General features: G+C 42.0%; 1 protein-coding gene across 2 annotated transcripts; it reads left to right on the forward strand.

The window, feature by feature from the left end:
• The first annotated feature begins 37,297 nt into the window (after positions 1-37,297).
• Positions 37,298-75,872, forward strand: DCBLD1 (discoidin, CUB and LCCL domain containing 1). 2 transcript variants are annotated; one of them, XM_054982280.1, is made up of 15 exons: positions 37,298-37,549; positions 51,534-51,746; positions 54,756-54,890; positions 56,161-56,212; positions 57,071-57,143; positions 59,235-59,368; positions 61,906-61,946; positions 64,936-65,148; positions 68,485-68,606; positions 70,077-70,224; positions 70,322-70,438; positions 71,106-71,196; positions 71,596-71,642; positions 72,622-72,741; positions 75,135-75,872. In XM_054982280.1, the coding sequence occupies exons 1-15, from the start codon at positions 37,477-37,479 to the stop codon at positions 75,650-75,652; spliced, it is 2,097 nt and encodes a 698-aa protein (XP_054838255.1). In that variant the 5' UTR covers positions 37,298-37,476; the 3' UTR covers positions 75,653-75,872. The 2 variants fall into 2 exon arrangements, with proteins under 2 accessions (XP_054838255.1, XP_054838263.1); XM_054982288.1 differs by lacking the exon at positions 37,298-37,549 and having other exon boundaries at positions 51,679-51,764.
• The last annotated feature ends 33,822 nt before the right edge of the window (positions 75,873-109,694 follow it).

The raw sequence follows: 109,694 nt of genomic DNA on the forward strand, positions 1-109,694 counted from the left end.
GTTCAACTAGAGAGAATGGTCATTTAGAAATTTTGCAACTGGTATCATTAGAACAGGTGACAATTTAGCTTGAAAGCACATTGTTAGAGAACTGTGGGAATTATGGTGAATTTGTATACTTTGCCATATAAACCAGTATGTGTGCATTCAATAACATAACTGAAAATGGGTTTGGCAGCATGTGCTAAATAGCTACCTTATAAGAAGTAGTAAAAAAAAAAGTCACCATGTTTTTCAGTGGTTGGTAAAATCCCTAAGGATAGATAAAATAATAATAATAATAGTAGTAGTTCATTTGTATACTGCTCTTTTGACAGAGCAGTGAACAAAGTCAGTGTTGTTATTATCCCCACAATACAGCTGGGGAGCTGTGACTGAGAGGAGTGGCTTTCCCAAGGCCACCTGATAAGCTCATGGCAGTAGTGGGAATTGAACCAGCAAAGTGCTATATCACACAACCCCACTACACTACACCCACTCTAGGTATACATTAGATTCCATGGCAGAGTGGGGATTTCTATCTGCATCTCTTGGATCCCACTGTGACATTTTAACCACCACACAATACTGCCACTGATACAGTTATTCTTGAGAAGTTTCCCAAACATTTTATTAAATAGTGCCCACCTAAATAATAACATTTACATACTGTTTTTCAAGGGTTCAAAGCCCTTCATATGTTTTATTTCAGTTATGCCTAAAATATCCCTTTAATGGAGGCCAGTATTATCCTTGTGTGGCAAATGGCACAACTAAGTTTGAGAGAGAAATTACTATAAAAATTAAAATTACTTCAGTGAAAAGCCACCCAAGTGATATGATGGCAAAACTGAAATTTGACCCACAGACTTCCTGACTCACAGCCACTGTATTAGACCAGTAAACACAAAACCAAAGGCTCTTTATAAAAAAAAATACCCACCAGCTTCTCTGGTTAGCACACTCCACTAGATGCGGCAGTGGTAAAACGTCTCTGGTGTAAATTATTTGGAGCAGCCCACAGGCTAAAGGCAATCTCCATTTGAGGCAGAGAAACAGCCACTAGCCTCTGCTTTATTTTTAGGAGGTGGAATTTTAACAAGAGGCTGTTTCCCAAGAAACACTCCTCAGCATAGATGAGGCTGAAAGAATATCACGAGGACAATTTCAGTTTGTGTAAGGGACCCCACCCCCTGCTGTTTGAGTAGAAAATATTCCTTGTAGTGTTGGTGTTAGCTGCAAAGGGTTTTGCTTCTTTTCTCCAGGGGTTTTTTATATGAGCTTTTGTTGGTGGATGATGAGGAACTTTATCAGCCTGATCTTAGGTCTTACTCTCCCTTTTATTTGGATCTATGAAAAGTTCAAGTAAAGGTTTAAAAGTATACATCTACACATCAAGCTGCCTTATACTGAATTAAGACCATTGGTCCATCCTGGCCAGTGTTGTCTACTCAGATGGGCAATGGCTCTCCAGGATCTGCGGCAGGATCACCTTCTACGTGCTCTTTTTAACTAGAGATGCTGGGGCTTGAACCTGGGATCTTTTGCATGCCAAGCAGATGCTCTGCCACTGAGCCACAATCCCCTCCCCTGAGCAGGCCTATAAAACTCACTCACCCATTGTTCATAGTAGCCCCAAATCAGGCAGAGAAAAGAGGAGTTTTGTAACCATAATTACAATTCATATAGTAGTGACAGATGTTTAAACTGTTTCACATTGTAATCTTTACAACAATTTTGCATGGTGGATCATAATGTCACCACATGACAGAAGGGTGGAGCTAAGGCTGAGACAGAATGGCTAAGTCAGGCAGAAATGCTTTGAACCGGGTTTCCTGCTTTATAGCTGACTCTATTAGCCATCATGATAATCTGAGCTATCTTTACCATATTTTTTCCTTGGCTATATTCAGCTTGATGGTCATGTTGAGCATACTAGGTTTTAAAGTTGGTCAGTACATGGGGGGAGAGAAAAACTGAAATGCAGTGGGTGTTTATGGGCTAGCACGTGGGCTGTAGGGATGCTACACAGTTTGCAGGTACCATGTCCAGCATATCCAATGCCTCCAAAATGTTCCATATAGAAATCTCCCAGGGAAACTGACTAACATAGCTGTTACAGATCAAACATCTCACATCATTTTAATGAACTATTGAAACTGCAATCCACTGAATAGTAAGAAACAGGAGCCTGTTCACAGGTTGCACTGAATGCACATACAACCCATGTACAGTATACACTTGACTTTTCTTTATCCATGCATTTAGTAATTCTCAAGTTACATTGTGTGAGATTAAGACTCTGCATGGTCACTGGTTTTATTTGTAAAGTGAACACACGTTGGCTTTTGCTTACAGATGTACACGTGCACTTGCGGCTGTATGTGTGTTGACTCTGACATGTGAACAAGGCTTGAGTGACCCATATGTGCATCATCCCTTCTCCACCTACCCCAGTCCTGTCTGACAAGGATAGCAAGCTCCCAGAGAACCAGATCCTCTTGCATAGTTTGATTCTGTTTTATCAGACAGATATTCTTTTTTATCTGCAGTATATTTTTGTGTTTGCTTTCCATTTCAGCAGTCAGGGCAAAGGAATGGCATTAGAGGTGATTGTCATCCTTACACTTGCTGTCTGTGTGTAACTGAAGCAGCGGCATTTGTGCAAGTAACAGGAGTTAGATAAACACACAAGCCTCCTTTGGACAAGTCAACAGGTTCAGCCTCTCCCCTGCAATGCAGCCCCCCTCCCCAAACATGAGCTGTACGTTAATATGATCTTTTTTTCCACTAGCAAAAAGCTTTGATAGTCCTAGTCACACAGAGTTACAAATGATTATTCTCCCTTGACAGACCTGCACAGCACTCTCTGTATTTAACTGCAGGCCCATGAGTTGGATCAGGCAGGAGACACTCGATAGCGGCTGTTTCCGTGGTTGAAATATTTGTGAAGTTAACGCATAATCTGAAAGAAGCAGCTAATAAATTATAGGGTGCTAATTGGGGCCAGAGTGGAGCCGTCAATCACATTATCCTAAACACACAGAGACCCTCATAACCTAAAAAGGCAAGAGTCTCCAAGAACAGCTCCCAGTTGTCACTAGCCATGACATCTATCTCAACTAACACAGAGGTTGTCAAGCCAGATAGTGCTTAAAGATTTTAGGCTGGGATCTTATGCATACTTGCTCGGGAGAAAACCCCAGCAACTGAATTCAGAGGCTCTTCTTTCTAACCAAACAGCACAGGCATTTCTTTTCAAGAAGGTGTGGATAAGGATGACTCTGTAAACTGGATGAATCTCTGCTGCAGCCAGTGGCGACTATTCTCATTGGAACTTCCAACATATGTGGCTCTTACACCTCTTGTCCCATACTGTGACTGAAATCATTCTCTTTTAGAAACAAAGAAGTTTGCAACTCAAATGTTCCTGCATTCTGCAGTAATTTGTATTCTGCAGGAAGAAAATTCAGCTTTAGGAAAATATTTTGGATGACTGTGGTTTCTTTTTGGAAATACTATTAACTCATATGCAGGACTGTCCATTTGTAGACAAAAAACTGATGCTCATTTGCTGGAGATGACAATTAATCCTTAATGATTCTGCTTGCTACTTTATAACAGACAAAATGAAATCACATCTGGCCCAGGAATTCACTGGGTTTAAACTTGAAGTAACTTATTTCCTTGTTTCATGCACTACTTTTCTACTGCTACTAATTGATGTCAACTGCACAGTATCAGAGATGCAGTAGCAAAGGGGTAAAAGCAAGAGCAAAATGTCAGCTTTGACTTTCTTTCCACTCACTGTAAAATGTCTACCTCACAGGGTTGTAAGGGTTAGTAAGATAATATATGTGAAATATTTCAAACACTTAGAAGACTGCTATAGGAGTAACATAAAATCCTATGTATATTTACTTGACAGTAAGTTTCATTTAACAAAATAGGACTTACCTGAGAGCAGAGAATGTCTGTGTCGATATAATGGAAAAAAACACTCCAGATTTGTGGGTGAGCTTGGTTGCCCACTAACATTGGCTCTAGACAGAAGCAAGCAAGAAAAAAGGCAAGAGGAAAGATCAACTTGAAAACAAGGAATGAAAAGTGTGTTTTAAGTTTAACTAACGAAAGCATAAATCAACACATCAAAAAAATTCTTTCCAATACTGTATTGGCATTAAAATTGACATAGAACATTATATGATAAAAGCAAGATTTCAGCAATACATTGGTGGGGAGCAGCTGGGTTTCCAAGAATAGCAAATATTAGTATTTGAAGTTACTGTCCAACAGTTTATGCAGGTATGAATTCAAACAAGCTATCATTTATAACCCAACTCATGGATGCCAATGGGCTGCACAACAGAGGGAGGGAAGTCCACAGCTTACATCTCGTGGAAGACTCATGCAGATTTGGGCAAGGCAATGGAGGCTACACTGAGTCATGGATGGGGCTCAACTTCATTGCGTATTGCATTGTTGACTTTATGGTTACCTGTAGAAAAGAACAAGAGTCCAGTAGCACCTATAAGGCTAACAAAATTTGTGGTAGGGTATGAGCTTTCATGAGTCACAGCTTACTTCTTCAGATACAGCTAAAATGTGAGTCCATCTATCCTTATACCTTGGAGAATAGAGTGATTTCAGATGCCAAACGAAAATAGCAGATAAATAACTGCTGTTGAGTTGAGTTTATTACATTTATATCCCGCCTTCCCCGCACGCAGGCTCAGGGTGGCTCCCAACAATAATTTAAAACAAAATTTAAAATATACATCTGGAACCACAATAAAACACATGAAAACCAATAAATGAATAGGTGTCAATGCTCAGATAAAGGCTGTACCGAAACTATAAAATGCAGATAGTAGAGATGGTTGTGCAAAAACAGAGGCAGTTCCCAACAATAAATGGATGCAAAATAAGCCAGAAGCAGCAAGGGACACCAACAGAAAATATTTCTCACTCTTTTACCATACACTGAAACCAAAATCAAGTGTATATACTTATCAAAAATAAAGTGTATTCAAAAGCAGTGTGTATATAATAATCATCAACAACAATCAAAGCAATGAAAACACAGTAAATATGAGCATCATCCCCCGGTGAGTCGCAGTGTAACAAAAAGTCCTTTCTCCTGTTTAAACGCTGTCAGATGACTAATTGTCTCAACTCATACACTGTGGCTCCGTCATACTTGTGGCACTGGAGTTCCAGGGATCTGGATGACAATGAACTCTTGGCTGCCAGTTATAGATCCAAGTGCAGTGGGTAGTTAAATGAAGAATGCAGGTGGCAACAGGCAGGGTCCAAGGGTGGAAGGAGACCCCCGCCGGGGTCTCTAATGCCCTACAAGCTTCCGGTGAACTACGCTTGTTTTGTGTTGACCACTTCTTCTGGGGGCGACATGGACCATCCTGAACAATATTTCTCCCACTGTCAAAGTAGCAAAAGCCCAATTCTCGTGCCTACATTCAGCTCACTGGCTAGAAGCAGCATCCGTACTGCTGGTTTCAGTGTATGGTAAAAGAGTGAGAAATATTTTCTGTTGGTGTCCCTTGCCACTTCTCGATAGTAGAGATGGAGCAGTCAACCTCAGGGCGACCTGGCAGGGGCACGGCTATCAGCCAATCAGGGACATTGTCAGGCCTCAGCCATAGACCTGGTGAAACAGCTCTGTTTTACAGGCCTATGGAACTGCAATAAATCCTGCAGTGCCCAGATCTCCACTAGGAGAGCATTCCATCAGGCCAGAGCCAGGGCCAAAAAAGCCATGACTCTGGTCAAGGCCAGACGAATGTCCCTCGGGCCCAACACCAGCAGTAGCTGCTTATCAGCAGAATGTAAGGCTCTCTGGAGGACGTATTGGGAGAAGCAGTTCCACAGTTAGTTGGTCCCAGTCCATTAAGGGCTTTAAACATCAAAATTAAGACCTTGAACCAGATCCAAAATTCAACTGGGAGCCAGTGCAGCTGACACAGCACTGGATGGATATGTGCCCTGAATGGTGTCCCTGTGAGGACACGCACTGCCATTTGGTGTAGTGTTAAGAGCAGCAGGACTTTAATCTTGAGAACTGGGTTTGATTCCCCACTCTTCTGCTTGAAGCCAGCTGGGTGTCCTTGGGTCAGTCATAACTCTCCCTGAGCTCTCTCAGCCCCACCCACCTCACAGGGTGATTGTCATGAAGATAATAATAACATACTTTGCAAACTGCTCTGAGTGGGTGTTAAGTTGCCTTGAAGGTTGGTATATAAATAGAATGTTGTTGTTATGGACTAGTTGCAGTTTCTGGGTTAGACCCCTGGGCGGCCCTGTATAACAGGAGTTACAGTAGTCCATCCTGGAGGTGCCCATTGCATGGATCACTGTGGCTCAGTCATGTGGGAAAAGGTAGGGGGCAGGATTCGGTTTTGTTTTCCCGGCCATGTTGGACGCTCCTCTCCACAGGTTCGGGAGGAAACGTCCGAGCAGCCTGACCGGGTGGTTGACCCGCGAGGGTTAACCCCCAGGACTCCCAGTGAGGGAGTCAGGGTCCGGGGCACCGCGGGAAGAACCCCCTGAAAGCAATGCAGGGGGTAAATTGCCCGTTTGCTCCAACGGAGGCTGGCAGACTTGCGCAGCACATCACGTGCAGCCGGGCCACGGAGAACGGCAAAGAGCAGAACTAGGCGAAAGCCTGTAAGTAAGCGAATCCCTTCTGTTACTACAAGCATATGTGAAGGATTGGTGGGATCTGAAGCTAAGAAGGCTCGGGTTTCTCCCCCCTCACTGAGTTTCAGAACTTGGTCGGCGGTCTCCCCCCCCCCCCTAAAATGGCGACGAAAAAGCAGAGTCCCGCTTTGGACAAGTCAATCTCGGCTGCCCTGCAGGGAAAAGGAGAGTCTCTTGAGGATCTGGTGAAGCGGTCGGTGATTGAAGCCATAAAGCCCTTTGTTGACAAGCTAAATGAAACGTATCAAAGGGTTGGCTTAATTGAGAGCGAAGTGAAAACCATTAAGGAAACAGCGGGGGGGGGGCAGAGAAGTCTGCTCGGGAAAATGTGTCACTCGTGAGGGCAACAAACAAAGAACTAAAGCTGGTGGAGAACCAGCTGATCGGGCTACAAGTGGAACGAGCACAAACAATTTTGCGTCTCCAGAACATGAAAGAGAAGGAAAATGAGAATTTAAAGGATCTGGTCTCGGAACTTTTGACGACACCCGCGAGGGCAACTAAAGAAGAGTTAAAAAGCGCCTTTTTGGAAGTCCGTCGGGCTTCTTCAAAATATGCAACGAAGCGTCAGCTGCCTCGCGAGATCATCATTGACTTCTCATCTAAGAGGATTCGGGACACTATCCTATATAATTCATACAATGCGGATCTGGACTTTCTGGGTAATAAGGTTAAGATATTGAAGGACGTTCCATTTTTAGCTCGGAAAAGAAGATTTAAATACAAAGGGTTTGCAGCTCTTCTGAGGAAACGTGGAATAAAGTTCAAATGGTTATTCCCGGAAGGTATCTGGTTTAGTTACAAAGACCAAGCTTACAAGATAACATCAGAAGATCAGCTAAGGGACTTTGAGGGTCAGCATCAAGAGTTCCAGCAAGATGCTAAATGAGAGGAAAAGGATTCCAAGTTTGAAGGGGGAGGGGAGGAGGGAACGAGCACGGCGACTGCAGCTGTTCAGAGAGAACTGCGTCCGAGGCCCAGGGGGGGGAGGAAGACCTAATCTTGATTATAATCTGTATTTTGCAGGGTCTACCAATCTAACAGTATTTTACAAAGTTTTGATTTTAAACAATGGCAGTATGAAGGGAAAGCATTATTTGTAGATGTAGTGTCTGTGTTGTTATGTGCTGTTTTTTTCCCTCTCCTTCCCTCTGCCCCCCTTTTTTCCTTTTGTATTGTTAGTAATTAAAATAAAAAAAAACTTTATAAAAAAAAGGAAAAGGTAGGGGGCAGTTGCCTCACTTGCCAAAGGCAAAAAAAAGCAGGCCTGGCAACCACCAAGACCTGGGCCTCCATTGAAAGTGTGGCTTCCAAGGTCACACCTAGACTCCTCACTGTTTATGTGGGCATCAACTGCAACTCATCCAAGGCTGGGAGCCTTGCCATCCCACAGCTCAGATACAGGACCTCCATCACCAGAGGATTGAATTTCCATGTCATTCAGCATCTGAAATCACTTCACTCTCCAAGATATAAGGGCAGATGGACTTACATTCTAGTAGTATCTGTAGAAGTGAGCTGTGACTCACAAAAGCTCATACCCTACCACAACTTTTGTTAGTCTTATGTGTTACTGGACTCTTGCTCTTTTCTACTGCTACAGACAGACTTACACAGCTACCCATCTTTAGCTATGGTTACCTAGTAGTCAAAGACTGAAGCTTCACCTTGAGACAGGGACTTGACTTTGCGTGAATATTATGTCTCAATTCCCAAAGAAAATGCTGAAAAAGGAACCTGCATACTCTTTTCATAGTGTTGATTTCGGGAAGAACTTAAGAGGATTCCAGCAAGTGTTGGGGGGAAATCTTTCTCTGCTTGAGATCCTGGGAAGCTGGTGCCAGTCAATATACAATAGTCACAGAGTGGTAAGCAGCAGTACTGCAGCCCAAGCCCTGCTCACAATCTGAGTTTGATCCTGGCAAAAGCCGGGTTCAGGTAGCTGGCTCGTTGACTCAGCCTTCCATCCTTCCGAGGTCAGTAAAATGAGTACCCAATTTCCTGCGGGTAAAGTGTAGATGACTGGGGAAAGCAATGGCAAATCACCCTGTAAAAAGTCTGCCAAGAAAACGTTGTGATGCGACGTCCCCCCATGGGTCAGGAATGACTCAGTGCTTGCCCACTCATATGTGTTGGTGATATTCGTTAATTCGTGCAGCAAAGTTGCACAGTAAAATGTGGAATCATATCTAGTGAATCACTCTTCAAGCTAGAATATTGCATTCACTCACATTTTTGTAGTAGCCTAATCTACTATTTTTGTAGAAATCAAATCTAATTGATACGGTTCCCTATTACACATGGCTAGCTAATCCAGATGCATGTGAGCAAGAGTATGAGCTCATCAGTGTGCCTCTAGCATGCTTGTACAGGAGAGATCTATAGAAGCATCTTGCTTCTTGCATGACCATGAAAAGAGAGAGAACAAAGGCACTGAAAGAGGAGGAGTCAGAGAGGAGCTTCTACCTTAGACAAAGAGAGATTTCTTTCATATACACAGTCTGGTTCTAGAGAAAAGGGGAAAATAGAATGTCCCCTCCCAGTGTCTAGGCATGCTGAGTTGCCTCTGTTCCAACAATATGTTCATATGATACTGTCTATGTCCTGGGTTTAGATGATATACTCCCTATGGAGAGTTTTTTGTATTAATGTAAAATATTTATTCATTGATAAAGATGCTATCTCAGGAATCCGCCTCAAGAATTCCTTGAAGGTTTGACAATCCCTTTTTAGCCTGTGGTGTTTTGAATGTTTGTATTAAGCTCACAGAGGACAAGGTTTTTAGTAACTGCCAGCCACTGAGTTCTGCCTTCAAACTGTCTGAAAGAATGGAGACTGTGTAGTTGTGTGTGTCTATGGTTCTGTTTCAAAGTATTGTCTTTGGATATAGCTTCTACAGCTTTCTTAGGAATCTAGCAGTGACTCATGGGTTATGAGGAGAGTGGAAGAAATACATTGCAATGGATTTTTAAAAATCCTTTACACCATGCAATGCATATTATTGATTGCAACGATCACCAGTTGTGGCGAGTATTCATGCCAGACATCGTATCACTGAACAGGAATGTAGCAAGTTTATCATTTAGACTGGGCCTTTCAGACACCTTGGGGATAATTGATGTTTTTAGCTTTTTATCCAAAGTGCTCATTTGTTACTAAAGTTAATATTAATGCTGTCATGTTCTCAGTGCTATAGCTGTTTCAGGATTAGTGAAACCCTGAACATAAAGTTTACAGTCAGAGCCAAGCTACAAGTGATGAATGACACTTGAATGGCAAGTGAACAGACTCGCGTGTATGCCTCCCTGTTCACTAGCCATTCACTTGCGCTCCACTTGACCACATTGCTCATTGCTGTCACATAGTGGTCAAGTGGAGCGCAAGTGAATGGCAAGTGGAAGGAATACACGCGAGTCTGTTCACTTGCCATTCAAGTGTCATTCATCACTTGTAGCTTGGCTCTCAGAGGAGAGGATGGAGTCAGGAAAAAGAGAACACCATTATCTTCACAGAGTTGTATATCAAGAAGGTGATGATAATAACAGTACTAGCCAGGTCCTCATTAAGTCACTGTTGACCAAAGGATAGGCTAATTTAGTTTGGACACTGGAAATACAGCTTTAAATTGCTACCAAACATTTACTGCATGCCTTTGAGAAACTTACAATTTTCCAGCCTCAGTTTCTTATATTACAGCTCTGTCTTTTTCCCCAATGGGGACCCAAAGTGGCTTACATTGTTCTCCTCTCCTCCATTCTAATCCTCACAAGAACCCAGAGCAAGTAGGCTAGTCAGGGCCCTCCGTTTACTCCTTCTTAGAACCAAATATAATCGGGACCAAACTGCAGTTAAGGTCAGCATTTCTACATACAGGAGGGACTCCCTGTGGACACAGAAAACACTGATTTGTTAATAAAAAAGAAGACAATTCCTCAAAAATGACTTGATATGAACTGAAGATGCTCATTGCTCTCAGTATGTTAAGATAGCTGTCAGACTATGGAATCCCAGTTATCTAGAGTTCGTCTCCCCCCTTCTGCAAGAAGCACAAAGTTTCTTGATTCCAAAAGGTTTATTGAAAGACAATGCTCAGGATACAAGTGTCCATATTCCAAGGACTAGGAAAGCCTTGGCTGAACGAAAGCTTTGTTGAGAATGACACACAAAATGAAAGTAACAACACTTCAAACACCCATTCCCAGCCTCCCCCTTAGTCCTGTCTAGAAGGCCTGGGAAGCCGAGGACGTCAAGGTCGGGCGGAATGGGTTGATAAGAATTCTTCGCTCCCATGGATATAGGCGGCCTGGGCAGCACCTGGGCCTGGAGGGAGAGAACTAAACAACTACAGATTATAATATGAGAACATGACGTAGCTTTGGCTTGATAACTGACTAGCAAACTGACACTCTGACAATCGCTGAGGGTCAGTAAAAGGGAAAAGAAACTACAAGGAGATGGGGAATTGGTCTGCTCAGTCCCTGAGAGCTTATATTAGGAGATTTGACTCTAGAATTTCTCAATTGCTTATCTCCCAGTAGCACCACCACCACAATTCCTTACAGGCCACTAGTTACTATCTCAATATAGTTAAATATTGAGATTTTGCAGCTATGAAATGGACAAATGTAACATTAGTGTTGTTAGCAAAGAGGTGTCAAAAGCAGCAACCTTTCAGTATTTTCTTTTTCAGCTTTGTATTGGATATCTGTTTATCATCTCTTGAATCCTCAGAAGGAATCATATGAAAATTCTTGAGGGGGAAAATCTCCCCTGTGCAACATAACCCCCTCTAATTCGTACTAAATATTTCAAAGGTATGAATTTACATGGCTATTCCAACATAAAGCTTCCCATGTATTTGGAGAAATAACTGGCATGTATATGATAATATGTCATGCCAGATAGGCCCCTTTAAATGGAAAAAAACTATGTTACAATATGAGAGGACCAATACTTGTGAATGTTATCAAGAAAGCTTATGCATTTTCACCAATGACAGCTGCTGACTGTGATGACCTTTGCAGAAGTTATCTTTATAGCTAGAACTCACAGAGGGATAAAGGAAAATAACTACACAATATATTTCTAATATTTGCAGATACAGAACATGTTTCCATTTGGCACTGCAGTCCAAATCTTTTTTTAAAGCATATTGAGCCATTATTTATTTTAAATAAAATTATTGCATTTCATACTGGAAGTTTAATAACTGAATTTCCGTATGAGCTTGTACATCACACACACACAAGGTGGTCTTTGACATAGCAAGTGCACATCATTCTGAAGTGACCTATAGGGTTGCATGTAAAGACATTCCAATACCCACCACTACACACAGAATTGGTGCTCTAACGATCTCTCAGTTTGTGCTTGTCAGATCAGCTTGGCTTGGAAGTCTTCAATTCTTGACAAAGAAATAGCTTGGTGTGATTAATTAAGGCTTTTAACTCATGCACATTTTTATTATAAATGTATGCTTACCACAGAAAACAAATTTGTTAGGGCAAAATCATACAAGTTGACTTAGAATCATTAGGGCATGGTAAATCCATGAAAAAGTGAAATGTGTTCATGGCGGGAGACTTTTAACAAGGAAACTTAACCAGGAGATGGTGAATTACAGTTTGGCCAGGAGGACATTCAGAGACATTTCTTCACCAGAGAAGAAAACTATAAGGTGAAATCACTCCTGGAACGTTCACTTCAGAAAACAAATCAATATATGATTGCTATTTTGAATGCCCCTAAACCTAAACCCAGATTGTCATTCTTGTGAGCAGGGCCCAACCTTAACAGGTGATATGGGAGGAGGCAAATTTCGGGCACCATTTTTAAAAATTGCCATTTAAAAAAAATTAACAACAGGTCAGATTTTCTCCCGTGAACCAAAATGTCATGAGGCAAGCTATACTTGAGAGGAAATTTGACACTGGGCCATTGATAAATTGTACCAAGGTCAGGAGAGAGGGTCCTGCCTTTTGAAATAACATAATGTTGTAAAATAAGAGTCATGGACAGTCTACATGTTACAAAAGAGGTTCAGGTGATCCGAATGTTAAAACCTTTAAAGAGAATGTGCTTGACAAATCTTCTGACAGCTGCCCAGACTCATTATGTACAGAGTAGATTGTCATGTGGCTTACTCCTTAGAACTGAGAGTTTCCGCACAACTGCTACCTAGTAGTGGAATGGAAACTCCATAACAGGGTGCCACATAGTGAGCTATTCTACAAACTACGTGTTCTCCTGGGTAGAACAACTGTTGCACCAAGAGTCTTTCAAGGAGCCGTACAGACTTGCCCTCATTGTTTGTTTGTTTGTTTGTTTGTTTGTTTGTTTGTTGGTTGGTTGGTTGGTTGGTTGGTTGGTTGGTTGGTTGGTTGGTTGGTTGGTTGGTTGGTTCGTTGGTTCGTTCGTTCGTTCGTTCGTTATGCGAGGTTATAAGGCTCTGTGGATTCCTTTCCCTTTTCCTTTTGGGGCAGCAATTACCTTAGCAATTACCTGCAATGGAGATCTGTATATGCCTTCCATATATAAATGCAACCATTCCACTTCTTACCAACATGACATGTACAGGTTACTTATACTTGAAACATGAGTAACCTGAATGCATAGTTCTGAAGTTGAGTGAGGCAACTAGAACTATATAGGAAGCGTACACTGACTCTCATAGCTATTCATTTGTGCTCACCCAAGAGCAGGCAGACAAGGAAAAGAGATCTGTGGAACCTGTTGAAAATTGTCTCTTGCACATGCAGGAACCTCAGTTACGTTCCTTTTCCAAAACTATTTAGAAAACATTTTTCTCCTTTCAAAATCACATTATTAGCTGACATAACTTCTTCCGGCCTTAACTTTAATCAACATATGCAACCTTATTTGTGCATGGATGAGATCTGAGCAGGAGGGAACACAAAAATAAACAGCTAAGCAATTTGAACTATTATTGTTGCTATTTTCTGCACTTATTCTTAGAAACTAATTCCTTTTTTTATTATGCCTACTTAGTTTCCTTGCTCCTGGAAAATGAAACGTGTGACAAATTTCCAGGCTTGCAGACACCAAGGAAACAAGAGCAAGGCTGCAGGCGACTGGAAACAAAATATCATTCAGCACCTAGCTTTTTCTTTTACTACTTCTTTGTAGTTAAGAATTCAGATTTTGAGTCCATGTCATATGGTAGTATAACCTCAAAAAGACTGCTAGAAAACCTTGAAAAGATAAATTTAGGAACCACGCTTGGGGGGTGGAAATGGGCTTGGAGACAAAACACATTTCCCAACTATGATGACAAACTGTTAAGAGAAATCATTTGATATTTGCTGTCAGTTTAGGATTATTAGGGCAATATTTATTTAATAAATAATATTTATTTTGACAATATTTCTTTACTGGATTTTATTTATATATATTATATCATCTTGGAATTTAGTTTTCTTCATTAATGAAGCATTTCTTGGAGACTTTAAAAGATAAGTTGTGTTAGATTCACCCTGCTGCTTAAATGTTGAGGATATTTTCATAGCATGCTTGAAGAAGGAACTGTTAAAATAATCTCTAAGTAAAACTGAGTATTTACAGAGCAGACATGTTGGCTGAACCTGACTAAGTATAGAACACTGAAGATGCGTTTGCATTTCTTTTCTGTATAAGCATCTAGAGCTGATGAGATGATGCTTACACAAATGGGGGTATGAGGTCACTGTGATATTTTTTGCCTGATATACAGATACATTACTAATTCTTTCCTCCACAGGTTAGGAGGATCCCACAATGAACAAAATATTATTAAGCCAGTTAAACCCTGGCCTATCGGGAGGAATCATATTGCAATTTTTAGTTTATGTACCTCAGAGACAAAATGTATATTAATAATTTATTTATGGACTTCAGAGACAACATATATATTAAAAATTGTTTCACTTATCCATTTATGAAAAAAGAGAAGAGCCTCCCTCACTTCCATTTTTCTTTTGTAGCATGCTGTTTGTTAGAATAACTGTTTGAAACATTTAAAATACATTATGCTTAAGATGTAGTAGCAAAATAGAAGAGTCCAGTAGCACCTTTAAGACTAACCAACTTTCTTGTACCATAAGCTTTTGAGAACCACAGTTCTCTTCATCAGATGAGAACTGTGATTCTTGAAAGCTTATGCTACAGTAAACTTGGTTAGTCTTAAAGGTGCTACTGGACTCTTTTCTATTTTGCTACTACAGACTAACACGGCTAACTCCTCTGGATCTATGCTTAAAATGAAATCCTATGTTTTCCAAACCAGAAACTACAGGCACGTCTGCAGAACATCTTCATGTACAACTGGAAGAGGGATATTTCTTGTAAAACAGCCCTTTCCTCTCCAGGACATTCCCCAGTTTCAAGAAAGGAAGATGCAAAGAAGTTTTATGTCGGTCCCTCTCAGCTGTACCAACTGGTAGGCAACCAAGTACAAGCTGATGCTCCTGTCTCCCTGGATGGAAGTGGGTGTGTGGGTTTGAAAGCCCTGAAACTACAAACCTAACTTTTCCAGACCAGGGCCATTTCTGAGTGTCTAAGGAACTAATTCATACAACTGTTGATAGTTCATTTATTTATTTAAACATTTATGGCCTCCTTTCCTCTCCAGTGGGGATGCAAGGTGGATTACAACATTCTCCCCTTATCCATTTTATCCTCACAGCAGCACCCCTGTGAAGTCAGTTTGGCTGAGAAAGAATAATTAGCCCAAGATCAACCCACATGTTTACATGGCAGAGTAAGGAATATAAATGTGGGTTTCCAGCATCCTACTCCAGCACAGCAACTACTACACTATGCTGGGTTCATGAAGTGGATCTGTAGATAATTTAAATGTAGTGATAGTGAAACTGTTTCATAAGGTTGCCTGGTATTGTTTTCAGTAGGTAGGTTTGTGCATCCCTTCCCCCACCCCCGTTCATAGATTACTACAGGACGACACATTATGCTCTCTTAGATGCCCTTTCAATATACAGGTCATCTCTCCTCTACACATTTTGTTTGTGTTTAAACAAATCTAAAATAAAGCAGTGAACTTTGCCCAGGCCCATTTCCTGGCTTATATTATCCCTTTTGTGGGGATCAGTAATGAATTTCCAGAGGCATTCCCTTTCCAAAAAAACCCCCTCTTCCCCTTACTCCAAACAATTCCAATCTACTTAAGGGCTTTTATGTCTGACAGCTTCATGTCAGCTCTTCACACCCCCTTTGGTATAAGCCTACCTCAATCTCAAAAACAATCCTTAGTGGAAGCAATTTGCCCTTTGAACTCCTTCACTATTACTAATTCCTTGTTTTTGTAAAATGATGATGAGAAAGCTAAAATACAGAGGAAATGTGATTAATTGCTGCCACTGTCCAAAGCAGGTCCAGAATAACAGAAGGAGTCAAAGAATTCCAAAACTCTTGAGTATTCCATTCATAGCAAAGAAAAGAAACTATAAGCTGTTGACTTTGCTGACAGAATCTGTATGCAGGTGCTGAACGGCAGAGAGAAAAGACGGGTCAAGAGTAAAGAGTTAATTCATATTAGTGAATTTTAATCCTATGTAATTGATATCACACCCTGACTTCATAGGTAACTGGTGCTTGTGGGTGGGAATCCTTGCTGTTAGAAGGAGAAGGCACAAAGTTCCGCCTCTAGGAGTGACATTAGTCTCATAGGTCATGTTCATATAATATTTATGTGTGTGGGGGGGTGTAAAAGGGTTTCCAATTCAAATTTGGAAAATTCCTGAAGATTTGGGGTGGGGCTTGGAGAGGGGCAAGACACCAGTAGGGCATAATGCCATAGAGTCCAGCCTCTAAAGCTACCTAGGGGAACTGATCTCTGTAGTCTGGAGATCATTTGTAATACCAGGAGATTTCCAGGCCTCACCTAGAGGTTGGCAAGCCTAATTACACAGTTTTTGAACTCTCAAAGTGTTAAGTTGGTAGATTAGCAAATATTTTTGGGTATTTCAATTGGCGGGGGTGGCATATCCTAAAAAATGATATGCCCACATTCACTGCTAATTTTAAAGATATATGTAGTGGGAAAGATCACTTAAATAATGGTGAACTTTTGGGGGGTAAACTTCTCCTGCATGTGCATGCACACAAGCGTCCACACACACCTTGTGTAACCACAGAGAAACTCTCTTTTCAAAGGTGTTTCAAATTCTATGGGAGAGTTTTGCATGTGTTCAAATCTGTAATCCTAAACATACTTAGTAGGGAGTAAATCCCACTTAATTCAATGGGACTTAGTTTTGAGAAGGATAACACTGCACATTTTGGGTCTTAAAATGATTTAAATGTAATTTGATGCCATTTAATTTAAATGTAAAATGACGCCATTGGTATGCCTATTGCTCTGATACCTAAAGCAGCAATGTTTGCTGAAGTCCTAAGGCTGCTGACTTCTAGATTCCTAAGGGGCAGAGGTGGGTTGTAGGACAAGTCTTGCATGGTATGGAAGAAATTTCAGTTCAGTGAATATTGTTAAGATCGCCAAATCAATTGAATCTTGATTCTGTGTAGGCTTTGCCCTTCATTTTAAAGCAGGAGCTCTTGGTTTCTCAGTGCATCTCAAAAATCTGTCCTTTATTTAACTGCCAAATTGAAAACTGAACTCTTGAAAACCTAGCCCTATGTGTATAAATAAAGTGACTCGTGTTTTCCAGGCATCAGTCCCAATTCTGCAAGGTGCTGTGCACTCAATAATTTCAAAGAGCACTACAGGTGCTCAGCATCTCAGTAAAATGGTAGTCCTGAACGTGGATCGTGGATCATCATAATTACATGCCTCATGGCAGATGTCAGTTAATACAATGTACTATGAAATGGAATTTCAGAGCAGAGCTAGCTTCTTGCCTTTCTTGAAAAAAATGGCCAGCAACTCATAGGCATATCTGCCATCCACTGCGTTTAGTGTTTCACTTTGACTGAATAGAATCAATAGGAAACCAACAAAAATAACTGAACTACCATCCACAACTGACTTGAATTGGTTTGTGTCATGGGACCAGTTCCTGCACAGCACACAAGAAGAAGAGATATATTGCCAAGTGATGAGTGTGTGTGTGTGTGTTATTTACAGTATCTCCCATAGATCATGTCAATTCCACAGCCTACCATTTGACTCTTCAATTGCACACAAAGAACCTCCATTCAGCACCAGACGTGGCTGCAGAACACGGAGATCATAGTATTCTGGCAGGCCAGGAGATCACACATCTTTAGCCTGGCACAGGAAACAAGATGCCTGCATGATATAAATTCATAGCGCCTGGACATTCTTTCTGCTTTTTTTAGTTTACCCCCTGCAGCCCACATCTCAAAGCATTTTATTTTTATTGAAGCAATGCACTTTGGTTTGATTCCACTGGAGGAGAGTTGGGTTCCTGAGGCCCAAGAGCAGTTTGTTTCCTCTTTGACGTCAGATTTAGCTGGCTGAGAGAGGAAGTATGACATGACCTTGGCAGGGAAAGTCATGTCCATTCAGCTTGCAAGTTTCTCATAGTTATTAGTTGGCTGACAAGTATATTGCAGTTCCTTCCTGACAGTGGTCTCCTTTTGAGTCTTACAATAAATCCAGAGCAAATTTTATAGACCCCGAAGAAGCAGAATATAGCAAAGAGGAAAGAAAAGATAGAGGTAGAACTTACTTTCCAAGATTTGGAGAGTCATATTGGTGAGTCACTGAGAAAGATCAATTGTGCCTCCTTGAATGCAATCCGTCCTCTTCTTTTTGACTGTCCAGCACCAGGTCAGCATGACTTACATGTACAAACTGTAACTCCATCAACTCCAGCAGTGGTTCATGGTTCATCCACTTTAAGTGCACAGATGTGAAGTATCACTTTTATTGGACTACATTCCAACATTATCCTGCAGCATAGGCCCTAATTTAGATAAACAAAGTGAACTATGGATGTAAGCAAATAAAACCTAAGTTTCTAAACTGACTGCTTTTTGTCCATGCAGGCATACTCAATAACTGCCTTGAATATCAGCACAGCTAAAAATCACTATTCTCCACAGGAACATGCAGAGAGAGTGAGAGAGAAAGAATATACTCTGAAGCCAATCTTCAACCACCCTGTTGTACACAAATGGTTCAAGTGTATAAAGAGCTAATCCACATAAAATTTATCATATACCCAGAGATGGTGGGGCGGGGTGGGGAGGGGAGGTAGTACACTTAATGGTGTGCTATTGCATAGAGAAGATGGAAGAGGGGGCATGTAATAACACTGGACTCACTCATCTCACCTCTTCATGCTGATGGTTCCATCCTATCAGAATGACAGCTGTCATCACATAGCTAAGAATTCACGTCCACCTATTAGTTAGAGAGTCCAAATGCAGCTACCAAAAAGCTAAGCCACACACCGCTAGTGAACTACATAGAAAATGGCCATATCCATTAAGCCTGTTGTAGCATCAGCAGTAGGAACATCTCAGGCTTCCACCCCAGCCCTCCAGCAGTGTTGTTGCAAACAGTTTGCAAAGTATTGCAAAGAAGGAGGTTGTGCCTATCACAATCCCAGTTTGTTTTTTAAAATAACTATCACCATTCTTTTGTTTTAAAGCTTTGTAAGCCACCTTGGGTTCCAGTAGTGGTAGAAAAGCAGGGTATAAATGTACCTGGCTGCTTCACAGGCTTGAGCTACATCATGGAAATGAAGTACTGAGCATTACTAAGAGGAAATGCCCAACATATGTTTATATCACGCTGCATTCTACTGCTACCCATGGCAATATCTGAGATTTCAGATAAAAGGGGTCAAATCCCTTCCTAAATGGATATATATTTATCAAACGAAGATATGGTCCTTGACCAAAGAGAGGCCTTGAAGAACTTCACACTGACAATAGAGAAATGTTAAACTTCTCAACTTTATCATAGGCAGGTCAGTACTCTCATATATTCACAGGATTCTGTGCTGGTAGCTTACAGCACCAGGAAAGTATGCCTGGATGAAAACTTATACAGCGTCAAGTATGCTTAACCATGCCACTGCTGTCAGTCCTTCACATTTCATAAGCATGAAATTGCTTCAGGGGAGGGGGAGGGGGAAGGGACTCTTTGCCAATGTTGAGTTGTTCCTCTAGTCAACATTTTTTCTTTCTTGAAAAAAAAAGTGTTTAAATAAACGTCTTCTAAAAAATACTACTTCCAGTGTATTCCCATAAAGGAGTGGAGTGGAGAGTGCCCTCAAGTCATAGCTGACTTATGGTGACCCTTTGTGGGTTTTTCATGGCAAGAGACTGTCAGAGGTGGTTTGCCATTGCCTGCCTCTGCAGTCAGGGCTGTAAAGAAACTTCAAGAAAAATACCCTGGCCCCTATGAGATCATTTTTCATACCGTTCTTCTGCAGAAGCATCTCCTACATTATAAAGGTAGGGAATCTCACAGAAGCAAGTGCAATGACATGTTTTGCTAGTCAGTCCCTAAAATACTAACATTTTCCCCTACATGGTATTTTTTTATAATAAAGCCCGTGTAGAAGAAGAAGAATGTGCCATCAAGTCGCAACTGACTAATGAAGACTCAGGGCCAGATTTCAAGGTGAGAGACTAGCAGAAGTGTCATTACCTTCCTCGGCATACCAACTCTGGTCTTCTTTGGTGGTCCCCATCCAAGTACTGACCCTGGCCAATCTTGCTTAGCTGCCAAGTTCTGATAAGCCCAGGCTAAGCTAGGCTATTTGGGCTTCTAAGGTCCTTGTAAGAGGTAAGGAAAAGCAAACACATGGAAGTAGAGGAACCTCATCTCACAACTCAGAAGACAGATGAATTGCAACAATTCAGGGTCATGAATACCAAATGAAGGCCTTTTGCCCCAGACCACCTTGGCCACACATACACAGATGGAAGAACTAGAGGCAAAAAATAGTCTGCCTAGGAAGTGACTATCAATCTTTTGAGAAACCATTTCTGAATGATTCAATTCTGTTTGATTCAGTTTGGTTTTGATTTTTGGTGGACTTACTGACAGAGCTGTGAAACTGCACCATCCAAGGATTCATTGCTGCACACCCAACGAATCCTACTCCAGTACACTTGTAAATGAACAAATGTCTACAAAAACACTGCATTGTTTTTCAGTGTTTTCTCCTCCAAAAATGAGTTAGCCAATAAAAGCTCTTCAGAATTTCCCATCAATTAGTGGTAGCATGAATTCTATCTGACTGACTGTTCTGGATACATACTGTAATGTTAGCCAAACTTGGGTCAATAGAAGGTATGATCATTGTACCAGTTTTGGAATCCACTCAGTAACCAATATCTAATGAACTTTGTTAAATGTGCTAATTTCCTTTCTCAACACAGAATGCTGCCTACATTGAGTTTAGTAGGTCACCTACATGTTTAGTGTGGACATTTATTTTAAAGGATTGTGACTTTTTCCAGAAGTTCACGGCTACACTGAATGAATATTATTTATGTCAACATTATTAAAATTTTCTTCTAAAGAAAACTCTTCTGCAGTCATAATTGAAGTTTAAGGCAACAGTTTGTTCCATGCCCAGATATGGATTGCTGTTCATATTGTCATATTCAAGAGGTCCTAACCAGTAATATACTAGAGAATTCCCCTTGAAAACAGACATCCAGCCAGAGTTCCCAGTTAAATTCCTAAACTCTGATACAATATTAAAAATTATTATTACAAAAATAACAGTATCAAAATGTTGACCATTTAAAGAAGCTTTAAAACGTTAGTTTGTCATGGAAAGCTACATACATAAAAGATGGCTTCATGATCATTACAAGTAATATTTGTACAAGATCCATTATGAGACAATATCATATTATTATCATTTTAACTGATTTATTATAAACAGTGATTAGAATATATAGGAAAATTCTCTTTATTCTTTCATGAGTGTGCTTCTGTTTTGGGTAAACCTATTTAAATGAAATATGGGTTGAGGGTGACACTCTGTGGTCAAAACAAGTCATAACTTTGCTTTTGACCAATTTCTTTGGCTTTCATATTTTGTCTGTCATCAAGAACCGTGTAAATATATATGAAATGTATCACTGATTCAAAGGAGTAAAAGTCGCATCAAATGAGAGCAAATGGGAACAATCCACCAGAATCTTCTCCTGAAATGAGTGGGAAGAACCCACATAAAGCGGTCTGAGATGAGGGTGGTGACTGGTGATTTCATTAATATACTGGTGGCTTTGTAAGCCAGGGGGAAGCTGTAGCTTTCTCTATGCAGCTCCTAAGCAGAGTGGGGTTCTTTCCCAGACAAAGTGTTGCAAGCTTCACAAACACATTCTATTACTTTCCTGTCCCTCTCAGCTTTCCAGCAGTCCCTTTTCTGTCCATACAAGCAAAATGGTGGCAGAGAATATGTGATAGATCCAGCCAGGCTTGCAGACTTATGGGATGTTATTACAAAAGATATTGTCTGCTGAACCATCTCCTGGAATGACAAGTGATCACTTCCACTGGATAAAATGGCCACTTTGATGGTGGTGAACTCTATGGTATTACAAACCTGCTGAAACCACTCCTCAAATTCCACCCTCCCCAGGTTCTGCTCCCAAATCTCCAGGAATTTCCCAATCCAGAGTTGGCAACTCTACATGTGGAGAAGTAGGAGAAGTAAATTCAGTACATTGTGGGATTGTAACTCAGGTCATTCTCTCAAAACAAATATACCATAACAACTGACCAACAATGACACACAACTAAGTAAATACTCTTAAGTGCATCTTGTGACACGCCACCTTCTCGGCCTTCTGACTTCTCACATCTACTTTCACTAAAGGATAAACTACACAAGTTCAGTGACTGGAACTCCAAATGTGTCATGTGGCTGTAAAAACAAGCCAAAGATCCACAGTACTGAAGATTTAACTCTTCCTCTTGGTACTATTTCCCTGGTCAGAAATGCACCACCATCTCCTACTTCAAAATCCCATATCTACATGGGATGAGGGGGCAGGCAATACACTAGTATTTCCCCAACATTCTCCAGGCACTGATCTAGATCATCCCCACCTCTGCAACTCTTTTTAGGGTCAAAGTACAAAATTGGAATTCCAACATCACACATGGCTTGGTGCTAGAAGATTTGCCTAATTTTTCTCTTCTTATCCTTTCCTCAACTAATGTTTCCTAGGCGCTACTGAATTCACTTCCTCCCTCTCCATGCAATGCTCCTAGATATTCTTCTGAGCCTGCAGGCTGTCCATCTTGGCTTCTGAGCAATTCCTTGGTGACACATTAAGGCAAAGAAAAAATGTATAGTATTCATGCTCAAGGGTCACACAGTAATTTAACACCCTTCCTTCCACGGGTCACAAAAATAGACGGATTTTTTCCATGATATGACACATATTAATCTCCAGGGATGATATACAGCCGATAATCTGCAATGCAACCCTACATCATAAGATGCAACATAAATTTAGCCTCTTGAAATGCTATTTGGCTTATTACGGCATCTCACTGGGTTGCAATCAGCAGGGACTTGGAACATGTTGCCTGCTCTATTGCCCTGTAATAAACTGCTTCCCACCCATGAACTGAGGTAAGCTAGTTATTTTAAAAGTGCAGAAAATACTGAGTTAAATCAACATTTGGTTTCAACTCATTTAATTCTATAACATTATTAGTGAGATCTTTCAAATTATGGCTTCATGTGAGATAAGGGTCTGCTCAGGAAAAATTGTGAATGCAGGTGTGATGGACTGCACATTTTAAAAATTCTTGAAGGGCTGTACCCAGACAACTGCGGAGTTGTTGAGAGTTAATCCTTCACATAATCAGTGAGCTTTTATCTGATTGGGTAGCATGAACTGGAAAGAGGAGGGTCTGTTTTCGGTCCTAACAGAGAAATCAAGTGTGAAGAGTTCAGAGAAGGAGTCCTAACAGAGAGCAGTTTTAACACTGACAGGAGAACTGGGGAACATTGGCAAGGAGATTTGGGAAGTAAGTGCAGACTCACAAACAGGCTAAAGAAGGGGGATAGATCTTCTAAGGGGAGGAGATTTTCCCTACCCAGTCAAACTAGGGGATAGCAGAGTGAAGAGATCCCTGGTCAGGTGTGGTTGGAAACTGGAGACCTTCAGATTCAGCTAACAACTGAAGGAAAGCACTAATGTTTGAAGAGAAGGGGATTACAGTACTAGGAAGTATGTACTGCATTCCTAACTACAGAAAAGAAAGAGAATACTAAAGCGCTTGGGGAAATACAAGGGAATCAAAGCCTCAAAGCAGAAGCCTTTAAGTATCTGTAAAGAGCATAACAACTGAAGTCTGTGCATGTTCTGATTTTATCAACCCCTTTCCTCCCTAAAGTAAATAAACCAGTTAATTATTTTTGAAAGTTTAAAAATGCTTTTGGTGCCATTTCTTTTGTTTAAGAGCGAGGGAACGTCATAGCAGGCTTCAGCAACAGCTGATATGAAGAAAAAGATGACCTCTGAAGGTGTGCTTACAAGAACAACCTGCACATACATATTTGAAATTAAAGAGCAGGGCCTGTTGGTACGCTGAAAACCTGGCATTGGTTGTTTTATAAATTAATCACAGTGTTTGTTTTTTCCACTGGCTACATTAATGCTGTGTGCTGTTGTTTAGCAAAATTTTTCTACATTTATTACATAAGGCCTGTTTAGATGGAATAGCAGAAGCCCTCACATATGCGCATTAGAACATTTATGAGTTTGTACCTTGTGCTGTGTAGGCCAGTGGTCCATCTAGTCCAGCAATATTTATTTACTTACATCCCATTTTTCTCCCCAGTGAGGATTGACAAGAGCTTACAACATTGTTCTCTGCTCCTCCATTCTACCCTCACAACAAGTTTAATTGAGAGAGTAACTGGCCCAAGGTCATCCAACAAGCATCCAGGCAGAGTGGGGGCTCCTAGACCATTATACCATGCTGACTCCCTGATGGGCTTTCCCAAGTTCTTTCCCAGCCTTGCATAAAAGAACATCAGGGACTGCACTTGGGACCTTAGGATGGAAAGCACAAGCTCTACCACTGAGTTATAGTCCATTTCCAATCTTTTCTTCAGTTTGCAACAGAGAGTGCAGCATGAAATGTGTTTGTCCAAAAATATACCTAACACACCACAAACTTATATGTTCAGACCATTCAAGAGCCTTGAAACAGAGCCTTAAACCTGTGAGAATGAATAAATGTTAAAGCCCTGATGCATTAATATATTTAATATTTCACATGGCCTCACTTGTGTATATTTAAATTCAGAGACTGCAGCCAAGAACAGACAAGACAGAACTTTCTATAAACCTGAGAAAAGCCCAAGGTTTGCAGAAAAATCTGAAATCTTAAAAAAAAAAAAAGTAAGGTTAAGAAATGAATGTCCTCCGAGATTTTGGTGGCTACTGTGGGAGTTGCTAGCCAACCATAACACTATGCAACCTTCAAACCTGAGTTTCTGTCAGTAAAAGGCAGAAGAGACAGTTCTTTCCAAGGCTATTTTAGCTTTCCAGTCTATCCCTGCTTTCCTTCCTCCTGCTGGAAGGAAAGGTCTCAATGAGGCCAGGCCTGGCAGCAACCTCCAGACAACATGCCACCATGCGATTTTAATAACTCACCCAGCTGCAGCAGTGGCTACCAGATGATGTAATGCCATACAACTCACTGAGGCCCAGCTGCAGCCTCTGCACGACTGGCATGACTTGGCTGGGCCTGGCAGTAGCCATCACACAACTCACTTGAGTGACTTCCTACTGACTTTTGTAACTTGGTCACTTTTCCCAGGGAGAGAATGCCAGGAGGAGGGAGGGTGGTAAAGTTGAGAACCAGTGTGGAATGGTTGTTAGGTTGTCAGATCAGGATCTGGGGAACTCAGGTTCAAATCCCCACTCTGCCATGGAAGCTTGCTGATGACTTCAGGCAAGTCATTTTCTCTCAGCCTCACAGGGTTGTTGTGAGGATAACATGGAGGTGAGGAGACTGATGTTAGCTGCTTGGTTCCCCAGTGGGGTATAAATGAAGTAAATAAATAAAACAGACGACTTTAGGTGGAGATAAAGGAAAAACTGACTGATAAATGGGAAGGAGAGAAGGAAGCGGGGAAAAGGGAGAGAATAAGGGGGCTGCCAGGAAGAGATAGGAAATTGTGTGGGAAGGGGATACAGGGGAAGATGAGGTGCTTGCTCTCCTCAAGTCTTTGCAGGTTCCACTCTTGTAATAAATAATGATAACCATTGCTTCAGCAAGTCATGTGAATCTATCATAAGATGACTGTTTTACGGATTTACTTTCAGCTTTTCTGGCAAGACCACCCACCTCATATAAGGTCAGGATAAAAGCCCCAGCTGTGTTCTTATAACAATGAACTGCCAGGTAATCATTAACCTTCAAATGATTATCAGTCTAAATGTTATCTCGTGAGATTATTTTTCTTGGCCAGTTTATATAAGAGGTTCTGAGTGATAGCTGCCATTTCACTGCTATGATGTATGCCTCTTGCATCATCTCAAAGGAGCTGATAAGACGAAATTGTCTTAGTAACTTTAATAAATATAAAAACATTGTCTTTTTTCATTCCTTGTTAACAGGTGTTTAGCCAAATTTGTCTGTAATATACAAAAAAGGTTTGTTCCTAACGTTTAGGTTTAAAGAATGTATAAGGGTTTTTAAAAATGCAAACCATATACTGGGGAAACTATTAAAGGTTGGGGGAAAGGAAACCATTTATGACAGTGATAGTGCCATCCTAAACAGAGTTTCTAAGTCCATTGAAGTTGATGGTCTCAGAAGGCTGTGACTCTATTTAGCATTGCATTGTGAGTGTCATAAATGATTTTGTCCTTGGCACCAGGTCAGGGTGAATCCCTTTCAGGCAGTTATATGCAGTGTTATTTTATGTCTAATTCACTTGCAGTCAAGAATCTTAGAGGCAGAACAGAAGTTCACGCATGACCTCTGCTGTTTTATTATTTTTTTAATTGGACAGATCGAATAATGAAAGTTCTTTTAAAATCATGTTAATTTCTCACCTGATCTTCATATTTCATGAGTTTATCATTACTTCTCCTTCAGCTTGTTATTATTCGTAGTTTTCCATATTGTTTCTTGCAGGGGAAACAAGTAAAGAATTCCACAAGTAATTCATCCAATCTTTCCAAATTAAATATATTTTTATAATTCAGAAGGAAGTTGTTAATAACATCAAAACATTAGATTTTGGTAACTTTTCAAAAAATATTTATATTTCTATCAAACTCCAGTCAGAAACTCTCTCTTACTGTACACACCACAGCCCTTCAGCATAAAGAGCTGTTGTTACAAGAAACAGTGCAGGTTGAAAATGGCTGGGCACATGTAAAGGAATAGTCAGGAGAAGAAACATTTTTTCCCTTTTTCTTTTGCAAGCGTGTTAGATGCGTGAAAAATGAAGACAAAAACTGCCAGATAAGAGTTTTTCAGCTAACTCTATATGCTTACTCATTTTGTGTATATGAAAGAAAATATTTTAAACAATATGTTAATTTTAAAAGTCATCCTGTTAAACAAAGCTTCTGTCTGAGATGCTGAAGATCTAATATCAGAGGTATACGTAACCTCACTCCCTTACATTTTGTGGTTGGCTCCACCTCATGTGGCAGCCATTTTGTAGTTGCGCACCTCACTCTCTCAGAATTCCAAATATGCTTGTGTGTGTTATGTGCCATCAAGTCGCCTCCAACCTATGGAGACTCTATGAATGAAAGACCTCCAAAACATTCTATCATTAACAGACTTGCTCAGATCCTGCAAACTGGAGGATGTGACTTTTACGGAGACAAGCCATCTTATTTTAGGCCTTTCCTTTTCCTGCTGCCTTCCACTTTTCCTAGCATTATTGATTTTTCCAGAGAATCTTGTCTGGAACCAAAGTACAATAGCCTCTGTTTTGTCATTTTAGCTTCTAAAGAGAATTCAAGCTTGATTTGATCTAATATTCATTTATTTGACTTTTTGGCTGTCCATGGTATCTGCAAAACTCTCCTCCAGCACCACATTTCAAATGAATCAATTTTCTTCCTGTCAGCTTTCTTCACTGTCCAACTTTCACATCCATATATAGTAATGGGGAATACCATAGTTTGGATTATCTTGATCTTGGTTCCCAGTGAGACATCTTTATCTTTAAGGATCTTTTCTAACTCCTTCACTGCTGTTCTTCCAAGTTTCAATCTTCTTCTGATTTCTTCATTGCAGTCTCCCTTCTGGTTGATGACTGAGCCACGGAATAAAAAATCTTGAACAATGTCAATTTCCTAATTGTCAACTTTAAAATTGTGTAATTGTGTAATCATTACTTTTGACTTCTTGATGTTCAGATGTAATATGCTTACAGGCTTAAAAAAGTTGGGGACCTCTGATTTAGAGGTCTTCAGAGACAGGGGTAATCACAGCTTAGTGGAAGAGCAATAACTTTGCATACAAACAGTATCAAGTTCCATCTGTGGCGGGAGGATTGAAGAGTCACAGATGGCAGAGGGTGGAGGACTTGCGTCTGACATATGGGTGCGCTTATACCAATTAGACAGTTAAATAGACAAATCACCTGACCACATACCATTGTCTCATCCATTTTGTCAAGTTTTCCCTGTCTTTTACAAGTCCTCTTGCTTAACTGCCAGTCAGTGCTGTTTTAGTCCACCTCTCTACCCCTGTTGTTTTATTTATTTATTTATTTTATTTTATAAAATGTGTAGCCTGCTCTTCCCACAGAGCAGATAACAACATATATTCATACATATAAAACATCCATAATATGAATAAAATCTAGCAAAACTATAAAACCAATAAACCAATTCAAGATGCAGCACTCAATATTGCACAGCCCAGAACATTCAAACCCTGTGGGTGTAAGAGTGGCCATCTATTTAAATGGACAGTAGGCTCAGGAGAGGAGCTCAATGCCCCTCCACCAGAAGGCAGCGGGCTAGATAGTTTGCCCTCCTCAATCACCATAAACCTAGCAGAACATCTCCATCTTGCATGCCTGGCAGAATGATAACAGGCCCCACTGGGCCCTTGTTTCCACAACTAGAGAATTCCACCAGGTTGGTGCCAGGGCTGAAAAAGCCCTGGCCCTGGTCAAAGCTAGAACATCCTTGGGGCTAGAGATCACCAGAAGGTGTTTCTTGGACGAATGGCGCATCCTCTGGGGAACATATGGCAAGAGGAAGTTCCACAGATATGTTGGTCCCCGTCTGCTAAGGGCCTTGTAAGTTATGACCAAGACCGTGATCCAGAATTTTACTGGAAGCCAGCACAGCTGGCACAAAACAGGTGTTACATATAACTGAAATGGAGTTCCCGTATGGATACACACCACTGTATTTTGTACCAGTTGCAGTTTCCAGATCAGACCCAAGGGTAGCCCTGTGTAGAGCAAGTTAGAGTAGTCCAATCTGTAGGTGACCATTGCCTGGATCACCGCAGCGAGGTCACAAGTCAAGAAGTAGGGGGTGAGTTGCCTGATCTGACGAAGGTGGAAAAATGCAGATCTGGCAACTGCCGCAACCTGGGTTTCCATTGATAAGGAAGCATCCAGGATCACACCCAGACTCCTTCTTGTCGGCACAGGTGCAAATGATGTCCCATCAAGGGATGGGAGCCAGATTCCCGAACCCATCAACCCATGACCCAAATGCAGGACCTCCACCTTTATGGGGTTCAGTTTCAGCTGACTCTGTTTTAACCACCCTGTCACAGCCTCCAAAGCCCTGGCCAGATTATTCAGAGCAGAATTTGGCCATCCATCCATCAACAGATATAACTGGGTGTCTTTCACATATGGATGACAACCCAATCTGAAACTTCACATCAGCTGGGCGAGGAGACGCATATAGTTGTTAAATAACATTGGGGAGAGCATTGCCCCCAGGGGGACACCACACACCAATGGATAATGCAGTGATAGCTGCTCCCCAAGTGCCACCAAGCACCCTGACCTTGGAGAAAGGAGACTAGCCACTGCAAGGTGGTCACCCCTTGGGCACAGCTGACTTCCTATGCAGAATCCCAGCCTCTGAGTGCACTGTGAGAGTTTTAAGGAATAAAACCACTAGCATTTATAAATCAGAGGAGTGAGTGGGCATCTGGCTGTTGAAATAGGAAGCACCAAACCCTATTCCTAATGGATGAGGGTAGACTACATGCACAATTTCCGCTTCCTCTTCGCACCCAAAACAAATTACAGTCCTGCCACAGTGCTGCCAGAGGCTTTGACAAGCCAAGCAAGCTGAGCCATTTACAGCAATTTCTACTCCTGCCAGTGCCCAGCATATTCCCAAGCCAATCCTTAGTCCGATAGTATTCAACTGCTCCAACTCAGGATCCATCTTTAACCACAGGTGACAGCATGGGACCCAATGAGTTGCAAGAGCATGGCATGACGTCACATGACATTGCAGCAGTGTGACAAGAAGAGAAGAAGCCAGAGTCTCTGAACCTCCCCCAGGTGAAGAGAACACGGAATCAGGCTGCTAGAGCATAATATCAAAAGGGTTTTGAAACTAACGGCTAGGGTTGCCAGCTCCATCTTGGGAAATTCTGGGGATTTGGGGGCAGAGCCTGGGAAGGGCAGAGTCTGGGGAGGAGCTCAGCAGGGATGCGAACCTTCCAGTCCGTTCTCTGACCCTGCCCTTTCCTCCAGGGGAACTGATCTCTGTGGTCTGGAGGTCAGTTGCAATTCTGAGAACACTTTAGGCCCCGCCTGGAGGACGGCAATTCTACACCTATATGCTGGTTTCTACTAATCACTGCATTATTTTCAAAATGTTTACTGATTGACTGATTTATAATCTGCTCAGGTATCTTCCCTGGTATTTAAAGTTAGACTGACCAGTCCTCAGTTTGCTGGATCCTCCTTTTTCTCCCTTTTGAAGACTGGGACAGCGTTTGCCTGTCTCCAGTCTTGCAACAAGACCTGTCCTTCAGGGTTTCTCAAAGTTGATAGATATTCTGACAATAAATCACCCAGTTCCTTTTGAACTCTAGGGTACAATTAATCTGGCCCTGAAGATCTGAAATCACTTAAGGTAGCTAGATATTCCCTTTTCAGTCTTGAGCTGCTATCTTCTTCCTCGCCATTCATACTGTTCTTACAAGGTGGTGCACAGTTCCTTTTTGGGGAGAAAACTGAAGCAAAATAGGAGTTGAGCAGTTCCACCTTTTCTTTATCACCCATTAACATTTCATCATCTTCACTGAGCAGTGAGCCTACTATAATCATGGAATTAGACATAATAAATAAATATCATCAATTGACAATGTGGCAATATCTGTGAATACTTAAATCCAGAGACAGGAGCCACGATCAAATAAGACAGATCTTTCTACAAACCTGTGAAAAGCCTCAAACATGCAGAAAATTCTGAAATCTAAATGAAATACAATGGGGGGTGGAACACCCACAAATAATAAAAGTGCACTTGTAGCTTTAAGAAGCAATTGCCTTCTATATCTGTTGCTAGGCAACCACGACAGTATTGCCAGTTGAAGGCTTGGTTTCAGTCATAAACAGCAGGGGAAAAGGGAAGGGCTCTTTCCAGTACTGTCTTGTCCTTTGATGAAGAATTCATTGGGCCCAGGTCTGCCAGCAACCACTGGGTGACTTGATACCACCAACTTACCACCCAGGCCTGGCTGCTTGCTACTGTTCAATAGAAGTCGCCCCAACAAAGCTAGTGAAACAGAGTGGTTAGAATTTCATTCCAGGATCTGGGAGGCCCAGGTTTGAATCTACAGTCTGCCATGACCTTGGTACACCTGCTGGGTGAGGTCATCTAAAGATTTTGGCCTAGTTGTCACCAATATGCGGATGAACCTCAGCTGTATCTTGCACTTCTTGGTGATCCTGGGGAGGTTGCAGAAACCCTGAACTGCTTTCTGGAGGCAGTTTTGGAGGAGATGGGGCTAATAAACTGAATCTTAATCCTGACAAGGGCCCCTCTGCACCTAGATTTACCAAGAGCTCATTGGGACTGTTTTTGAAAAAAATATTACTTTCCAACCCATCCACCCACCCCTGCCCTGCAATGGAGTTCCTTACTGTAGGCTCTGGTATATCTTAGGAATAGGGTTACCAGATGCCTGCCAGTGGTGGACAAACTCCCAGGGATTTGCCCCCTTATCTGCCGATCCCTGAGAGAACGGCGGGAGGGGGCAAACTCCTGGAGCGTGCCCACCACTGGCACGCACCTCAGGAGCGTTCACCATGTGTGTGCTCCCACCCCTTGTGCTGGCTGCGGGAACAGCCCTGTTTTCTGATTTGGCCCCAAACTGGCCAAATCGAAGCGCAGGAGCGCTCCTTCAGCTGGCGTGATGACGTCACTTACAGAAGTGACATCATCATGCTGCCACCATAGCGCACACACGCTGATGCACGTGAGAGAGGGTAAGTTCCAGGCCCCTATCCTCCCACTGAGAGGATAGAGGGACCTGGCAACCCTATTTAGGAATGATCTTGAGTCTGATTAAGGAGTGAAGGAAGAGAGTTTATTCAGGAAATACAACTTTGATAGAAAGCAAAGAAACAGAATAGATACTAACTACCTCACTAAACTGGGAGAGAGGGACTTCCAGAAAGAAGCAGGAAGTACCCTATCTAACTTGCTGCCCCTTGCAGGTATTCTGTGTGTTCTGCCTTCTCTGTATACAAGACATTGTCTTTCCAACACTTACTATGGCAGAAACTGCCACCATCAAGTCAGCCTCTTCTCCTTTCCCCTGGATCTCTTGAAATCCAGGAGTTTGGGTTGTATACATGTGTATGTGAGAGAAACAGACATGTGCGAACTCCCCCTTCCCATCTAAAACTGTAATTTATCCCTTCATAACAAGAGCCACCCCAGTTACGGCAGCCAGTTGTCCTGTTGGCCACTTTCCATCATGTATCCTTCAGCTCACCAAAATCTATGGAGGAAAGTGGCTGTAAAGGAAACACCTCATACACTTTACAATCTCTTATGAAGCAGTGTGCAACAACGTACAGAGGGCAGGTCCAACTGCCTGTCTCCTTAATACCTATGCATGGGCTACACAGTTCAATCATGCATATTCTTTTGCACAACAAATTCTCATAACCAGTTTTTTTACAATCCATTCTCTTGGCAGTCCAAATGTCAAATTGGTTTTTCTAGTAGGTTGGCAACCATTCATCTAAAGTTTCATTGTGCTTTCCGCTAGGTGGCACTCTGACATGCCATAAATTAGACTGGAGAAAGCAACAATGGAGGGCGGGAGCGGCTAGATACATCTTGATCCTTTCTTTTATCTAATGTCATGCATGCATAATAAAAGAAACATTCCCTAGAATCAATGAAGTAGAAAGGGAAGACATATTGCAACACAATACTACGAAAAAGAAAACATCATCTGCAGTCATGCTGCTCTACACTCGTGAAGGACTAATATGTACTGAAACATTTATCTTTAAATAGGAATTACATGACATAGACCAACGTTATACCCACACTGTCCCTGTAAGAGTGAAGAGATGACCAGTCCACTGACACCCTGGAGTGGGGGAGCATGTGCATCAAATTACGCAAGTCAGCTATGTATCAGAGCATGCACTGAATTAGCAGATTTGTTCTATTGCAGATTCTCTCTGACATCTCTGACAGCAACTAGCACACAGTTGAAATAATGACAAATCACTAATTAGCCTATCAAAAAAGTAGCTAGGTTCATTCATAAAGGAGAGGCTGTGGCTCGGTGATGGAGCATCTACTTGGCATGTAGAAGGTCCCAGGACAGCCCCTGCCAGTCTGAATAGACAATATTGACTTTGCTGGACTAGCAATCTTATAAGGCAGCTTCATGTGTTCATGTGTATCAATAAACAAAAGCCATGTAATACCATTTATTAAGACTAACTGAAATAACACAGCATAGCGTGCAGGTTTTCAAGTTCTCCAGAACTCTTCATCAGGCAAGGAGTTAAAGGGGGGGGGGATTTCTCAGGCCATGATCTTAAGCCCTCTTCATCAGCATCCTGTATATAATGCTTTGCTGACTTCAATTGTCACAAAGTGTGTCTGGTATTGGGTTGCACCCTTGGCATGCTGAAATCAAGAAGCAAAAAAAGAAGGACTTTTAAAGGAGCTGTACATTTCATTTAGTGACGTTTTATCATCTTTAGTAGCCCTTTTCAAAGAAACACTTGGTTGGCATGAACTGAAAAAAGAAAATGAACCATAGGATTTTTAAAAAAACACCTTTGTGTGTATCTATGTGACTCTTTACTAGTGTCAAAGGGCTTTGTTTTAAAAGATAACTGCCTTACAGTGAACAAAGTCTCTATAACAATTTCTTATCCACCAATAATTGGCAAAGCTTTTTAGAACACCATCTGAAATCCAAAGATAAATTGCATTGTTTTGTTTAGAAATGTATTTTTCTCCAAAACTTGCATTTCTGTCTGAGCTTAAAATCTTCTAAACGTTTGGTGTTTGGAGCCTGTATAGTAGAGATTACCTAACAAATCTGGTCTGACACTGGGTGACCATAGATTTTGTTCAATACACTAGTCTAGAAAGATCTGCCAAGTCACCTAACTATATCGAGGCATGGAATGAAAACATTTTTGTTTTTGCAGGCATTTTATTTTGTGTAATGGTGTGTGCCATGCCCTTTTTTATTTTAAAAGTGCTTTTTTAACAATTGCCATTTTAAGCGTTTGGTTTTTTAGTTGTGATTAATTGCATGTTGCCTTGGGAGCCTTTTAGGCATACAGGCAATGAATAAATTTTTATAAATAAATAAATAGTCCCAGGCCAACTCATTGTGGGGTGGCTAAGCTGGATCCCTATAAATAAGTTGACAGAACTACATTGGCCCAGTTGGACTTGGCAATAGACAGATTTAAGACTGTGGGAACTTGTCAGTGTTTGTATGGCATTTGCTCCCTCTTAAGAAACTATGGGGAAATGATGACTTAATTTAATGAGGGTGCCCATTGTTGAGCAATAAACATATCTCTAGCAAACTGACTGCAGTTTGTGCCAACAGAGTTTCTCCATTCTAGTGTTGTTGTTTTTTCCTTAGGTAGTCCAGTCCTGCCTGGTCAGGGTTCCTTCAGGATGTGATTTTTCTAGCAAGCAACATTTTAATTTACTCAGGAACAGGATTGTCAACAAAGGCTACAAGATGCTGCCCAGTGTGCATGTTTTGATAACATTCTCTCTTCTTTGTTATATGGACTTGCCTTGGAAACCCAGAATGTAAAGCAATCCCTGATGAAATACCTTATCAGAATTTCCTAAAGAATATATCATCCCTTGCACCAGTGCTTAAACTCTTGCTTACAAAAGTGCACTCTGTAATAAATTAATTAATAGCTATTGATTTTCTGCATGTTCACACTGACATTTTCCCATGAGAGTCCATTCACATGAAAAAACCCCACTCCATCTGCCTGAGTGACCCAAGCCTTCTCCATTTGGTTAAAGTAAGCAGAAACCTGAAGGCAGTGAAACTCAAACTCCTATCACCCCCTCTCTCTTTACAATATTTGTTATCAAAATGGGGGTGAGGGTGGGGAGGAGAGGAGAGGAGTGAGTGAGTGAGTGAGCAGGAAAAATCTGGCAAGTTTGGCTGAACATTGATACACATCTCTGCAGTTTATGAAAGAGATCAGGAAAACCAGGGACAGATTTGCAAGACAGTGGTGCATGAAATACTTTTGCTAAACCAGTCAGAAGACGGGTATTTGTTCTCACAGAATTCAGCCCCCATCCGGCCAGCAGCCAAGGACTTGAGGCCGGGGGCCGCATCTGCCGCTGCGAAGGATAAGCGGCAGCATTCCCCCCCCCCCGGCCTCTCAGGGTCACATGGGAAGGGGGCAGGGCTAAGTGCCTTAACAGGACAGCCCTGCCTCTGCATCAGCACTTGTTGCCTCCTGCTTGGCCCACCTGCCCGCCCAGTAGCAGTGCAGGTTTTTGACCGGTTGCCTTTTGGGGGGCCAGGTAGGAATTTTTTCTTTCTTTCCCTGATTGGCCTTGGGGAAGGAAGTTTTTTGCCTACCTTGTACTGCTTGCTGGAGCTGTGGCTATTGGACTACGGTGGTGCTGTATAGGCCGTCAATGGCAGGATTTAGTTGGGGGGATGTTAGCGGGACGGTGAGTATCCTTGGCACATCCCCATTGGTGGGGATATTAGGGGCCTGTCAGGATCGGCTGGCATGCTTGGCGGCGGCCAGTTGAGAGGGCAGGCTGCTTGGTGGGATCTCCTGGACAAGTCCTTCCCTCATGCTCTGCGGTGGAGGTGCTTGGAGCTTTAAGGGGGAAACCATCCACCAGGCCAGCCGGATCCCAGCCATGCATGTGGATGGCTCGCATCCGGGGCAGCGGGTCTCACCCAGACAGGTCAAGGCGGGGTCCAGGGGCGTGACCCCAGGGCTTGACCTGTACCGCTGGTTAGGCCCTTGCCAGGGTTTTTTAGTTGTTGCAGTTTATGTTGTTGCCTAAATAAAAGTCGCCCTTTATTACCCAAGCCTTGTGTCTGCCTCTTATTCCGACTGGGGGGGTAAGTGAAATAATGATCAGATAAAATGATATGTTATGTAACAGCCAGCTATTTATTTCAGCAAAAGAAAGTTCAAATTTACAATGGTATGAACAGCAAAGCTATTCTGGAAAAGCAAAGGAACGAAAAAATTTCCAAATCTACCAGTGTGGTAATGGTACTGATTACAACAGCAAGAGTTTTTTTTTTAATGTATCAGGGCAAAAGTCCACCAAATAAAATATTGTCAATATGGACTTGACTTTTCACCTTCTGCATAGTTTCCATTCTTTGAACAGTTCCATATCCCAGAGGCAGCCATTCAGATCCAATTTTTTGTGCAGACATTACAGAAAACTTGTAGTATTTATATTATATTCATTCTTGGCAAATATACAAGAGGAATGCACCTGGACAGGTTGTCTGTGCTAATTTCTAAAGCAGCATCTGTCCATACGGTTGCCAACCCGCAGGGCCTGGGGTTATCCTGGAATCACAACTGATCTGCATACAACAGAGATGTTTCTCTTGAGGAAATTACAGCTTCGGGGAGGGGATTCTATGGTATACGATAGATGCTATTTGAAATCCCTCTCAAAAATTCCCCCTCCACAGCCCTTGCCCCATATCTCCAGGAATTTCCTGGGCTGGAGTTGGCAACCTTCAAAAATGCACAATTGAAACGCGCGCGCGCGAGAAAGAGAGCTTGGTCAGTAAGCTACACAAAGGCAAGCCTAGTGTACACAAACAGAAGATGAAGTAGTAAATTTGTTCCTGGGTTAAAAATATCCACGTTGGTCTGTGTGAGGAAAGAAGTCTTGTGCCTCCTGACAAACTGTCACATATTTATCATCAAACCCGGCAGCGTCTATCTAGGCTATAGCTGCGGCTCTTACGAGGAGCGCGGGAGAAGGAGCTAAGCTAGTTGGCGATAAGCTACCACTCCAGTGGGAGAAGGGCTGGACTGGGCAGGGCAAGCCAAGGGCCGCCTCTTCGCGAGGTCCAATGGAAGAGTGGCGCTTGCCTTTCTCGTTTCCTCCCCCCCCCCGCCAAAGGAGAGGGGGGGAGGAGAACTGCAAAGTTCTTGTAGCCGCTCTTGTGCTTTGGGTTCGTTTGTTAGTGCTTTCCCCTTCGGTCTCTAGAAGAGAACAGGGAGTGGGCCAGTATCCCTCCCATCACTGGGCACGGTAGCTGGTGGTGCGTTCAAGCAAAGGGCGGGAGAAGCAAAGAACTCTGGCGGCGGCAGGCAACGGTGAGGTGCTCGGGCCATGGGCTTCGGGGCAGTTCCTTCCTTCCTGCTGCTGCTGCTCCCTTTACTGCTGAGCTCAGCCGAGAAGCTTGGTGAGTCGCCGTGGCCTGTTTAAACAGTTGACTGGGTGATTAGGTGAGCGTCCAGTAGCGGGAAGAAAGACTGTCAGTGCAGTCTGAAACAGAGTTACACCTTACTAACGGGACTTTGAAGTCAATGGTCTTCGAAGAGTTTAGGGTTCTGTTTAGGGTTTGTTCTGTGGGTGAGAGTGAATGAGGCAGTATAAATGTGCTTTCTTTGCAATCACCAGATCTATCAGTTCCTTGTCCTTGTCCTTAGAAGCTATACTCATAGTCCTCTGGATCTATTCTCATAGTCCGTAGCCCTTCAGGTGTTCAAAGTGCTTCACATATATTATCTAAAAAACCTTACAGTAATCATGTAAGGTAGGCCAGTATTATCTTATATCACAGATGGGAAACTGGGGCAGACAGTGGCTGTTTGAGATCACCTGGTGGATTCATAAGAGATTTTTACGGGATCCTCATGTGTTAGAACTCAAGTCTCTTAGCTGTTGTGGCACACCCCACATAGAGCATACATGCAATCAGTGGTTTTCCCATTCACTTCAATGAAAACTTCCTTTGTGTATGTGGATTTATGCCTTCCGTTGAAGTGAATGAAGAAGCATGTTTATGGTAGCTGAGCTGTGGATTGAAGTATTAATTTGTTAAAGGCTGGCTTAGGATATGAATCTAGATCCCCTGTGCCCTACTAAAGCTTTTATAGATACAAGGCCACAGAACACAAGACAGGCACTTACTAGCACTGAACTCAGTTTAGCAATAGGACAGAATTTTTGAGTCTGATGCTGCTTAATGAAAGAGCTTTAGTTAGAAAGGGTTGAATCTCGCATGAGTTCACAAAACCTATTGGGATAACTCTGCAAATATCATTTGAGAGCAGTGAATCTTAACATGTTTTTATGATAGTTTCAAGTGGGTAGTCATGTTGGTCTGCAGTCAAAGAGCAACATCTGGGTCCTTAAAACCCAACAAGATTTCCAAGCTACGAACTCTTAGGAGTCAAAGCTCCCTTTGTTAGGGTGCTTTGACTCTCTGATGGAGGGAGCTTTGACTTTCAAAAGCTTGTACCTTAGAAATCTAATTGGTCTTTAAGGCATTGTTGGACCCAGATCATGTTTTTATGACTTATTCCTTTCATATTAGTGTCTTATATTTCAATTTTGCTTTATAATTCCATCTTGAAAAGTTATTTTTTTGTTTGCTAACTTAAAGGAGTTTGGATTAGGCAATCGATATATCATAGAGTAGAAGTTATACCAGTATTCGCTGCATCTTAGATGCTTTGCCTGGAATTTCCAAATGTATTTTTTTCTTGAATGAGATTTTCCTTCTAAAATTGGTCTTTCCTCAGTTATTTTGCACTTGTTGAACTTTGCTCTCTGCGGCTCTTGGTGGGAAAAGGGAATTTCCACTGTTCATTGTAAGTCTAGGATAGGCTGTGGATTGATGTCACTTGCCAGATGCAAATGCCTACTTGTTAAGAGGCATGATAGAGGTGCAGTGGTTGTGCTGAAACTGCTAAGTTCAGAAATGTGGGGCTTCTATTATATACTATAGCTGTGACATCTGGCAGCCCTAGAGAGTGGGCAGTTTAAATTTTATGCCAATTAAAAAGAGATGATAAACACTAGACAAGGGATTCCTTTCAGGAAAAAAATAATTGTATTTATTTAGTTTATTTACAGCCTACTTTTCTCAGAGATTCAAAGCAGATTACTGAGTACAGAAAGCAGTAAAAATAATCATACAGTACTGGACACTAAATGAAAAATGCAATTGGACTAGGAGTACAAAACTGAATGATAATGCAGCACCATGAAGATACAGTATAAGATATACAGTGAACAATGCAAAAGGACTGGGAATACAAAATTAAATGACGGTGTAAACAGCATACTGCCCAGACTGGCAAACTGCGCAGAATGTGGAATTACAAATCAAGATACAAACCACAATCCACATACTACCTTTTATTAAGACCAAATAGGTAGAGAGTTTCCTTCTTGGATTCTGCTCACCCACCCACCTACCCTGAGTTTGGCAGTTGGGAAATGCAGCCCTGCTGGTTTGACCATAAATTATGCTGTTTTAGTTGATTTTAGTGCTTTATATAGTTTGACCCCGTTAATCCATGCCTTTTTTATCCATGTGTATGTGTGTTTAGAAGATTAAAACAGTAACCTGTCTCTAAAGTATATGTGTACAGGTAACTTAATTTTTTAAAATCTTTGGTAATTAGGTCTCCTTAAAGCAGAATAAACAATGTGAGAAAGGGAAGCTGACAAAGTACAGCTAGTACTGTGCAATGTAGTGGTGAAGAATGCAACCTAGGAAGTTCCACAGTTCAAGTCTCATCTCCATTCAGACTTGCTTAGCAAACTAATATCTGTGTCTCAGCTCCCACCCTCGTCTGCATTATGGACCATGGCAGTGGCACTCTGTGGCTCACAGACAGCCACATTTGCAATCACCAGCAAAAAAGCAACATGAATACTTATGCCCTGTGCGTGGCACTACCAAACATTCATACAATAATATAAGATATAGCTATATAACTATTAATATTAAGGATGTAACTATAACATTTTAAATTATTGGATTAACTCTGCTTTCATGCAGGGTTCTCTCTGCCTGCCACTGCTGCTGATTCCTTGTGTATCTGAAATGAGATGATGTGCTTCCCTCCCCGCCTTCCCGCTATCTTGTTAATATGATGCTCAGCAGGTTGGACAAAGGAGGCAGGCCAGCTGGCTGTAGGGAAAGGAGAGTAAAACCACTGTGGCCAGCTTGCATTTTTCTTGAGCTGCTGCCATGGGGTGATTGTACTCTCTTCTGTTTAGCCAGTTGGCCAGCCTTTTTCTTCCAGGCAATCTTCAGCTATATATATATAAATTTACTTCATTTTTACCCCACATTTCTCCACAGTGATGACCCAAAGCGGCTTTTATCATTCTCCTTTCCTCCATCTTGTTCTCACAACAGCCCTGTGAATTAGGTTAAGTTAACAGTGTGTGACTGGCCCAAGGATACCAAGTAAGCTTTTGTGGCGCAGTGGGGATTTGATCCTAGGTCTCTCAGATCCTAGTCTGAAACTTTAACCACTAAATCACACTAGCTTTTGTGGGATGGCTGCTGTTGAACAATAGCAAACAGCCAGGCTTGGATCAGTCATGCAGTTCTCGTGATAGCAAGTTGCGAAGTGGTTGTTGTTGGGTCTGGCCCCAATAAGTCCTCATTCAAAGGCCAAAACAGTCCTGGAAAGGGCCCTGCCACCTCCCTCTGCCTTTTACTGGCAGAAACCAAAGCTCAAAGGCTGGCAATGCTGTTGTCTTTGCCTAGCAGCCCACAAAATGGTCACTAAAAAGGCATTCATTTCTTAAAGTTACAGGTACAGCTTCTATGATGGGTTAACCCCCAAATATTTTTTAAAGATATCAGATTCTTCTGCAAACCTGAGACTTTTTTAGGTTTTTGTAGAAAGATTTGGCTTGGCTGTTCATGGTTCCATTTTCCAGATTTAAGTATCTTCAGATTTGACCATGCTGAGAATTAGATATATTGACAAATGGAGACCTGAGAAAATCACAGGGAGGGGGTTCCATCCTCCCCACTCAGCTCGCCCAGCTTTGCCACCACAGCAGTAGCAACTCTCCCAGTCACCCTGCAGTTTTGCCAGTGATGTTGATATTCCCAGTTACTCAGCCGCTCTATAGCTTCAGCTCAGTGATGGCTGCAGCAACTATCCTGCCCACCATGTAGCTTTACTGATGTGACAGCAACTCTCTTGGTCTCCCCACAGCTTTCCCAATGTGATGGTGGTAACCCAAAGCTCCTAGAAGCGCAAGGCACTCGCCTAGCCTTTTTGCGTGCATTCTCTCCCCCCCCCCGGTAAAGCTATAAATTCTGCCCTGCTTTGGTGATAGTTTCTGTTTAACTGTGCTAGAACATAAGAAAAGCCTGCTGGATCAGACCAGTTGCCCATCTAGTCTAGTATATTGTTTCACACAACAGCCAACTAGTTGCCCTGGAGGTCCATAGAGGGTTTCCCCTGCTGCCACCTCCCTGCACTGGTATTCAAAGCTTTGATGCCTCTGTAGATGGAGGGCCCCTTCAGTCTCTGAACACCCTGTCTGAAGTACAAAGTGCTTTTATTTAAACGTTTGATACCTCACCACCTTGTCAAAATTCAGAAAGAATCCCTTCATATAATTACAGTCCTGAAATTTGCCTTCTTATTTTATAACAAAGTCAGCTTTATTTCTTACTTAATGGTCACTGTATTCATTATTGTAAGTTTATTCTTACCTTTTTCTGGCCAAACCTGAAGAACTATTTATTAGTGGTACCAATACAAATGACATTTTCAGAGTACAAAACTACATGTTTCTAACTTGGAGAGTATGCCATAATGTACATACGGTCCATGTCTGAGGTGTAAGCAAGAGATTTTCCTCAGAGGGCATGTCTGAAGCTTAGCAGATGCTTTCCATCTGTTGAACATAGAAAAGAACAGTGAGACGGTTTAAGCAGCTCGCAATTTATTCTTAGAGGCAGCAGAAGTTTTCCTATAAGCAACCAGAATTGCTTCACCGCTACTGCAAGAGATTGTGAGAAGCAACAGTTTCTGTACTACTATTGCTGGAGTTTATTAACTACCCAAGTCCCAGTTGTGGGTACTTTCTCTCTTCCAAGAGAGATGGGGAGCAGCATTCAAACTCTTTTATGGCAGGGAAAAGAATGGTACTAATACAAGGAACAAAAAAGGGAAAAAATTAAAAATACACAGGATGCCATGCAGTGTTTCAAGTCAAAAAACACTTTCTTAGGCAAGGAATGAAATGAAACTATTTCTTGAAAGGAACTGCTAGAGCTAGTCACTCTGTTTGCTGAAAACTCAAAACAACCCAGAGAAAGCTTCATGTATCTGGACTGAAAACTTACAAGGCAGCATTCCTGTTCAACTCAAAGGCAAGGTGGACTTATTTACTTTTCCTTAAAAAGGCCATTTTAAATTATTGATGTAAATCATTAAGAAAAAGGCTAATTTTCCATGATTGGTAGTATTTTGGTAGTATTTGTATTTTTCATTTGCATTTTCTAAACAATGGTATGTATTAATTGGTTAACCACTAAAACATCTTAATTTACAACTAAATAAAGTATACATTTTATTTTACTTTTGCTTCTCCTTATATTACATAGTGAGCATGCCTTGCCACAATGCTGACACTTCTTAAAAATGCAGAATAGCTAACAATTGCCAAAATTTTCCAGAAGCAATGCTGGCTGTTAGTTACAGTACACAATGTACCATAACTAACATATATTTCACATTTTTCATAAGATGGAAAAAGGAAATGACCTTGTTTTCCTAGAACAAGGGTCCCCAACCTTTTTGAGCCTATCAGCACCTTTGGAATTCTGACATGGGGTGGTGGACCCAAGTATAAAATGGCCATTATGGGAGGCAAGGACCATCACAAAATGTCTGTGGGAGATAGAGCCACATATAGAGGAAGCCCAAGTGCAGGGGATAAGAGGAGAATTTTTAAAACATACACTGGGAAAGAGGAGTGAGAGAATAAAACTGGTGGCAGCTGCCACCAAAACAATGTTATTTTAATCTGCACAGCCAATCAGAAGCCCTGCTGGGTAGGAGCCTCACCTGGCCCCACCCACTTTCTAAAACACTTGGTGGGAACCAGGAAAGGTGTTGGCAGATTTCACACTGGCAACCCCTAACCTAGGGAGCAATCATTTGTTTTCTGAGCATTGAACACTGCAACACTAAGAAATATACAGGATCATCTAAGGGCCTGTGATGGCTTGTTGGTCCCTAGCCCCCAGTATCAGATCCATAATAATGTTATAATTTGTGGCCTGTTGTGCCATATAGAGCTGGACCTTGATATTTTATCCAGTGGTTTTTTTTTACATAACCTGGTTCTATTTACTGTGTTTTACAAAGAAGCAGTAAACATTGTGTTTCCTTGTGAGGAAATACATGTATCTGAGCATGGAAATTCAGTTGAGAGTCTCTGGGTAAAAATAAAAGGAATAAGAAATAATAGTGATACTATGGTGAGGGTCTGCTATAGACCACAAAGCCAAGCAGAGGACTTGGATGAGAAAGTCCTAGAACAAATTACAAAGTTCACAAAGAGATGGAACACATTGGTCATGGGAGATTTCAATTTCCCAGATCTCTGTTGGAAGTCTAACTCTGCTAAAAATGAAAGGTCAAATAAATTCCTTACTTGTCTTGCTAACAACTTTGTTCTGCTATCTTGGACTTGATACTCACCAACAAGGAAGAACTGGTTGATGAGGTGAAAGTAGAGGGCACCCTGGGTAACAATGACCATGTAATTTTGGAATTTACAGTCTTGGGGAAGGGAAAAGCTGTATGTAGTCAGACATACTGGTTGGACTTCAGGAAAGCAAATTTTAACAAACTGAATTGAGAAATAAAAAAGACTCATTTAAGAAATGGAAGGAGGGCCTTATAATCAAGGATGAATATAAACAAATAACCAATACTTGCAGGGAGAGTGTTAGAAAAGCTAAAGCTCAATATGAGCTTAGGCTAGCAAGAGATGCTAAAAACAACAAAAAAGAGTTCTTTGCTTATGTTCAAAGTATGAAAAAGAGCAAGGACATGGTAGGCCCATTGCAGGGACAGGGAAGTGAAATTGTAACAGGTGATGAAGAGAGGGCAGAACTGCTCAATTCCTACTTTTCCTCAGTCTTTTCCTGTGAGGGAAATGGTGCTCAACATGGCAATAACAGATGATGTGGAAAGGAAGTTACAGCCTAGGATCAGCATAGACGTAGTACGAAACCACCTAGTTTCTTAAAATGGAACTAAGTCGTCAGGGCCAGATGATTTACACCGAAGGATACTAAAAGAACTCGCAGGTGTAATTTCTTTTGTATATGGATTGGTGCTTGATCAGAACAGGATCAACAGGATCTGTTGAACAGAACAGGAAAGAAGAAACCTTAAGAATGAACAGAGCATGGTTTCCAGTTCTGAAAAACACCAGGCTAACAAAACACTCTATACCCGACAATAGCCCTGCAGAGAAGATTAGCACATCAAGCACCAATCCATATGCAAAAGAACCTCCTCAGGATACAGTGAAGCCTCCCGCCATTAGCATTCCACACCCTGGGAAACTCTTACAGGATGACTCAGCTCAACCCCGCCCCTCCTGAGTAGATATAAATGACCTGCCAACATCTTTTCCACACTGTGACACTGAGAGATCTCTGTCTTTTGGTGCTACACCTCTGAAGATGCCAGCCACAGCTGCTGGCGAAACGTCAGGAACTACAATGCCAAGACCACAGCAATACAGCCCGGAAAATCCACAACAACCATCGATTTTGATAATGTTACACATAATATCCTTGTCGACAAATTGGTAAAATGTGGTTTGGATTCTATTACTATTAGGTGGATCTGTAACTGGTTGACAGATCGCACCTAAAGATTGCTAGTTAATGGTTCCTCATCCTTTTGGAGAAGAGTGACAAGTGGAGTTCCTCAGGGATCAGTTCTGGGACCTGTTCTGGTCAACTTCTTAATAAATGATTTGGATGAAGGAATAGAAGTCATGCTTATTAAATTTGCAGATGATACTAAATTGGGAGGGGTAGCAAATACGGTTGAAGACAGAGTCAGGATACAGGATGATCTTGACAGGCTGGAAAACTGGGTTGAAACAAATAAAATGAATTTCAACAGAGATAAATGCAAAGTTCTGCGTTTAGGAAGGAAAAATCAAATGCATAACTATAGGATGGGGAAGGCTTGTCTTGGCAGTAGTATGTGTGAAAAGGATCTAAGGGTCTTAGTAGACCATACACTGAACATGAGACAGCAGTGTGATATGGTAGCTAAAAAGGCAAATGCGGTTTTGGGTTGTATAAACAGAAGCATAGTGTCCAGATCATGAGAAGTGATGGTATTGCTCTACTCTGCTATGGTTAGACCTCACCTAGATTATTGTGTTCAGTTTTGGGCACCACAATTTCAGAAGGATATAGACAAGCTGGAACATATCCAGAGGAGGGTAACAAAGATGGTGAGGGGTCTAGAGACCAAGTCCTATGAGGAAAGGTTGAAGGAGCTCGGAATGTTTAACCTGGAGAGGAGACGACAGAGAGGTGATATGATGACCATCTTCAAGTACTTGAAGGGCTGTCATATAGAGGATGGCGCAGAGTTGTTTGGCATTGTCTGGCGCTGCCCCAGAGGTCGGACCAGAACCAACGGCTTGAAATGAAAAGAATTTTCAGCTAAACATTAGGAAGAACTTCCTAACAGTTAGAGCAGTCCCTCAGTGGAACAGGTTTCCTTGGGAGATGGTGGGCTCTCCTTCTTCGGAAGTTTTTAAGCAGAGGCTAGATGGCCATCTGACAGCAATGCTGATTCTGTGAATCTGGGCAGATCATGAGGGGGAGGGCAGAATGGGTTACATCAGTGCTAAGTTCTCGTGGCCTTCTTTTATGCCCAGGGTAATGCTGACTGCCACCTTGGGGTCAGGTAGCAATTTTCCCTAGGCCAGTTTGGCTAGGGATCCTGGAGATGTTTTGCCATTTTCTGGGCATGGAGCAGGTGTCACTGGGGCAGTCGGGGGGGGGGGGCGTAGTTGTGAATTTCCTGCATTGAGCAGGAGGTTGGACTAGATGACCCTAGATGTCCCTTCCATCCCTATAATTCTATGATTCAAAGAGATGTGCAAATTTAACATGTTTGTGTTCAGATTTAATTTTAATAAGACTATTTTCTAAAGAAATATTTACTGTTAAAATCTGATTTGAAACACTATCAAGTATGGCATGAAGTTCCCTCTGGATTGTCTTCCATTATTTCATAAAATGGAATGTGTGACTGTCTCAAGCAGTTTCTTTGACTGCACCCAACAAGGAGGCCAGCCCAAAACTCAGTTGGCCTCAATAAACTGTTATTTATTTGCCTTTTGAGGTTTCTCGTTTGTTCCACTAAGTGAGAAGGCAAAGCAGTATGCACTACTGCTTTGAGAGTGTGCCATCTTTCTTTGAAGGGAACATGTGCATGCACACACACAGAGGGGCAAGTATAGGAGGAGTGGTGAAAACAAGCATCCAGGACAGGAGGCTGCCATTCCACCCACAAAATTTGTTCTCAAGGCTGTTTTAAGAGAAACATCTTTGTTGTATTGTCGAAGGCTTTCACGGCCGGAGAACGATGGTTGTTGTGGGTTTTCCGGGCTGTATTGCCGTGGTCTTGGCATTGTAGTTCCTGACGTTTCGCCAGCAGCTGTGGCTGGCATCTTCAGAGGTGTAGCACCAAAAGACAGAGAGATCTCAGTGTCACTGAGAGATCTCTGTCTTTTGGTGGTACACCTCTGAAGATGCCAGCCACAGCTGCTGGCAAAACGTCAGGAACTACAATGCCAAGACCACGGCAATACAGCCCGGAAAACCCACAACCATCAAACATCTTTGTTATTTATTTGGCTGTTCCTGCACAGTTGCTGAAGAGAAAGCAGCATTAAATGGTGTTTTCTTCAAAACAGGGATATTCCTTGTGGCATTAAATATGCAATGTTCAAATGGTTTCAGTGGCAAGTATAGCATGGCTGGACTGCTGCCTTGTTCTGCTAAGAAAATGAACCAAGTATTAACTCATTTTGGACTTTTGGATATTAACTTAGAATGCTGAAGTTAGAGCCTGGTCCTCTGGGTTTAAACTCTATTCGTGTATGAACTTACTGAACTTGTAGGATGCTACCTTAAGTGAACTGCCCTCAGGGCAAGCCTTTCAGACTTACTCAGCTAATCCTATTTTAAAAAATGACAATGATTTTCCTCGCAGAATTGCTGAGGGGATGAATCCAATAAACATTGTAACACACTTTGCACATTCTGAGTGCTCTAGAAATTGGTAATTATAAGTACAGTTTAAGGACTTTCTCTGATTTTCTTCTCAGCAGTTGCATCTCTTGGTACGATGCTCCTTGCATCATGGCAACCAAAGATTAAACTGTTTTGTCTGCTTCTTGACTTTTTAAAATCCTTTTTTTAAAAAAACAAAAAACATACTGTTGTGTTTTGGCTTCTCCCGACCTTGTTAATTGGAATGCTTGAACACTTCTAACTGCTTTGGTTCCTGAAGTTTGAGTATAGTTAGAATCTTTTGGGAATCAGTTGAACTTTTAAGCTTTTGGAGGTAGATGTGAGTTTGAGTATAGTGTGAAGGTTTATCGAATGACAGTTTTGTTCTTGCAGAGAATAATTCTTGGAAGTAGAAATATGCACACCTACATTTTTTCATTATCTTTCATTCAAATTATCTGTCATTTTCCGCAGAGCATTTTCCTGCTTAAAAATCCTTCAGCTATTTTTTATCTTGCCCCTGATTCCTCATTAGACTCTCTCTGTGTGTAATAGCAATTTGGGTCAGACTGTAAGTCTTGGAAGCAGAGTACAATCCAATATTGCATGTGTGTGTTATCATGTGCACATGTGAGCATGTAATATGCACATATTCCCTAGCATAGCACAGCAGTCTTTTCTGTTGCTGTACAGTCAGATTGTATCAATGAGCACAGAACTCAAGTGACTAATAGTTGGTAATGTTGAATAAGAGTGTTTTATGTTTGACGGTTTCCCGTGCAGAAACCTGTTTTACAGCACTGATCGTAATGTCATTTGACCTCTACTTTCCAAAATTATCTTGGCTTTTTTTGAGTGTGGACAAAGATTGTTTGGATTCTATACTATCAACAATAGAACCACAGGCAATGCCTGTGCTACCTCCCCCCTGCCCCCCCCAAATCTAGAAATGGAAGTTCAGCAATCACAGAAATTGCTGCCACTGCAACCACTAAAGTGCATTGAAAATGGATTGAAAGTACACTATTCAGTGTGTGTGGAAACTTGTCTTTGTAAATATGTTCCAGAGAACACCTTGGTATTTCTAGTTCATACATTAAAATTTTTATCTGATACTAGAACAGAGAGTGCAAAGATGTATTTGAGGCTGTTGAAGGATGTAACAAGGAACTGAATGCTCTTATTATTATAAAAGGTGGCAAGACATATCTGTGTCTTAAATGTTTAGTGATAGTTATTGCTCTTTTTGTGACCTTTTCTCCTTTACTCTTGGATCAGACAGTGACGCATGAATTAAGACCACTGAATGACAGATTGTGAAACTTGATTTTACAATAGGTGAGAATTCTCTGATAATGTAGCTGACTAATGACTAGATGAAAAAGCCATGCTTCACAAGCAGGACCATATATTAAACTAAGTGTAATTTCTAGTTAAAGAAATTATGGAGACTTTCAAAGGACCCTAATCATTATTAATAGATCTCTTAGGATTCTGTGAGGGGAAAAAAAGGATTCTGTGAGGAGAGGCCATGGCTCAGAACTAAATCTCATGCCTGTGCATGTATAAAGGTCCAAGATACATGGTTGTTGTGGATTTTCCGGGCTGTATAGCTGTGGTCTTGGACCAAGACCACGGCTATACAGCCCAGAAAATCCACAACAAGCATCGCTCTCTGGCCGTGAAAGCCTTGTCCAAGATACAGTCTTTAACATTTTCAGCTAAGGATCCAGGTGGCAAGTGTCAGGGGGAAAACATTTGCCTGAAATTGTGGAATGTAGATAGGCTGATGGTTTGATATAGCTCTTTATACCATCAGTTTAGGAAATCCAAATTTCAGTGTTCAGAGAACAATGTTCATGTTGCTGTATCTGCTGTGAAACCTCTGTGCATTGTAGAAGACGCTTAGAAATGTTGAAGGGTGAACCGTGCATGACAAACACTAGTCAGGAGGACTATGGGGCCTCAGCATTGCCATGTGAATGGAGTCTATACCCTAGAATATGTCCATGCAATCCTGTGGCTGCAGTTAGTAGTAGACAATTGTCCTTACTGACACTGAAGCCAGTACTGGTTATAGTGAGCTAGGATGAGAGAGACCTAAATTCAAACTGACATTCTGCCATGAAACGCACTGGGTAATCTTAAGTTAATCTCTATTTACATTACAAGAAGTTCACAAGGCTATTCCATTGTGAACTCCTTGGAGGAAGGGTGGGATAAAAACCAAATCATACCATCCCTGATTACTTTGAAAACTGAACGCTGAAAGACCACCTGGCATGAGCCAGGACAAGTTTTTTAGTCTTTTCTATAACATCTGGTTAGTAAATATTTCATCATCCATCACTGTCAAGCCAGAAAGACTTGTATGAAATGTCTGACACAAACAAAAGTGTTCAGGTCAGGTCAAGATTGCCCATTTGAAGTGTATAACATCAGTCACTAAAACAGAAATCTGTGGGGAGGAGGGGTTCCAGACAGACATCCTTTTGTATCCACCCTCTGAGATTCTCTGCTCTGAGCAACAATAGGCTCATATTGTCTCCCAAACAAAATCTTCACAATGTACTTAGAATATGAAACATAACCCTGATAGGTGTGTTATGTTGGTGTGGTATTTGGTTTCATACAGAAACATTATTCCATGGATCAGCTGAATGCATTTTGCAATACTTTTGCAATACAATCACAGGGTGATTGTTGTGGAGATAATAATAGCATACATTGTAAACTGCTGTAGTGGACGTTAAGTTATCCTGAGGGCGGTATATAAATCAAATGTTATTATTATATAATATTAATATTATATAATATTATATTATTATAAGGTTTAATAGTGACCTTAGATAGAAAGTTTATTATGCAGGAGGTGGAACTGAGGTGAAAAGAAGGTGCCTTCTGGTATACTAAAGTGATGCCACTCAAATATTGCTGAACTCAGAGTTGTTATAATGACCAGGTAGGTATTTTAGAATGGTGTTAAGTGAGATGAGAAACCCTACAAGGCATTAACAGATCCAGATTACTTTATCCTCTTTAAACAAATACCTCAGTGCTAGAAATACTGGTACACAGTAACTTCCTTCAAAGTATCTTGTAAATTGTCCTGTTATGATGCTAGACAGTTCATGCTGGTTCCACAGAAATGATTGACATAGGAAGAGGGCAGTCTGCATGTTTACTAAGAAATAAGTTCCATTGATTTCAGTGGGATTTATCCCAAGTATGTGTAGGATTGCAACTTACTTACTGCTGTCCTTTATGGCTGCAAGAAATGTATAGCATCTAAAGACCAGCATGTGGTTGCTGGTCTTCTGAATTGTTGGGGAAGTGGGAAGAGAGAATGTATAGTAAATAAAGTCTCCTCCCCCACTCCCATGTTCCTTCTGAGTAAAGTTGCCTTTTAGTATGTGCTGTGTGGAAGTATACATGGTACAATTCACCATCTTACGCCACAGTCTTCTAGATATGTGTAGGTAGAGGAAAGATGCTTAGCTCATGCATTGATTTAGGACCATTTTTTCCACAAACAATTTTTATAGGCAAAGATTACATTTATTAAAATGAAGGTGGTATATGTCCTGAGCCAAATAATGCATTTGTATAAATCATAAAATTTTAATGCTACATTTATCCAGATACTGGTCACCAGTTTCATTCATAAAGTGAATACATGTTGGCTTTTCCTTATAAAGAGACGTAAATATGTTCAGTGTAACATATGAACAGGGCTAACGTCTCAAGTGGAGGAAGGAGCCCTGGGGATGAATCCTTTGTCTAGTCTTACATGGAAAAAATAGTTAAGGAATAGGGATTCATATTCCTCTATTTAAAAATGAATGTATATTCCTGCTTTCTTTCATCAAGATTAGAGCAGGATTGTTAAAGCTGCCTAGGAAATGACAGTTTCAGTGGTAAACATGAGTGATGTTTCTTTGGTTGCTCTCATGCACCTCCCTCTGGGCACAATCATTTTATTCACATGAAACTGATCAAAATAATATGCAGTTACATAAGGAGCAGTTGCACTTCAAATGCATATTGATGAAAGCTATAATGGATAGTTTTAAAATATCCTCTTTTCTCCCTGTCTGCAAAACAGAAGATGGATGTGGACCTATGATCATTCATCAAGACAGTGGAACTCTAGCATCCAAGAACTATCCTGGGACTTATCCCAACTACACTGTTTGTGAAAGGAAAATCCAGGTGCCTCAGGGGAAACGACTCATCTTAAAAATCGGAGACTTGGATATTGAATCCCAGAAATGTGACTCTAACTATCTTAACATCCAAAGTTCTACAACAGTGCATGGTATGTAAGGAGATACTGGTAAGGATGAATTGTTAAAAGGCTTAGCATTCTATTTAAGTTTGAGTGAAGCAAAGTATCCACTTTCCTCCCTTTATCCACCTCCTTTAAGTGAAGATGTAGTTCTGTACTGGACCAGATTTAGTGATTGCTATTAGAAAGTCATAAAGTAACATAAAGTATTCCTTCAAGGATTATTTGTCTTCATCCAACAAGCAGAGTCTGATCAAGTTCCAAATGGAATATGACCTGTGCATATGCCACACTAAAAGCAAAGTGAATATTCTGTACCCTGGCAATCCAAATTCTGGCCCAAATAAACAGAGGTGTCCAATTTGAGTAAATTATATATGCTTGCTTAATTTTTTGGCATAATTCAATCTACAAATAGTAGTAGCATGCAATTTTAATTTTACTAGTCATGGCAGGGGGGGATGGGGTGGACAAGTACCTTTGCATGACGTTGGAAGTTCCCTTGGACTCACAGCTAGGGATGCTCAAATGCCTGCCTGGTCACAAGCAAAGGAGCAGTCACCTCAGCAGGACGTTCATTGCTTGAGAGAGGGCTGACTTGTTCCTTGGGCAACTCATCCAATAACATGGTGGTGGGGTTCAGCTGTTTTCTAAGGCCGCACTCCCGCGTGAAGCCTTAAGAAGCCATTGGGGCTCCGACCTGTGTTGTCCCAGCAACTGCTTCAATGTTGGCGCCACCAAATAGCCAATGGGGGCCGGCTTTTCTGTTTGCTGCTCTCACGATGCAGTAGTACAGTTATATAGAATATATTATATTCTCAGAATATAGCTGAGTTTAATATAATCTGCCTGTCTGCACACATTCTTTGTGGCGGCTGCCACATTGTGGAATGACCTGCCTGAGGATATGCTTCTATCATTTTGCAAAATGTGCAAAACCAAAATGTTCAGAACAACATTCTTATGAAGGGATCAGAACTATGGTATAATGGGTTAGCTCAGGGGTAATATAGTAGTATATTGCAATGTTTACTTTATGTAACGCTCCTTGTAATGCAATTCAGTGTCTTCTACCTTTGTAACCCTTTCTTCAGTATGGTATATCAAACCTTTGCTTTGTTACCTTCAATAGTTTTTTTTATTATTTGCTTACATTGTTTTCCAGTTCTTCATCCTACTCACTGTATAGTTTTGTTCATTAGAGAACTTTGCTGTTTGATTGAATTGTTTCATATTCTGTAATCTGAGAAAAGTGGAGTGTAAATGAAGTGGTGGTGGTGGTAATAATGGACCAAAAGTCAAACAAAAATATAAGAGATTAGTAGATGTTGCAGTTTTATGAACAAAATAGATTAATTCAGAACCACTCCTAGTAGATAGACATTGACTTTGCTTCCATTTTCAGAAGTTTTCTGAACTAAAAAAGTCAGACTAAAACACTTTTTTAGAATTTCTGCTGACATCTCACAGACTGTCTAGGCTGTTTTTGTGGGTGTTTGTAGTCATCTGGAATAAGGTATACGACCTGGAAAGACTTATGGGCCCCAGACCAACCAACATTAGACTGAGTCAGCAGCCTTAATTATACCTGAGCAATAGGTAGGGTGCTGAGAATTGTGAGCAAGAAAAATACTGTGGGAAAATATACAGAGGTGGGAAAGGGCTTCTTGTAACCTTTAAGGCATAAAATAAAAATGTTCATTTTTTTTAAAGCTTTAGTGTGTTGTGTCTCTAGCTCATGTGAGTCAGGGCATAACCATTGGTTATTCATATTAATATTGAGATACTTCAGTATGTTAACAAAATTTATTTTCCTTCCTCTAGGTGAATTAGAAATTTCTTGAGTTAAGTTACGATCTGAGCAATGAGATTGAGGAGGGCTAATAAACTAAAAGTGTTGTCCTAGTAAGACCTTGGGAAAGGAGTAGTTCCTGTTGAGGGATGAAGGATTGATGAAGCAATACACAGAGTATGTGGGGGGCAGGGGAAACATTTGTAGCAATCGCAGCTTGGGAAAGGATGCTCCTTTATTGCTTACATATGTGTGGTACGTTGTCCTTGCATCCCCAGTTGGAGGAGCGGCAGGTTTTGAAGTGGTATGCCTTTAAGGGTGTTAACAGAGCAGTGTTAGCAATAGGCAACAGCAGTGTTTGCTCTCTTCCTTGACCATGTATGTGTGCAAAATGCTCTGCCTCCAGAATCAAAGTCGCATGTATTATAAGTATTCTTGACATGAGGCCAGAGAGATGTAGCCCATTGCTTCATAACCGGTCATCTGAGCTGTGGGTGTTCTTGACCTGGCTGGGGTTTATATAGTACTCTGGAGAACTGTAATTGGCTACAGGCTATTGGTATCCTACGCTGCTCCAAGTGGAAAGGCTGAGTGCAGTTGTATTTTCATTCTCCATGAATTCTGTAGGAATTTTTCCAGTTACGTCAGTGTTATTGATGGCATAAAATTACACTGGTGCCAGGAGATTGGGAACAAGCCAGAGAGGCTTAGGTGCCAACTAAGTTCTGCTTTTCCCCTGATGCTATCCAGTTCTGCACTGGGTTACAGCAACCCCGGAGTATGTTATGTTTTATGTAGTAATTATAGCAAAAATTGTTACTTCTGGTTGTATCTCTGGATATAAGTACATGACACATTCTGCTGCCTTTAAATGAATTTTTCTGTAACTGATTATTGCTCTTTAGGAATGCTATACTTAACAGGCTAGTGAATGCCAGTCATTTATTTGAAGCTATCAAAAAATCCAATCCAAAATGTTAATGCCAACTATTCTTCTTAGAATATAATTTTTTTTTAAAAAGCCTTTGACCTTTTTAAAACTGGCTTTTTAAAACTGGCTTTTTAAAACTGGCTTTTTAAGACTGGCAACAATCTAATTCTGTTACTTCAAAGATACAAATCCAAATTCCTAAGTCAAACATTTGTGTAGTGAGATAAAATTCCATAGATAATGAAAGCATTTATATCTGTTATTGTGTCTAGGCTACGAATGTTTTTTTTTCTAATCATATTTGTTCTTTGTTTAGGTCCATACTGTGGCAATATGCCTGTCCCTGAAGAAATTATCTTGGATTCCAATGCAGCAACTATTCACTTTGAGAGCAGGTCTCATGTATCTGGACGGGGCTTTCTGCTGTCCTTTGCTAGTAGTGATCATCTAGGTACAGTGGAGTCTCTTGGGCTTTTAAACCTCATTCAGGTGGAATGTGCTTGTAAGAAGAACAATTCTTTTCTTACTCCAACTTTTATCTAACTTCCTGCTTTCATTGTGGAAATGAGGAAGAAGCCAGATTGGACTGCACCAGTAACTCTCCTCTATCTGAGCCTTCTGAACATGAGTGAGAAGCCAGGCAAACCAGTAGAGACCTGGCTTTAGTCTTGCTTCCCACACACCCTTTGAGAGACCAGTACAAAGTAGCATTCTGTGCAGCATAAAGGGCTGCAGGCAGAAGCAGAAATGTTGCAAATCTTGTGTTTGCATGGAAGCATCTTAGATATATATGCAGGACTTTTTGGTTCACAGGTTATTAAAATCTACCTTTGTATGTCCAGCTTAATAAGAGAACATCATCTACAATGATAGGCCCTGTTCATCTTATATGTATAAGGAAGCCCAGGTAAAACTACAATGTGATTGCTGTACTCAAACATTATGAACAAACTGGAGAGAATCTGAGGACTTCCTGCCCTCTCTCCTCCTCTCATATACAGAGCCAAGTCTGAAGGCTTTTTCATATAAAAGAAATCAGATTGTTATGATGGACACATCGGGTGATGTAAAAAAGAAGCTCTGGTCTGTTTCTTGCCTACAGTTTGATTCTGGTTTAGATCCCCAGTTTGTAAATAAGAAACAAATCACACTATTTGGATGGTGTACCAATCTGCAGTTTCTTTCACACCTGGAAGTCTTCAACTTTGACTTTATGAATGAGGGAAGCACATAAGCCCAAGTATTTTCTAATGAATTCTCATTATGAACCAATTGGAGTTTTTGTGACATCTAAAAGTAAACCATATAACTACTCTACCAAAATACAGCAGAGTTATACGGCTGCTGTTTTCAAGTGCTTTCTAATCCTGATCTTTTATTAACAGTGAAAAGGCAGCTTCTGCACTGAATCTTACCATTGGTTTGTCATTGCTTCAGGATACAGAAAGTGAATGATACCCCTCATTAATGTGTTTATTCTAGTGATAGGTCCGGCACAGTTGGTCCCTGTACAGAGGAAAGAATGAACCCAGATTATCAAAGTAGGGTTGGGGGGAAGGGGGACGAGGAAAGGTTAAGGAGGGGAAGTATGTTGTATACAATGGCTATTAATTGCTCTTCAGGGTAGGTTGAGAAACCTTTTTAGTCTTAATTGATTATCCAAGTAATTTATGTGCTCATGCTATACATCACAGATTCATAATAACTTTTATTTGCAACAGATTTAATCACATGTCTGGAGAAAGCAAACCACCATGTAGAGACTGAATACAGGTAATTATAGGTTTAGGTGCTAGACGCTTTGGCTTACATGTTGCATCTTGCACTTAACATACTTGCTACTGTAACTGGATAAGGTACATGACCACTTGTGTGAAATGTTTGAAGCCATGCTGCCAACCACAGGAATGCGTCTTCTGGAGACGTTTAGAGGTGTCTAAATTTTAATTTGTGATTGTCTAGCTGATGCTTGTCTGGCAGAGGTACAGAAGTCTTCCTGGTCCTTTTCATTCCACAGTAATGATAGAAGGCTTCCCCAGAACACTAACTACCCTGATCTGTAGTTATGCCAGGCACACCAGCACTGTGTATAATACGAAGGGCTCCTGGAACTAACGGGAGCTAGGGCTTGAGAATATAACCATCTTGCAGGATTAAACCCAATTTGGATGAAAAGCTTACCAGTGTTACTTTAAATAGTTCTGTGTACTTTGAAACGAGCATTCCTTGCAATTGTTGTAAAGAAGAACGGGATGCAAGCTCGCCATTTGAGTCTGAATGACTCCATGCAAATATATGGTTGGGCTACCTTCCATTATCATCTTATTGTTCCTTGAACATGCAGGACAACCATAGAGAATTAAACAGGAGGAAATGCATTTATATTGCTGTTTGTATTCTACTGTATACAATGCACAACTAAGTCTGAACTTTGAATATAATTTCCTCCGAAAGGAATTTGTTTTTCAAAAGCATGCTAATGTTACGTTGTGTGACAGTGTCAGTGAAATAGGTCCTTGCTCTCTCTCTCTCTCTCTCTCTCTCTCTGCGTGTGTGTGTGTGTGTGTGTGTGTGTAGGGGGGTATGTGTGGGAAATTCCATGCTTCAAACTGAATTCTCTTTCCATTGCAGCAGGTACTGTCCAGCTGGTTGCAGAGAGATAGCAGGCGATATTTCTGGGAATATAGTGGAAGGATACAGAGATGTAAGTACTTGGGATGAAGAAAAGATCTAGAGGTAAATGATGGCATGGCAGCATTGCTAGTTTTAGAAAAAAAATATCACCATAAACTCAAAACTTATTCCCTGGGTTCAAAGGCAATTAAAACAGCAAGCTAAGCAAAGTGGAGAATAGTTGTTGAGAAGAACTGGTGCAGAAAGCATTACAATAGCCAGATTGGAATATTGTCATGAGCTGGAGAACCACATGCAGTTTGTGAGGGTTTTTTATAGGTGGTTAACATCAGACTATTTTATCAATATATCTAATTCTCAATGTGGCTAAATCTGTGTATTCTTCAACCCAGAGACCAGAGCCATGCAGACAAGAGAGATCTTTCTACAAACCTGAGAAAAGCCTCACATCTGCAGACAAATTTGAAGTCTAAAGAAGAAATATACTGGAGGGTTAGCTACCACCACACCCCAAATAATAGAAGCTGTATTTGCAGCTTTAAGAAAGAAATGGCCTTGGTGTCCATTGGTCGGCAAATGCAGCAATATTGCCAGTTGAAGCCTTCATTTTTTTGCCAGAAAAAGCTGAGTGGGGAGGGGAAAGGGCCCTTTCTAGGACATTTTTGGACTTTGAGGGAGGACTCATCGGGCCCAGGCCCATCAGCAGCCACTGGGTAACTTGATACTACCCAGCTTGCATGACTCCCCCAGGCCTGGAACAATGCTACTGTTAAAAGCATCTATGTCACAAAAATCAGTGTGTTAAAGAGAATGATGCAAGCTGCTTTGAGACCCCCATTGTGAAAAAAGGCAGGGTATAAATGAAGCAAATAAATATCAATATAGCCAAAGATTGCGGGAAGGGGGGGTGAGATAAAAGATAAGTTGGTTGGTGGATGGGAAGCATGAGGGAAAGGAGGTCATATGGGCAGCCAGGAGAAGGAAATGAGGGGGATAAAGGGGAAATTGAGGCATCCCCACAGGTCCTTGTGAGTTCCCCACTGTGCAGCTGGGCTGGGAAACCACCACTTGTAACTGAGCCATCGTTTTCCTATGTAGAGGTTGCAAGGGGAGGAAAGGAGGGAAAGCTGAAAGGGGCTAGGTTGGCTGGTGGGTGGGGAAGGAGAGAAGGAAGCAAGGAAAGGAGGGGAGGCTATGGGAGCTTCAGGTGAAGGGAAAGAATAAATAGTGGGGGAAGGGAAAATGAGATGTTCTCCTGCATGTAGTACCTTTGTCTTGCCTCTTAGCTTAGTATGCTGTCCCCAAAAACTTAAAATAGAGAAAAGTTTAAATTAGCATTGTCATAAGCTAAGAAAGCAAAGTGGTATTTTTTTTCAAAGAATATATGTTAGAAAAACGTGTTCTACTGCTGAGCAGCAAAATAGTTAACTCCCATTATATGGAAGAAGAAAGGAACTTTGCCTGTTTTGATCCAACAGAAATGTGGTGACCAGATATCACTTTAATACTAGTTGTGTTCTGGGCTATATGTAAACCCCATCATAAAGTATTGTTCAGACAAAATCTAATTGGGGGACAGAGCCACTTCTTTCTGTTTAGTTTGCAAAAGAGGCAACGGGTCTATTTACAATAACCAATCTAGCAAAATTTCTTCAGCCTTGCCCTTCTGGTGTATTGTATTAATTCTGAATCTGTCTTGAGCAAAACTGCTAAAGTGTGTGGCTTAACTCCTCTCCATGTACATAATGGGAAAATGACACTAGATTACATCCAGTGATTCCCTGCTGCTAAGTCCAGAATCCTTCAGTGGGAGGGAGCTTGCCTACCTAGCAGAAGAGAATCATGGATCCTGCCCACTGCATTTATGATGTCCTGAAAAAGTACATGTGAGTGAGGATTACTGCATTGTTAAATATTAACTTAAGAATATATCTGCTCAACAGTTTATGTAATCCTTTTATGGGCTTTTCACAATTAATGCACTTCTCTAGTTAACCTATATAATACACAGGATATTAATTTCCTCTTTTTAGACTTTAAGATTTTCATGGATGTCAGGAGTTGGAAGACTTTAACATTTTTACATAGTTGTTGGTCATGAGTTTTTTTTAATGCTAAAATCTTGCTTTTACTCAACTTTTATTTGACTTCGGTACATCAGACCTCCTTGCTGTGCAAATCTGCCATACACGCTGGAGTCATTGCAGATGAGTTGGGTGGCCAGATAAATGTTGTTCAACAGAAAGGAGCAAGTCGGTATCAAGGAATTCTGGCTAATGGAATCCTTTCACAGGAGTATGTATTATATGTTTATCTTTTAATCGTTTATATGCAAAAAAAAATAACCCTCAGTACCCCCACCATACTGCAAAGAACAGTCGGGGCTTTTGGTTTTCCTATCGAATGCTTATGAGTCTATTCAATACTGTCAAGATATCTCCCCTACTTATTTGTTTTGAGGGAGTGGTGATTTAAGTTTCCCAGCGTATAATATGAGCCAAGGTTCATTAAGGAACAGCTGAGTCCTGCTTTTCATAGCAAGCTTGTTCCTTAGACTGTGCTTCAGAGTGGCACCTGTACCTCTCCACTGTACTGCCACTTGTCATCCCAAATAGCCTTTGGCTATGTTGCCCCCATTTGTAGTTGTGGAGGTGCCATATACTTCTTCCTGATATATTGTCATATATACTCGGCAGAGGGGCTGATTAAGGCTTCTGCAGAGACATTTTGCCCAAGCTCAACACAGTGCTGCTACAAACTAGTTTGAAGAAGAATACATTTCACCATTTCTGTTTAGCATTTTTCAGGAAAACTAGTAGATTTTGTCTTTTTAAAAAAACACTGTCTAGCTCTGAAGATGTTTTGAGTATTTTTTGCCCTTCATTGTGCATATTTTGGAGCCAACAAAAATGTAAATAGAGCAGGTCTGATTCCATACTTGAAAATACACATGATGCCTGATTTACACTGTAATAGAATGAAATAAAGATCTAAGAGAATGGATCTAGCCCAGTGCCTTCCACAAACCAGTTGCCCAACGCCAGGGTGCATTTACATTGTAAAATTTCTTGAAAGAGAAAATGCCAGTTGCTAATGCACTGTGTAAATAGTGGAAACTATAATATTGATTCAGTCTGAAACAATATAGCCTGCCTGGGCTTTATAGAAATTAAATGTTCGCTAATTGCAGTACTAAAGATTGAAATTGATTCTAGGGAAAAGTGCTACTTGTGTGCAGTGAGCCCTTGAAGGTCTATATTGGAATTAGATGGCATTATGATGAGTTCTTTGCTTAGAGGGTGTTCAGCCCTGACCTTGACATTGTTGGCTTAATTTTCAGTATATTTGCAATGCTTTTAACAATGACATCACTGTGTGATACTTACACGCTTGCTTGACTTTCATGAATCCAAAGTGATTCAGTTTCATAACTGACTATTTAAAGTGTCTCTTTTAGGGGCTGATACTGTTCTCAAAATTCATAGAGAGTATTTTAATGTTAACATTACACAAGATGCAGGTCAACCCCTTCCCATAGAAATTCATAATAAAAGCAATCCAGCCAAGGGCCTAATTAAATACATGGGAGCGTTGAGCACAGATTATATACTTTTATTAGCTTGCTCTTCAGTTGGAAGTGCAGAGCATATTACTTGGATGGGGAACAGTAGTGGCTGCCCAAACAGGCACTGATCCACACCTCTTTAGTTTTTCCCATTGTTATAGATTTAATTACTCCCCTACTGAATAAATGGGACTTCAAGTAAGAAAGTGCAGAAATAATTGGTAGGCTCCTTTTTAGTCCTATTTTTTTCATTATTACACATGTTCATTTTCTTCTATTGTGCATTCATTTCCATTTATTTTATTTGCAAGCATATTTTTTTGTCTAACAGCTCATCTAAAAATAGATCTTACACTATTCTGCCTTGCTTGGTCCTGAATTTTAAAAAGTTGCCTTTTCTCCTCCACTGCTTGTTGTTACTGCCCTGATCTAAATCTTCTGGATTTGATCCTTACTGCTGATCTCTCAGAGATCTTTTCTTCATTGCCAGTCTCTCACATCTCTTCTGATTTGGTCTTTATCTTGGAAGAGAAACATTCCAACTTCTAGCCATTAGCTAAAGAGAAACTTAGAGAGACCCATGATCATGACTAAAAGCACTACTATTTTTTAAACAAATTATTTTACTTCATTTATAGCCTGCCTTTCTTCTCAATGGAGATCCTAAGTTGCTTACACTGTTTCCTCTTTTCTGTTTTATACTCACAACAACCCTGTGAGGTAGGTTAAGCAAAGAGTATAAAATTGGCCCAAGCTCACACAGCAAGCTTCCATTGCAGAGTGGGGATTTGCAGAGCTGGGTCTCCAGGATTGTAGTCCAACACTCTGACCACTACACCAGGCTAGCGCAAGGCATCTATTTCCTAAAAGTCTTCCCAGCCCATTATGAAATGAATTGATAACTGCAGTGTCAGTATATTTCCTGTATTGTTATCCAGAAAAATGCATAAATCTATCGGTTTTGCTGTGAAACAGAAGGCAGCAGAAATGTCTGTACTCCAATAGGGGAATGTGTAGGATTTTAGTAGGTTGGTCTTGGCATCTCTACCCTTAACACTGCCACTGCGGTTTCTGGCCGCAGCAATTACACCTCTGCAATGCTAACATAACGTTATTTCACCACTTGGTATAGATGTAATGTTTGTAGATTAGGGGCGGCAAGTTTCAAGATTATTTAAGTGTGTGAAGTTATTTCACCTTAAAATGAAATTGCTAACCTTTGAGAGTAAATAATCCAAACAATAACTGCTCTTCTTTTCCTTTACAGTGGCTCTCTGTCAGAGAAGAGATTCATTTTTACCTCAAATGGTAAGAAATGTTCCTTCACTTCATACATTAAAGCTCAGTCCAGGAAAACGAAAATTCATATAAGACCTATCGACAAAAAATAGGGCTAGCCAAATATTGTATTTTTATTAAGTTAAACAGAATTTGCTGTTGAGGAAGTGTGCCCGAGTTCTCTCTGCTAAGTTTTCTTCTGTGCCACTCAGTCCCTTGAGAGAACAATGAGGCATTTGCTTTACTTCCTAAATGATCTTGATGACATATCATATTATATGATGACATCTTGTTGGTATTTGTACTGCATATGGAATAGATGCATAGCCAAATAATATCTGTTGCTCTTAGAATACATGAGAACAGTGGTCTGTCGGGATAAGTGGTTTTGAAACTTCCGGTCTTCATGGAGCCTTTCCACATCTGTCTACCTGTTGAAGAGCTTCAGTAATAAATTGCTTCTGAGTCATAGTCTAGGGCATGCTTTCAGGTTGTGTAAGCCTGTTGAGCCCCACATGCATGGATACTGACTAGAAGAAGCTACTGCATGTTTTTCAGGAGAAGGTCTTTAAACAGTGCACAGACCATCTTCTTAACTGTAATTACTGATCTTCTTGTTGAGGAACCTATGATAGCTTTTGGAGGAATCCTGGAACAAATTCCTAGGAACAAGTTGAAGGCTGTGGACCTTGCTCATCACTGGCCATCCAGCCTGGCAGATGTTCTCTAAGGTTCAGCTTGGTATGCTGTGTCTTCCACTGTAGTGGAAATTTGAACATTGTATCATCAGAGAGTTATGCTTTAACAAACCAAACAATTTGTGTGGCTTCTGCGCATGAATCCTGATTTTGCAAAACAACTAATTATGTCATCCCATCAGTACCATGCATCCTGTACTTGGAGATCATTTCTTCTCCCCTCATAGCCACACAGGCTTCTTTCACATTTCCATTTTAACACAGTTGTTATCCGTTGCTGCTTCAGCTTCATGTAAAACCACGTGGGGGCAGCGGTTTCAAACAATATTTACATCCATTTATGAACCATATATAAATCATAGTGGCTATTTCAAACAGTACCACTTTTTCTGGCTCTGGAAGTTGCTACTAGAGATGGGCATGAACCGAAATACGAACCAAAATTAAGCACCAACCAGGCCGGTTCATGGTTCGCCAACCAGTGTTCGTCAGATCCCATTTTTGATGAACCGCCAAGAACTTTAGGCTGGTTCGTTTGGTTCGTTTTTTGGTTCTTCACTGTAGACAGCCTGGTGCCAGTCAATCAGTTTCCTAGGCAACAGGGGATGGACTTCCTGTAGACCTTCTTCTGGCCCGGAAGTGAACCTCTGCTGGCCCAGAAGTGATGATTTTCTGACCTGGATGTGACGTTTTCACGAACCAAATGAACCAGTTCACAAACCAGGTGCAGGTTCGTGAAAGTTCATGGTTTGTGGTTTGTGAAATTTGACGAACCATGAACCACATGGTTCAGTTTTTTTCTGGTTCGTGCCTATCCCTAGTTGCTACCCCCCCTCCTCTAGGCCCCCAGGGCTTTTGCAATAAAAAAAATTGGCACAAAATAGTGCTATACCATTGTAATGACAGCTGTAGCTGGTTCTCTGAATTCCCAGCTTTCATGTCAAAAAAGTAACTCAGTAGACCCTTCCTTTATGGAGATATGACATTTTTCTTAGAGCTCCACAAGGGAAGGGACTCAATACTTTTTTTTAAAAAAAATGAAAGCTGGGAATTCAGTGAACCTGGTACACCTATCATTACAACACTGTAGCACTAAACACTATTCATTCAGAAAAAATAGAATGTGCTGGAAATAGGTGGGAAAATAGAAAAGTGACACTGGCCAAAGGGCTGCCAACATTTCAAATAGCGAATCAAAACACTTGAGAATGGAAGAAAGGGGTTTTCAGGGGGAAAAGGGGGATCAGCCCTGCATTGCAAATGGTGCACAAGCATCTTTGTCTGAGAACCAGTTTGGTGCAGTGGTTAAGAGCGCGGGACTCTAATCTGGAGAGCTGGGTTTGATCCCCCACTCCGCTTGAAGCCAGCTGGGTGACCTTGGGCTAGTCACAGTTCTCTGGAGTTCTCTCAGCCCCACCCACCTCACAGGGTGTTTTGTTGTGAGGATAATAATGGCATACTTTGTAAACCGCTCTGAGTGGGCATTAAGTTGTCCTGAAGGGCAGTCTATAAATCGAATGTTATTATTATTAAAAGGTTTTAAAAAATCCTTTAGCAATCAGCAGCCAGCTAATTGTATCTGAAATGGCACAAAACTCTACTAGCAACCAGCAGCCAAAACGGTTTACAAAGGCTGTATGAAGGTCCACAGTTAGCATTCATTTTAAGTGCTTCAAGGAAGCTCTTTATCATGGGCAAGAATTATGTTCAGCGGAGCTGTATGTGTTCTGCACTTGGGGTAGAGCAGTATCCAAGGCAGCAATTCATAGGTCAGTGAGAAGAGCTCTGGAACTCTTCAGGAATTGATAAATATATGATATAGGCATCAATCTTATGGCATCATTTCCTTCATTTTTCTCTCTGGCTGCTGTGGAGGCTTTCCTCAGTTGTAGTGCTCACTTCATCTGCTACATTCCCATTTGCGCACCATCAGTGCTTTTCAAGGAGTGCTTACGCGTGCAGAAGTGCTAGTGTGGAGGAAGCAAGTGCCACTGTGGAGGAAAACCACAAAGGGAATGATGGTGTAGGATCCAAGCCACTGAATTTAAAGAGCTAGTGATAAATGTAACTAGTCTGCTGTGCTGATGCCTATACTTACTGGGTTGGATCCTATGCACTGTCTGCAGAAGGTGCTGGCTGGCAGACCTTTCTCACAGCATTCACAGAGGTATGCTGGGGGAAGAGGAAGGCAAGCAAGACTGACTCCACCTCTTTCTTTCATTGTTGGTGCATGGGGGCCAAAATATAGTTTTACTGTTAGCTAATAAAGCGTTTGCCAGGGCAGTGCAAGCAATCTTTCCTTCTTGATTTTGAATGTTAAGGTTGCAATAAATCACTGAACTTAGGAGGAGACACTTCTAACAGCCTGATTACTGCATCGTCATACTGGGATGAAACCAATGAAATTGGGGAGTTGGTTCAGTGGTCTCCAGATAAGGCTTGGCTCAAAATCCAAGGGCCGTCCTGGGCAGCAAACCAGAGCAATCACCGACAATGGCTGGAAATTGACCTGGGAGAGAGAAAAAGAATAACAGGTCAGTTGTCTACCAATCAGAATTATTTCTCTACTTTAGATCTTGATGCTTTGTGTTACCACTAAGTATTTGTTTAGGTCATGATTTAACATTTACAACAAGTGCTCTTACCACGCTTGAAAATGAGACCTTACACTAGTGGTTCTCTGGGTTGCAGCAAAGCAATACTGTGAAGTTTGCAGTCTTGGTACCTGAGCCAGGCACACAATTCCACCTTCAGCAAAACTAGTTGAGATGCTGTCTCCTTAGGGGTTGGACACTTCCCTCAGATTGTTGTGACAAGTGTAGTGCCACAGTGCCAAGCAAGTGCAGTCTTCATTGGGAGGCCTAAATGTTTGGAGGGAGAATCCCTTTCTCCCACAAGGCAGCCCTGTCTCCTAATGAAGCCCACTAGCAACCACAGTGCCTTGGTCTGACCTGAGAGATTGCCCTCCCCTCATCCTGAAAGGCATAGCCAAAGAGTGGGGATGAGGCAGCTTTGAGTCCTGACAACAGGGCTGGTCCCTAGCCTCAGTGAGAAAAGGCCATCATTCTTCTTGTTTCCATGAAGAACAGCAGCCCTTGAAGCTGCTGAGAGAAGAGAGAGGAAAAGAGGGAAAAATTCTTCCAGGTGAGTGAGGAAAGAAGGCATTGCGAAAGGTGAGCAGGGATGCTAACAGTCAGGTAGACTACTGAGGCATTTCGCCACACACCTTCTGTCCCCTGTTACTTTGTAAAAGGGTTTGCATTTATTATATTTTAAAATAGATAATAGTATTACTGTTTATGGAAGATTTTTAAAGTCCAGCACTTTAACTGGTGTGAAATTTTGGGTTTTTTTTATATTGGGGGTGGTGGTGTTCTACGGAGTTACATTACAAATGGATCCTAAAGCATGGAGTTGCACTTCAAAAAGTTGGAGAATGACTCCCTGAAAGCCCCCAAAGGAGCTACTGTGAGCTCCTTGGAAGGAAAGTTGGATATAAATGTAACACAGAATTAATTTTTTTGTGGTTTTTAGGAGATCAGTTCCTCTCCTTAATCCCCCCCCCCCAACAAATTTCTTGTGTATCACTGCAACTATTATCCATATAACCCTGAGATAATTATTAAAACAGGAGCCCCACCATCACTAACAGGACAATTTGAAATAGAAAACTGTGCCTTTAAGCCAAATTCTTTTTGCACTCTCAGCAGCATTTCAGGTGCCATCTGGCTTCTCAGTAACTGGATAACATAATGATTAATTGTCTGATAAGCCAAAGAAAGAGTAACTAGTGCTGGGTTGTCATCTCAGCTTTTGAGCAGGTACCTGCTAAGTCTCCATTGTAATGAAGAAAGGAATTCCCTGTATCTATTTTTAGAGTTCTGTCTTTGATTGTAGTTTATAATAAAAATGCAGTATCCTGAATCCAGTCGATCTATTGGATTGTTAATTAGACTTTTGTTCTGTTCAAATATTCAACACTGTGGTCTTACCTGGTGTACCTCCTTCTCCACTTGTCTGCTAAACCACAGGAACTCTTGGGACGAGAGAGAGCAGTCCTTGCACTTGCATTACGTTGGAATATCTAGGAAGATTCAAATAGAGAACACACAACCCTGTGCTGAAAAACATTCTGGAGCCCCTACGGAATCCATAAATTGTACCTTTGCCACCATTTGCATATGAGGCAACCCTACGCAAATGCAACCCACCTACATGCCCTTACTAAAAACTGCCTCAGTTCTTTATGATTGGGGACAAAGTTATGTACTGTGGGTTTGTGCTAGAGCTCTTGCACAAGCAGAAAGGCAAAATAATGACTGAACTATATGCATTCAACCATCAGGATGCCACCATTCAAGCCTTAGTTTCTGTCACTAAAAAGCAGGGGGAGGGGGACAGGGTCCTTTCCAGGCTGTCTTAGCCTTTGAGAACTCATTTGGGCCAGGCCCAGCAGCAACCACTGGGCTACTTGCTACCACATGACTTGCATGACTCACCCAGATCGTTTGTTGCTACTGTTCAACAGCAGCCACCCCTAAAAGCTAGTGTATTGGTTCGAGTTTCAGTCTAGGATTTGGAAGATGCAGGTTTTAATCCCCACTCTGCTGTGGAAGCTCACTGGGTCACATTGGGCCAGTCATATGTTCTCACCCTAACCTACCTCGTAGCTTTATTGTGAAGATAAAATGGAGGAGAGGAGACTGATGTAAGCTTCTTTGGGTGCCCATTGTGGAAAAAGCAGGATATAATTGAAGTAAATATATAAAAATATAGCTGATGGTGGGGAGGCAGATAAGAAGGAGAAAAGGAAGTAAGGGTGTGGGGGTTGCCAGGAGGGGCAAAGAAGAAATCATGTGGGAAGGGGACACGGGGAAATTAGGTGCCTTCAACAAGTCTCTGTGGGTTTTCCATCACACAACTAGGCCATAGTTTTCCCAATAAGAGGCTACCAGGTAGAGGAAAGGAGGAAAGACTGAAAGAGGAGGAATAAAAAAGGAGATGCAAGTCCTTGCATGTTCCCAGCTTGTTCTTTTATAAGATGCACCTGCATTTTAAAGGACCCAGTGCAAAGAAGCAGAGTCTGCATTGCAGAAGTTCCCAGCTAATTAGCACAACTAGCTGAATGAAGGTGGAATTGTACTTCACATAGAAGTTGTATTTGCTACTTAAAGGGTGAAGAGGTGCCTTCAAGCATTCAGGAGCATGTGGTGGATAGCCCCAGAAACTGCAATTGGCTGTGGCTCCCTAGTACTCATTTATTGTGTGTTTGAAGAGCATGTCTGACAATCATATTTTTCAGTCTAGCACAGTCATGCTTAACCCCATTGAAATCAGTGGCCTTAAATCTGATTAGAATTGTATCGTACAAACAATGGGAATCCTTCCTTGCTAAGAGCCCTTATTGCTTGGGTGTCTAACTTGGCTACCTGAACAGAATCTGGCTTAGAATCTGGGTGCAAATCTGTTTAAATACCAAATCTAGTTTATATAGTGTATGGATTGTGCTCTCTGTTTCCTGCTTCAACAAGAAGGAAAGGTTTTCAACTATTACTTGTGCATAAAAGCAATTATCGTATTCCTCAGCCTCCACAACATACTGATAATAGGAAATGGTGCTCCACAAGCACAGAAATACTTTCTCCCTTCATTGTTGACAGTGTTCATCCTGCATTTGCTTGCTAGGATATGTCAAAATTCCATGGGTGTGGTGAACGTGATATAATATAGAAGCTAAGGTTTTCCGAACAGGAATTTTCTTAACTCTGTTCTGGAAAAGAATTGAATCCTCTTTTGAAGGAAAAGGTTGTGCTAGCATGTTTAATAACCAACAAATGCAAACACATTTTTATTTTCTCTTTTATTACAAGGAATTAGAACTACAGGTTCTACGATGCACAATTTAAACTTTTTTGTTAAGACTTTTATTGTGAACTACAAAAATAACTCAAAATGGAGGACTTACAAAGGAATTCTAAGCAATGAAGAAAAGGTAACTGTGGGGGGAAGGGGGATGAGGGAGCATCTTTTTCTTCTTTCAGCTTTCAGTATCTCTTTGCATCTGTCCTTTGTGCATTAGTATGTTTGAGATTAAGCTGGGTAATCTGTCCATTGTAACTGAGAAGGACTTCAATTGCACCGCTGCTGCAATACACTGGAACATAGAAACCTTTCTTATCAAGAAAGCTGGAGACTCCTCTTCACTAAAAGAGGCAGGATAAGCATTTTCCACAGATAAGAGATCGTTTAGGCTAGGCTAGGCTAAGAGAAATATGAATTAGCAGGGATGGGAATGGCTATGGGTCACAAACCGTACTTTCTTCATTGGCCCAGAAAGGGTGTCAGAGGTGGAGAAACTTTAGCTGTTGGTTTGCACCAATCATCTCTAAAATTAAACCTGGAGGCTGTTAGCAGAATCAGACTATTCCTAGGGCGATGACATATGTTGCCTCAGAGCCTACAGAAAAGGGGGAAGGAGTTTAAATTTATTCAGGTGAGCACCCTGTACAGAGGATGGCATTGGGAACACATCCAAAGCCAAAGATTAGAGCTATTTGTCTGCATGTTGACATTGTTAAATTTCCATGCATGTTACATGTACCAAACTACTGCTCCATCTAGCAATTTTCATCATCATGTTTTCAAATTTATTAAGGATTTTGCTTTGAAAACTGCAACCTCAGCTTTGTCAACCTTGGGAGCTAAAGTGCTCAAACCGTTTCTTTATATATAATGAGAATTTGAGGAACTCAAGGATAATCATTTACAAGGGTATTTGTTTTCAGCCTCATTGGGAAGAAAGCTTTATTTTTTTCCCTTTAACATAGTATGCTGTATTAAGATTCTTTCTCCAGGTACAGAAATCCCATTTGTCTTCCTGGTCATAAAGTTTCAATTGAATCCGAAGGTTTTTCATTCAGGGTTTTTTTTTGTTGCTAAGTTAACTAATGGCATACCATTAAAAAACTATCTGCAAAGTAGTTATTGTAAAATGTCACTTTATGTATTGTTTGTATACATTAGATATTTAGTGTTAGGCCTTCTAGCAAAATACACCTTCTAGCAAAACAGAAACACATCCTTAGCATATCTTTGTAACACAATTCTCATTCTGTCTTTGTATCCACCCTCTGGTTCAGGATTGACTGCACAATTTGCTGCATAGCCACCTCTGAAACTTCCTCTGCTTACAGTAGGTAAGCTAGCCATACAGAACGGGAAGGAAGGGTTTAAATGGCCAAGCTAGGGCTTCCTCCATTGTCTTACTGCCATCAACGTTTCCTTCCCCCTTTTTCCTGTCTTGGGTGAGAGGAGGGCATTGAGGCCTTTGCACTCACCTTGCAGATCCTCAGAGGTCCAATTTTTTTGTATGTTTCTCATTAGTTTCATTTGTCATATTTTTGTTAGTTGTTCCAAATATGTGCAATCTAAATACTCTCTTGATTTTTCTTTCAAATTACAGGTATTTGAAGCCAACTCTAATCATAGAGACATCGTCAGGAATAATTTCATTCCTCCTATAGTAGCCCGATATGTGAGGATTGTTCCACAAAGCTGGCACAAAAAAATAGCTCTGAAGGTGGAACTTATTGGTTGTCACATAGCACAAGGTAAACAGCTTTTTACAAAAGAAAATGGATAGGCTGTAGGACCTGAGTGTCTCAAGAATAGATTGAGGATTAATAAACGTCATCTTCCATTTTGCAGTTAATGGCTCGCTTACTCATCTGTTCTGGCAAAGACCAAGTCAAAGACCAGGCATCTCAATTAGAAAAGAAGATAAAACTATTACAGAACTCTTACCTTCAGCTGAAAATAATTTAGGTAATAAACACAGTATAAACTTAATTTTGTCCCTGTGCCTGTCCTTTTAATGATAGCTGAAGAGAAAGTCACAGCACAACTCCTAGGCTTTGGGGTGGAGGAGGGCCTTTAAAAATGGCCTCATGAACTGGTTTTTTTTAAAAAAAATCTTATGTGCTCTGCAGAAGAATTGAAGAGAACAGGCAAACTAACTAAAAGGAAGGCTTTTAATATTAAAGTCAATTTAGAAATGCCTGAGAATAAGTTGTGACCAAGATGTGTTTTTTTGAATAAATTGCTTCAGCAACGTTATGTGGATAAGCCACATTTGCAAGGAAAGTGAGTTCCATAATTTAGGAGTGGCAGTTGAAAATACCATTGAGTCCCTGCCAGCCAAAGCTCTGCATGCAATTCCCATAGCAAGGCCTTACTGGATTTTCTCAGAACCAAGGCAGGTTCACATGGGTGGAGGCAGACCATTGAACTTGCATCTGAGTAGGCCTTGTGACAAACTTGCTTTTTTGCAATGAAATAAAAGTCCATTTATTTAATAAGAGTGGTTGGTCTAAGTTCCTTCAGTTCCCTGTATATTGTTACAGTGTCAACATGTATATGTATCTGTGCATGAGTACAACTCTCAAAGCGGTATTTTCAGTATATTATTTGTAGCTTTTTAAACAATTTTAAGGATGGAAACTTACTGTCATCATAGTTCCAGTCCTGGTGGTGCTTTTCCTGTTCCTGATATCTGGAGTTTGTATCTATGCTGCTATACAAAAGTATGTCACTTTTATTTTTCCTTTTTCAGGGGTGGGGAGCATAATATATTTTTTGCTTTTTAATTTTAGACACACAACCTCTTTGTTGGTTGTTTTATTTCAAAGATAATTGGCAGCTGAGACAGGCCATTCTGTTCCATTATAATCATGATGGCTCCCTTCATGATTTGGTAGCACAATGGGAAAGAAATCTATAAATCTGGATTTGTATCCAGGACTCTTGACCATTTGAAGTTTCAGATTTCATTCCCAGCATTTCTAACTAAGCTACCCCTAGTAACAAAACTAGCAAAGTCCAGTACTTGAAACCTTAGCTAAGTATTCTAAGACTTACCCTAACAAGCTGAAATAAACTATGAAATTCAGGCTAAGTTCCATCACCCTTTTTCTTCATTATAGGAGAGAAAAGGGGGGAGTTGAATGCTCATGTGATGCTGAAAAAAAAGGTTGGTATAAAATTGTCATGCCTGACTATGGCACCAGATATCAATGAGAGAATAAAATGTCACTTGCTGTTTGTGCAGGCTTTTAATTATGTAATATTTTGGGGTGCAGTGGGAGTGACCCCTTCCCTGAAGTGGTATATCAGCCTTACCACTAAACCTGAAGCCATAGTATATATTAATATATAAGGGGAAGAAACCTACAGCCAGCAGCAATTTCTGTGATTATTTTTAGAATATCTAGCCTCCTTGATCTTTGGAATCTCCATGGCTGTATCTATACATGGTTAGTTCACATATCAATATGAATGTATTTCTGAGGAGGTAGTGAGAACTAATCTCGTGGATTTTGTAATGTTGTTGTGGAAAATGTTTTGGAAAACTGTCTTCCAGAAATTCTGGACAGGTTTTTTTGTGCATTAACAGTATTGTTCTCCTCTCTCATGAACTTGCTGCTTAGCAAATCCAAATTTAGCTTTGGATCCAAAATCTCAGTAGTGTGCCGCCATTGGAAAGGACCGTGTCCGAAAAAGCTAAATGAAAAGCAAAACTTTAAAATATTAAAATATTTTCAGGCCTCCACAAGGGTATCCTTGTGCATTTGAATATGTCATTTGTACAGATACATTGATTATCTGAGTTAATATAAGATGCTTCAGTTAGAATCTTAAACTTAGCTGTAGTTTCATTGAAAGCAGTGGGATTTGGGGTTGTTGCGTTTACAACTGCTATGGCAAGCAACATTTAAAAGAATAAAAAACCTGGAATTTTTATATTCTGTTTTACATATTTTCCTGAGAACAAAAGTAAAACAGTTTATGTGTAGTCAGGTTACCTCTGTTTTCTGAAAACACAAATCTTTGATAGGTTCTACTTTTTTGCTTGTGTGCTTATTCCTTTTACAAAAAGCCAATTTCAGATTGTTTACAACTTTTTTTAAGATAAAAAATATTGAGATTTGAACATTTGGTTTCTCTCCTAGGTTTGTGGAAACAAATCAAACAACCCTTTGTCAGACATCAGTCTACTGAATTCACCATCAGTTACAATAATGAGAAGGAAACACCACAAAAGCTAGATCTGGTCACTAGAGAGATGGCAGGTAACCCACTGTCCTTTGAAAACATGTAGAAATGTAACTGGGCAAGAAATGTGTCCATCTTCAACTCATGAAAGTAAGATATATGGCCTAGTGAAATGAAGGCCTAACAGTATGTTTAGAAAACTTCTCAGGCTGGATTGTAAGCACCTAAAGGGAATTCTCTTGTCCTTTGACTGGCTGAATCATGCATCTTAACCCCTCCCCCCCTTTCTGTTTATATTAAACTGAAAAATAGTTGTAGCTTCTTCCCCCCCACCCCACAACTATAATAATAAATGGTATTTTTAAAAAGTAACTGGCAGATGTTAAAAGTGGAACTGAAATGGGCCAGTTTGATGGGATATATCACCAAATCAACTTTGACATTTTCTGAATAATTTTTATTACTATTTTACCTTGCTTGAGAGAGAGCTCATGAGATGATCTGCTGTTCAGATAGAAATCTCTTGGAGGTGTCTGTAAGCTTGCTTCTTGAACCAGCCTTAAACAGCATGATCCCCAGAATGAAAATGAGCTGAAATCATGATCTGTTGGCCTAGGGAGTTCCAGAGGATGAGGCAGGCTGCAGCAGGGAGGAGTAAGAGTAGTTTTAACTCTGTCCTATTTCTTGAGAGTTAGGCTGAGTTAGAGAGGCTTTAAACTTTCTCTGCAAGCATATAGGAGAGAAGGAAACTGAACTGTCCTCCCTCTTCTTGTGCTGCTTTAGAACAGTAAAAGCTGAGTTCTGTATCCTTGAAGAGATGTGTGTACTCCAGATGCAGGGGTCTCACACACGTCATATAGCAAATTCTGACGGTCAAAGAGAGTATGGGAAAAGCGTGGCTTCCTCCCCTGCTTCTTATTTAGATGTTTGAATTGGTACTTTTCTGAAAACACTAATTTTATCATTCTTGTCACACTTCTTTTTGGATTCTGGTATTCTTTCCACAGCAATTTACCAATAAACTTTGAAGAATAATATTTAAGTGTAATTCATCTGTGAGTCCATCTTTCTGGGCGTGGTGAATGGGCAGTTACTTTCCTTGTTAACCAGGGGCCATTGCATAGAAAAAGAGCTGCAGGAAGTAATTAGTATAACTCACTAGCATATGCCACACCCCAAATCAAATCAAATTTATTATTATGGTCCTAGACCAGCAAAAGAATTACAGGAATGATCAGTGTTACAGAGATAAACTATGCCACACCCCTTCATCAGGCTGAAATGGCTGGGATTTGGCTGCTGCCAGACTGGGGAGTGTTCCCCCACCTGGCAGTGGCCTGTTCAGGGCCCTTTTGGCCCCAATCCAGGCTGAAACAGACCCAAAATAGCCATTTTGGGCACGTTTTGGCCTGGATCGGGCCCCAAACAGCCTAGATCAGGTCAGTGCTGGGCAGGGGAGGGGTCCCCCACCTGGCACCAACCTGATCCCGGCTGTTCTGGCCCCGATCCCAGCAGGAATGGGGCCAAAATGGCCGAAAATAGCCATTTTGGGCTCGTTTCGGCCTGGATCAGGGCTGAAATGGCCGGAACTGGGTTAGTGCTGGGAGGGGGAGGCTTCCCCCGGCTGGCACCAACCCAATCCCGGCCGTTTCAGTCCCAACCCCAGCAGAAAATGGCCCAAAATGGCCCAAAATGGGGACGGAGCCGGGTGGAGGAACCCTCCCCTGCCTGGCACTGACCCGGTCCGCGATATTTTGGCCCTGACCTGGGCTCAAAAGGGCTGAAAACAGCCCTTTTGGGCCAGGATCGGGGCTGAAATGACCGGTGTTGGGTTGCTGCCAGGCACAGGAGGCTTCCCCCGCCTGACACCGACCTGATCCCGGCCCATTCGGCCCTTATCCAGGCCGAAACGGGCTCAAAATGGCCATTTTGAGCCCATTTCGGCCCAGATCGGGGATGAAATGGGTGGGATCAGGTCGGTGCCGAGCGAGCCACCTGACTTGGGGGAACTGCTGGAACGCCGTTCCAGTGCGTTCTCCCTCGAAATGAGCCCTGCTGTTAACCATTTAGCAGCCAAAAGCATGAACTATGTATTAACCATGCACTCTTGCTTGTGGCATTATCTTGCAAGAATAATCCACAGCTACTGCTTTTGAAATGCTAATGCAGTGCTCCTGTTCTTGGCCAGAGATACTTTCAAGGCTGAGATTATCAGTTGGGTCCAAGATCTGGTTCTGTCCTGGATTTTGCTACTAATGGTCTTCTATTACTATACAGCTGAATTGTACATTAATTGCTAAGTAAAAAAAATATTATTCTCATCTCCTCCAGGACAGTGATGAGGCATGTTGATTAGAGTTTAAGAATATTATGACCTTAGCCATTAGTCAGCCTGAATTAAGTTAGTGGTTGTCATTCTGTGTTTGGCTTGAACAGACTTTCAAAGTCGCCTTTTCCCTTTTCATTCTAGATTACCAACAGCCTCTCATGATAGGAACTGGGACAGTAACCCGAAAGGGATCCACTTTCAAACCAATAGACACAGAGGATGAGAAGAAAAGCAGCACAGACATTGGGAACCATTACCTTTACCCACACAGAGCTAATCGCCATGATTATGCACTGCCTCTGACCAATCTGGAGCCTGAATACGCTACTCCTATTATAGAACGACATATTGGAAGAGAAAATTCTTTGCCTTCTAAAAACTGTTACAGCACTCCTCCTGTTTCTTCTGCTCGAAAACATTCCCTTTCTGGAGGCAGTTTCTCTGCCTCATGTAAGACTGATGCTGGGATTGGAGGTTACCAAATGCCCCAAAGTCAAAAGGACTATGATAAACCAAAAATCAGTAAGACTTTGACCACAGTAGATGACAGTACTGGCTATCAAAAACCCCAAACTTGTTCAGTGGCAAGTGAGGGCTATTCAACACCCAGATACTGTTTAAAACCAGTAAATCAGACTGCGATGACAGCTCTCTTGTAATCGACAGTTCAAGGAGAGAGTTTGTGTCCCTGTGGTCTGGACTCTGTAATGCTTTTGTACAAGAATATTTAAATATTGAAGTGAAAGTGTGTGCTGCTTGCTCCAACTTTCAGCAGCAAAAGCCTTTGCAGTGAAGTCTGCAAGTGGTGATGTTGGGGCTCCATTCAAATATGTGCAATTATGTTTTTTAACTTAAAAAAGTAACTTAAAAGACTTTTTAAACCTGTTTTTATTATGTCTTGAGTTTTGTAATTAAAACAACTGACCATAGCAGTAGGTTGGAGGGGCTGGGATTCTTCTCAATTATTCAAGTTGGATAGCTGTGTTAGTCTGTCTGTAGTAGTAGAAAAGAGCAAGAGTCTAGTAGCACCTATAAGACTAACAAAAGTTTTGGTAGGGCATGAGCTTTTGTGAGTCACAGCTTCAGATGTGAAGAAGTGAGCTATGACTCATGAAAGCTCATACCCTACCAAAAATTTTGTTTCAGGTGCTACTAGATTATTGCTCTTCTCAATTAATGTAACAAATATTGTGTTGTGTCTAAAGGTTCCATTCTGCTAATCCTCCAGCACAAGGAACCTTCTGTTGGTGGCTCCCACTTTTGCTGGAGAAACAGTTCTTGGCACCTGTGTAAGGCTGTGTGTTAGAGGAAAAATCCACTGTACCTAAGAACTGAGCTAGCCCAAACTGCAACTCCAAGCATACATACTTGGGAGTGTTTCAGAATTAATATGCAGAGCCGTGTGTACTTAGATCCAGATAAGTCTTCAGTAGCAAAATAGCAAAGAGTCCAATAGCACCTTTAAGACTAACCAACTTTATTGTAGCATAAGCTTTCAAGAGCCACAGCTCTCTTCATCAGATGCATGAAGAAACTGGCCAGAGAGATATAGGTGGTGAGGGGAGGGGGGAGAGGGTGCAGGGAGTAAGGGTCATGTAAATGTAAAGTTCATGAAAGAGGTGGAATGCACAATCCAGGCTGGGTGTGATCCCTCCCTTCCATGCCAGAATCTGAATAGAATACCTGAAGGCAGTTACTTTTGGTAATGAGATAACCATTCATAGTCTCTATTCAATCCAAGTCTGACTGAGTCAAATTTACATATGAATTCCAATTCAGCAGCTTCCTGTTTCTGTTTTTGAAATGTTTCTGTTGAACTACGGTGACCTTTAAGTCCTTGATGGAATGCCATGGTGGATTGAAGAGTTCTCCCACTGGTTTCTGGATGTTGCCATTTTTAATGTCAGATTTGTGTCCTTTTATTCTTTTGCGCAGAGGTTGGCTGGTTTGTCCAATGTACAGAGTAGATGGACATTGTTGGCACATGAGGGCATATATCATGTTGGAGGATGAGTAGCTGTAAGAGCCAGAAATAGTGTAGTTGATGCCTTTGGGTCCTGAAATCGTATTTTCTGGGTAGATATGAGGGCAGAGTTAGCATCTGGGTCTGTTGCAGGGTCTGGTACCTGTGTTGGTGACTCTGTTAGCTGGTCCGTGGTTGTTAGTGAGAAGTCGTTTAAGATTGGAGGGCTGTCTATAGGCAAGGAGAGCTCTTCCACCCAGGGCGTGTGTGAGAGAGGCATTGTTTTCCAGGATGGGCTGTAGATCACTGACGATATGTTGGCTGGGTTTGAGCTGGGAACTATAGGTGACAACCAGTGGTGTTCTGTTGTTAGTTCCTTTAGGTTTGTCCTGGAGCAGACTGTTTCTAGGTACTAGTCTGGCCCTGTCGATTTGTTTCCTCACTTCATTTGGTGGGTACTGTAGCCCCAAAAATGCTTTTTGTAAATCTCTTAAGTGAGAGTCCTGATCAAGAGCACTGGAGCAGATACGATTGTAACGTAAGGCTTTGCTGTAGACAATCGACCGAGTGGTATGTTTAGGGTGGTAGCTGGAGGCATGTAGATATGAGTATTGGTCAGTGGGTGCTACAAACCCATGTTCAACTCAGGCTTAGGCTGACCTTCCCCTACCCTGAGGTGAAACTTCTCTTTAAGCCTATGAAGCTGTATACTAGGCTGGGAAGCCTCTGGTAACGTGGTTGATGTTAAGATTCAACTTCCTTTCTTGTCCCACTCTTAAGGATGATTAAAAATGGTTACCCAGCCAAGTCTTAGTAAGGAACAGATCAGGGGTTTGCGCTTCCCTTTAGCAGAAACTAGCACACAAAGCTTGGGGAGGTTCAAAATGTAACTGAAGGTTTATTTACAGTAGGTAAAGTCAGAGGGCAGGTAGGCAGATGTTTGAACTGAAGTAACAGAAAAGTTTTTATACAGAAACTTCACTGGTGTGAGGCACTAAACACTTGGTCTAATTCTAGGTTGCTGGCTTCTTTCAGAGGTTGACACTGCTTCACAGATGTTACACTTTATATACTCAAACACGAACACAGCACGACTTTCCCTTCTCTCCAGACCTTAGGGTGCTCCACAGACAAACCCTTCCTAGCTACTGGGCAGGTGTTATAGTTATGAACTATAACCCTGTTCCTGGCACTGGAGGGGAGACTCCTCTCTACCCACTTCCTTGGCCCTCTATAATTCCCAGATCTCTTGAGTCTAAGTAGGAGTTAGTGCTGGTTCTCCTCACTTTAGCCCTAGGACTAAAAGTGTTTCACAAACATTATTTCCTCTCACAGAGGATTCTCTGGCTGACCCTCTCTGGCCTAAAGCCAGGCTCCAACTCTCTTTCGCTCTCTTGTTTACTCTCCAACTCCAACTGACAGCTTCCCCAACATTCCATCCCCAACTGCCATTTCAGGCTAGCTACATGGGGGGAGGGGGGGAGACATGTCAATCATATGCTCACTGACTGGAAATCTCAGCATCTGAAGCTGAGTCCGTCACAGTGGGTTTCCGGTATAAGGTGGTATTAATCTGTCAGTTATGTAATTGTACAGTGGTGTCCAGGAAGTGTAGCTGTTGTGTAGAGTGATCCAGGCTCAGGTTGATAGTAGGGTGAAAGTTGTTGAAGTCCTGATGAAGTCTCTCAAGGGCTTCCTTCCCATGGGTCCAAATGTTGAAGATGTCATCTAAGAGCCTTAACTATAGGAGTGGTTTCAGTGGATGGGAGCTGAGGCAGCATTGCTCTGTCTGCCTTGAATATGTTAGCATATTGTGGTGTCATGTGAGTGCCCATAGCTGTGCCGTTAACCTGTGTGGGTCTGGCTGGGCAAAAAGATAGTCCACATGAGAGGACAGATTCCTCTGCTTGGCTTAGTTTGTAGCTGGAGAGGTTGATAATGTTGCTAGGTGGATCTAAAGTGGTCTTGTTCCCTGTTATGTGCAGGAGTTTTGAGAGCTTCTCCTCCTCCCCCCTCCTCGTCATTCAGTAAGTAGTGTGAAATATATGGTTTCTCTGGTTTTGTTAAAAATCTGCCAGCTCCTGGTTTGTGTGGAAGGAATTTTTACCAAACTAAAAAGGGTAGGTGTTTTCAGCTAAATCTAAACTAGCAAAGGAAGAAAATAGTGGTCATATTTGAGGAGCCAAAAACCCGGTCGCAAAACTAGAAATGTACACCAAAGCAAACTTTTTAAAATTTCTACAACACAGCCTTAGTTCATTTGATTTTTCTGAAGTTTAGTCAGACTGCAGCCTTATTAAATAATAACATTCGATTTATATACTGTTCTTCAGGACAACTTAATGCCCACTCAGTGGTTTACGAAGTGTGTTGTTGTTATCCTCATGAAAATCACCCTGTGAGGTGAGTGGGGCTGAGAGAGCTCTGAGAAAGCTGTGGCTGACCCCAAGGCTACCCAGCTGGCTTCAAGTGGAGGAGTGGGGAATCAGATTAGATTATTTTCAGATTAGAGTGCTACTGATCTTAACCATTACACCAAACTAGATAAATTAAGGAACTCGCTAGCTTAAAAACAGTCTTGTTCTTGTTTCATACTTCATTGTTAATGTAACAATTGGGCTTCTGTGAGTTGTATTGTAATAGGATATAGAACCTTTCATCTGATCAGTCTCCAAATTGAATCTGAACCAGGAGAGATGTGACCAACTGTAATTAGTGTACATAGCAGTTTATTGAGCAGAATGCAATGACTTGATGGTCTCATCCCAATCATTAGGGAACAGGTCTCGGTGAAGTTTCACTCTGAGAACATGAAAGAACAGCTGTATATATTAGAATGGGTGGTTTCTGCAGCAATCAAAGGGTATGGAGGGTCTGAGCCTGGGGGACATCTCCATGGATGACTGTGTAAGATGTTTTGGCAGTGGTGGTGAAAACAGGGCAAGGGGGTGATCTATAGCTAGTCCCTTTGCTTTACAACCAGAATGCAGCAATTTCTAGATTTCAGTACGAGAGAGCATGTTACACATGGCTAGAACAAACCTCTCTTATCTGAACAGGAGAGAAATGCTGTGGTGGATAAGCATACACATCCTTGGCCGATTCCAGACGACTAACCTTAAATCGCTCCATGCCGCCCTCTTCCGGATCACGACGGGGAAAATGCGAAATATCGCATTTCCTCGCGCGAGTTTTGCGCGTCGTCGCGCAAAACTCGCGCGAGGAAACGCGATATTTCGCATTTTCCCCGTCGCGATCCGGAAGAGGGCGGCATGGAGCGATTTAAGGTTAGTCGTCTGGAATCGGCCCTTGTCTTAGGAAGGGCGAGTTACCTTAGGATTTCATGTAAAACACACATACAATCAAGATTTATTTGTTACATCATTTGAAGGTACTGTTTATTCCCAGCATCCACACTACAACATACTTTTACTAAAAAAAATGATTCTTGACCCAGCTAGCAGAGTCATATTACAATTTGTAGAGCTGTCACAGATAAACAGCACCTGCTCAGTAGCCCAAGCATACCTTTGGCAGCACCATTATCACTGATTATTAGAAAACATCTTAATCCAAAGCACCTGTTCTATGTCAGGACCGCCTAACACCAGCACTTCTCATGTGGAAAGGGAACTCACAGGAAGAAGCTGAGTAACTTCAAGCCATCAGTGGGACCAATCCACATTCTCTGCTTTCTGCCTCCCAGAGCAAGTCCCCAGCCTTTAGCTGTTAAACCCTCCTGAATGACAAAAGGAGTGCCTTTAGCTCTAAGAAACATGTCCTCAGTGGCTGTTGCCAGGAAGTCACGACAGTATTCAAGCCATGATTTCTGTCAGGTAAAGACGGGGGAACAGGAAGGGGCCCTCTCCAGGGCTATTTTGGCCTTAGAGCCAGGCCCGCCAACAACCAACAGGCTACTTTGCTACCACATAATTTGCATGACTCACTCAAGTCCAGCTGCTTCCTACTGTTCAACAACAGCCACCTCCTGAAAGCCAGTGTATTGGTTAGAGTTTCAGCTTAGGATCTGGAAGATGCAGGTTTGAATCCTCACTCTGCTACAGAAGTTCACTGTGTCATATTGAGCCAGTCATACACTCTCAGCCTAACCTACCTTGTAGCCCTGTTGGGAGGATAAAGTGGAAGAGAGGAGAATGATGTAAGCCGCTTTAGGTTCCCATTGTAGAGAAAAGTGGGATACAACTGAAGTAAATAAATAATAAGAGCTGAAGATGGGCAGATAAGTTGGTGAGTCAGGAGAGAAAGAAGCAGGGAAAGGTGAGATTATCGAGGAGGCAGGAGGAGGGAAAGAGTAAATAGTGTAAGGATGGGGATACAGGAGAAGTGTGGTTCCCCCTGCCACACACACACGATATCCAGCAGAGCCTGCCCCCATCATGAAGATATGCTAGAGAGAGAGTAAACAAACAAACATGGGCTTACCCATGAAAGTGACTTGCAAAACATTACAGTAGGAATATGAGAGTTGTATGAATCAACCTCTGCCCTGCAACAGGATACAATCAACTATTTGCCAAGGCAGAACTTGCATTCATTTAAATGCAGCTTGTGAAGGAGCTCTATTTTTACTACACTGAAATGAGAATGGTCTATAGCAGCAGGGGTTGGCAGATTGTGCCTGGACTTTGTTGAATAACTTTTCCAGCACTGCAATTATACACAGCCATTTTCTTCATTTCCTGCCATAATCCATGCAAGGAGATTATAGAAATATAAATGAGAACAACATTTTGGCTGTGCATCTGAAAACTAGTTAATACAACTGTTGAAACACAATATGAATTATTAGGATTACACAACTTCAAAGTAATTTAAAAATCTCAAAAAAATTAGGAGAGGCACTTAGCCAGCTCATTGTTCACAAAGAGAGCCCAGAACATTTTGGAGTCTCAAGAAGAAACTTCAAAATGTCCTTTAATGTTACCAACATGGGCTGTCACAGAACAATCTCTCCAGAACACATTTAACTAGTTTTTGGTAAATGCTTACCTCCAAGGTCTCCAGTCTTTGGACAATCACCTGGGACAATCAACCTACTCTTATAATGATTTGTTTTAGTCTGTCATCATGTCATCCTACTAAAAATGTGTCATAATGGAGAGAAGAGATAAAATTGTTTTTAACTATGCCAGGACAAGTGGGGAAAACAGATTCCCCTCTGACAAACTAGCCTTAGTAATGTAAGGGAGAATGCTCAGGTGTCCTCATGTTATCTCTTATTTTATAGTCTGAAAACTAACAGTCAGCATTATTCTTCCACTCATGTTATGACTATCAAGGTTGTATTTCACTGTTATGATTACCAACATTGTATTTTCTTACAACAAAACTTTCTGTGCAAGATGAATACATATTGTACTGTATTTCAGTGCGACGGCTTTCCTGCATAATATGCAATTGTAAGATACACATTAGTGATTGCTGAGTGCCCTTCTGATTACTGCAAATTGCCTCTTCTTTCTATCATTGACAGGCAGTTTCCCAAACTGACATGCATGAAGATAGTTTCAGGTAGAGTTGTGTTGGTCTGCGATAGAACAGCAGGATTGAGTCCTGTGGCACCTTAAGAGACCAACAAGATGTTTAGAAGATAGCTGAAGAAGTGAGCTTGGATTCTCAAAAACTTGTACACTAAAAATCTTCTTGGTCTCTAATGTGCTGCTGGACTCAAATCCCAGTTGACCTGGTATCCATTTAGAACTATTGCTCTCAACACACAAGAAAAATATTAGAGGAGCAAATGCAGTATTTAATCATGTATTTATTTAATTTTATTTGTAGTCCGCTCTCCCCGTATGTGGACTCAGAGCAGATTCACAACATACACACACACACACACACACACACACACACACACACACACACACACACAATAAAACAAGTAAACAATTGAACAATTAAAATAGTTAAATTTAAAAGTCATAAATATCAGTAAAACAAACGAAGGTTTTAAGTCATGAAAGAAAACACAATTTTTAAAACAAACCAGTATTGCCATAAGTATGAACCACTATGAGAAAAGCACATAGTGGCAAACAGGCTCATGTTGTACATGAGTAAGAATTAGAAATCTTGCAATCACAGAGGAAAAAGGAAGGAGGCTCACATCTCTGGTCCCCCTCAGATAAAGAAAAGCATTTATGGTGATGGTACATAGTCTGAACTGATGGGCAGGCAGCCTCATCCTAAGACCTGGATGCTGGCACACAGCAGATGCTTCAGTTGCTAGGAAGTTTCCTATGCTTACGCCATAGAGGGGAACCGTGCAGACAACTCTGCACAACAATTCTGATAGAATCTCCGAGACTTCTCTTAAGAGAGTTCTAGTTCTAATAAGAGTTCTAGTCTTGGGGTGAGCAGGGAGGGAGGACTTATGAGCGCCAGCTGTTTGCAAAACTAGGGGGATGCAGCAACAAGGGACCACGTAACTGCATGTTCATAAAAAATATGTAACTGTCAACCTGCCAACAGCTTGTTGAAAGAAGGAAAATGGGAACCATGGGAACAGGTCTCACTAAGAGCCAAACTACATGAGACTAATTACACGTGTATGACATGTGAACGCACTTACACGTGTTTCCCTGTTGCTTTCCTGTTCACTTGATCCCGTGCTTGGACTGGCATGTGTTTCTTCCCCATTCCTCCCAGATGAGAGATGGTATCCCATGATGCACTTCATGCATGCTTAAACCTTCCTCTGCAGCTTTTCTGAGGGAGAATTGTTTACTCAATTGTACATATCAGGGGGGAAAACCACCAGGTTTCCTGGGGGGGGGGGCTAAAAATGGGGGTTCCATACCTCTGCTGAGATCTTGCAGCTCGATCCTGCCTGGAAGGTGGGCATCTATGCAAAGGGGGGTGGGCAATCCTCACTTCGGGAGCTGCAGCAGTGTGTTTCTTGCTGGCAGCCAGAATCAACTCTTTCCTGCCTGTTTGTCACCAGCCACCTCCGATCTCCATTATTACCTATGGGGAAAACTATGAGGGCTATCCAGGGGGATGGGGGTGGCATTTTGCAAAATAAATCTACAAAATTTTTAGAGGACCTCTAGGGACACCCCAAGTTTCAGGGAGATTAGACCTTGAGGAGTTCATTTTAAATCCCCCCCAAGTAGGTGCCCCTAGACACCCCATTCGTTCCTATTGTGAGGGAAATTTTGACAACTGGGGAAACCCATAGATTATGCCTTTCCTGGGGTCCAATCTCCCTGAAACTTGGGGGATCTTTAGAGGACAGTGAGGATTAGGTCTCCTGCAAATTTGGAGGATTTTGCTTGCAAAATGCCACCCCAGCCCCCTAGATAGCTCCCCTAGTTTTCCCCATAGAGAATAATGGAGATTGGAGGTGGCTGGGGGCACCTTCTTTCAGGGCCCATAAAGGACCCCCCCCCAGTCAAATCTTCATGAAACTTTAGAGAACAGCTAGAAGTAGTTGGTTGTTGTGGGTTTTCCGGGCTGTATTGCCGTGGTCTTGGCACTGTAGTTCCTGACGTTTCTCCAGAAGTAGATCTCCGTAAACACTCTAAAGAGGGCTCCTCTGGGAATTCCTAAGCTCACAAGTATAAAGGGAAAAAACTCAACCAGAGGTATCAAGAATTATTCACAAAATTTCATGCAATATACTTGTTAATTTTTATATATTATACCGGTATGTATGTGTGTGCGCATATCTATATATCTCTATATATCTGTGTGTGTGTGTATACACACATATACATATATATATATGTGTGTGTGTGTGTGTGTGTGTATACACACAGATGCAGAGGAGTTAGCCGTGTTAGTCTGTGGTAGCAAAATCAAAAAGAGTCCAGTAGCACCTTTAAGACTAACCAATTTTATTGTAGCATAAGCTTTCGAGAATCAAGTTCTCTTCGTCAGATGCCTGATACAGAAACTGGTCAAATATAGAAGAGGAGGGAGAAGGAGGGGAGGGGAGAGAAGAGGCAATTAGGGCGTGAGAGGGAGGGTGCAACCAAAACATTCCTTTGCTAGTAAATGTAAACATCTCCTTTTGGTGTTGGGGTCAGTTGGCGTTTGCCCTGTTAGTTTGTAGCAGCAAAACCAATTCCAATGCAGTATAAGCCTTCGATAACCACAGCTCTCCCCGTCAGATGCATCTGACAAAGATAACTGTGGTCCCCAAAAGCCCACGCCAGGTGTCACTGGGCTCCCCCAGACCCAGCCTCTGTAAAGGATATGTGTGCGCGCGCGCACACACACGCATGCACACACACACACACACACAAATATACATATGTATGTATATATGTATATTTTAAGGTACAAAGTGCTAGAAGTGCTCTATAAATATAATAAATACAATAATTACAGTAATAGTAGATACATTATTGTTCAATGTCCTTCTTATCAATCACTCAATTATAATACCATGGTATCATAACCCATAATCCAACTGGTGAAGAAAACTGTTAGGAGAATCCACAAGGTAAGTAATGCAATTCCTAAGGAGTTTTTCACTGTTTCTTCTTTTTTCTAGGTGATGTTTTCTTGAAGATTGTTATTAGTCCGATACAGAATCACTTTTCAGAAAGGTCTTCTTCTCAGGATGTTGCTGGAACAAGCATAACAGGCTTTGCAACCATATTTGTTCCCGTTTCGTCATGTACTCTATCAAAGGCTCATTATAACATCCACTATAATAAAAATATGTATTACAACATATTTTTTACTCAAAATTAGTCCATAAATAATCCAAAATTATAAAATCGGTACTTACAATTCTAAAGCACACATATCACCAAGTTGGTCCCATTCTAACGGACTGTCGTTACAAGGGGGCGTATTTCACAGAACTAAATAGACACAGCTTCACAATCATACATAAATTAAAAGGACAATGTCCATTTATATAAAACAAGAGAAGTCAATTCCATTATTTAGGCCATGCGGAGTCAAGGTATTCAGTCTATACATTCATTCAGACTCAACCTGTAATAATTTCTGTTGGATATTTGTACTGGAGTGGTTTGATAACACATAATACTGAAAATTTAAAATCTGTTACCTGAATGACTCTGCATAAAATGTGAGACTAATGGTGCATCAGTAGTTTTATTCCGAATTACAGTTTAGCCAAATCTTATCTAATAATCCTGAAGCCGTTTAAATACCTGAAGCCGAAGTGGCAAGTCACTTTGGGATTCAGGTTTTCCTGATGTTTTTTCCTGCTTGAGTAAACCCGAAGCAAGAAACCTGAATCTTTTTTTGGTGCACACCCCTAGTTCCTATATGGTAAGAGTCTTTGCTATAGAATGTTAAGCATTACTTTGCTTGCGTGGGAAATAAATGTGATAGTCTAATAGTTGCTGCACTCTTTAGCATCCCTTTTTTGAAACTGGAATATAGACTGAGTGTTTCCAGTCTGTGGGCCATTGTTTTGTTTTCCATATTTGCTGACAGATTCTTGTTAAGATTTTGGACTCCATTTCTGTTGCTTGAAATAGTTCTATTCATATTCCATCTACTCCAGGTGCTTTGTTTCTCCTAATTGCTTTGTGTGTGTGTGTTATGTGCCGTCAAGTCATCTCTGACCTATGGCGACCCTATGAATGAAAGGCCTCCAAAACATTCTATCTTTAACAGACTTGCTCAGATCCTGCAAACTGGAGGACGTGGTTTCTTTTATTGAGTCAAGCCTTCTCGTTTTATGTCTTCCTCTTTTCCTGCTGCTTTCCACTTTTCCTAGCATTATTGACTTTTCCAGAGAAACTTGTCTTCTCATGATGTGACCAAAGTACGATAGCTTTAGCTTCTAAGGAGAATCCAGGCTTGATTTGATCTAGTGCCTACTTATTTGTCTTTTTGGCCGTCCATGGTATCCGCAAAACTCTCCTCCAGCACCACATTTCAAATTAATCAATTTTCTTCCTGCTTTGAGTGCCGCTTTTATTTTGCTTTTTAAGATTTCTGATTGTTCATGAAAAATTCTTCTTTGAAGGTATGTCACCCTTCTACCTCTTCTGTAAAGTTCTTTGGTGTATTGTTTCCATCTTTTCGTCAGTTACAACAGGTTATTAAACCACTTGCCTTTGTAGAGCACAAAATGAGGTCACAATGAAGCAGGCAGGATTATCACATCCCTATTTTGATGTCACTCTCTGAGTCAAGCTCAGTTAACAGCATATATTTCAAAAGAAGTACCCCGAGCTTCTTCACAAAACAAAAATGGCAGCTATCTAACAGAAAAAATCTTGGGGACGGTGGGTGGGAGGGTAATATCTATAAGCTGTTCTCTAACGGTCACAATGTCTTAATATTAGATGTTTCATAAACAAGTTAGAACATTCCATTAGGACATTTTGTACCTAGATCCTATTCATGCTTACTCAGAAGTTGAATGAGACTTATCTTATGTGGGTTTGCATAGAACTACAGCCTATTTGACTATAACATGCAACAGAAATTTTATGATTACTAAAAATTTGGTGTATAGTATATCTTTCAATATGTATTACATCGAATACTAATTTTTCCAGGACATTTCAGAACTGAGAAATTGTGTTATGATCTTCCCACATAACAATTCTCTGCATATTGCTTCAGATATGTTTTTTTTCTTATATGGAAAGTATTCCAATAAGGATCACGTACACAGTAAATTCAAATTTTCCCAGCATGAATATTCATAATGAAAGATACGTTGTGTGCCTAAAATCCTTCCACACACAAATGGGAATTTCCCCCATTTTTTAATTTTTACTTCTGAAGACTGTCATGCTGCATCAATTCCCACTCCAGTTCTATCAGAAGCCATATTTTGAGGACATGAGAAATAACTGGGGGATAGGATGGATGGCTCAGCCCAAGATGTGAATGCTTTTAGATAAAATCTGTAGAATTTGCTAAAACCCTGCAACAGAAATTTGCTGCCCCCTTCTGACAAAAATTAAACATTTTTAGCATACTCGTTTTCTGGAACTGACACATGACATGCAAGATTGTCTAAATGGATTCCACCAGCTTTAAAACTTTTTACAAATGCTTATTCTTCATGAGACACTTTTAGCAATTCCATGCAGTGGAAAAGCAGCACATAAATAACAAAATAGATTGACATGTAGATGTTCCTGCTCATGCTCCAAACAGCTGTCGCAAGAGCTTTATATTTACTGTTTGCACCACATAGGCAGACATATCGGGGGGGTTGTGTGCAGCCTCTCTCAGCCCACCTCCACATGAGGTTAATTTTTTCTCAACATGTTTTGTCTAGAATATAGAAAGCCGTATCAAAATCATGCTTTACTTTAAGCCCTGTAAGGCAGTTGTCAAGTATGCATGCGGGAGACAGTTTTAAAAACACAGATTTTCAGTTGTTTGGTCATTGCCCAGCTCAACACTGCCCTCCCCAATAAGACTTGCTGTTGCACATAACACAGTAAGTCTCGATTTTAAAGCTTTCACAGCACTGGAAACCAGCTAAAATAAAAGGATCTTACAGCACTTTCAAGGTTTGGCTGTGTGGTCTTCACAGCTGCCAGCAGCCATGAATAATGTCTTTCAACATATTTTTATCAATCAGATGTGGTTCATCTAGAGTATAGTGCAGAAGCAGCTCTCAGTTTATCTTAAGGAATAATGACAGTGGCAAGTGAACAGTTTCCTAGAATGACACAGTCTAAATAGAAACTTGTACTTCAGCAGGGAAGGCTGATGAAATAGTATTTTAAAAGAGATCAAGCATGGTCAGATGATCTCAACAGCCCCTTGGGGGTATATGAACTTGCCTTACAGACCAGCTTTTATTCAAATGCTATCACGGCTATCATAAATAGTTGCCTAATTCTGTCCTAAAAATGGATGAATTCATTATATAAGAATAACACTAACCAGATTCCCCCCTCACAAAAACAGCTGTCTTATATTTGTATTCATGAAGGATCTACAAACGGCAATGATAACTATCTCCTGCCGGCCCCTATGAATTTAAACTGCTAACAGTTCTTATCTATCTACATCATAGAAGAATGTATGTTGGGGAGGAGAGGATAAACAGGTTTGCACTTACCTATGTTGTTCATTGAGTGGTCTTCTGTGCAGGCACACAGCTGCAAACCAGTCACAGAAGTTCCGTCCGACAAGATTTTCTGAAGCTTTCTTAAGTGCGCAGAGCACTCCTCCCTCCCCTTGGCTCAAGCTGGTCTTTCCCGTCCAAACCGGAAAAGGACATGGAACTTTCAACTTCTCATAGGTAAGACTAATTGCAGAGACAATTCATCTGGAAATCGTCTGAGACAAGACTGCATGCCCCTTGTTGGCACCTACAAAGCATACAAGGAGGTTTTTTCTCCTTGCAAAACTCTTTAACCCTGTCCAAATAAAATAAAAGAGATCTCCTAACATCCAGCCTGTGCAGGATGCATACTTGAGGAGATGGGGCACTGGGAAAGAAAAAAACAGTGTTTCTTACCTGTAACTGTTGTTCATCTAGGTCTTCCGTGCAGGCACACATGGGACTGCGCACGCGCAGGCCTGCCGACTTCGGAGATTTTTACAGCTCGAAAACACTAGGGGGCGCCCTCGCCTCTCAATGTGCATGCACGGCCGTCTTCCCGCCGAAAATGGCTCCTAAGAGGCGGGGCGCCCCTGACGTACCCTCAGTCCTCTTTTGCCGCCGCACTACAAGGTAAGTAGCAAGAGAATTAGCGGGGAAGGAGGGAAGGGTATGTGTGCCTGCACGGAAGACCTAGATGAACAACAGTTACAGGTAAGAAACACTGTTTTTCATCTATGGTCTTCCTGTGCAGTCCCACATGGGAGATTACAAAGCTTAAATACCTGGGTGGTAGGCACTGTAGCATCATTGCAGGAAGATTGATTGTAGGACTGCTGTACCCACTATCGTTTCCTTCCTGTCCAGGACATCCAGCGCGTAATGCCTGACAAATGTGTCCACCGAAGCCCAAGTTGCAGCCTTGCAGATGTCTTGCAGAGGGACACCTCTCAGGAGCGCTGCCGAAGATGCTTGAGACCTGGTGGAGTGAGCATGTACCTCCAAGGGACAAGGTAAGTTAGCACATTTATAACTTAACAGAATTGCCTGAACTACCCAGTGAGCCAAAGTCTGAGGATTATCTCTCATCCCTTTCCTTGGACCCGCAAAACAAATGAAAAGGTGGGAATCTTTTCTAAAGGGCTTCACCCTATCCAAGTAAAAAAGGAGAACCCAACGAACATCTAGTGCGTGAAAGGACCTCTCTGCCTCTGAACAGTGATCTTTAAAAAATACAGGTAGGGAAATCTCTTGAGACAGGTGGAACTTGGACACCACCTTGGGTAATAATTCCACTTTTGTTCTAAGCACCACCTTTTCTGGATGGATACTCAAATAAGGAGCCTCACAGGAAAGGGCTGCCAACTCACTCACCCTTCTGGCTGACGTGACAGCAACTAAAAACACCACTTTAAAGGTAAGTAAATTCAGTGGATAAGTGGCCAGCGGCTCAAAGGGCTTGGAAATAAGCTTAGTCAACACCAAGGGCAGAGACCAATGAGACACTAACACCCGTACTGGGGGAAATAAATTGTTGAGGCCCTTCAAAAACAGTTTTGACGTGTAATGGGAAAACACTGTTCTACGATCAACTGGGGGGTGAAACGCAGACAGCAGCCATATAAACCTTAACAGATGAGTTGGACAGACCAGACTGCTTAAGCCCCCACAAAAATTCTAGGACATTGGAGAGGGAGGAGGCCAATGGATCGACCCCCCCCCCCGGCCCCTACACCATTCAGTAAACTTGTTCCACTTCAAAGAGTATGACTGTCGAGTAGACAAGCGACGGGCATTTTGAAGCACATGCATTACTCCTTCAGAGAAACCCCGTCCTGAAGTATCACCCACGCCGTCAGTTTGAGTGTATGCACTCTGTGATGAAGCACCCCCCGGAAAGACAGTAAATCTGGTTGGTTCGGGAAACGGTGCATCCGGCTGTGGAGTCTCGGAAGTGCATGAAACCACAGCTGCCTCGGCCAGTAAGGGGTTACTAGAATGGCCGATGTTCTGTCCATCTGAATCTTGGAGAGTACCCTGGCTAGCAGGGGAAACGGAGGGAAAATGTAATGAAGGCGACCGGACCAGTTTAACTGAAACGTGTCCCCAAGAGACTCGAGGCCGACGCCTCCTCTGGAACAATAACGGGGAGTCCTTGCAGTTCTCCTCTGATGTGAACAGGTCTAAGTCTGGGAATCCCCATTCTGAAAAGACAGGACATAAATACGTGTCGTGAAGGGACCACTCATGGTTGTCCCCCTGAAGTCTACTAAGATGGTCAGCTGTGACATTATCAATGCCCGGTATATGAACTCCCAAACCGAATGGTCAATAGCCCAATTCCAAATTTTTACTGATTACTCACATAACACCTGAGACGTACCCCCCTGTTTATTCAGATAAAACATTGTGGTAGTGTTATCAGTTAGGATTTGAACTGTCTTATTCTGAACCATATCAGAAAACGAAACCAGGGCATAATAAACAGCTCTCAATTCGAGAAGATTGATGTGCTCTTCACACTCAGATTCCTCCCACATGCCATGAGCATAGGATCCCTGACAATGAGCACCCCACCCTAGTGTAGATGTGTCTGTTGTAACCGAGATCTCCGGCTGTTTGTAGCCAAAGTCGATCCCTCCAAATAGGTTGGAATCCTGCAACCACCAGTCCAGAGAAAAAAGGACCCTCCGGGGAATACTAAGTCTCCAGTTCTGGGAATCCTTCTCAGGGAAAAAAGCCTTGGAAAACCAAAGCTGTAAAGACCGCATATGAAGTCTTGCTAAAGAGATTACAGCCGTAGTACCAGCCATGTATCCCAAAAACACCTGAATAAGCCTAGCTGGTTGGAATCTGCACTTCTTAAACTTCTTAATAAGTGCCTTAATCTTAAGTGCCCTACCATTGGGTAAAAAACCAGCATCCCGTATCCCATCAATAATGGCCCCAATAAACTGGGTAACCCTAGAGGGGTGGAGTTTCAATTTCTTTTGGTTAACAAATAACCCCAATTTTAAACAGGTAGACAGAGTAATAGAAATTTGATTGCTCACATCCTCCTCCGACTGGCCAACAATCAGCCAGTCATCAAGGTAAGGAAAAATACAGCAACCCTGTGTTCTAAGAAATGCAATAACCACAGCCATGCATTTGGTAAATACCCTAGGGGCTGTGGACAGCCCAAAAGGGAGGATGCGGTATTGGAAAATACAGGTGCCATAAGTAAACCGAAGACATTTTCTATGCTCCGGAAAGATGGATATATGGAAATATGCGCCCTTGAGGTATAGAACCCCAAACCAACTACCAGTGGGTAGTAAAGCTAAGACCATTTGTAACGTGGTCATCTTGAATTTCCGGACCCTTATGGATTTATTTAATTCCGGCAGGTCCAAGATAGGGCGAAGACCCCCATCCTTCTTTTCTACCACGAAAAGATTTGAGTAAAACCCATGGGGAGAGGAAGTATCCATCACCTCCTCAATAGCCCCCTTCTTGAGAAGAGCTGAGAGTTCAGACACTACTCCACTTTGAGGTTTCTGTGAAGAAAAAATTGGGAGCCGGAGACCAGGCCACTGAAAAAACTCAACTTTATATCCAACTTTTACTAACTGTAAAACCCAAACATCTGAAGTAACACGGCACCACTCAGAGAAAAATGCAGACAGCCTGTCCCCAATCAAAGGATCAAGACCCTGTAATTGTCAGAACTGTTTCTGAGAATGCGCCGGATCTTTAGGTTGATGATGATTATTTCCCTGTCTGTTCTTATTGCCCTGCCTCCTCTTCGAAAAGGTAGACTGTGGGCTCTGATACCGGCCCTGTGGTTGGTACTAACTGTAAAACCCAAACTAACTGTAAAACCCAAACATCTGAAGTAACACGGCACCACTCAGAGAAAAATGCGGACAGCCTGTCCCCAAACAAGGGGTCAGGACCCTGTAATTGTCAGAACTGTTTCTGAGAATGCGCCGGATCTTTAGGTTGATGATGATTATTTCCCTGTCTGTCCTTATTGCCCTGCCTCCTCTTCGAAAAGGTAGACTGTGGGCTCTGATACCGGCCCTGTGGTTGGTAGCCATACCCATAATAGGGGTGGAAACGGTGCTGCTGGCCTCTAGCATACGACCTATATTGAGGTTTAGGTAGTTGATGTTGATGCAGAACACCGTAAGATCATGCCGTAAGTCTGTCTTTGCGTTTCTTGGATAGGTAATCATCCGTTCTATCCGAGAAAAGAGTCTGTCCCTCAAATGGGAGGTCTTCGACCTTGCTTCTAGTCTCCGCTGGTAAGGAAGTGGTTCTTAACCAAGCAAATCTACGTAAGACTAAGGCTGATAGAAGAGCTCTGGCTGAAGTATCCGCCATGTTTCTGCTCACATTAATTTGGTGGCGCAATAGACAAACCGCCTCCTCTTGTATGACTCTAAGAAAAACTTTGTGGTCATCAGGTAGCTGAGGTACAAATGTTGCTACTTTCGTCCAGAGTAACAATTGGTAGGTAGACATCATCACGGCAAAATTAGCGATTTTAATGCCAAATGCTGCCGAAGCATAAATCTTTCTTCCTAAGGAGTTGATCTTCCTACTCTCCTTATCCGACGGAACCGATAAGGAACCTTGCTTCGGTCTCGCTTGCATGTCTTCAGTTACAAGTGAAGACGGAGGTGGGTGGAGAGATAGGAATGGACATTGGTCATCCTTCACTCTATACAAATTTTCCACTTTTTTATTAGTGGCAGGAGTCGATGCTGGCTTTAAATTCAGGCCTGACAAGAGGTCCACGAAACCCTTGATCATCGGGAAGGCCACGGTCGGAGTCGAACCCGAGTAGATGTGCTTCAGTATTTTATCTGTCGAGCGTGGTTCTGTAGACGCCACTTCGATTTCGAGCGCCTTCGCCATGCGTTGAAGGAGTTCGTTATACGCACGGAAATCGTCTGTCGGGGAAGCCTTCTCCGATGGACCGATCACTCTGTCACGTGAATCTGAAGGAGGAGAGTCATAGGACCTTTTATACCGAGTATAAGCTTCATACTCGGTATCTGACAGTCCAGGGGTCCTTTTGGAACCCACCGAGGAACTGGCGTGCACGGAAGGTGACCTTGATCGTCTCCTGGTTCCATGGTCCGATCCATAGGAACCCTCTCTGTAGTAATGGTGTGGCGGGCTCACCGCAGAATGCCTTCGTCTAGAGTAAGGGCTATACACCTTCGTACGACGTGAGACCTCCGTTAGCTCCGTATGACCCCTCGCAGTGCGAGAAGAATGCAAAGACCAGGAGTCACGAGAGGGCGAGTGCAGTATCCCCGATGGTGTTGGGGGTTTCTCGAGCAGGATGACATCCGGCTCACGAGACCTGTCAGACCTTGGAGTTCCCTGAGGGGAGACTCTGTCTGTGGAACCATGGCGTCTCTTCTCTGGCAGCTCGGATCCAGGTGGAGCCTGTTGGTCCGTAGTTTGTTGAGGAATAATGACGCTCTCAAGAATTTGCTTGTCAGATTTAGAAGACTGACGCTTCTTTTCCTTTTTCTTTTCCAGATTCAGAGCAGATGGTTCCGAGGAACCCGTCGGAACCGAGGCCTTCCGCGAAGAGCTACTGCTATGATCTGACTTAGACCCACTTTGGGGAGTTCTCGGCTCCGAAAGACTAGGTGTCATGGAGCTATCCCTCCGAGATCGCTCACCCGACATCGACTGTGGTGGTTCCAAGGCTGGTCTCGACTCCGAGATCGGATCCGACAAGGTAGGAGCGGTCGGTTCCAAAGAACCCCGAACCGGTGTTGTCAGGCTCAGTGGTCGCGAGCTAGTGCGGGCGGGTGACTGGAGGGAACGAGGTGATTTTTCAGAGGACCTTGACGTCGGAGTGGTAGCCGTCCCTTGCGCGGGGGATTTTCCCATTAGAGGAGGGTCAGAAACCGCCATGGTGCACCGTCACAAATAGGCTTGAAGCCTACCCGCCCGCTCTGCCCTGGCCTTCGGAGTGAAGGTGCGGCAGTACTTACAGGCCTGTGTGTTGTGGGTTTCCCCTAAACAATACAGGCAAGTGGAGTGGCCATTGGATTTCATCATTTTTCGATCACAAGAAGTATACCGTTTAAATAATGCTTTCTCTGACATTCTCACAGATCACGATGAACGCTTTCTCGAAGAAGTAGAGTGAGCACGAACCTCTCAAGTCAGCGGTAAAAGAGGAACTGAGGGTACGTTGGGGGCACCCCGCCTCTTAGGAGCCGTTTTCGGCGGGAAGACAGCCGTGCATGCGCATTGAGAGGCGAGGGCGCCCCCTAGTGTTTTCAAGCTGTAAAAATCTCCGAACTCAGCAGGCCTGCGCGTGCGTACTCCCATGTGGGACTGCACAGGAAGACCGTAGATGAACTGGCAGTATTATATCTTGAGAAAGGTGAAACAGTGAAATCACTTTGGAAAGGAATGTTACACTGGGTCTGAGAAGCACCTTGTCCCAATGCAGCTTCACAAAAGGTGAATCACAAATCAACGCCTGTAACTGACCCACCCATCTGGCAGATGAAAGAAAGGAAAGAAAGGTCACAGGTTTGCATAAGTTAAAGCAGTTTATAAATCAAAGACGTCAGTACCAAAGACAAACTCCATTGTGGTACAGGAGGAGCAGTGGATAGGAATAAATTAAACAACCCCTTGAGAAACTTTGACAAAAGAATGGAAAATACAGAAAAACCTTCAACAGTGTCACGGTATATGGAGACAGCCACTAAGTTCACCTTGAGAGAGATAACTGATAACCCCAAATCCTTGAGGAGAAGCAAATAGTCAAAAATAGTATGCAAATCATAAGAGAAACTGCTGTAGTACACTGGTTAAGTGGTTCAGCTGCAAATCAGCACTCTACTGGTTCAAATCCCACTACTGCCATGAGCTTAGTAGGTGGGCCTTGGGTAAGCCACTCTTCTTAGCCCCAGCTCCCCAGCAGTATTATGGGGATAACACCACTAACTTGTTCACTGCTCTGGGTGGGGCACTAATCTGTCTAGAAGAGTGGTATATAAGTGCAGTTATTATTATTGTTATTATGGGTTATTCTCTAAGGAGTTATTATCCAAGTAGTCAGGCGTAGGGAGGCTATGAGTGGGCTATGTGAATGAGATCTTCTGTTTCTGGGAGAAGGACATGAACCCCCTTGGATATTTGCCACAGGATGGGGAACCATATCCTCCTTGGGCTGAAAAGGGCAATTAGAATACAAGAAGAATGGCCCACTTTTAGCTTGGCAATAACCTTGGTCAACATGGGAAGAGGGGAAAAGCATAAAATAGGGTCCCCTGCCAGGTTATTTTGAAGGAACAGGGGTCTGTTGCTAACAGAGAACAGAAAAACTGGCATTTGCAATTGTGGCAGGAAGCAAACAAGTCCACTACTGGACGCCCTCGTAAATGGAAAATAGGAAGCAAATAATGGTCTTCCAGGGCTCATTTGTGGTTGGAGATATGTATTCCTGCTGAGAGCGTCCGCAGCTGTGTTGGATTTGCCTGCAACATGAATGGCAATCAGGGAGATGTGATCTATTGCCCATTGCCATATTCGAACTGCTTCATTGTTGAGAGGTAAGGATCAAGCTCTGCCTTGTTTGTGGATATAAAATTTCGTTGAATTATTGTCTGTAGCCACCAGCACTGTCTTTCCTTCCAGAAGAACTGCAAAATAAATCAATGCAAACCTCAGTACCCTTAATTCTAAGAGATTTATGTGAAGCTTTCTTTCTGCATAAGACCACAAACCACTGGTATGTAGCCCGACAGTGGGCTCCCCATCCATACAAGGAAGCATCTGTTAAAAGCTGAATGTTGTGGGATAAGGGCCTCAGAGGGGTTCCTGTAAATAGGTTTAAGTCTTCCAACCATTGGGATAATGAGGTAAGTATAGGTCTGGGAATAAACAGTTGTTTCAAGGAGAGTCAAATTGGAATTTGAATGCACGTATAAACCAATTTTGAAGGGAACTATAGCCTTACAAAGGGCACTACTGCCGTAGTAGAGGCCATTAGACCAAGGAGCTTTTGGATACTATGGGCTGCTTGTGATCTGCACAGAGTATATTGTGATATTAAAGATTGTGTAGCTCGAGCTCTTTGGACAGTAAAGAAAGCCCTGCCCTGTGTGGTATTTAAAATAATACCAATAGACTGAATTGATTGAACTGGTACCAGCTGAGACTTTTTCTAGTTAACCAACAGATCCATGTCAGAAAGGGTGGCTAAAAAAACTGTATTTAATTGGGAACACAATGACTCTTTAGAAGAGGCTGTGAGCAGCCAGTCATCTAAATAAAGGAAAATGTTACAGCTGTTCAAGGAGAAATGTTCCATCACTACTGAAATGCACTTAAAAAATACCCTGGGTGCTGTGGCACACCCGAAGGGTAAAACTGTATACTGGAAATGAAGGTCTGCAAATTGGAACCTGAAGAATTTTCTACAATCAGCAAGAATGGAAGTGTGGAAGTAAGTACCTCTCAAATCCAGAAGAGTGAACCATGCATTTATTTGTAACAAGGAAATAACATTAACACATGAAACTTAGAAACCTTTAAAAACTTGTTCAGGTGCCTAAGGTCTAAGATAGGCCTTTTCCCACCATCTTTCTTATCTATAAGAAAAGAACTAGAGTAAAACCCAGGGCTTTTTTTCAGGGGGAACGCGGGGGAATGGAGTTCCAGCACCTCTTGAAAATAGTATGATTTCAAATAATCCCATATGTTTCTTCCTCATTTCCCTCTTGAGAGTTCTGCCACGTCTTTTCCCAGAAAAAAACCCCTGATAAAACCTTTAGCCTATTTCTTGTAAAGAAACAGGCTGAATCTTCTAAAGGAGCTGAGAAACATCTTTCTCAAGAACAAGCAAGTAAGGAACTGAATGAACAGCAGGAAACAATCCCAAACAGGAGGATAGAAACTCTTAACTAGTACCCATTTTCTATAATAGAAAGGACCTAAGAGTCCCATGTAATTTTACTCCATGCTGGAAGATAAAGAGCCAGCCTGTTGCAAAAAGAAGTGGTACCATCTAGTCATTGCAGAATCTTCCTCATCTGTGGTTGGTTATTTGGTTGCTGTGCAGCCTGCTTGTTTCTCTTTCTTCCACCTGACTGTGCAGCATGCTGGTGGTGAGCAGAGAAAGGAGGCCTGGAATTCGGAGGTTGAGAATTATATCTATAAGACCTCTAGTATTGAAAGGAGTGGGGGGCAGGGGAGTTAGATAGACTGATTTTGCTGATATCTTATTTTGTCTCATCCTTTCCAAGGACCCATCAGTTTTGGAGCTAAACAATTTCCTTCCTTCAAAGGGGAGGTCTTCCAGCTTGGCCCTTGACTTGTGTGGGAGGGCTAAAGAGCTTGACCAAGAGTGCTTCTGAGCACAATGCCATAGATCAACTGATACAGTCCACAAAATATCTTGCTACATTGAGTTGCTGCTTCGCTAATTTGACCCCTTCAGAATGAATAATCTTCATCAAAGCTTTTTTATCCTCTGGCAATGAGTCCACATGTTGCTGCATGTTCCCAGAGGAACATTTGGTATTGGTAATGGCTCAATATAGCCATATAATTAGCTATTTTAAAGGCAATTGAACCTGAGGAATATATTTTTCTTCTCAAGATGTCTAGTTTTCAGCCTTCCTTATCCAGTGGTGCAGTATGATTACCAGCTCTGAACGTAGAGAATTTGCAGGAAGGTGGGTGGGTAAAAAGAAAATCACATCCATCTCCCCTGACATAGTACATGTTTTCTATTTTATACACAGATGATGCTGGTTGCAACCAGATGTCAGATGCTATGTCTGACAGTCCCTGTAGAACAGGGAAGGCTACAGGTCCTGAGTCAGTATTATACAGAACCTTCAAAATATGATCCGACAGCTCAGGATCAGAACAGATAACCTTCAATTCCAACGATTTTGCTGGTCTGATGAGTTGCTCAGAATATAATTTAAGGTCATCCAATGGAGAGAGAGGCCAATGATCCCCTATGGTTTAATAGGGGGGTGGATTTGATGCTATATCGGAACTATCTTCAGATCTGCTAGGAGCTTGATCTTCGTTTCGGTCGGAGTCATGGCTGTGCTCACAGAGATCAAAAAAAGAGAAGCACCCCTCGGGTAAAGACAAGGCAAAGAGTGGAGAACCACCAACCGAGAGGAAAACACAATAAATGTAGAAAAATATTTTTATATAATATTATATCTATTAAAGTGCAATAAGTGATAAAGTGCTTACAGGTATTGTAGATACAACAAATATAATGAATAAATACATTCAATAAATTACAGTCAAAATCCAAATCACAAAGCCAAAAAGTGTCAAGATGGCCGAAAAGTCCCAAGTAACTCATATACTCATGTTGTTTTTTCTGCTTTTATTTTTGCACTTTAATAGAATATTATATAAAAATATTTTTCAACTTTTATTGTTTTTTTTCCTCTCGGTTGGTTGGTCTTTATTTTTGCCTTGTGCTCAGAGAGAGGCATTAGAATCGGTAAGGAGCTAGAGGTTGGAACAATAGGAGCAGATGCCTGTTTCAGATCCATGAACTGTGTATAGTTCCACAATACACATTGTGGATAGTACATTGGTAAAGGTGCCTGAAGATATGGGAACCATTGTTGAGGTCCCCATGGAAAAGGGCTGGTTAGGAGCTTTTTCCTGGCCCCTCTGTCCCTCGGTAGTTTTGTTCTGTTCCCTATGAGCCCACAATGGTGGAGGGGAGTCAGGAGGGACAGAAATTATATCATCCTCTGAAGAAGGCTCCTATTCTGCTATCTTTCCTGCAGAAGACGGAGCATGCGGAAGAGTGGAAAGAGCCAAGCTAGCTGCTCTGCTGCCGTCCCCTGTCATTCTCACGGAAAACCATAGAGATTCCTCAGTTTCATCTGATATTAATAATAACCAGAGTGCAGGCATGGAATCAGAAATGCCATTGGTTCCAATAGTCACCTTATAGTTCTTCTTATCATTATTATGCATACAGCTATGTGAGCTCACCGGTGATATACCCTGCACCTCCACAACGAAGATCTTTATATATCTCCACAATCTGAATCCAGACAAAGTCCTCAACAGTTCCGACCACCAATCTGGAGGATGGTGTGTCCCTAGACCCTCCAGTGAATCTTTCTACACAGTCTGATGATGACTCAGATATTAGTTCTGATTTTGCATTGGAACTATCATCATGATTCCTCATGAAGAATACTGCCATTTCTCTGCAGCATAGCCTTTCATATAGGTAATTATGAGGTCATTTCAGCCCACTACCAACTTTTTCCTGTGGGAAAATATAGGTCCCTAGCTAAATCTGATTCCAGATGACAAGCAGAAGCTGGCTAAGATCCTCCAAGGAGAGGCTCTAAGACTCTCTAAACAACAAATTAACATCGTTAGACATATTGGAGACTTCTTATCCAGAGCTATAACCTGAACCATAGTTATTTGTAGACTCAAATGGCTCAGAACCACAGCACTAGCCCCTCCCCATTTGAGGAGGGTAAAAGACCTTCCTTTTGAAGGTTCTGACTTGTTTTTGTCTACTACAGATGAGGTGTTGAAAAAGATCAAGGATGATAAGGTGACAGCGAGATCACTGGTTATCATACCATTTTACCCCAACTCATTCAGACACAGATACCTTCCTCAGCCATATCCTTTTTATAACATGTACCATTGGTTCAATTCCCAGCCAATGCATTTATTGTCCAGAGGCTCTCAATAGGCCCTCTCCTCTATCTCCACTCAACCACACAAAAAGTATTTCAGACCTAAGTCAAAAGATGGTTCTTGGTCCCCTAGGGATCAAGTCCGAACAGAGTTTTTGATACCAAACCCCACCTTCCTCCTCAAACACTCCATGCCTTCCTCTACAGGTTTGGGAGTCAATCACTTGTGACTTGGGTTTTGTCCATTATCAGTCAGGGCTGTTGCCTAGAGTTCAAGATAACCCCTCCAGACAGTCCACCTCTGTCCAACCCTCCACCTCCTCCCACTTTCTCATAGAGGAAGTAGAGACATTGATAGTAAAGGTAGCCATAGAATAGGTTCCATCCATCAGAACAGATGGAATTTTCTCCCATTATTTTATTACATACAAGAAGTCAGGAGCTCATGCCCCATTTTAAACCTCTGTTCCTTAAACAAGTTCATAGTGTTTAAAAGGTTTCAAATGTTATCATTAAGAGATGTTTCATATCAAGTCTGGTTCATTACTGCGGATTTAAGAGATGCATATTTCCACATTTCAATAAATATTCAGTTCAGAAAGTTTCTTCACTTTCAATGTGGCTCCAAAAATACCAATACCAGGTTCTCCCCTTCGAGCTCTCTTCTGTCCTTTGTATCTTCATGAAGGTCATGGCAGTAGTAGTAAGTAATCTCAGAGAAAAAGGTTGTACCATTTCCTCCATCTCAACAACTGGCTAATAGTGAGCTAAACCAGAAAATCATTGTCCCAACACGTATCTCTCATTCTGAACATGTGGACCTGCTAGGTTTCAAGGTCAATCTGGAAAAGTCATGCCTAGTTCCCCAGCAAAGGGAAGTTTTTATGGGCACAAACCTGGACTCTTCTCAGGGCCTTGCCTTTCCCACTTTGGACAGGCTACCCAAGTTCCTTCTCATCTTAACCAAGGTACTTTCGTGCAGGTACCAGGTACAAAGACTGTTAGGATTTTTGGCCTCCTTGACTCTGACAGTTTCTTTTGCCAGACCGAGGCTTCACCCCCTCCCAAACTGGTTTGTCAGAATATTCTACCCCCACCAACATCCACAGGTCCCTGAAGTGGGGCAGTGACAACAGAACCTTCTATTGGGCACCCCGTTTGGCTCCTCCCCTATACATATGCATCCCTATTGGGTTGGGGAGCTTGCTGTGGTACTAATCAGGTAAAAGGTGCATGGTCCCCTCAAGAATCATCACTGCATATCAACCTTATTGAATTCATGGCCATACGATATACCCTGAAGGCTTGCATTTGCCTAGTACAAGGCGAGAATGTACAGACAATACCACTGCCATACATTACTTAGACAGGGGGGCACAGTCTCCCTAGTGCTCTGCCAGGAGTCCTCAATCATATGGGAACAGGCAATCCAAGATCAGGTCAATGTCTCTGCCATACACATAGCAGGCAAGGACAATGTTCTGGCAGATGCCCTGAGACAGTCCAAAACTCATAATTAAAATGGCCCATTCAGATGAAATTTCTACATCTTATCTTTTCAAGATGGGGCACTCCAAAGACCGCTTCACCACATATCTCAACAGGAAGTGTGCTCATTACTGCTCAAAAGCAGAAAAAAGAAGGCCTCTCTCAGGGACACCTTGCAGATCCCTTGTCAGGCACCCTGCTGTATGCCTTTTCCCCTCTACCTCTCTTGACTATAAACCTCAGCTGAATACTAAAGGAGGGTTCTTCAGCAACTGTACTGGCTCTATAGAGGCAGATCTGGTTCGCCACTGTCTCCCAGAATCCATCAATTTCCTTTAGCCCAAGACCTCCTTCAGGACAATGCAATTTTCTATCACAATCTGGGCACTCCAAATCTCACAGCCTAGTCTGTCTCTCCAAACGGGATGTAACAGTAGGCAAAGCAGTTCAGAAGAGTTTTTTCAAATAAAGAGCTTCACGCCCTCCTCCTGGATAAGTCAGCTTGCTAATCTCCTGTGGCATAGAAGCCATGATGATGAAAACATGGTTGCACTTACCAGTAACTGTTGTTCATTGAGTGGTCTTCTATGCGGGCACACTTCCCTCCCTTCTTTCCCGCTGTGAGCTCTTATTGTTATCTTCCTTTTGCAGCTTAGAGAACTGAGGGAGGGAGTAGCTTGCCCGCCTTTTTATAGCTGTGCTGTCGAAAAGTGAGCAAAAAGGTCAGGTGAGTGTCTTACACCTCTAGGAACTTTAGAATGGCTGCAGCAGCTCTGTGCATGCACAGATCCCATGTGCACAAACCTCGCAATGAACAACAGTTACAAGTAACTGCTTCTCAAAAATTCTTCTTGAGAAAAACGTTAATGATCTTTTTTGCTTTTACAAAAGACAAATGAATTAGCAATACAGACATTCATTGTGGTGTTTGTTTAAAAAAGTGAAAAATGTCTAAAGCTATGGTTTATTTAAAGATTGGCAGGTCAGCTGGGGGAGACAATTGCCTCAGGGAATAGATTTGATCTGTGGGCAACAGTTTCCCAACCCTGATCTATAACATAAAAACAGTGTTTCACTTACTTGTAACTGTTGTTCATCTAGGTCTTCGGTGCAGGCATACTTGGGGACTGCGCACACGCAGGCCTGCAAATTCCGGAGATTTCCAAAGCTCAAGAACACCAGAGGGTGCTCTCGTCTCTCAGTGCGCATGCACAGCCGTCTTTCCCACCGAAAACTGCCCCTAAGAGGCGGAGTGCCCCCCACATACCCTCAGTCCTCTTTTGGCACCCTACAGCAAGGTAAGTACCAAGAGAGTTAGCGGGGAAGGAGGGAGGGCATGTGTGCCTGCATGGAAGACCTAGATGAACAATAGTTACAAGTAAGTGAAACACTGTTTTTCATCTACGGTCTTCCTGTGCAGTCCCACATGGGAAGATTACAAAACTTAATACCTGGGTGGAGGTGTTGCAGACTTGTCACAGAAAGATTGACTGTAGAACTGCTGTGCCCACCGCTGTCTCCTTTCTCTCTAGGATATCCAGTGCATAGTGTTTCACAAAGGTATCAGCTGAGGCCCACATCACCGCCTTGCAGATGTCATGGAGAGGGACACCTTTCAGAAGAGCCGCTGACGACGCCTGGGACCTAGTAGAGTGGGCATGAACCTCCAAAGGACAAGTTAAGTTAGCAGTGTTATAACTTGTTAATACTGTTTGGACCACCCATCGGGATATAGTCTGAAACATTGCCTTCCTACCCTTTTTCTGTCCCGAAAAACAAAAATAAATTGGAACCCACCCTAAAGGGTTTCACTCTGTCCAAATAGAAAAGAATCACCCTATGGACATCTAAAGAGTGGAGGGCTTTTTCTGCTTCTGAAGTTTGTGTATGGAAGAAAACAGGTAAAGCAATTCCTTGAGAAAGGTAAAAACTAGATACCACCTTGGGCAAAAACTCAACGTTGGTTCTGAGAATTACCTTTTCAGTGTGAATCTTCAAATAAGGTGGTTCACAGGACAATGCAGCCAATTCCCCTACCCTCCTAGCTGAAGTGACGGCCACAAGGAAAGTCACTTTCATGGAAAGAAAACGTAGTGGGCACGTAGACATAGGCTCAAAGGGCTTAGACATTAACTGGGTCAAAACCAAGGGTAAGGACCACTGTGGGACAATGGCCTTCACAGGGGGAAATAAATTATTCAGTCCCTTCAGGAACAACTTAGCTGTACAATGAGAGAAAACCGTTTTGCGGTCTATTGGAGGGTGGAAAGCAGAAATAGCCACCAAGTACACCTTGATCGAACTGTTTGCCAACCCCTTCTGTTTGAGTTCTCATAAAAATTCAAGAATTTCAGGTAGAGGGGAAAGAAAAGGGTCCAACCCCCTCTACCGACATCACAGAGTAAATTTGTCCCACTTAAGTGCATAGGACTGATGGGTAGACAGCCGCCTAGCATTTTGCAGAACATGAGTCACTGCTGAGGAGAAGGAATGTCCTGCCTGATCAGCCAAGCTGTCAGTCTGAGTTTCCCTACGTCATGGTGAAGAACCCCTTTCCAGGACAGGAGGTCCGGAGCGAATGGAAGGCTGTATGTGCGAGACTGTAATTGCAGGAGGGTGTGAAACCACAGTTGTTGCAGCCAAAACGGGGCTATCAAGATGACAGATGTCCTGTCCCTCTGAATTTTGCTGAGGACTCTGGCTAGAAGTGGGAACAGAGGAAATGTGTAAAAAAGGTGTCCCAACCATCTGAGTTGAAATGCATCCCCATGAGACTTTAGGCCTACTCCTCCTCTGGAACAAAAATCGTGAGCCTTGCGATTCTCTTCCAAAGAAAAGAGATCTATGTTTGGGAACCCCCACTCAGAGAAGACAGGGAGTAAGTACTTGTCCTGGAGGGACCACTCGTGATTGTCCCTGTGCAGGCTGCTCAGATGGTCTGCCATCGAATTTTCCACCCCGGGGATATGAACAGCCTGTAGCCATACCGAATGGTCTATGGCCCACATCCAGAGCTTCACTGCTTCGCTGCACAGTCACAGACACCATGCCACCCAGTTTGTTTATATAGAACATTGCCGTCATATTGTCCGTTAGGATCTGGACGGATTTGTTCCGCACGGTATCTGAAAAGAAGATTAATGCATATAACACTGCCCTCAATTCAAGTAAATTAATATGTTCGTTACTTCCTGAAATGTTCCACACACCGTGGGCGTACAATCCCTCACAATAGGCCCCCAACCTAAAAGAAAGGCATCAGTAGTGACCGACACCTGAGGTTGTCTGCAACCAAACTCTACACCTTGGAAGAGGTTCAAATAATCCAACCACCAGTCTAAGGAGCCCACCACTTTTCTGGGGACAGTAAGCCTCCTCCCGTTCAGGAGAAAAAACTGAACATTTGTAATGGTCGCATAAATAACCTAGCCAATGATACTACTGCAGTAGTAGAAGCCATGCAGCCCAACAGAATAAGTATGAACCAAACAGACTGGAAACGACATCTCTTCAGCCTGTTAACGAGAGTCTTTATCTTAGAGGCTCTCTCCCTGGGTAAGAAACCCGCATTTCTGATGCCATCTAAGATGTTTCCAATAAACTGAAGAGATCTAGTAGGAGTCAGTTTAGATTTCTTTTGGTTAACAAACAATCCCAAATGGAGGCAAAGCGACAAGGTGAGGGAAACCTGTCTATTAACATCTTCCGCTGAACTACCAACGATCAGCCAATCGTCCAGATATGGAAAAACACAGCATCCTTGAGTTCTCAAGTGTGCCACCACTACCGCCATACATTTTGTAAAAACTCTCAGGGCAGTAGCCAGCCCAAAGGGCAAAACCCTATACTGGAAGACACGCTGATCATAAGAAAAACGGAGGTATTTTTTATGCTCCAAGAAAATTGAAATATGAAAGTAAACATCCTTCAAATCTAAAACTGCAAACCAAGAATCTGAAGGTAATGAAGTTAAAACCACTAGCAGGGTAACCATCTTAAATTTACAAACCTTAATAAACTTATTCAGGTTTCTGAGATCTAAAATGAGTCTAAGACCTCCATCCTTTTTTTCAACCATAAATAAGTTAGAGTAAAACCCCAACCAAGAGGATCGATCCGTTACTTCCTCAATGGACACCTTATCTAAGAGCGCGGGAAGTTCCGATAGAACCCCAGCTTGGGGAGTCTTGGAAGCAAACACAGGGAGTCGCAAGTAAGGTAACTTCATAAACTCAACTTTATAACCACATTGAACTATAGTCGTAACCCAAACATCTGAAGTAATAAAACACCATCCCAATATGCACTCAATCTGACTCCAAACAAAGGGGCAGGGCCCTGTAATTGTCAGAATTGCTTATGTATCTGGGGCTGTTCCTTGGCCTGTTGCAGATGAGGTCCAGACTTATTTCTTTGATTCTGCCTTCGCCTGGAGAACGAGGACTGTGGGCTTTGGTAAGGCCTATGGGGCTGGTAGGCAAACCCATGGTATAATTGGTAACGCTGCTGATGGCCTCTCTGAAAGGATCGGTAATACGATCTTGTCGAATGCCATTGAGGTTGATGAAGGACTCCATAAGATCGAGCAGTAAGATGATCCGTCCTCTCCTTAGAGAGGTATTCATCCATTTTTTCAGAGAATAGCATGTTCCCCTCAAAGGGGAGATCCTAGACTTATTCCTGGTGTCAGTAGGGAGCACTGTTGTTCTCAGCCACGCGTAGCGCCGTAGGACCACTACAGAGAGCAATGATCTAGCAGAGGTGTCTACCATACTTCTGCTAGCATTAATCTGGTGGCAGGAAAGGCGGAGTGCTTCTTCCTGTATGACCCTGAGGAAGATTTTCTGATCCTCTGGTAACTTGGGAATGAAGGTTGCTACTTTCTTCCATAATAAAAGCTGATAAGCAGCCATCATTGCAGCGTAGTTCACCACTTTCACCCTGAAGGCAACCGAAGTATAGAACTTCCGTCCCATGACATCTATTTTTCTACTGTCCTTGTCTGAAGGAACTAACAGTAATCCTTACTTAGGTTTAGCTTGCATTTCTTCAGTCACCAATGACGATAGAGGAGGGTAAGCTGAAAGGAATGGGCAAAGGTCATCCTTTGTACGGTAGAGATTTTCTACCTTCCTGTTGGTAGCTGGAGCAGATGCAGGCTTCAAATTCAACCCCTTCCACAGGTCTACGAAACCATCAATCAGAGGGAAGGCGACCATGGGGGTGGAACCCATGGAATATGTGCTGTAAAATTTTATCAGTGAACTTCGTCTCTGTGGACGTCACTTCTATCTCCAGTGCTTTAGCCATGCATTGGAGTAGCTCATTATATGCTCTAAAATCATCAGTAGGAGATGCTTCCTCTGCAGGACCAATCTCCCTATCAGGAGGCTCCGTTAAAGGGGAGGCACTATACCGAGTGTTTTGGGCACCCTTCGTGAATTCTGCTTCAGATGGGTGAGGGGTCCTTCTTGACCCTGCATAGGAATAAGCCCGTAGTGAAGGAGATCTAGACTCTCTCCTGTAAGGGCGGTCCAAATAAGGAGTCTTCTCTATGGTGGTAAGGAATGGCTGGTTCATCACTTAAGCGATCGTCCCTAGATCGACTTTTGTATGAGATGGGGCTGTGCCGTTGTCTGGAACGGCCCTGCCTGTCCCTGGATGATTCGGGTGACCAAGTTTCATGAGAGGTTGATCTAGGCCATCCCGATGGATTGGGGGGCTTCTCTACCAAGATCACATCCTCATCCTGAATCGCCCTATGGTGAGGACTACGAGGTGAGGAATGGTCTCCTGACCCTCTACGTCTTTTATCTGGAGGTTCGGAACTGACTATCTCCATCGGGATTGAAGGAGAAGTGGACAGCATACTTTCCAAGACAGCTTTGTCATGTTTCGATGAGTGCTTCCGCTTCTTTTTCTTCTTTTCTAGACTGGATCCTGCTGAGCCCAGAGTTGGAACCGGATCTGAAGGTTTCGGAACCGAGGAGGGACCTTCTTGAGAAGAAGTCGAAGGAGTAGCAGTCGGAATCGAAGGTGTTCGATTCCGAGGGGTCTTCGGATCAGGAGTCCTCCGAGGGGAAGCTGAGACCGCAGTCAATGTCAAAGGTGGTCGACTCCGAGGAGTCCCCAGAATCGAAGGTCTTTGCTTGGAGTGGATGGCTGTTTCCGACGAGCTCCAAACCGAGGCAGTAATTGACTCTGATGGTCTCGGTTCTGAGTGACTCGGTGAAGGCTGGGAGCGTGGCGTTTTCAAGCCTGCAGATTCAGGGCCAGGTCGAGAAGTGGAACCGGACAAGGCAGATGGTGGTGCCGTAGCCGGTAAGTCCATGGCCGCCATAGCATGCTTCCAGAGGGAGGCTTGTAGACAACCCACCCGTTCTGCCCTGGCCTTGGGTGTAAAGGCGTGGCAGTGTTTACAAGCTTGAGTGTTATGGGTTTCCCCCAGACAGTACAAGCAGCTTGAGTGGCCATCCGACCTTGTCATCTTTCTATCACAAGATTCACAATGCTTGAAGAGAGCTGTTTCCGACATCGCGACGATTAGAAGAGCCGGAAACCTCTACTATTGGCAGCGAAAGAGAAACTGAGGGTATGTGGGGGGCGCTCTGCCTCTTAGGGGCTGTTTTCAGCGGGAAAGACGGCTGTGCATGCGCGCTGAGAGGCGAGAGCATCCCTGGTGTTCTTGAGCTTTGGAAATGTCCAGAATCGGCAGGCCTGCACGTGCGCAGTCCCCATGTGGGACTGCACAGGAAAACCATAGATGAACTATGCATCTCAGTACTAAGTGCCCTCTGGAGGCAAATTAAATGTCTTAAAAATTTCCACTGAATTTAATAAAATTAAATTTACAATAGCATATACATGCCAGTATTTACCTTCATCCGGTGGTGAAGAGTGCCCTCAAGTCAGAGTTAACTTATGGCGATCACTAGTGGGATTTTCATGGCAAGAGACTAACAAAGGCAGTCTGCTATTGCTTGCCTCTGCAACCCTGGTCTTCGTTGGGAGGTCTCCCATCCAATTACTAACCAAGGCCAACCCTGCTTAGCTGCTGAAATCTGATGAGATCAGGCTCACTTGGGCTATCCAGATTACAGCATCTTCATCTGGACTATATATTATAAAACAAAATGAAAAGTTTCCCACAAATTAACTGTTCAAACAACAGTAACACAAGCCTAGCTTTAAAAAAGAAAGCAGCGCAGCTTAAGTAGGCAGAATATGTTACACAATTACTACACTTCCTGTAGGACTGAGTCCAATGTAAAATGGAAGTGTAATGACAGATTATAGCAGAAAAATCTGGATACTGCATAATTCACATGCCAACAAGAACATCTGTGATGTGTTTACAGTGTGACACAAATCAATCTTAATGGGAAAAAAGCATCTCTGTCATTTCAAGTTTAGCTTCGTATTTCACAATTCAGTTGCTGCAATCAAGGATCTGAAAACTGTTCAGACAAACGTTGAAAAGGTCCCACTTGGCATCTAGTTTCTGCCATCTTTTAAAATTGTAAGAGTGC

The sequence above is a fragment of the Eublepharis macularius genome, chromosome 1 (genome assembly GCF_028583425.1).
Source record: "Eublepharis macularius isolate TG4126 chromosome 1, MPM_Emac_v1.0, whole genome shotgun sequence".
Classification (NCBI taxonomy): Eukaryota; Metazoa; Chordata; class Lepidosauria; order Squamata; family Eublepharidae; genus Eublepharis; species Eublepharis macularius.

Excerpts from the sequence above, each read along its gene's own strand:
- DCBLD1 (XM_054982280.1), top strand. The coding sequence starts at position 37,477 with ATGGGCTTCGGGGCAGTTCCTTCCTTCCTGCTGCTGCTGCTCCCTTTA. Across the intron at positions 51,747-54,755 it reads AAGTTCTACAACAGTGCATG|GTCCATACTGTGGCAATATG; the intron begins GTATGTAAGGAG and ends TTCTTTGTTTAG. Across the intron at positions 57,144-59,234 it reads TAGTGGAAGGATACAGAGAT|ACCTCCTTGCTGTGCAAATC; the intron begins GTAAGTACTTGG and ends TCGGTACATCAG.